This window comes from Monodon monoceros, unplaced genomic scaffold (assembly GCF_005190385.1).
Source record: "Monodon monoceros isolate NGI ecotype Baffin Bay Population unplaced genomic scaffold, NGI_Narwhal_1 Super_Scaffold_20, whole genome shotgun sequence".
Classification (NCBI taxonomy): Eukaryota; Metazoa; Chordata; class Mammalia; order Artiodactyla; family Monodontidae; genus Monodon; species Monodon monoceros.
The window spans coordinates 39877524-39989305 of NW_021703777.1; the positions used below are offsets into that span (position 1 = coordinate 39877524).

At 37.9% G+C, this 111782-nt stretch overlaps 2 protein-coding genes across 7 annotated transcripts in view; one reads left to right on the forward strand and one right to left on the reverse strand.

The window, feature by feature from the left end:
* The first annotated feature begins 15966 nt into the window (after positions 1–15966).
* On the forward strand, positions 15967–89976 carry LIN54 (lin-54 DREAM MuvB core complex component). Of its 4 annotated transcripts, none has more exons than XM_029235964.1 (13): positions 15967–16113; positions 29573–30285; positions 34633–34756; positions 41069–41211; positions 73451–73667; positions 78608–78681; positions 79049–79246; positions 80642–80733; positions 81550–81621; positions 82632–82734; positions 82894–83031; positions 86544–86746; positions 89442–89976. In XM_029235964.1, exons 2-13 carry the CDS (start codon positions 29605–29607, stop codon positions 89641–89643), a joined length of 2247 nt encoding a protein of 748 aa, XP_029091797.1. In that variant the 5' UTR covers positions 15967–16113; positions 29573–29604; the 3' UTR covers positions 89644–89976. The 4 variants fall into 4 exon arrangements, with proteins under 4 accessions (XP_029091797.1, XP_029091798.1, XP_029091796.1 ...); XM_029235965.1 differs by having other exon boundaries at positions 15991–16113; positions 29573–29625; XM_029235963.1 differs by lacking the exon at positions 15967–16113 and adding an exon at positions 18112–18425.
* Positions 89977–97334: 7358 nt separating this feature from the next.
* The window catches only part of THAP9 (THAP domain containing 9), a 20883-nt gene continuing 6435 nt past the window's right edge, over positions 97335–111782 (reverse strand). For 2 of the 3 annotated variants that reach the window (XM_029235786.1, XM_029235787.1), the window contains exons 2-5: positions 111231–111426; positions 108951–109254; positions 106796–106946; positions 97335–99416 (exon numbers count right to left, since the gene is read on the reverse strand). In XM_029235786.1, coding sequence (XP_029091619.1) covers positions 97436–99416; positions 106796–106946; positions 108951–109254; positions 111231–111426 — 2632 coding nt within the window. In that variant the 3' untranslated portion in view covers positions 97335–97435. The remainder of the gene's footprint in view (positions 99417–106795; positions 106947–108950; positions 109255–111230; positions 111427–111782) is intronic. The other variant, XM_029235788.1, reaches the window with a different exon arrangement.

Here is a 111782-nt window from a genome sequence, read left to right on the forward strand (position 1 = left end):
ATTACCCACATCAATTCAGATCTCACTCCATTGTTAAGAACTTAGTCAAATCACCGTGCCTGGCAACAATGAGACTGGAAACTTAGTTTCCCTTTCCCGGGAAAAAGGAAAGGATGGTTTTGGAGGGACAGTAGGCAGTCTTTACTGCCATCTGTCCCTCTGACCATAATATCTGTGTGTATCCTTCTTGTAATAGAACACTCATCTCTAAAGAAGAGTGTTCAATTTCCCAATTCAGTTTCTCTAGCAGCTTAAAATCCAGGATGTCTGATGATGCACAACCCTCTCCATCAGGTTGGGGTGAAACTTTTCATGGCACCGACACATATACACTGTAAAACAAATTATCTGCCTCATGCACAAACATGTAATACAAAACAATAGTGGAGCAAGAACAGGAGGAACAGCATAACCACAGTTACAATCCAGAAAAAGTAAGAGTGGGAAACACAGCAGTTACTTGTCCACAGCAATGGTAGAATCCTGGGCGGGAATTATGAACACCCACTACCCTGGTTAGACCCTAGTAGTGCATTTTGAGAGGATCACTGCATTGTTCATTGTATTCTGTGAGCCTGAGCTTTGCCCTCTGAATACAAGTTAACTGGATGTTGGAGAGTAGTCCCTCTTTAGGGAAATGTTTTAGAGCTTGAACAATTGAGGGCATTTGTAGGCCAGGTTTATCAGTGTTTTTTTTTTTAACATAATTTCACTGAATAGTCAGTAAACTCTGTTCGCTTATAGACAGTTTCAGGGGCCAATAATCACACCCAAAGTTTTTTCTAGAAGTAGTCATTAAATATGCCCTATTTCCTGACTTCCACATGCAGCCCATTCTTAACATCTTAATCATGGCATCCTTGAAATCACCTGAAACAATAAGATTAGGTGAAAAGAGGACTCTATTAGTTTGATTTTTGCTTCAGCTTATCTTTCTTTTCTGATGCTTTTTTATTTACTTGCATTTGCCAAAAAGTCATAATGGGCTCTGAGAGATCTTTAAGCCAAGTCTTCTCTTCTGTTATTTAAATTTATTTATTTATTTATTTATGGCTGCGTTGGGTCTTTGTTGCTGCGCGCGGGCTTTCTCTAGTTGCAGTGAGCTGGGGCTACTCTTCGTTGTGATGCGCGGGCTTCCCATTATGGTGGCTTCTCGTTGCGGAGCACAGCCTCTAGGCACGTGGGCTTCAGTAGCTGTGGTGCGCAGGCTCAGTGGTTGTGGTGCACGGGCTTAGTTGATCTGTGGCATGTGGGATCTTCCCAGACCAGGGCTCAAACCTGTGTCTCCCGCATTGGCAGGTGGATTCTTAACCACTGCACCACCAGGGAAATCCCTCTTCTGTTATTTAGGTTTACACAAGCAGTTGGCTTTTTCAACTTAGTGAAGCTCCAGAGTTTCTGGACATTCTGTTCCCTTTTTACCCTGACTTCAAACTTTACTTGTAATACCTTGCTAAAAGACAAAAAGAAGCAGCCACATACACAAACTGGCTCTTTCCAGATATCTCCACTAGAGCTACAAGCTAGGGAGGGAGGTTGTCTGCCTTTCTAGTTATTGTAGGCAACAATTTTACTAAATTTTTTTGACATGACAAGGCCTCCCCCTTCCAAACTCTTTATTACCCCTGCCCAAGTTCTAAGGGAATACTACATATTTTTAGGTTTTGCTCATAGCATTGAGAAAAACAAACCTGGATGGCACTGGAAGCTTATTCTCTCCCTCTCTCCAGTTGCTTAGCAGGAAAGTTACTAAGCACATCCGAGTTAAGGGAAGTGCACTGATGCTAGTTCTTTTTTACTAGGTAAAAACTTGGGTCCTAGCCCCAACATACTGAGTCAAAATTGTCATGTTAACAAAATACCTCTAGTAATTTTGCAGATTAAAGTTTGAGTAACAATGCTCTAGCAGATGTCACCACTGGTATATGAGCTCTTCCCATTAAATGCTTATTTAATAAGGCCATTTCTCTGGCCAGGGATCTCCCATTTTCACATAATCAACTAGATGATCTCTACCCTCTCACAATTTCCCTACAAATATGCAAAGGGAGACATCCTAACATCTTTTTCCTAGCACATCTTCCACTCTGCATCCCATGTGCCCAGCTCAAATATGCCTTGCTATAGAAGTAATAGAAAAAAAAAGTATAAGTGAGTGTATGTAGTGCTGTTTTCTGAGCACTAATCGCTTCTCTGAATTTGTTCCATATGTTGTTAGTGCTGTTATCAAAATTGTTCTATAGTCATCTTGTGTGTTTACCAGCCTAGTCCCTGAATCAGCCATTTCTCCAAGAAGCCCTTGTTCCTTTAGTTCCTTTTAGGAATGATAGTTACAGATAACAATCTGTGTGCTAGGGATGCTTACTGCTGCTGTGTTGGTCATTGGGAACCTTTTCATAGGATGGATCTAGGATATATAGATATAGATATAGATATAGATATATATCCTACATATATATACACACACGTAATTAAAGATAAAATAACTCATGAGTTCATAGTGATCCTTCCAATTCCAATTTAGGTGATTTTACTTAACCTCTTCTGTATTACATCTGTATCTCCTTAATTCCACATCCAAAGTCCTGGTTCACAAGTACATAGAGGATTACAGAATCAGAAAATTCCATAATTATTCATTTAATTCATCCCACCTTATACACACAACAGCCTCAGAAAAACAATACTAAAACTAACACCCTCAATACGATTGCTGAGAAGAGTTCAATCTTCTGCTAATCCTCTCCCATTTCCTTTCATTTTTCATAATTGTACTGTAACTATATGATACTGGCAAATACAGCCAGTACAAATGGTACTTTCTTCCTTTTAATCCTTATTTAGTCTTAGTTCTATAAATAATACATATTTAATGCTCACTGTCAGCTCTTATATTGATATCTCTCTAGTCATTTTGGTTGTCTGAAGGTAGTTCTTTAACAGGTTTCTCAGGAAGGGCTCATAGAAGGCATATTCTCAGTAACATCTTCTGCCTTTTATGTTTGAAAGTCCGTTTTGTTAGATATAATCAACCTTGGCTCACTTTTCTTGAGAATCTTGAATGTGGTACTCTATTTTCTTGGGGCATAAAGCATTGCTGAAAAATATCTCATGAGAGTCTAATTTTCTTTTCTTATAAATGACCTACTCTTTTTGCCTAGATGCCCCAAATTTATTTTCCTCTAACACCGAGTAATTTTACTAGACTATGTGTTGGTATTGGTCATTCTGGGTCAATATTCTCAGGTACACAGTGTGCTCTTTTAATATGTAGTTTTAATTTTTTTCAACAACATTGTCTTTCATTATAATCTCTTGTACCTGCTCTATTCCTTTGGTTTCTTTCTTCAGAAACTACTGTTATCTATATGTTAAAACAGAAGATCTACCTATCTTTAGTATTAGTCACCCTTCCTCAAAATCTTTTTATTCCTTTTTTCACATCATTTTTATTTTTAAAAATTTCCTCCTTTTCATTCTCTATTTCTCTTAAGGCATTATTTTTCCTTTTTATTTACTCCTGGTTTCCTTCTAGTCTAGTTTTCATTTTGAAAGTAATATTTTTACTTCTAATTCGTTCCTGAATTCCACCACTCATTCTGGGTATATCTGATTTTATTATGGTATCCTGTCATGTCCTATATCATATTCTTTTCTATTTAGTAATTACCTTCCCTTTTCTGACATTCACTATCAAACACTTTTTCTTTAATAATATATGAGAACAAGTTTTCAGCCATTTCCTTCCTTCTAGACACTTTAGTTCCCCGTTACCTCTTTATTATACCTCAATAAATGAGACTTTTAGAATATTTTCTCTTCTATACCCTTCACTCCCAGTGGAGACTTTCAGAACCTATAGTATTTACTTCTGCTCCTTCTACCTCCACTTAATTCCTAGGTTTCGCTGAGAAAAGTTGGTACTTTCTTTCCATTTCACCAAGTTTTTTGTTTTCCTTTGCGGTATGTCTTTTCTATTTTAGGAATCCTTAATTTACCACTTGTGTTATAATTCCCACATTGTCATTATTCACTTACATTACTATATAATAAATTCAAGGTGAATTACTCACCACAAATTTCCTTTCTCTTCATCTTCCCTATCTTGATATGAGGTGTCTGCTCTGATTGTTTTATTGTTTGGTAGTATTTACTATTTTTTATTTTATTTTATTTATTTATTTTTTTGCTGCACCTGCGCGGCTTGTGGGATCTTAGTTCCCTGACCAGGGATTGAACCCGCGCACTCTACTCGGCAGCGAAAGCACGGAGTCCTAACCATTGGACCGCCAGGGAATTTCCTGTTCGTATTTACTCTTAAGTAGTCACTCAGATGCTGTGCATGGCTAACAAACTTGTGAATCTGTGTACATTCACAAATATCTTTCTGTCATCCTGACAGTTAAATGGGATTTTGTCTGAGCTGCCGTCCCTTTCCCTCAGTGACCTGCAAATGTTTTTCCACAGTTTTCTAGCTTTCAGGATTTCAGATAAGTTCAGTGCCAGTGATTTCTCTCTCTCCCTCTCTCTCTTCCGCTTCCTCTTTTTTCCTTCCTTTCTCCCTCCCTCCTTCCCTCCCTCCCTCCTCCATTCTCTCTCTCCCTGTTTTTCCCTTTCTCTCTCTTTCTTTCTTCTCTTTGAGAGACTAAATATGCAAACAGGCAATGGCAAGACCATATATGAAAATAAAACTCTGACCCACAATCTGTAGCAACCAGTCCAAAAAATCAACTCAGTATCTGCAGCAACCCTTCTAGGATCCAAACAACAACTCCTGTAGCCATCAGCCCAAAACAGCCACTACCTGATCAATAACTACCAGATTCCCGAGTAAGTTAATTTCTAATTTAATTTCTAATTAACTTCTAATTTATGACTAACCAGAGAAGGACAAATATGCCCCCTTACATGGGATACCCCACTTCAAGCTAGGCTGATTACAACCCCCTCAGGTCCACAGCCTCCAATCAGGGAACATTTAAATTCCTTTTTTTCCACTATAAAGCTTTCTCTGCCTGCCTCTGACTTGCTGTCAAACACAAGTGATGGTGACCAATTCCCTTGCTATAGAAAGTTCTGAATAAATAGCTTTTACTTGTTGTCATCCGGTTGGTCTTCCTGTCTATTTCCAACTTTCTTCCTCCTTTTTCTCCCCTGCCCCTCCTCTCCCTCTTCTTCCCCTCCCCCACCTCCGTGTCCTCCCCATTGTTCTTCTTGTTTTTCCTATTCTTTTTGTAGGAAACTTGTTCTTTCCACCTGGAAGTTTTTAAGATCTTTTCTTTACAGGAATTTCCCTCAAATGTGCCTAGGTGTGTCTTTTTTCATTGATCTTACCTGAAATTCAGTGACCCCTTTTATCTGCAAATGCAAGTCTATCTTCAGGTCAGGGAAATTTTCTAGTATTATTTGTTTAATATTATCTTCCTTTTATCGTTTCCTTTGTTTCCTTCTGGAACTCCAACTAGTCATATATCAGGTCTCTTGGGTTTATCTTCAAAGTGACTTGCCTTTTTCATCATAATTTCTCTCTTTATATTTTGAGATATCTTTTCCACTTTTCAGGCCACTTAGCAAGATTCAGTTCTCCTTCAATATATCTTCAATGTTGTATTTTAAAAATCATGATTTTCATATGTCTACTTGTGTAAAAATGTTATAGCTGCTTTATTTATAATAGCCCCAAGTGAAAACAAAAAAAGTTGTCAGGAAAGTGGGTAGACAAAGTGTGATATATTCATTCAATAGAACACTACTCAGCATCAAAAAGAAAAACTACAGATACATGCAACAATGTGAATGAATCTCAAAAACAATACGTTGAGTGAAAGAAACCAGACGTTAAAAAAATACATGTAATAAGGTTCCATCTCATGAAGTTATGAATTAGAAAAAACTAATCTATGATGATAGAAAATCAGAAAGTGCTTGAGGAGGAGGAAATGGAGAAAGGTAGGAATTTACTGGGAAGTAGCAGGAAGTGGAGGTGATGGAAATGTGCCATATGTTGGTAGGCGTGTGGGTTACATGGGGTGTATGGATTTATCAAAGTTTATCAAAGTATACATTTACGATCTATGCATTTCACTGAGTGTAAAACCTTAATTTAAAAAGGGAACAAAATCATGCTTTTTGTTCCATAGTCTTGTGTGTATATTTTGAATTTAGTCTTCTTGAATGCTTTTATTTATGTATTTTTTGTATTTATTTACAGTTAAGGTGTCTTCTGTCTTCTCTACTAGCTTCAAAGGCTAGTGCTCTTCCAGCCTCAGAGGAAGAGATGCTCGAACACAACTGTTATGCTTCCCCAAAGCTCCCTCTGGTATCAAGATGACCAACAGATCCTCTTAATAATAGTGTCCAGGTAGGTCTTATCCCTCCACTTGGAGGTCCATGCATCTTCACAGGCTACACTTTCTTCACTATCTAGTGTGTTCTGATCCTCTTACCTTGCTATCTCTAGATTCCCTGTAACCTGAGGCTTCATTTGTGCCATCTAGTGCCCACCATGTCTTTCTGCTTGTTCCCTTGTGTTCATATTTCAAGTGGGCTCATATAGTTGAAAGTGAGTGAAAGAGATGTGCTAGCTTGATTGACTTCTATAAACCACCCAGTACCCAGAACTATGTTCTTTGTATTAAGTAATCACTCAGAAAATACTTGTTAAATTGAGTAAAGAACATAGTTGGATAAATAGGAGACCTAGAAAATCCCAGCATCATTGAATGTGCTGGTGTTTCCATCTAAATCTCCCTTCTCTGGAGGTGGCACTAAAATCAAGGAGTATATAAATCCAAAGGCTGAGTAGGAACTAATGCGGGTAAGGTGGAGAAGATGATCCAAATCTGCCACCAACTGTGGCAACAACGAGAAGCAGATATTAAACTCGAGTCATAAAGCAAGAGTTCTGAGAGCTAGTAAGACAAATGGAAGGGGTGGGTTAAGAGAGTAAGTAGAAGGACTATCCTGGGTAAAACCTGTGATAAGCACTGTGGTCCAACAATAGAGTCCGTCTGACTCTCTTAATAAAATAACACCTGGAGGACTTCCAGCTTCTGCCTAGCTGGAGAGAGCTGCAAAAAAGCATTGCTCCCTCCACACAACAATAATCTAGGTAATCTATAAAATCATAATTTTTTATTAAGCCAATCAAAGATCTGAGGTCATAGGGCAACCCACTAACTTGAAATCTAAGGAAAGACAGGCGCTTCTAAACACAGATGAGATGCAGGCACTGTGTCATCTATGGCAGAGCATGGGAAGGAAGATGGGGCAGCCATACAAACAGGAAGGAAGAATTCTGCTAAATTTTTAAATAAATTGCTAAAGACTGAGTGTGGGCTGGCATGCTTGTAGAATACCATAGAAGCCACAGTCATAAAAGGAGTTCACAACTATTCACAGGCTCTTCTCCAGAGACCACCACTGGGAAGCCAGGACAAAGACTGGGGGCAGGGTGGTAGGTAAGGAAAAGACTCCTGGGTCCTTCAAGCCTAGAGGAGAGGAGTGGCTGCCATTGCAGGAAAGGCAGGAAGAAACCCAGACACTTCTCCCCCAAGGAACAAAAGACTTAAATTGATGGGAGAAGGCAGCAAGCCCTGTTGTTCCCCAAGGGACCAGTAAAGACCCATTGCAGCTGGAAGAATAGGAAAAAAGAAAAGAAAAGAAAAAAAAACCCCAAACCTCTAATCCCAGGGAAGAGACTGGAAACTGTCTACTCTTAGAGGTCATAATGCTCTGGGAGGGTCTGGATTACCCAGACCCAGGGACACAGAGCCTGCCTAAGAATGAAGTTGGAACAGGACCACAGAGACACTGTCTTCCTTCCCCATCACTACAACCATTTTACTAAGCACCAAGTAACAAGCAGGTTACTGCTGGGAGAAAGGCATGAGCTTAGAGTGACCGCCTCTGAGTGGTAAGAGCATAGAAAGCCTAAAGCTGAAAGTGGAATATCAGCACCAAGAAAAAACTTTAGCAAACCCGCCCCAACTCTAAGCACAAAATAACTTTAGAGGAATTTGAAAATGATGATACACTGAAGGTAACCATAGCAACAATAAAACCCAAGCCCAGTTCAGCTCCTGACTAGAATAACTAAACCTCTTACACTAACAGCTTAGCAGAAAAAGATGCATGCCCATTTTAAAACATAAATAATATTTATCTCCATCTCTCCTGTCTGCACACAAGGTCCAGCATCCAATCAGTAATTATGAGAAACACACATACACACACACTCACACACACTCACACAAACACACACCACTTTCAAGAGACAAAACAATCTAGAGATGTTGAAACTATCTGACAGGGAGTTTAAAATAATTATGATCAATATGTTAAAGTCTCTAATATAAAATGTAGGTAACATGAATGAACAGATGAAGAATGAACAGAGAGGTGGAAAGTAAAAGAAAATATAAAAAGGAAATGCTAGAAATAAAAAGACATGTCAACAAAGATGAAGAATGCCTTTAATGAGCTCATGAATAGACTCAACACAGCCCAAGGAAAGAATCAGGGAACTTGAAGCCAGGTCAATAGAAAGAACCCAAATTAAGAATCAAAGAGTAAAAAGAATGTGTAGGTGGAAGAGTGTGGGGTGGGTAGAGCATCCAAGGACTGTGGGACAAAGCGATCCAAAGTATGTATAACTGGAATCCAAGAAGCAGAAGAGAGAAAGGATAAGGCAGAAGAAAAATTTGAAGAGATAACAGCTGAGAATTTTCCCAAAACTATGAAAGATATCAAACATATCAAACCGTACATCCAGAGAATCTCAGAGAGCTCCCCAAAGGATAAAACACTTATACACACACACACACACACACACACTCACACACACACTCCTAGACACACAATATTCAAACTACTGAAAGCCAAAAATAAAGACAAAAATCTTAAAGGTTTCTGGGGGGGGCACATTACATGCAGAGGAATTAAAACACAAATTATGTGATTCAGAAGACAATGGAGTGACATGCTGGTAACGTTAAGGAGTCTGGACTTTACATTTTAATGGTTTTCCCTTGAGGTGTACCTTCCCTTTGGGGATAATTCACTAAACACTATCATTCCCATAAAAGAGAAATGAAAAGCCACTGCTCCCCCATAACATTCTGACACCCATGTGGACACTGACTTTGCCTTTAATTTACCTCAGGAGTGGTGAATAATGGAACTATTCAGTAATGGTTAATAAGATCTTACTCAAGGCTTGGGGAGAGCAGAAGGAAATTACACATATGTGATATGGTGGACCTAACACTGGTATGGTGCTCAGGGAAGGTAGGCCTTTCTTCATCCCCCAAGGTATATCATGGTTGATCTAGGCAGGAGTCTGCAAACATTTTCTGTTACGAGCCAAATAGTATTTTAGATATCGTGGGCCACATATGGTCTCTTTGCTTCTCCTTCTCCTTCTTTTTGCATTTAAAAATGTAAAAGACACAAAAACATTCTTAGCTTGTAGGCCTAACAAAAACAGGCCATGGGCTGCATTCAGCCTGTGAGTCTTAATTTGCTGACCCCTACTCTAGGCCATTTATGGTAATTCCATTTCCTTTTGCAAGTGAATGGTTTAAGAAGACATATATGGTCCGGGTCTGACCAGTACATCATGATAGGAAGTCTTCTGGGGGACTTACCTTGCAGATAAAAAGTGGTGCATGGGAAGAAATACCCTTCCTCTGTGGCTGATATTTGTGTGTGGTGTGTATTATGTCTATGTATGGTACTAAGTGACAGCCACTGGAAGGCAAGCCTATGATCTAAGGCAACACCCTGAGACTGGTGGTGTGGAAGGGAGGAATGAGCCAGGATCTTTGATAATATCTTTTCTCTGCTGAATTATCCTGGGAAAGCCTATTTCTATACTATTTATTTTATGAGCTGTGCAGACAGTTATGAAATATATAAGCTACTTTTACTTGCAGCTGAAAGCAGCCTAGTTAACTGTAGCTAGTAAGTTACAACTATGTAGCAGATAGCTTTGTGGGTAGCTTTGTGAGTTCACAGGTCCCAGGCCAGAGCCAACTCTAGAATTTTTACATTGGAAGAAAAAAGAATAGCAGTTTAACTGGAATAAGGAGGTTAATGCTGTATAGGCATAGCAATTTACAAAGGACTGAAGAGTCATTTGTATTTGTTTTTAAAAGGGGTGTTTTCATGGAGATTGTAAAGTATTAAAGCATTCTGATCTCCTCCCTAAACACCTGTTTAGGCCGATGTGCAAGGTGTCTTCACATTTACCTCTTGTGCTGGTTTGGATAAATACTCCCAATTCTTTATTCCCTCTTTGTACTAGAATTTGTACTACATCTACACCCTGTGCCATGTACCTTTGCAGTACCTCTCACTAGAGTACCAAGGGACACATATCCTCCATCTCATTGGTGCTGGGCTTGGCAGTAAGACTTGTTTTGGCCAATGAAACATAAGCAGAAGTGACAGTGTGCCAGTTGGTTGAGGGGGAGGGGTAGCCTTAAGAAGGATATCATGTTTCCACTCATTTTTTGTTGTGTTCCTGTGATCCACTAGAAGAGCATGCCCTAGGTAGCTAATGCCCTATCAGCTTGGGCCCAGAATTAAGATATATGGAATAGATGGGAACCCAACCAAAAGCCTGGGTTCCAACCTGGCCTACCTGAGCCCAGCCTAGATCAATTCATACAAATCATGAGAAAAATAAATGCTTGTGGTTATAAGCCATGAAGAATTTTAAGATGTTTTACAATTAAAACAAAAAACAGAACATCAACGAAAAAACTCTACCTAGTTTTTAGTCCCTCTGGAGGCAGACTTTTCTTTCCCCGACTAGGTGGAAAGGTGGGCACATTCCTTCAAACACATTAAACTCTTCGTGTCCAAGTCCAAATAAGTAAGGCTGAGAGAAAGGAAGTACCTCCCTCTCTCCGTGTGAGCCCTTCTTGCAAGTTCCCATATGCTGTCTCAAGATGTGCCTCCTAGGATGACTGATACTGGCAATATCTACTTCTTCCAAGGGAAAACCCTGCTCTTAACCACAGGGATGGTTATACCCCTAGCAGGACAAGTACATCAGAACGTTACACAGGAGCCCCTATTTCTATCCTTTTAATTAGAAAGACAAAAATGACTATTAAGGAGGCCAAGAAATCATAAAGCCAGAGGAAAAGTAAATGAATGCTGCCTGACACTAACAGATGATTTTAGTGGTTAATTTTATTTTTTTAGGTGGTTTGACATTATTAATCACATCCTGCACCATAAGTGAAAAAACTTGGAGTGTGTTCAAAGTGATACTGATCTACATTTCCTTATTCCAAACCCTTGGGTACCAATGTGTTTTGGAATTGAGGATATTTTGGATTTTAGATGGCACATGCACAAATTTTAAGAATTGTCATTTTTTTTTTCTTTTAAAACCAACTTTAGGGACCTCCCTGTTGGCTCAGTGGTTAGGAGTCTGCCTGCCAATGCAGGGGCCACAGGTTCGATCCCTGATCCGGGAAGATCCTGCATGCTGCAGAGCAACTAAGCCCCTGTCCCACAACTACTGAGCCTGCGCTCTAGAGCCCGCGAGCTGCAACGACTGAGCCCGTGTGCCACAACTACTGAAGCCCACACTCCTAGAGCCCATGCTCTGCAACAAGAGAAGCCACCGCAATGAGAAGGCCGTGCACCACAACGAAGAGTAGCCCCCGCTCGCTGCAACTAGAGAAAGCCTGTGCTCAGCAACAAAGACCCAATGCAGCCAAAAAAACAAAAACAAAAACTTTAATGGCGTATAATTTACATACAATAAAACACATCCGTTTTAAGTGTACCCAATGAGTTTAGGCCATTGTATATACCCTTATTATTTTTTCAGGGTGGAATAGTTTTTTTTAATTAATTTTTTAAATGTATATACCCTTATGTAACCAATACCACAATCAAGGTCAAAAACATTCCCATCACGAAAGTTAGGATCAAAAGAATGTGTGTAAATAATGTTAAATTAAATATATACACATTCTGGGAAGGGTACCTGCTGGGGAGCAAGCCTGAGTGGGAGATTACTTTGGCTATGTAAGGTACTTTTTTTGTTTGTTTGTTTTGCCATATTGATGTGTAACCTTTATCAAAATAAAAATGTTTAACTTGTAAAAAGAAAAAATTCCCATCACCTTGGAAAGCTCCTTCCAACCCCTTTAGCCTTTAACAAGCTCCATAGTGAAACACACTCATGTTTCTGCACTGACATATATTCACACTAAATGTTCTAGAGACTATTAATACCTTATGTCATATTGATTTTCCTATTGAATGAGTTTGTCATAAGCTTCCAGAAATCTTTCAGTTTTCAAAACATTTTGTATTTTAAAATTGTTGATAAGGGGTTATGGATCTTTTACAAAAGAGTTATGTGATGATGAAAAATAAATAAAGGTGATAATTACACTTGTATAGATTTATACATGATAGTTGCTTTACAGAGACATCCTGGATTTATGACAAATGAACTAAAGAGCAAAGGAACGTCTAAATAATCTTTTGGAAACTAATATATTTTAAGAAAATTTTATTAACTAGTGTGTACTTTGTATCTAGCAGTATATCTGGCACATAATAGGTGCCCCATAGTACATTTTGTTTTTTCTTCTATGCAACTCATACCTCTATACAATCTTTTTATTTTTTGTATTGATATCTTCTTCAGAAACTCTATTTAAAATCTCTAATTTTTTCTACTAGTTTTTGACTGTCACTTCCTATAGAACTGTGCTGTCCAATGCTGTAGTCATTGGCAACATGTGGCTATTTATTTATTTTTAATTAATTTATTTTATTTTATTTTTTTTTGGCTGCGTTGGGTCTTCGTTGCGGAGCACGGGCTCTAGGTGCGCGGGCTTCAGTAGTTGTGGCACACGGGCTCAGTAGTTGTAGCTTGCGGGCTCCAGAGCACAGGCTTCAGTAGTTGTGGCGCATGGGCTTTGTTGCTCTGCGGCATGTGGGATCTTCCCGGACCAGGGCTCCAACCCGTGTCCCCTGCGTTGGCAGGCGGGTTCTTAACCACTGTGCTGCACCACCAGGGAAGCCCCGACATGTGGCTATTTAAATTTAAATTAATGACGATGAAATGAAATGAAAATTTCGTTCCTTATTCACACTAGCCACATTTCAGTTGCTTGACAGGCACAAGTGACTAGCGGCTACTATATCAGACAGTGTGGATATAGAACAGTTCTACCATGGCGGAACATTCCATTGGATAGAGCTGCTCTGTCTTGTTTACCACTTTATTCCCAGTGTCTTGTCAGTGCTTAGGATTTGGTAGATGATCAACAAATACTTGCTGAATAAATGCTTTTAGTTCATCTAGGAAAGCTGTCATGCAAATATAAACAGATTCTGTTTTGTTTGAACAGCAGTGGTTCTTAGGGGCTAAAAATGCTCTCCTTGAAAAAGTAAAAAATTACATTATATTTTAGACTGTATTGTAGCTTAGATTATTATTAGTTTTCAGTCATGAGCTCTTACCATATACCAGGCACTATTCAAAGTGCTTTACACATAGTACCTCATTAATCTTCACAACAACCTTATAATGATACTTTATTCCCAATTTACACATGAGGAAACAGAGGTTCAAGAGGAGAGTAACTTGCTTAGGTTCACACAGCTATTAAGTGGCAGGGCCAGAATTTGGATCCCGGCAGTCTGGCTCCAGAGGCCAAACAGTTAACCACAACACTGAGCTCTTTGTGATTATTTTTAATAAGGACAATTTTGTCTCTTCTTTCCACTATTTCAAGCTTTTTTTTTTAACGTTCTTATTTAATTGCATTTAGCTAGAACACCCTGAAAAATGTTAAATAGCTACTATGGCCCTGCATCCTTGTGGGTCCCTGATTTTTTTAAAAAGAATATTCATTTATTTGGCTGCACCGGGTCTTATGCAGCACTCGGGGGCATGCGGGATCTAGTTCCCTGACCAGTGATCGAACCCAGGCCCCCTGCATTGGGAGGGCAGAGTCTTTACCGCAGAACCACCAGGTTAGTCCCTGGATCTGTGATTTTAACGAGAGTACTTCTGCCATTTTACTCTAATGTATGATATTACTGTCATTTTTTTATAATTATCTTGACCCAATTAAGGAACTGTTCTTTTATTTCTAGTTTACTAAGAAATTTTTAAAATTCAGAAATGGCTGTTGAATGTTATATGGTACATCTCTAGAGAATATCATTTGGCTTTTCTCCTTTACTTTAATAAATGTCATGAGTAGATTTCTTAATGTTAAACCACCATTCTTTGTTATGGTGTGAATTCTTTTTACTACCACGTTACTGGATTTTATGTCTTAATACTCAATTTTGTCTTTTTAACAAAGTCATAGTGAGAATAGAAGAATTTTCCTTTTTTTTTTTTTTGGTGCTCTTTGCCTTGGGTTTTGGTAACCGGTTTATGCTAGCCTTGTGGAATAAATTGAGAAATTTTCTCCTTCTGAAGGTGATTCTTTGTTTCCCTAGATTCCAGCCGGATTTGGGTACCCCATCTCACTCTCTTCTTCCTTCCAGAGGTGCCCCACAAGTACCACCCATCATTTAACCACTTTTTTTTTTTTTAACTGCCAAGGCCCTTTTCTTTTCTTTCTTTCTTCCTTTAATTTTTGGCCGGGTGGCTTGTGGGATCCTAGTTCCCCGAGTAGGGATGGAACCCAGGCCCCCTGGGGTGCAAGCATAGAGGCCTAACCACTGGACCACCAGGGAATTCCCACCACCAGGATGTTTTCTTACACCAGCTCTCAAAGCTCCTCATAAACTGGACTCACCTACTGATCTTCAATAAAGCCTGTGTATCATGCAGGTTTCTCACGTTCCTTGCACAGGCTCCAGACCTTCCCGCTACCAAGCCTTTGCTAATTTCATGCCACTTGTCTATCTAAATCCTAACCATAGAGTTTGAGGTGGAAGGTATGGGGTGCTGTTGATTATGGTAAAATAGAACTAACATTTGAGGCAGAGACTGTGTGTAGCTGCTTGACACCTCTCACTTTATATGATCCTCAGGATCTTGGAAAGCTATGTTATTTTTCTTTTGTAGATGGGAAAAGAAACTTGATAAATGTTATACACTTTAGTGGAGGTGCCAGAATTTAAAACTAGGACTGCTTAACTCCAAAATGATTGTTGCTTCCACTACAGCATGTCTCACCTCCTCCTTTGTGTTCCCAGGTTACAGTCTCTCACGTTGACCTGCACGTCCTCCGTGCTTCACTAGCAATTACAAACTGTACCACACCATTTTATACTACGTATATACTCTTTTGTATTTTCTATTGTTTCCTCTGTAGTCTTCTCATACAGGGCACTTATTCACTGAATCTCTGCTTGCTTATCCGACTCCAAATTTGGGCATCTTTTCTTACCTTATAAAAAGAATACCGGGAAAAATAAACGTAAAAGATTACCAAATACAAAGAATTTTGATTGTGTTAGTCTTGACTGTATAGCGTAAAAAAAAGTCCCTTTCAAAATAAGTTTAACTCTGCGTGGTCTTCCAGGGGCTTTTTTAGCGACCCCTGCAAAATCAGTGTCTAAAAAACAAAGAGATTTGGCATTTGTGATTACTGATCACTTCCCCACCCAAGAACATCAAACAACGGCAAGATGCTGGAAATCGCACCTACAGCACAGACTTCCTAACAAGGAAAGCTAGAAGATAACACACTCCCTCCCAAGCTCGGGCGCGACCCCGCCTTCCCCCTCCCAGCTTCATCTGGATGGAACATTCCGTGCGAAAGCTTTGACAGAGCGCACACTCGGAGTCACGTGGAGCAGGAGCGTACTCGCTGCCGCCTTGCGGGATGACGCTAGCTAGGGTTGCCAAGGGGCGGGGCAAGGCGCCGCGGAAAGGGCGGGGAGAAGGAAGCCGTGGAGGCGGGGCGGGCAGAGTGGAGGGGCGGGCGGAGAGGGGCGCGCGGGAGGGGAGGGCCCAGCGTATTATGGGATGCGGCGGTGGAATGGCGCTGGGCGCGTGATTTTGAACAAACCCGGGTCTGTGTCTTGGAGGCGCCGCCGCCGCCGCGGCTGCGGGGAGCCCAGAGATCGCGGCGTGAGAAGGAGGCGGCGGCGCCGCCGGCTTTGGTGAGTGTCAGCCCCCGGGGTGGGGGCCTCTGGGCAGGCGGGCGGGAAAGGGGGCGCTGCGGGTGGTGGCGCGGGCGGAGGGCGCCGGACCGCCCCCTCCGGGAGCCCGGGCTAGTGGGTAGTGGCGGAGAGCGGGAACCTGCAGTCTGGGGGACGCCACGCCGCATCCCTGGGCCGCAGGGGGAGGGAGGATCCTCCGGGCTCGGCCCCTTCCCGCCGGCACTCGGGAGGGCGGCTGTCACCCAGCGGGGCCGGCGCTCTGCCGGCAGCCCGCCCTTCCCGGCGGTCTGGAGGAAGGGCTCCCGCGGCTGTTGACACGCACACTGCGCGGCCCGAGGAGCCCCCGTGTCGGCCCCGGGTTTCTGGGAACTGGTTTTGCTGCTGTGTCATTTTGTACCAGCTCCTCCTTTCCCTACTGCCCGCCGCCCCGTTCTTCCTATGCCCCTTTGTATGGTGTCTTCTTCGTGTATGTCCGTTTTCCTCGCGAAGCCCACCAGTCAAATGTCACAATGTTCCCGAGGTGCACGGGGGAAGGGAGCGGGCCAAGACTTAGCTTGGCCAACCAACGGTAAACACCAAGCAGAGTGGGGGTGAACAGGGCTGGCCGTGGGGAAATAAAGTTTAAAGATAAAGAAATAGGGAAGACTTGATACTCTCGGAGTCTAGCAGGCTGCATATAGAAACGGCGACTGGGCTGGGTGATAGTACTTGTTTAAGCCTGAAGCTACCGACTTTTATATGGAGTTGTCATTCAAGCAAGGTAAGGAAATTAAATGCCTTTTTTCAACTTCTGCCTTTCTCTTTTTAAACTAACTTTTAAAAAAGGCGGTAGAGTGTCTCTGTTCGAAACCTTGAAATTCAGTTTGCTCATTTCAGACAGGTCTTTTAGAGCTTATGCTGTAGTTGAATGGTAGGTATAGAATTCAGCTTTTCAATGGGTGGTTATCAAATCTGAAATTAACAAAGGTAGTCAACTTAGTTTTTTTTTTTAAAAATTCTGTTCCCATCAGAAGCCTTGCAGCTTATGTTTTCTTGATATTTCTTTGATGATTAAAATTTGCGTATATTCTCTTTTAGTTATTTATTAAACTGCATGATGAGAGGAGCTGGTGGAGCTGGGTGGGTAACTCTAGGGTCTTGCTCTGAAGCAAGCTGCTTATTTTCACAGTATCAAATAAACATATCAGCGGCAGATTTTTTTTTAAATTTGGTGACTTAGATTCTAAAAGCATTTAGCAAAGAATTTTAACTTAGAGGTATATTTTCTGTATTTTAGAAATTGTTCACTCATGAATAGGTTCAGTACATTTTAAACCTAGTGGCACTTTGACGTCTTAAACCAATGACAAACGAACTGGAAGTCACAGTGTTTGTGGACAGAAATGATCAGACGAAATTAAGTGGAAAATAGTTCAGAAATTTATTTGAAAACTAGACCTTTTGACTACAGTATCTGCGTGAGAATCAATGCCTGTAATTTACAAATGTATCAGAGAGGTCGGACGTGCAGTTGGAAGTAGCCCATTCTGTCAAAAGTAGTGCTGACGGTGGAGGAAAATGTCAGAGCTGGTGAATGACATTAAAGGTCTTCATCCTGTTTTTAGTGTCTGAGAGGGACACTGAATAAAAGGCATTCCGTCATCTCTCTCAAGTTGCTTTCCTGAAAATGAGAGAGTTTGGGCTCTTTATTGCCCTTCTGCCCCCTTCCGCATGTTTTTTGCTCTTCAAAACAAAAATGTGCCGGACTTGAGGCCCCGCAGGTTGCACGACTTGCTTTCGCGTTGCTACCGGGCCCGCCGGAGCACCATCTTTCGTGGCAGGGTGAAAGGTCTCAGCGTGGGCTGTGTGTGCATTAGTATCTCCCTGAGCATTTGAAGGTTGGCGGGGCCGGCGGGAGGCTTCCCCGGATATGTGGGTGTGCGCCTCTCCGGAGGGGAGGGCCGGGGAGGGGAGGAGGAGGAAGGGGGAGGTTACTGGCGGCGGCGGCGGCGGCGGCGGCCCGGGCTCCGGCTGTCGGGGAAGCTGCTGAGCTGTGATGGTGATGACGAGGTGAAAATGGCGGATCTTTCGAAATACAATCCCGGCCCCTGACATACCAGAGGCGGCGGCCGCGGCGGCGTCGCCACCCGGGCTCCCTCCTTGGCCCCCGGGATCCCAGTAGCGCTCCAGTTCGTGCAGACTGGGGAAGGAAGCGGCTGGCCGGAGCTACCGTGCACAGGCAAAACAAGCACCGCCCGGGCTCGGAATTGCCCGGGACCTTCTGGAGTCCCCACCTCGGAGCCGGAGGGAGGAGACAGCGGCAGCCGCCGGAGGTAGAGGAGAAGGGGATACCCGAGGGCTGCTCTGTTTTGAGCTCTCTTTATTTGGGGGAGGGGGTGGGTGGGAGAAGAATTGCGTCGTGGGTCAGGGAATGACTAGTTCAGAGGGCAAAGAATCAGTAGCCTCATAATGACATCAACATTATTCTTTGAGTGTTAAGAGGGCTTGAGTTTGCTCTTACACCTAAGGCTGCTGCTGAGGCCTAGATGAACCGCTAGCAGTTATCATGATTACCTGATTTAATATTTAAAATATCCACTCTGGCGGGTGTTGGTTTGATGATGTTCAGCAGTTTATGGGGTTGTATGTTTCTTTAGGGAGGCAGAGCATTGACATTTTATTCTGCATTTAAGCTCTGTGTCTTAGATCATAGTCTGTGACTTGTTGGGGTGTGGATGTTCACATTTTTTGAGCATATGGACCAGTTTTGTAATCATTAAAACTGTTGCCGTTTTCTTTTATGGCTCTGTCATCTATAGAGGACCCCTTGGGCCCTGCCATTTGGCAAATAACAATTGAGATACTGTCAGTCATATTTGATATCCATGTTTTTCCCTGCCTCTCATCCATTTCATGAATTCAGAGAGTAAAGTTATGGAAAATTTCACAGTAGATTTTATGATCCAAGTGAAGTGCAGCTCTGGGCGCTCTATTTTTGTTCACAAGTTTTACCTTCATTGTTAAGGAAGTTGTGATGGCTTGATGCTCGCACTTGATACGCGTCAAATTTTAAGTTGGTTAAAGATAAATTGAGACCTCTGTTTTATTTTACATACTTGACTTGTTAGCCCTTTGTTTAAAGAGCTGGAGAATTGGCTTGATTGACTCTGTGACAGCCATTGTCTAATTTCGTTAGGTTACCTAAAGATTCATGTATGTTTTAGAGTGTGCTGCAGATCCCCAACAGTAGTGTTACTGAAAAGTTACATGTGAATCAAATTTTTATACATTAATTTGGGGCCCTCTGTTTTTTTCCAGCTTTTGTAGTGGAAGGTTGGGTCACTGGAAGGTTGAATATATGAGTGAACAGAGAGGTGAATGTTTAAGAAATGGCCCCTGGTAATGTTTATGATAGCAGTGATTTTCCTTATCCAAGTTTCCTACAAAGAGATGATGTCATAGTATGTCATACAATATTATTCATTGAGTGTTTTATTCAGAGAGGAAATATTTGTGTGTATAGCTTGGACATTTGAGTGTCCGAATTCATTCACTAGAAGCATAAGAGACCAAAAAAAATTTTTAGGGGAAATAACTGAGAGGTACTCAGAGGTTTTAGTTAATGAATTTTCTAAATCATTTTTTTTCCTGATATTCTCGTTTTATCCAGTAGGAATTTGGTTGTCTTTGTTGTTGTTGTTTTTTCTTATAACTTTTATGTTGCAGTTATTTGGGCCATGCCAACCCAGCTGCTAAGTTAATAGTAAAACTAAGAATTTTTAAAATAATTAAAATAAAGAGGGAGATTTAATGCTTTTTCACTGGCTTTTTTTTTTTTTTTAAATCACCGAGTGCTATTGTCTTTTTGTGATTCCTTGTGATTGTCTTTCAAGACCAGCTTTTAGATTATTGTGGTTAAAACAATTAATAATTAGAAGTGTGTTAGAAAGAAATGAAGAGTTATGCCAGTGGAGGTAGTCGGTCGTCTGTTTTGGTGGAGAGGAGCATTACAGATTCCTGTTACTTTTTTCAAATATTACTATTGGGTATCTATTATGTGTCGCATACTATGCTAGGGATGGGCGATACCTCAGTATCTTTGCTTCAGGAAACTTTAGGAATTGGAGATAAAGTTGTTAGGTTGGGTAGAACCTTAATACAGAAGGCCTTGAGACTTACAGAAAATTTTTGAGTAGGAGAGTGACAGCCTCAGAGATGCACTTGAGGGAGATAAGTCCTGTAGCTTTTTCTGTAGGAGGTATTGCAGATGAGAGGAGATAAAGGTAAAAATACGTAGTTGGCTCTGAGCTTTGGAGATTTGGAAACTCTTGGTTACAGTGGGAAGGAGACATTGTGAAGGTGTAATCTGCATGATATATGACAGATTAAAAGTTCTATGGAGAGGGAATTCCCTGGTGGTCCAGTGGTAGGGACTCCATGCTGTCACTGTCCAGTGCCCAGGTTCAATCCCTGGTCAGGGAACTGAGATGCCACGTGGAGCTGCCAATAAATAAATAAATAAAGTAAGTAAGTAAGTAAATAAAATTTTTAAAAAAGGGAGAAATCAGGAGAAGCTAATTTAGATAGAAAAAGAAGAGAAGAATTTTCATTTGAGCTTTACTGTACCGCATAACTGTCTTCACAGTAACCCTGCAAGTAAACTAGGGCTTAGGGCTTCCCTGGTGGCGCAGTGGTTGAGAGTCCGCCTGCCGATGCAGAGGACACAGGTTCGTGCCCCGGTCCGGGAAGATCCCACATGCCGCGGAGCGGCTGGGCCCGTGAGCCATGGCCGCTGAGCCTGCGCGTCCGGAGCCTGTGCTCCGCAACGGGAGAGGCCACAACAGTGAGAGGCCCGTGTACCGCAAAAAAAAAACCCAAAAAACTAGGGCTTAGAGAGATTATTGCTTAGGGTTACATGATAAGCAACTAGGAGAGTCAAGATTTGGAAGCAGATCTTTCTGATGTGAATCCCCATGTTTTTTCCACCAGGTTAATCTTGAGCATGAATAATACACAATCTCCCTTTAAAGGGAAAAAAATATTGTGGATCCTCAGTATTGGCCTAAATAGTTTTATTTTATTAAAATATTTAATTTTTAGATGTATATAAATTCCTTATGCTTATTGCTTATATTGAAGTATAAAAGAAAAGTAAATTTATAAATGAAATATAAACAAAACTATAAAGCCAGTAAAACAAATTAAATTTAGGGTGATGGATGATGTTGTTTTGCTGAAATGAAATCTTTCTTTGCATAGTGAATATACTATTGTGGGCCTTGGCTAGGTGTGCAGTTTTCTATATGCTGTATATCCTATGATAACTCAACTCCTACACTACTTTTCTATGTTTGAATGCTGCAGAGCTTTCCTCCTTAAATCACTGGTTAGGTGGTTTGGCTTTCACTTGGCATAAATATATCATTTACCTTGTAAGACCCTTCTATGCCCACTCTAATTCTGGTACCATTGATGGTAGATATGAGGTGGTTATCAAGGTGATCCAGAATATACTTTTAAAAAATATATATTATTGAAATGAAAATATGAACTTCTCAAAATTTCTTCAAGACTCATGTTTTACAGTTCACTGCTCCCAGCTTAGTTTGAGAAATGTAGTTCTGTACCTAGTTTTTGAGTTGTTGATGTTTGATCTTAGAAATGAAAGCTAAAATCCAAGTAGTATAGTTAACCAGATAGTGCTGGTGGTAAGCTCTAGGTACGAAAGTGTAATTCTTAAACATTCAAATGTTTCTGTCCCAACATCTGACCAATTACTCACCTATAATATGATGATAGGTCGTCACCATTTTATATTAGTATGTGCAAGAATGAAAACAGTTGTTTACCAGGTTGTCCTCCACCTGTAACTAAGAGAAAGAAGAGTGTTTCAGCACTGGTAATATTCTCTAAGAAACCATTTAAAAATGTGAAAGCATAGAGCATTTATCATTTCTATCTTATATTATTTTTTATATTATATTTAACTCATTTCTTTTACTGCCCTAAATCCGTCCCTCCATTTATCTCTGTCTTGAACTAATTACTGTAATAGCCTTCTAACTGGTTTCCCTGCCTCCAGTCCAATAAAATACTGAGGTGAAGTTAATCCTCCCAAAGTACAGCTGTGATCATGCCACTCTTCTGTTGATTTCTGAGGTCTGTCTGGGTAAGGCCTTTGGTTAATTTCCCTCCACAAAGTTGGGAAGCAATACATATTAATTAAATGCTGATAAAAAACATAAATAAGTTTAAAACTAAGGCTTTTAGAACTTGATTTTATGAGCAGAAATGTTGGAGGCATGGAGAATGCATTGTATGTTCAATATTCTTTTCTCTCCATACCTTGAAAGGTAACCTTTCATACAGATGTGGTAAACTAAAGCTCCTCAGTCCCATTGGCTTGTGAAGATCCTCTCTTTTCTTGGAGTGGTCCTCAACACAGAGATGATGAGGTTGCATGTGCTAGTACATATCTTCCATTCCTAAGGGATAAAATTAGAGTGATGATTCATGTAACTAGATGGCCAAACCCTTTCCTGCCATGCCCACAAGCTCCTTTTGAGAGTTTCTTTTAGCATAGGCCACCATGCCCTGCATGTGACCCTGACTGAAACAGATATGGATGTTTAATCATAAAGCAGTTATCACAGTCTGCTCAGTGGCCTGTGAGGTGTGCTGGCTCCTGAACTCTGCACAGCCCATACTGCTTAGAGACTGGCCAAACGAATCAGACCTTTTCTTGTTACAAGTTTGAACTTTACTCCTACTTCCAAGGGAGACTCCTAGGTCTATAGCTCCTGGTCCCTTTTAATAGGACAAATAGGAAGACATGTTCTGCCTAATAACAGAGCTTTAAAATATATGAAGAAGCAAAAATGCATAGAAGAGGAGAAGATGACAAAGCCACAATCGTATTTGGGAATTTTAACAGCCTTTCTCAGTAATTGATAGAAAAGGAAAAAGAAAGACTATGGAAGATATGAACAACACTATCAACCAACTTGACCTAATTGACTTTTATAGGGTGCTACCCTCAGCAACCATAGAATACATGTTCTCTTCAGGTGCACGTGCAGTGTTCACCAAGATGGACCATACACTGAGCCTTAAACTAGTCTCTAAATTCCATCTACACATGATGGAAATGGTAATTACAGTCTCTGACAGTAATAGGAGCAAATTAGAAATCAATAATAAAAGGTAGAAAATCCCCAAATATTTGGGAATTAAATAGCACACTTCTTTATTTTCCGTGTATCAAAGATGAAATCACAAGGACTATTAGAAAACATTTGAAGCGAATGATAATAAAAACATATTGAGATTAGTAGAATGCAGTTAAAGCAGCATTGGGGGAATTTTTAACATTAAATGTTTATTTCAGAAAAGAAGGTTTAAAATCTTTATGGTAATAAATTTGGCAACTGAGAGGAATAGACAAATATCTTAAAAGATACAAACTATCAAATATCAAAGGTTTAAAATCAATGATCTAAACCAAGTGTTGACAGATTTTTTCTATAAAGGGCCAGATGGCAAATAATTTAGGCTTTGTAGGGTAGTGTGTGTGTGTGTGTATATATATATATATATATATACATATATATATATATACACACACACATATACTCACTCTCGCCCAACTATTTACAAATGTAAAAATCATTCTTAGCTGCAGAGAAATACATAAACAGACCGTGGGCTTAATTTGGTCTGTAGGCTATGGTTTGTCGAATCCTGATCTGTGCTTCCGTCTGAAGTTTCTAGAAAAAAACAAATCTAAAGTAAGCAGAAGGAAGGAGATAAAGGTAATAGTTAAGTGAAAAATGGACAAACTGTTGGGAAAAATCAATGAAGCCAAAATCGTTCTTGAAAAGATCAGTAAAATTGAAAAATCTCCAACTAGACTGATCAGAGAAAAAAAGGAGAAAATGCAGAAACTACCAAAATGAGGATGGAAGAGTTGCTATCTCTACAGACATTAAAATAAAAGAATATTTTGTATAACTTTATGCTAATAAATTTGGCAACTTAGAGGAATAGACAAATTCCTTGAAAGATACAAACTATCAAATATCAAAGGTCACTCAGAAAGAAAGAGATAACCCGAGTAACCCTACACATATTCAAGAAATTGAATTTATAGTTAAAAACCTCACAAGAAAGCTTTATGTCTAGATGGCTTTACTGGTGAATTCTAACAAACATTTTAGGAAGAAATTGTAACAATTCCATGAAGACTCTTCCTGAAAATTGAAGAGGAGTGAAGACCTCCCAACTCATTTTATTAGACTAGCATTATCCCCAGAGAGCCACTACAAAAAAACTACAGACCAGTAGTCCTCATGAGTATAGACAAAATTGATTAACAAAATATTAGCCAGTAGAATTTGGCAATATGTAGAAAATATGATTTTATACAATTTTATATAATTTTGAGTGGAGTTTATTTCAGGAATGCAGAATTGGCTTAATAAAAAATCAATATAACTCCCAGACTAAAAGAGGAAAGCCATATGATTATCTCACTAGTTGTAGAAAAAAACATATGATTAGATATCCATTTATGATTATGATTGAAAAAAGAAACAACTACAAACTGGTACTATAAGTTAGCTTTCTCAACCTAATAGAGGGAATTTATGAAAAACCTACAGCTAAGGGTAAGTCTGGGAACAAGGTAAAGATGTCTGCTCTTACCACTTTTATTCAACATTTTACTGTAGGTCCTAGCCAGTGCGGGCGGTAAGGTAAGGAAAAGAAACAAAAGACATGCAGATTGGAAAGGAAGAAATACTGATCTTATTCTCAGACACCATGGATTATCTTTCTAAAAAATCCTAAGGGCTCTACATCGAGATTTAGTGAGTTTAGCTAATTGTTAGATACATGGACAATATAAAATAATCAGTTGAATCTCTGTATACTAGCAACAAACAGTTGGAAAATGGAAAAAAAAAAGACCACTTGCAATGCATCAAAAAAACGTGAAACACTTAGGGATAAATTTACCAAAATATATATAGAAAGAAGACCTATACACTAGAAGTACAAAAAACATTGCTAAAATAATTAAGTAGAGAGAGATACTTTTGGGAAACAGTTCTCCCTGGGTCTTTGCATTTCTGTACTTCTTACAAGTGAGGCGGTGACAGCCCTTTTATCTACTTTTTTTTTATTTAAAAAACTGTATTTTTGTCTGCATTGGGTCTTTGTTGCTGCGCACGGGCTTTCTCTAGTTGCAGCGAGCGAGGGCTACTCTTCGCTTTGGTGCACAGGCTTCTCGCTGTGGTGCGCGGGCTTCTCACTTCAAACTGAGCTGTTGTTGCAGAGCACGGGCTGTAGGCACGAGGGCTTCAGTAGTTGTGGCACGTGGGCTTCAGTAGTTGTGGCTTGCAGGCTCAGTAGTGTGACAGCCCTTTTAAGCAGTTTTTTCCAGGATGTTTGTATAGCATAAAGCCTTGGATGATAGTTAGCGACTCCTGCTGTTGCAGAGGGCAGATTTGCTTATCGTCCAGTATAGTAAAGATAATATCTCCCTTTGGACAAAGGGCAGGTGTGCTTCAGGTTATAAATGATTCAGGTTCCTTAAGCTCAGGGTCCGTCAGTTGTGATGCAAACCTGCCTGCACAGTGTCTACCTGGGCTCCTCTCCACATCTGCCCTGTAGGGCTTGGGGGCAACAGGGGAACTGATACACGCATGATACTTATGTTCCTTGCTGTGCTTGGAGTAGTAAGTCCTGTGTCTCTGACCTAGGCCTACTGTGTTGTCCGCCAGTATCCACGAAACAGTGACAGGCTACTTCGTTAACTTGCAAGGAGAGGCTAAAATCTCAGCCCCCTCCCAGTACTTGACAGTTTTAGCCATAAGAATGGAGTGCTGACAGAGACATGGCTTTTTGAAAGAGGAAGGATGAGGACCTTGAGGGCTGGGCTAGGGGATATTGAAAGACTCTCTGGCATCTGGCAGCGAATGCTCTCACCCAAGTGGTGGGCAAGGGTGGCAGAGGCAAGGGAAGTAGGAGCCCTTCGGTGTTCTACCTCTTAATGAATATTTAGGGGCTGAGCTGAGAGATAGCCTGAATGGTTACCTTGGTTGTTGTACACTCAACTCCATGGCCCTAGCAGAAGGGCGGCGGGGCTGTAGCTGCTGAGTCAAGGAGTCCCCAAAGCTGAGAAAATGATGTTAGAAATGAGGATCTGGGTGGATCGAAAACATTAGAAGTTTGTTTGGTTGAGCTGCAAGTGTGGGGGCTTGAAACTGAAAGTAAATGCACCGTCTGACCACTGTCTCCTTCTGTGGGGTGACCTCTCCTCCTCTTACACCTTGACTTCAGGTGTTTTAAGGAGAAAGATGAATAAGTGTTGGGCTGAGGTCTCCCTATCCTTAAGGGAGACCAGAGGCCACACCCATCTGTCTAAACGTGCTGGGGGAACTTCAGGGAGAAGAGGGAGTCAAACTTTTATGGTTGTGTTGGATGCTGACACCCAAGTCATCACCCTACCTTGTTTTATGGGGGATGGAATGTTCAGAGACAACTGACAGGCCTTGGGCAAGGTCCACGGTAGGGAAGGGAAGCTAATGTGGCACTGTGGGTGAGGCCGTTTATTGTTGTGTACTGTTATCTGGCTTCCACTGCAGAAGGTATAATTGGTGTTGATGTTTTAAAGAGCCTGCCTGTAAATGCCCTGTTCTGTAAGTGCCAGAGGGGATTCTCCTGATTAGGAAGAGCCGCATCTAGAGAAGTGCTCATACTTTGGAAACCTTAGTGATTCCTCTGAGCTACAAGTTACTGTGACTGATGGTTTTGCAATATATGTAAAGAACTCATCCAACTCAACAAGAAGATAAAAAACCCAATATTTTAAACATTTGGCAAAAGGCTTTAACACAGGCACTTTTTAAAAGAAGATACACAAATAGATAACATTCATATGAAAAGATGCTCAATGTCTTTAGTCATCTGGGAATTGCAAATTAAAACCACAATGAGGGCTTCCCTGGTGGCGCAGTGGTTGAGAGTCCGCCTGCCAATGCAGGGGACGTGAGTTCGTGCCCTGGTCCGGGAGGATCCCACATGCCACGGAGCGGCTGGGCCCGTGAGCCATGGCCGCTGAGCCTGCGCGTCCGGAGCCTGTGCTCCGCAACAGGAGAGGCCACAACAGTGAGAGGCCCACGTACCGCAAAAAAAAACCCACAGTGAGATACCACTTCACACCCACTAGAATGGCTAAAGTTAAAAAGACGACAAAACCAGTTGCTGGCGAGGATGTGGAGCAGCTGGGAGCCTCATGCATCGCTGGTGGGTGTACAAAATGGTACAGCTGAGCTGGGAAGTAGTTTGGCGGTTTCATGCAAAGTTAAAAATAAACTTACCTTATGACCTAGCAAGTCCACTTCTAGGTATTTATTCAAAAGAAATGAAAATATCTATCCATAAAAAACTTGAATGTTCATAGCAGTATTATTCATAATAGTCCCAAAATGGAAACAGTCCAAATGTCCATCCACAGATGAATGGATAAACAACTTGTGGTAGATTCATCCAATGGAATGTTACTCAGCAATGAAAAGGAACTGAGCTGCTAATAAGGGTAAGAATAAAGATAAATCTTAAAAAACATACTGAGGGAAAAGGCTTATACTGTATATTCCTTTATGTCATGAGTACGTAATACATGATTCCATTTATATGAAGTTCTAAAATGGGCAAAAAGGCAACACTAATCTAGTGAGGTGATAGAACAGACCCGTGGTTGTGTAGAGTAGGATTTTGGGGTAGGAGGTTGACTGTAAAGGAGTAGACTTTTTTTTTTCCTCAATTTAAAAATACCAGTGGTAAAAATTTAAGGCAGTAAATTTTGTGATTAAAATTATGAACTTTGTGTCATAAAACATATCCTGAGTTTGAGTTCTGGCTCTATCATTTACTGGGTAGTTGTGTGACCTTGGGCAAATAGTTTAACCTTTCTAAGTTTCCTCATATGTAAAATGGGGGTGATAATTATACCATATTAGAGTTGTCAGGATAGATTAAGTTATGTCAGGATAGATTAAATTAAATTATGCCATCACTGGTAGATAGTAAGTGCTCAATAATGAAGATTAATTTTGGCAGTAATAGTATTTGTCAATGCTAATAATTATAATTTGCTGTTCATGTCTGTTACTCTTAATCTTGGATGGGTATTGCATGTTTATATTTTTTAAAAAAGGGAAAAGAAAGAATTACTGATTAGGTTCCTATGGATCTTAGACATTCTCTGGGCAGATAACTTATTTAGTCAGTCATAAATATGATGAACTCTTTAATATGTGAAGATAATGGTACTGACTCCTTTATTGGAAGTTCTGCATGACCTTTGGCTGAAAGCATTGCAGTTCTGATTTGTTCGTAATCTGCTTTATTATTATTACCATTTTCTTTTCTTTATGGGGCCTAGCTGTATACCTCTTATATGGTTCCCTTTGTGACATTTTGAATGGCTGAGGAGGATCTGAGAATCTTCTTTCCAAATAAAGCTTTCTTTAGTATGAAGCAAATTGATCAAACTTGGGCCAGATAAGCCATTTGACCTACAGTTGCTGAGATGGATTACTCTAGAAACTCCTTTAACATTAATTTGAGTCCTTAATGGATTTTTTTTTCTTCACATCTTTATTGGGGTATAATTGCTTTACAGTGGTGTGTTAGTTTCTGCTTTATAACAAAGTGAATAAGTTATACATATACATATGTTCCCATATCTCTTCCCTCTTGCATCTCCCTCCCTCCCACCCTCCCTATCCCACCCCTCCAGGCAGTCACAAAGCACCGAGCTGATATCCCTGTGCTATGCGGCTGCTTCCCACAAGCTATCTACCTTACGTTTGGTAGTGTATATATGTCCAGGCCTCTCTCTCGCTTTGTCACAGCTCACCCTTCTGCCTCCCCATCTTAATGGATTTTTATAAATGGTTTAGTAACCTCATTTTAGGACCTCGCTCACTGGAGATTTGAATATGTTTTCTAAGATCTGTTTATATTTAAATCTTTATTTCCTTGTGCAAATCAGCAGTTTTCAAGTTTGTCGGTAGGAAAAAGAAAAACAAAACCCATAACTGGGAAGAAGTAAGATGATCAGACATGTCAAAGATTAAAAGGTTTTATTTATGAGCAGGAACTGGAAAGGAGTTTCCTGTAATTATGTGACTTAGTGTTGCCTGAATGCAGTATACTTTTGGGTTGAGACATGGCGAATGAGAATGTTTGCTTTTAGTTTTGTGTCCCATATGACTTATATTTCAGATTCTTGAAGGTTGAGGATTTGTTAAAATGGTTTAACCCAAATATGCATCAGGAATGTCCTTCATTCAGTTATACATCAGTAAAAATTTTTGTTTTGTCATTTGCATTTTTCTTGAATAATTTTTTTTCTTCTCTTAAATCTGTTTTGAAACCTAGTAATTTATTCATTTTTCAAATTTTATTGCAGTGCCTGATCAACTTTCTAGCAGGAGAACGATCATGGAGGTGGTGCCAGCTGAGGTGAATAGTTTGCTTCCAGAGGAGATAATGGACACTGGTATAACTTTAGTGGATGATGATAGTATTGAGGCTGTTATTGTTTCATCCCCAATTCCCATGGAGACAGAACTGGAAGAAATTGTCAACATAAATTCTACTGGTGACTCTACAGCCACGCCCATTTCCACGGAACCAATAACAGTGTACAGTAACCACACTAACCAAGTTGCAGTGAATACCACAATTACTAAAGCAGATTGTAATACCACGGTGAAACCAGCTTTTCCAAGTGGCCTTCAAAAACTTGGTGCTCAGACTCCTGTGACTATATCAGCCAATCAGATTATTTTAAACAAAGTATCACAGACATCTGATCTTAAACTTGGCAATCAGACCCTTAAACCAGATGGACAGAAGTTAATTTTAACAACTTTGGGCAAGTCTGGTTCACCAATTGTTTTAGCACTACCCCATAGCCAACCCCAGGCTCAGAAAGTTACAACTCAGGCCCAGTCAGGAGATGCTAAGTTACCACCGCAGCAAATTAAAGTAGTTACCATTGGAGGGAGGCCAGAGGTGAAACCTGTCATTGGTGTCTCAGCATTGACCCCAGGAAGTCAACTGATTAATACTACAACTCAGCCCTCTGTGTTACAGACCCAACAGTTAAAAACAGTACAGGTAAAAAAAAAAAAAAAAAAAAAGGGCGCTTACTAGTTAAAATGCATGTTAAATATTAAATTGATTCATAGTTGCGTGTGTAGGGTGATTAAATGCATAGTTGTTACTGAATTCTTTTGAATGTTGCTTTTAGTAATTGTGTGTTTTTTTTTTTGTAAAGTTTGATATGTCTAATGCTTTTGAAAATTTCTGCCAGAGAACTTAGAACTTAATTTTGGTTAAATTCCAATTTAGTGTATTTATAGCTTTTTACTCATTTTAAAACAATTTTATTCTCAGTAGTAGTTTGAGTACAAGGATGTTCTGCTGGTATAAAGATACCAGAGTTGATGTCAGGCTGTCAAAAAATCATTCAGACATGATATTTTCAGCTAACAGATGGCCAGAGTCTAGGAAAACTTGCTGCTCTGAGAAACCCTTCAAGCCAGCAGTAGTGCATACCAGCCAGTGTGTGCCTCTTCTTTGGAATTTACTGTCCATTGTATCGCTCATGTTTGCAATGTAGAAAGGCAGTGCCATGTGATGGAAGGTTTAGAATTGGACCAACTGGATTTCAGTCTCTTCTCTGCTGCCCTCCCAGCTGCGGAACTTTGGATAGGCTACTTATTTTCTCTGAGTTTTTGATTTTAGCTGTAAGATGGCTATTTGATCGTGATGAAACACATAAGAAAAGATAACTCTTTGGTGTGGTTCTCAAAACATTGAGAATCCTTCAAAATGGTACCCATTGTTAGTATGAATAGAACCCTAAGATAGAAGGTTATAAGAGCATATGTTAAGTATTTTTTCATGCCCAGTAGGTTTTTTTAGGTCACCACTGCTCTTAGAAATACAATGATCCACTTAAGACCACAAATGCATTTCCTGTTTGAAAGAGTTGGCTTTTAGAAAGAAGGCATGAGTTAGAGAAATAAAGCAGGTGTATAAGGAAGGAGGAAGGTTTGGGGAACTGTCTACTCTCAGCTGATATTAGAAATATTGTTTTGGTTATTATGTTGGCAAAATAGTTAGAAACTTATTTTTCACAGGCTTTTTATTTAAGAACTTCATAAGATTTCTCAAACTTTATAATTTGTCCATGTCCCTTCTGCCACTATTAAACATTTAGTGCTCTTTCTTGTTCATTATCATCTCTCACTTAATTCTGACTTCCTTTTACTTTTTTTGGTGAGGATCTCTTGAATGAGATATCCTATCACCATCAAGCACCTTGTCCTCAGCTTGTTTTTTAATCAGTTTTAAAACTTGTTTTTATTGGTTTACCAGAGTTTATCTGGCTTTGGGGATATGGATCACAACCATGTTCGCAAATACTGTAAATGTAAATCAGAATGTCATTTTTTTTCATTTACAAGAGCAATGTATACATACTATTTGTAAGACCAGTTTACTTGTATCCACTAGTTTTCTACTATAATCCCCGAAGTACCAACAATAAAAACAAAGACTGGGGTCTAATTCTTATAACTTCTCTTCTTGTCCTTACTTTTATAAAATCTGATTCTATTTATTTAAAAAGACTGCTATTTAAAAACAAAAACAAGGGCTTACCTGGTGGCGCAGTGGTTGAGAGTCCACCTGCCGATGCAGGGGACACGGGTTCATGCCCCGGTCCGGGAGGATCCCACATGCCGCGGAGCGGCGGGGCCCGTGAGCCATGGCCACTGAGCCTGCATGTCCGGAGCCTGTGCTCTGCAAAGGGAGAGGCCACGACAGTGAGAGGCCCGCGTACCGCAAAATAAATAAATAAATAAAATAAAAACAGAAACAAAAGAAACCCCATTTAGAATATTGTCCTACTTGTCCAGTTATTTTTAGGCAACTCAAATCTTTTCAACTCAAGAGTAGCCTATAAAGCTCTGAAGCACTGAAGCACAGAAAAAACAAACAAAAAGCTACACATCTATCTGTATCCATTTTGGGCAACAGAATATTTGGTTTACTTTTACATGGTGTGTATGATCCCCTGATTTTTTTCCCAGTCGGTTCTCAGCATTGTCTTAAGTTTAATCAGAGTATTGAAACTTATTAGGGTGTGGACAATAGGAAAGGATGGAAGAAGGAGACCCATCTCCAAAGGTGACAGTTGAGGCCAGAGGCAGTAACAAAGAGGTATAGTTACACTTAGTTACAGATACATAAACACTTTCCTGTGTTTCTTGTGCATAGTATATAAGAATAATAGATAATTAGCCGTATGGAACAACATAACTCCTTATTAGTTCCTGAATCTGTATAACACAGTGCCCAAAATTACCTGCATGTATTATTTGATCACATCTTTGGCAGTCTTATTTGTAAATTTCCTTCTTTGATTCATTTTTGTCTTAATCTGCTAATTAGATACATTTGTTAAAAAATGATCCTTTGGGCTTCCCTGGTGGCGCAGTGGTTGAGGGTCCGCCTGCCGATGCAGGGGACACGGGTTCGTGCCCGGTCCGGGAAGATCCCACATGCCACAGAGCGGCTGGGTCCGTGAGTCATGGCCGCTAAGCCTGCGCGTCTGGAGCCTGTGCTCCGCAACGGGAGAGGCCACACAGTGAGAGGCCCGCATACTGCAAAAAAAAGAAGAAGATCCTTTATGCTCTGTTTTATTTAATAAAGTAAATTTGTTCTAGGGTAGTTTAGAATTCATAATGCAAAAAGCCTGGTTCCTTGACAGAATTGGAAATCCTTATTTTCAGCAATGCTACACTAAAGAAACAAAACCACAAGGACAAGTTGAGATTGTTCCTTTGAATAATTAATGTGCTCTTGGTCGTATTTACATTTTTTTTCCTGGTTGGTAAGTATTCATATAGTTTTATGATTGTGAAAATTAGTTAAAAATGGGGAAACACTTTAAGTTCCCAAACTCTATAGCTAAGATTATCTATTTCGAGACACAGATTTCCAAGAATATCAATACCTCTACCTCTTGAGATTCTTAATACTAAATCAATAGACAACATATTCTAACTTATTTTAGAGTTTTAGGCCTGTAAATACACTTGGGAAATATTTTCTCTGTGTGTCTCCCAAATTGCATCAGTTTTTAAAACTACAATTATGGATTTATTTGGGTATATCAGAGTTTTACAAGCTGGATATTTTTTAATATAGTAGGGAATCTCTTTGGTTCGTTTTTTTAAAAGGTGATTTGTGTTTCCTTTACATTTTGTTTTGTCAGTAATATTTTCTGAGTGTAAGAAAGTAATATATTCTAAGTGTAAGAAAATGTTATTAAGTTTAATTTATAGTTTGAGCACAAAGCTGGTATTTACTTAGTTCTGTAATCAGTTACAGCTTCTGGTATGTTTTGTCGTTTAAGTTGGTCATGTTTGTTCATTTTGAGTTATTATTTCCAATAATAGTACTTTCAGGGCCTCAATTTTCAATCTGCCAAAGATAAAATTAGTATTTAATGCCCTTCCTGCTCTGAAAGTCCATGATTTTTATCATAAACTGGTAAAAAAGTCTATGATTTTTATTATTGCTAAAGGCTATGATTTTTTATCATTGCTAAATTTCTGCTTCTGACTTTTAGAAAAAGCTGTGCCTTGCATACATTGCAATTTCAGTATAAGGACATTGGTAACTCTACCTTCCTTGACTTGTGGAGAATTTTAGTTTAGGGCAACAGTGTACCGTGTATAATGTAAAAGCAGAGATGAATAAAACATAGACCCTCCCTTCAAACAATTTATAGTCTAGTAAAGTGTATTTTAGTAAATAATATTTCAGAGGCTTCACCTTTAGAATAGTCTTTGTTTTGCCAAACATGTCTCTTTGTATCCTAGGGTGTTAACTTGTGCAGTTCCTTATTTATCTGCCCCTGATATATAGATCTAAAGTTGAAGATACAATCATGAGCCTATCTTTTATGTGTATTTATATTTTGCTTCCAGGGGCCAATGAAATTATATTTATCATTTGCACTATGCTTTCTTAACGTACTCTACTCCATCTTTTTATTATTGAATAATTAGCTATTTGGAAAAGGATATTGCTGTGCCATATTTGTGTTTCATTATTATTATTAAATGGTTATTTTAAACATTACTATTGAACATTAAACATTATTTTTACAAATTAATTTGTTTTTCATTATATGCATATGTCCCAGAGACTAAAATAAGGATTTGCAATAAAATCCAAAGGTATTGTTGTATAATGGCCTAAGGATGTGATCATATTAGTATTTTGGTGAATGGCTGCATTTTAAATGTTTTTAACGTCAGTACTTAGATATGTTTTGTTAAATGAGCTGGTTTCACATGTACTTCTGTATATCAATCTTGTCTAATTTTGATTGAATAGGTGTTTTATATAGAAACAATGGTCTTTATAGTTATTTATATATTTCAGATTGCGAAGAAACCTCGAACTCCAACCTCTGGTCCAGTAATCACGAAGCTGATCTTTGCAAAACCAATTACTAGTAAAGCAGTTACAGGACAGACAACTCAAGTATCACCACCAGTCATTGCAGGTTATATTTCTTTATAGTTTGTTTAGCTAAATATTTACCTTCCTTTTAGGTTTAAAAAAGGCTGTTCTACTACCTTGAAATGTTTTAGTGCTTATTACTGTAAATCAGACTGGTTAGTAAGAAATGTTACACCTATTAAATGTGTCCTTCAAGCAAAATGCCTTATCTCAAAATCAGTCCATTACTTTAGCCTCTTTGGTTTTTGGTATACCTTGAAAGTAGTGAAGTCTCAGACTCTGATAATACTAGCTAACATTTACATAGTGTTTGCTACGGCCTCCACACTATTCTTAGCTCTTTACATAGAGTGACATATATAATCCTCTGGCAATCCTATGCGGTAGGTACTAATAACATCCCCATTTTGCCAGTGTGGAAACAGAGGCACTCAGCTAGTAAATGGCCAAGTTGGAATTTGAATCCAGCTAATGCTAGAGCACATGTTAATAAGTCTGTTAGGTTTAAAGTAATATATGTGAGAGTATAGTATTTCATGGTTTCTGTTTGAATTTTTGGTTTCCGTATTTTAATATTCTCTGTATGCAGTTCTCTATGAAACAGAAAATTATCACAATGATAATAATTACTTAAGTGAGAACAGAATTTTAGTTATATTACTTTTACCAGCAAATTCCTCAGCGTGGCCCAATTATTTTATTATATACTTTTAAGATATGTCATCACTAATAACACCTCAGAAATCTTGATTTTGAGTATTTCACTCCTTATTATTCTAGTTGATCTGCCTTTGTACTTCCAATCTAGTAATTCTTTCACTTTGAAATCTCTGATCCATTAACTCTTCCACTTTCTCATTAATAATCCCTTTCCAGTCCTCAAATTCTTCCTTACTCAGCATGGAGTTCATGACCCATCACTATTGCTCCCAGAAAACACCATTGATTCTCTTTCCACTCTCTCTTTCTATAATGGCTTGGTTAAGTCCACCTCTCTTATTTCTTCTTGCCTGGCAAGCACCTCAGTACTTCTGGAGAAAATCACACAGCTGTGGTGACTGGTCTTTAATTCAGAGCTATACTAACATTACTCCTTTCACCATTTAGGAGCTCATTTAAAATTTCCATTGTTCTAATAGCTTATGGAAGCACCTCTGGGTGGTAGACTTTGACTAGAGACTTTCAAATGCTAATTACCCATTTCTAGAATGTGTATTCTTGGTGAAGGTACTTCAAATGTTAATTAACCATCCCTGGGATATGTATTAAAACCATCTCCTACTGTCTTTGATAAATTTACAGACAGTATAGCAGTAGGCAACTCTGAAATCAGTGGCAGTGAAATGATCATTTTCCTAGGCTTTGAATTATAATATATAGGGAGGCTTCTCTGCTTAGCAAGTGAGAGAAAGAATGGGGAGATTGTAGTTTGAGGGCAGTGTTGGGTGAGTGAATGTTCTCTTTTTCTTTTGGCCTTCAGTAGAGATTTGGGATGGTATAGGATGCTCGTATCTAGAGGGCTGTCATGGGAGATAGGTGTGGCCCCAGATGAAAAACTGGAAAGGGTTTGGATTTCGAGCTGCTTCAGGAAGTGGGCTTTAGTTGGCTGAAAGTGAGGAAGGCTTGGATATGTTGATGATAAAGGGACCACCAGACCCTTAGGAGGTTGGGTGAGTAGAGGTGGTTTACGAGGAGGGGTGTCTCAGTGCCATGTTCTCTACTGCTTTTGAGTTTGAGAGAATTCCTTAAAACTTTTAATTATGTAGGGGCGAAGGGGAGCTGTATGCTAAAGAATTGTGGTTTTGCAGAAGTGTCTGAGTGAATATTTGGTAATGTCAAGATTTCACCTCTCTTACATTTGACTATAATGGATGTCATTGCTGGGTCTTTGGGTGATTTACAGTGTGTTGCACACTAATCATAGCTTCACCTTTTAATTACAGACAGACTTATTAGCCCTCCCAAAATACATAGAGATAGACTTCTATTAAATTTCACTAGAATTGTTGGCATTAAGTTCAGTTTGGAGGGATAATTTCTACTGTTAACTAATAGTTTGTAGCTTTTTAAATTCATGTAAGCCAAATTTTAAACCACCAAAGTAGCTCTCCTGCTGAATTGTCTTATCACAAGGAGGTTCCATTATCTTTCTATTATAGCTAAGGATCTTTCAAATTACATTTAGACTGCTTTTTAATGACCTTTGGGCTTTTCATGGAAGATGGATATCTTTTTCTGTCTTTTGATCAAGATGAACTTAGTGTTTGTATAAAATCAATTTTTCTAAAATGCAAATATGATTTTGTCACACCCTTGCTTAAATTTTCGTGGCCACATCCATTTCTTGACCTTAATCCTTCAGGAATAAGTTCAGATGCCAGAGCTTTCTTAGCATTAAAGTCATTTATTATATAACATATACCTTTTTCATTTTCACCTTGTATTAGCTCCAGACCTACTGATGTAACTTATTTCAAGAGATCACCAAATGGCCCATGTTCTCTCAGAACTTAGGCCCTTGGCACTGTTGCTTTTACCTGAAATGACTTTTTTTGCTTTCCTTATGGCTGACTCATCCATTTTATCTTTGGATTATCTCTACCTGTCTTGGAAGTTTTTGATCCTAGGTTTAGTTAGGTTCTCTTTTCTCTGACCATCTCCTATATATTTCCATAAAACTTGGTTATACCTACCAAATACTTAACTTAAATCAGACTTCTGTTAAATTTCACACTGGCTTTTAATGTTTCCATTAGTCATGGTATATTGTTATACTTGGTTTCCTTGTCTGCCTGTCTCCCCTATATTGTCTGACTGTCTCCCCTATTACACTTAAAATTTTTCTTAATAGTAATTTTGGATTTTGTTTGCCATCTAGTTTTTAAAGATTATTTTTTTAAAAATTATGATAAATACACATAACATAAAGTTGACCATTTTAACCACTGGTGGCATTAAGTACATTCATGTTGTTGTGCAACCATCACCACTGTCTGTCTCTAGGACTTTTTTCGCATTGCAAAGCTAAATCTTTGTACGCATTAAACAATAACTTCCCAATTCCTTCCTTCCCCCAGCCCCTAGCAGAGACTGTCTCTATCAATTTGACTTTTCCATGTATCTCGTATAAGTGGAACCGTACAGTATTTGTCCTTTTATGACTGGCTTTTTATGACTCTCCAATAGCTAGCACAGTTTCTAGCACATAGATGTGGTTCGGTGAATGTGTATTGTTGAGTGAATATGTGTATCACAGAGGCAGTGTGGTGTATGGGAGGAGCTATTAGGAGACTTGGGTTTTAGTTATGGGTCTTCTATTCATTTTCTCTGTGATCTTGGGTAAATATATTTTCTGTTCATCTTACTCCTTTCTGTAAAATGTTGATAACAATCACTTCACATGACTTTTGAGATGGTTAAATGAGGTACAGAGGTCCTCATTATCAGGTCCTCATTATCAGAGCTCCCAAGGTACAAGGTTGCTGCTATAGCAGAGCAAACTCCATCAATGTGAAAATATTCACTAATGAATTAATCTCTTATAGAATTAGTCCTGGCTCAGATAAGCTAGCTCTCTGCCCCCAGCCTGTCCCATCTGTAGCTTTTTGGTTATGTCTCTTTTGATTCTTGGAGAATACCTGACAGTAGAGTGTAAAATGCTTTGCAAATTGATTTCAAGGTGAAATTGTATAACTTGTATACTTTCTTGAATCTGTCTGCAGAGTCAAGGATAAACAGGGATTTGGAGATTAATCAGGAGAAATGCTATCTGGATGAAAAACAAGTGGCCCTTCAAAGAAGAATAACTTGAATTTTAAAGGATATAGAGGGTTCTTGGGAAAATTGATGAAATCCTAAAATATTTTGGCAGAAATAATCTTCTGTATCATCCTGTTGTGCCCATCAGAGTCTGTCATTGTAATGTCATTACTAATTTTCAGAAGAATCCTCTCCCCCTCAAACAGTTCATTCTAAGAGATAGTATAGTTGTAATTATAAACTGAATTTTTGTTAAATATAAGCAAAAAAAGTTTTAGTTTTAGGGGTTTTTGTTGTTGTTATTTACAGTGAAATTTTTGTCCTTGTTTTAAATGTAATTCACTTTAACTGGCCTTTTTCTGGTATCAGTTATCCTCACTCAGGAATAGAGGATTTTTATATGTATGTTTTCTGAAATGTATGTAATGCTTAACAAATAAGAAATTATAGTAATAACTGTAAATGATGAGCATTTTATGAAAATGTGTCTTTATTGGTAGTTTCTTTTCTTAAAATAATGGTTGTTGGGGCTTTAGGCTTATCCCAGAGGTATTAGTTTTGGAAACCAGAACAGACAAACATGATACTTCAGGCAGGCTCCACATTTGAGGGTGCCCTTCTAAAAATATTTGATATAGATTCATTTAGTTTATATAGAATTGACTTATTCAGTTATGATGTAATTCAGCCTAAAAAAACCCTAGCAAAACTCTCAACTGAAATTCATTAAGGAATATGTCAATAATATAAAATGTAATCGTGTACTAAAAGAAATTGAAAAAATATATTTAAAATATTTAAAAAATTCATGTGTCAGACAAAACTTGATTCGTCTTTAAAAAAAAAATACATATACTGTCACATTGTTATTAGAAAAAAAAACAGCCCTGAAACTCTTACATGCTAGTTCTCTATCTTTGTTTGAAGGGTAAGACCCTTCTTTTTTTTCTCTTTTTCCCTTTTTCTCTTCCTGTCTCCCTCTCTCTTTCATCTCTGACTGTATCTGTAAGTTAAATCATAGCATCTAAAGGGATTTTAGAGATAATTTAGTTATCTACCCTCTCTATTTCTTGAGTGCTTGGAGTTCCTCTTCAGCCAGTGGATTTGATTATCCAGCATCTGTTTTGAACACCTTCAGTGAGTAGAAACTCACTCATAGAAACAGTCATTTCAATTGGAAATTTTTGTTAGAAGTTCTTTCTTACTGCTTAACTGAAAATTTTCTGTTTATATTAGTGTGTGCATCTGATGGATACAGAGTGGTTCTAATCCTTCAACTTGACAGCATGGATCAATCAGGACAGTCTTGGTTCTCTGCCATAATAAACAGTCTTTAAATCTCAGAAATTTAAGAAAACACAAATTTTATTTTGTATTCATACTTCATGGTTATCTACATGTCTACTGTGGGTTAGAAAGGGGGCTATTCTCATCATGGTCACTCAAGGACCCCGGCTGATGGAGGAGCCACCATCCAGACGCAGTGAGGAAAAGAGAGCTTTGGAAGGTCTTGCATAGGCAGTAAATGTTCTGACCCAGAAATGACACACATCACTTCTACTCATAATTTGTTGGTCAGAACTAGTCATATGGCCCTAATCTAACCACAGGGAGCCGCAGGGACGGGTAGGAAGGGCAGTCCTGCCGTGTGCCCAGAATGGAAGGGGAGGAGGTCGGCACCAGAATGCTGAATGGCAGCATCACACAGTCTTTCAGGAATTTGGAGCTGTGTCATGTCTTTGTATTCCTCTCTCACCTAGGACAAAAATTCCTAATATTTCAACTCCTTGTGATATGATTTCCAATTCTGTAAGCCATCCAGACACACTATAGTTTTTCTGTTTTGTTCCTGAAGGATATTTCCAGAAGGGAACACAGCATTCTTGTTGGAATCTGGCCAGGACAGCTAGAAGAATTTTTTTTTCCCCTTTTTGGCAGACTAAAATGAGACAGTATTAAACCAGTGTTCAAGTTAGTTCAGTGACTATCTGTTTTATAGATGTGGACTTAAATTGTATCCTGAATGGTTTCAGTTCAAAGAGAAGAAGCTGAGGTATAGTAGAGAACAGAGACTGAAGTTTTAAGACTTGGATTCAAGTCCTAACTTTGAGGAGCTGTGTTACACAGGACTTGTTCCTTAGTTGTCCTGAGCCTATTTTCTTATAGATATAACCTAACAGTATAGATGAGGGAATTCCCTGGCAGTCCAATGGTTAGGACTCCGCACTCTCACTGCCGAGGGCTCGGGTTCAGTCCCTGGTTGGGAAACTAAGATCCCACAAGCCGAACGGTGTGGCCAAGAAAACAGACAAAACACAAAGCAGTATTGATGAGAATGTGAGCAGAAGTGTTTTTGTGGACTTTCATAAGGTGGTATTAAGATACTAAGTGTTACTAAGAAGCATTGTTTTGTTTCCTTCTGCCTGGGTTCACCATAGTTCATTAGACCTACTTAAGTGTTTCAGTTCATAAGTGGCTGCGTATGAAATATTGAACATATATATACTACAGTCCTTGTGGGTATAAATCATCATCAAATACATTTTTATACGATTATTGAAAAGAGTCAAACTGATGTGCTGCCTCTCATTTGCAGGTAGGGTTCTTTCACAGTCTACTCCCGGGACTCCATCAAAGACCATAACAATATCTGAAAGTGGTGTTATTGGATCAACTTTAAATTCTACAACACAGACACCAAATAAAATAGCCATCTCACCTTTGAAATCGCCAAATAAGGTAAAAAAAACAATTAGCCACAAAGGCCAAGTATTGTGGTTAATGACTTTATTTTCTTACTAGTCACTTCAGATACTTCAGTTTTAATATATTCCCAAAGAGTTAATAGGTATTTGGTGAATATCGGATTAATTTAGTAATCAAGGATGTACGACAGATAAAAAACTTACCCTGAACGCATAGTTACACAGTTATCATTTTGCATGCTAAGATTATTTTAATGGCCCTTGTGAATGTGGGTACAACATAAATCTTCTGAACGAGGTGCATTATGTAGGTGTTTGGTTCCTCTTCAGTTAATACTTGTGCAAAATTATTGTCTTTGGGTCAGTCACATATATAGTGACTCTATAAATATAAAATGTTAAATGTAACTTTTTTAAAAATAAAATATTTGGTGCCTTCTGCTTAAGCTGTCCTTGATTTTATGGAGAGCTGAGCTTTTGCTGAGTAACAGAGTAGCCAGAGTACTAGAAATTGCCATCAAATGCTGGTGATCATATTAATTCGGGTTTTTTAGGCTTAACACAGCTCATTCAGAGCATCTGAAAGCTTGTCTTAATTTATTTTCTTTTTAAGGGGGCAAAGTACCTATCATTTTAGGTCAAGTTAAGTAGTCTTAGCTCACTTTCCTAAAACATACAGATGTCATTATACCAGCATAACATTTTGGAACAAGTATGCTTTAAAGGACATATTCAGGTGGAAAGCCAAGCATCATTATTCTGTAAGGTGCCACCCTTGCGATTCTGGAAACACACAGCCCTTTGTACCTGCCTTTTTCCTTAATTCGCTACTATTCATGAGTAGAACAAACATTAAATGTTTGCCTTACATTTTTAAAAAGTCTGTTGGTTTCTGTTTTAATGAGACTTGACTATAGTGTATAAATACGATGTCTGTTACAGTTTATTAAAATGGGATTCTACCTGCATGATAATACAGATAATTATCTACTTAAATGGAATGAATTCGACATTTGAGTGCTCACTATGTGCTCTGCATAGTGATAGGCACTGGGGATAAAAGCATGAATAAGATAAATTTTAAATTTCAGGTAGTTCAGTAGGGAAGTTAGAGTTAAACATTAAGAATTGCCCTACAGAATCATAACGGTCACATGTGGATTGAAGAGCCCTGTTGTGTCTGTCAGAGAAGGTTTATACAAAGGGTGCTATTCCTGAAAGGTCTTAACCTTAAAGGTGGTTCAGGCCTTAGCTATGGGTGAGCATAGGAGGTTTCCAAGTTGAGATAATACTTTACACAAAAGTGTAAAAGTGTGGCCCCGTGTAAAAGGGTAGTGTAGGGAGCTACCTTGCTTTGGTAGTGTGAGAGCCAAGGGTGCTAAAGTTAGATGGAAGGTTTCGTTACCCTCAGGAAAGTTTGGATTTTATTGTTCTTAAAGACTTTCTGTGACTTCCCATTGCTTCTAGGACAGTGGTTCTCAACCTTGTCTGCACGTTGGAATCACCTGGGGAGCTCTAATAAATACCAGTGCCTGGTTCTTATCCCTGAAGACTCTGTTTTAATTGGCCTGGAGTTTGGCTTGGTATCAGGATTTTTTAAGGCTAAGTGATTCTAATGAGTAGCCTAGATTAAAGACAACTGCTCTAGGATAATATGAGATTTGCATTTCAAAAAAGATTACTCTGTAGCATAATGAAAGATAGTTTGGAGGAAGGTAAGCCTGGATTCTAGAAGAGACCAGTTAGGTTAGTTATTCTCAACCTTGGCTACACTTTGGAAGCACGTGGAGACCTTTCGAAAAAACTCATGGCTGACCTCCACCTGATCCCACTTAAATCAGTCTCTAGGCTGGGGCCTAAGTATTAGATTTAATATTTTAAAATGTTAAAGTATAGGCCAGGGTAGAGAATCACTAAATTAGATTATTTTAGTACTTCACATTTGAGCTAGACTAGTAGCTAAGGGGCTAGGAAGAAGAGATGTGTTGAAAGAGGTGTAAGACATAATGACTGGATGTCAGGGTATAGGGAGGGGAGAACCTAAGGGATGACTCCTAGACTCCTAAACTGAAGAACACAGTATTGGTGGCACTGTGGGCTGGTACGTGGGCTATATCTGATGGCATACAAATAAGAACTAGCTTTATTTTTCTCTTATCCTTGACTTTAGCCATGTCATATTGAATCTTCCTTCTCTGGCTCTTGACAAGACGTCGTTTTTACTATAAGAACAAGCCTTATTTTGATGATTAAATTCAAAGGTATGAAAAGTCTACTCCAAACCTTACATCTAGTTGAATGGATGTAACTCAGACCTAATCATGACTCAGGGACCATGCAGTAAAGGAGTATTATCTGTTTCTTCACTCTTCTACTTCTTCCCTCTTTCTGCTTTTGGCTTCTGATTGGAAGGAAAATTAGAAGAGAAAGGACAAAGTTTTATGTGACTGGGACTGTTGTAATCCAACTGCCAATGTTCTCTGTGTGACAGGTGTCCAAGTGTGGCCTTTTACAGTTGTGCATTTAGGATGGTTTTTGGAGGCCCCCGTGGTATGCCCACATTGCCCAGGTCCCTTTTATGGTGCACACTCCAGCTACCGTTGGCAGGCCTCTAACTATCTCTTCCCTCCTGTAGTCTACCTACAGCCTGTTACTGCTGAGTCTCCTTCCTCAAGAAGGCACATGTCTTTGGCCTACCGAGATGCTTTAGCCCTTCTGCAGCATCTGTTGTATTTAGCTAATGGGAAACCTATAGAACTCAGTGGTAGAAATGTAGCTCATCTAACTGCTGTCCTCTGAGTCCTTGCTCTGCCGTTTTGAAGCTCCATCCAACTTCTTGCTTTCAGAATTCTCCAGGCTGGGACCAGTTTCTGTGTTCACATATGGCCTAAACTCCTGGGGATATGTCAGGTTCTTTTGGGCTGTTAAGAGTTTCTTTATCTCAGTATGTTGCCAGCCAAAGATTCAGATGTCAATTCCCTTCTTGTAGTTATCACCCAGTCTGTCCCAGAGGTTTTCTTGGAGAACCCCTGCTTTTGTTCTCACTAAGGTTGTAAAGCCCTAGCATTCTCTATGTTTATGAATTCACTTCTGTTTCTAATCTTGTTTTGTTTCATTTTCAATAGGCGGGAGGTGGGTGATAGAGATGCTGTCTTTTAGCAACTCTGGCATGGATGTTCTTTTTAGAGTGTAGGGGAGTTTATCATTTGTAGTTCTCAGCTTTGGGGGTTTCACTAGAGCCAAATTTTAAGATCGGAGAAAACATCCCATTATCCTTTTATACTAGAGAGGAAATACAGTAGGAATGGGTGGTTTAGGCAAAGAGATATTGTTTAGTTCTTGGAGATGTTTGTCATGGAAGTACCCACTGCTTGTCTAGAGGAGGATGTCTGTTAGGAAGCTGAATATAGGCAGTGGCTAAAACTATGTGTCTAGAGGAGGATGTCTGTTAGGAAGCTGAATATAGGCAGTGGCTAAAACTATGTGTACAGATGAACCTAACCAGGGAGCATGAGGTTTTGTGCAGAGTGAAAAGAAAAGCAGGACTGAACCACAGAATATTAAGAGTTAGTAGAAGAAAAGAGCCAATGGAAGAGAAGGAATGATAAGAGAGGAAGTATGAGAAACTTAACAAAATGAGAAGGGAGGATGGTTTCAAGAATGACGCCGGTCAACAATTTCAAATGTCATAGAAATGTCAATTAAGAAAAAGTCTAAAAAGTAAGGATTTGCTGGAGATGTCCTTGCTCCCATTAATCAAAAGTGGTCAAAAGGAAACCTCAAGCACCCATTCTTCCTTCCCTGCCAGCACTCACAGTCTGACCACCATCTGCCTTGAATCTGCTGGGACTTCTCTCATTATTTGTTCCTGTTTATACAGGGTGCCATCAAAAGGCCCAGACTCCTAGATTACCTTTCATTTCCCACATCTAATCTTGAAGTTGTCAGTATCTTCTGTCCCGTTACCCACCACCCATCCCCAACTCGTAAAATCCTTCCACTGTGCCCTATTTGGAGTTCATAAGCAAAATAATCCCCCAGTCCTCAACCTCTTTGCTGAATATTCCTTTTATTTTCTTACTCTAATGGATACCTGACTCTTCCCAATGGTACTGCTTCCCCTGCAGACCTCTTAAGTGATGACTCCTTCAGCCTGTTATACCATCGAGCCTGGAAGGGGGCCTAGGGAATAAGTGTCTTCCTGGCTTGTTCTCATTACAATTTGCAGACTATGCTCACTCTCTTCTCCATCTTTGAAACTAATGTTAACCAGGTTCCTTGTGGAAAGTCGGGCACGTCTAATATCTTCTCAGTTTACTTGATATTGTAGTTGTCTTTTGGGGCAGATGTCTTCCATTATATTTATTTTCTAAAGTAATCCTCAGTTTTCTTAAGTATTTATTAGACATGCAAATAAGCATTAAGCTAATGAAAGCATGATTCGGCAAGGTTTGCTTTCTTTTTACTTTAGATTTTAGTAATACTGTTATCTTCTAGTTTCGGACATTTAATGTGTCTTTTGTCCTGTAATCTTATTGTTGCGTTTTAGTATTTTTTTTTCATGGCATATTTTAGTTTATTTCAGAAGTACAATGGTTTGACATTAAAAAAAAATCTATCCATTTAATTTACAACATTAATAAGAAAAAATAATTACATGACAATCTCAATACATGCAGAAAAATTCTGAAAATAGCCAGCCTTCATTCTCGTTAAAACTACTTGAAACAGTAAAAATAAATACATTTGTAACTTGAAAATGAGGATGAATACATCAAACTTCATGTAATGGTGAATGTTGAACAAAGATACCCACTTTCAACACTTGTTCAGTTCCACTGCAGCTCTGAGTTAATGCAGTAAGACAAGAAAAAGAAATAAATGGCATAGAGCTTCAAAATAAAGTAAAAATTTGTCACAATTTACATATTACATTATAATATATGTGTAAAATATAAGAATCTGCTATTGAACTATTAGAATTAATGTATAAATTTAATTGATGGTTATACATGTGGTCAGTATAAAAAAAGATGATTAGATATGTGGTCAGTATAAAAAAATCAATATTTATAGACTTTTACACTTAATAAAGTTTTGTTATGATTGATTTTAAATCTTCCATCTTTTTTTTTTACATCTTTATTGGAGTATAATTGCTTTACAATGGTGTGTTAGTTTCTGCTTTATAACAAAGTGAATCAGTTATACATATACATATGTTCCCATATCTCCTCCCTCTTGCGTCTCCCTCCCTTGGGAGATATACAGTGTATATATATATATATCAGTTATACATATACATATGTTCCCATATCTCCCTCCCTCTTGCATCTCGCTCCCTATCCGACACATCCAGGTGGTCACAAAGCACCGAGCTGATCTCCCTGTGCTATGCGGCTGCTTCCCACTAGCTATCTGTTTTACGTTTGGTAGTGTATATATGTCCATGCCACTCTCTCACTTTGTCACAGTTTACCCTTCCCCCGCCCCATATCCTCAAGTCCATTCTCTAGTAGGTCTGTGTCTTTATTCCCGTCTTACCCCTAGGTTCTTCATGACATTTTTTTTCCTTATATTCCATATATATGTGTTAGCATACAGTATTTGTCTTTCTCTTTCTGACTTACTTCACTGTGTATGACAGACTCGAGGTCCATCCACCTCACTACAAATAACTCAATTTCGTTTCTTTTTATGGCTGAGTAATATTCCATTGTATATATGTGCCACATCTTCTTTATCCATTCATCCGATGATGGACACTTAGGTTGTTTCCATCTCCTGGCTATTGTAAATAGAGCTGGAATGAACATTTTGGTACATGACTCTTTTTGAATTATGGTTTTCTCACGGTATATGCCCAGTAGTGGAATTGCTGGGTCATATGGTAGTTCTATTTGTAGTTTTTTAAGGAACCTCCATACTGTTCTCCATACTGGCTGTACCAATTCACATTCCCACCAGCAGTACAGGAGTGTTCGCTTTTCTCCACACCCTCTCCAGCATTTATTGTTTCTAGATTTTTTGATGATGGCCAATCTGACCGGTGTGAGATGATATCTCACTGTAGTTTTGATTTGCATTTCTCTAATGATTAATGATGTTGAGCATTCTTTCATGTGTTTGTTGACAGTTTGTATATCTTCTTTGGAGAAATGTCTGTTTAGGTCTTCTGCCCATTTTTGGATTGGGTTGTTTGTTTTTTTGTTATTGAGCTGCATGAGCTGCTTATAAATTTTGGAGATTAATCCTTTGTCAGATGCTTCATTTGCAAATGTTTTCTCCCATTCTGAGGGTTGTCTTTTGGTCTTGTTTATGATTTCCTTCGCTGTGCAAAAGCTTTGAAGTTTCATTAGGTCCCATGTGTTTTTATTTCCATTTCTCTAGGAGGTGGGTCAAAAAGGATCTTGCTGTGATTTATGTCATAGAGTGTTTTGCCTATGTTTTCCTCTACGAGTTTGATAGTTTCTGGCCTTACATTTAGGTCTTTAATCCATTGTGAGCTTATTTTTGTGTATGGTGTTAGGGAGTGATCTAATCTCATACTTTTACATGTACCTGTCCAGTTTTCCCAGCACCACTTATTGAAGAGGCTGTCCTTTCTCCACTGTACATTCCTGCCTCCTTTATCAAAGATAAGGTGACCATATGTTCATGGGTTTATCTCTGGGCTTTCTATCCTGTTCCATTGATCTATATTTCTGCTTTTGTGCCACTACCATACTGTCTTGATTACTGTAGCTTTGTAGTATAGTCTGAAGTCTGGGAGCCTGATTCCTCCAGCTCCGATTTTCGTTCACAAGATTGCTTTGGCTATTTGGGGTCTTTTGTGTTTCCATACAAATTGTGAAATTTTTTGCTCTAGTTCTGTGAAAAATGCCAGTGGTAGTTTGATAGGGATTGCATTGAATCTGTAGATTGCTTTGGGTAGTAGAGTCATTTTCACAATGTTGATTCTTCCAATCCAAGAACATGGTGTACCTCTCCATCTATTTGTATCATCTTTAATTTCTTTCATCAGTGTCTTATTATTTTCTGCATACAGGTCTTTTGTAGGTTTATTCCTAGATATTTTATTCTTTTTGTTGCAACAGTAAATGGGATGTTTTCTTGATTTCACTTTCAGATTTTTCATCATTAGTGTATAGGAATGCCAGAGATTTCTGTGCATTAATTTTGTATCCTGCTACTTTACCAAATAAGTTGATTAGCTCTAGTAGTTTTCTGGTAGCATCTTTAGGATTCTCTATGTATAGTATCATGTCATCTGCAAACAGTGACAGCTTTACTTCTTCTTTTCCAATTTGGATTCCTTTTTTTTCCTTTTCTTCTCTCATTGCTGTGGCTTCCAAAACTATGTTGAATAAGACTGGTGAGAGTGGGCAACCTTGTCTTGTTCCTGATCTTAGTGGAAATGCTTTCAGTTTTTCACCATTGAGGACGATGTTGGCTGTGAGTTTGTCATATATGGCCTTTATTATGTTGAGGAAAGTTCCCTCTATGCCTACTTTCTGGAGGGTTTTTATCATAAATGGGTGTTGAATTTTGTCGAAAGCTTTCTCTGCATCTATTGAGGTGATCATATGGTTTTTCTCCTTCAATTTGTTAATATGGTGTATCACGTTGATTGATTTGCGTATATTGAAGAATCCTTGCACTCCTGGAATAAACCCCACTTGATCATGGTGTATGATCCGTTTAATGTGCTGTTGGATTCTGTTTGCTAGTATTTTGTTGAGGAGTTTTGCATCTATGTTCATCAGTGATATTGGCCTGTAGCTTTCTTTCTTTGTGACATCCTTGCCTGGTTTTGGGATCAGGGTGATGGTGGCCTCGTAGAATGAGTTTGGGAGTGTTCCTCCCTCTGCTATATTTTGGAAGAGTTTGAGAAGGATACGTGTTAGCTCTTCTCTAAATGTTTGATAGAATTCGCCTGTGAAGCCATCTGGTCCTGGGCTTTTGTTTGTTGGAAGATTTTTAATCACAGTTTCAATTTCAGTGCTTGTGATTGGTCTGTTCATATTTTCTATTTCTTCCTGATTCAGTCTTGGCAGGTTGTGCATTTCTAAAAATGTGTCCATTTCTTCCAGTTGTCCATTTTATTGGCATAGCGTTGCTTGTAGTAATGTCTCATGATCTTTTGTATTTCTGCAGTGTCAGTTGTTACTTCTCCTCTTTCATTTCTAATTCTATTGATTTGAGTCTTCTCCCTTTTTTTCTTGATGAGTCTGGCTAATGGTGTATCAATTTTGTTTATCTTCTCAAAGAACCAGCTTTTAGTTTTATTGATCTTTGCTATCGTTTTCTTCATTTCTTTTTCATTTATTTCTGATCTGATTTTTATGATTTCTTTCTTTCTGCTAACTTGGGGTTTTTTTGTTCTTCTTTCTCTAATTGCTTTAGGTGCAAGGTTAGGTTGTTTATTCGAGATGTTTCCTGTTTCTTAAGGTAGGATTGTATTGCTATAAACTTCCCTCTTAGAACTTCTTTTGCTGCATCCCATAGGTTTTGGGTTGTCGTGTCTCCATTGTCATTTGTTTCTAGGTATTTTTTAATTTCCTCTTTGATTTCTTCAGTGATCACTTCATTATTAAGTAGTGTATTGTTTAGCCTCCATGGGTTTGTATTTTTTACAGATCTTTTCCTGTAATTGATATCTAGTCTCATAGCGTTGTGGTCAGAAAAGATACTTGATAAAATTTCAGTTTTCCTAAATTTACCAAGGCTTGATTTGTGACCCAAGATATGATCTATCCTGGAGAATGTTACATGAGCACTTGAGAAAAATGTGTATTCTGTTGTTTTTGCATGGAATGTCCTATAAATATCAATTAAGTCCATTTGGTTAATGTATCATTTAAAGCTTGTGTTTCCTTATTTATTTTCATTTTGGATGATCTGTCCATTGGTGAAAGTGGGGTGTTGAAGTCCCCTACTATCAATGTGTTAGTGTCGATTTCCCCTTTTATGGCTGTTAGTATTTGTCTTATGTATGGAGGTCCTCCTATGTTGGGTGCATAAATATTTACAATTGTTATACCTTCTTCTTGGATCGATCCCTTGATCATTATGTAGTATCCTTCTTTGTCTCTTCTAATAGTCTTTATTTTAAAGTCTATTTTGTCTGATATGAGAATTGCTACTCCAGCTTTCTTTTGGCTTCCATTTGCATGGAATATCTTTTTCCATCCCCTTACTTTCAGTCTGTATGTGTCTCTAGGTCTTAAGTGGGTCTCTTGTAGACAGCATATTTATGGATCTTGTTTTTGTATCCATTCAGCCAGTCTGTGTCTTTTGGGGGCAGCATTTAATCCATTTACATTTAAGGTAATTATTGATATGTATGTTTGTATTCCCATTTTCTTAATTGTTTTGGGTTCGTTATTGTATGTCTTTTCCTCCTCTTGTGTTTCTGCCTAGAGAAGTTCCTTTAGCATTTGTTGTAAAGCTGGTTTGGTGGTGCTGAACTCTCTCAGCTCTTGCTTGTCTGTAAAGGTTTTAATTTCTCCATCAAATCTGAGTGAGATCCTTGCTGGGTAGAGTAATCTTGGTTGCAGGTTTTTCTCCTTCATCACTTTAAATATGTCCTGCCAGTCCCTTCTGGCTTGCAGAGTTTCTGCTGAAAGATCAGCTGTTAACCTTATGGGGATTCCCTTGTGTGTTATTTGTTGTTTTTCCCTTGCTGCTTTTAATATGTTTTCTTTGTATTTAATTTTTGACAGTTTAATGTGTCTTCGCGTGTTTCTCCTTGGATTTATCCTGTATGGGACTCTCTGTGCTTCCTGGAGTTGATTAACTATTTCCTTTCCCATATTAGGGAAGTTTTCAACTATAATCTCTTCAAATATTTTCTCAGTCCGTTTCTTTTTCTCTTCTTCTTCTGGAACCCCTATAATTTGAATGTTGGTGCATTTAATGTTGTCCCAGAGGTCTCTGAGACTGTCCTCAGTTCTTTTCATTCTTTTTTCTTTATTCTGCTCTGCAGTAGTTATTTCCACTATTTTATCTAACAGGTCACTTATCCATTCTTCTGCCTCAGCTATTCTGCTATTGATCCAATCTAGAGTATTTTTAATTTCATTTATTGTGTTGTTCATCGTTGCTTGTTTTATCTTTATTTCTTCTAGGTCCTTGTTAAATGTTTCTTGCATTTTGTCCATTCTATTTCCAAGATTTTGGATCATCTTTACTATCATTATTCTGAATTCTTTTTCAGGTAGACTGCCTATTTCCTCTTCATTTGTTAGGTCTGGTGGGTTTTTATCTTGCTCCTTCATCTGCTGTGTGTTTTTCTGTCTTCTCATTTTGCTTATCTTACTGTGTTTGGGGTCTCCTTTTTGCAGGCTGCAGGTTCATAGTTCCCGTTGTTTTTGGTGTCCGTCCCCAGTGGCTAAATTTGGTTCAGTGGGTTGTGTAGGCTTCCTGGTGGAGGGGACTAGTGCCTGTGTTCTGGTGGATGAGGCTGGATCTTGTCTTTCTGGTGGGCAGGCCCACGTCTGGTGGTGTGTTTTGGGGTGTCTATGGACTTATGATTTTAGGCAGCCTCTCTGCTAATGGGTGGGGTTGTGTTCCTGTCTTGCTATTTGTTTGCCATAGGGTGTCCAGCACTGTAGCTTGCTGGTCGTTGAGTGAAGCTGGGTCTTGTTGTTGAGATGGAGATAACTGGGAGATTTTCGCCGTTTGATATTGTGTGGAGCTGGGAGGTCTCTTGTTGACCAGTGTCCTGAAGTTGGCTCTCCCACCTCAGAGGCACAGCACTGACTCCTGGCTGCAGCACCAAGAGCCTTTCATCCACACGGCTCAGAATAAAAGGGAGAACAAGTAGAAAGAAAGAAAGAAAAAGAAAGAAAGAGAGAGAGAGAGAGAGAGAGAGGAAGGAAGGAAGGAAGGAAGAAAAGAGAGAGAGGGAGGGAGGGAAGGCAGAAGGAAGGAAGATTATAAAATAAAATAAAGTAAGATAAAATAAAATAAAGTTATTAAAAATAATTATTAAGAAAAAAAAATTTTTTAAAGAAAAATCAAAAACAAAAACAGACGGATATGGCTTTCCTGGTGGCGCAGTGGTTGAGAGTCCGCCTGCCAATGCAGGGGACACGGGTTCGTGCCCTGGTCCGGGAATATCCCACATGCCGCAGAGCGGCTGGGCCCGTGAGCCATGGCCGCTGAGCCTGCGCGTCTGGAGCCTGTGCCTGGAGACTGTGCTCCGCAACGGGAGAGGCCACAACAGTGAGAGGCCCGCATACCGCAAAAAGAAAAAACAACGGATGGATAGAACCCAAGGACAAATGGTGAAAGCAAAGCTATACAGAGAAAATCTCACACAGAAGCATACACATACACACTCACAAAAAGAGGAAAAGGGGGAAAAAATAATAAATCTTGCTCTCAGAGTCCACCTCCTCAATTTGGGATGATTCGTTGTCTATTCATGTATTCCACAGATGCAGGGTACATCAAGTAGATTGTGGAGCTTTAATCCGCTGCCTCTTAGGCTGCTGGGAGAGATTTCCCTTTCTCTTCTTTGTTCTCACAGCTCCCAGGGGCTCAGCTTTGGATTTCGCCCCGCCTCTGCGTGTCGGTCGCGGGTGGGCGTCTGTTCTTCCCTCAGACAGGACGGGGTTAAAGGAGCCGCTGATACGGCGGCTCTGGCTCACTCAGGCCGGGGGGAGGGAGGGGCATGGAGTGCGGGGCGAGCCTGCGGCGGCAGAGGCCAGCATGAAGTTGCACCAGCCTGAGGCCTGCACAGGCTCCCCGGAAGGGAGGTGTGCATAGTGACCTGTGCTCGCACACTGGCTTCTTGGTGGCGGCAGCAGCAGCCTTAGTGTCTCATGCCCGTCTCTGGGGTCCGCGCTGTTAGCCACGGCTCGCGCCCGTCTTTAGAGCTCCTTTAAGCATCGCTCTTAATCCCCTCTCTTTGCGCACCAGGAAACAAAGAGGGAAGAAAAAGTCTCTTGCCTCTTCGGCAGGTCCAGACTTTTCCCCGGACTCCCTCCCGGCTAGCCGTGGTGCAGTAACCCCCTGCAGGCTGTGTTCACGCTGCCAACCCCAGTCCCGAGGCTCAGCTCCCAGCCCCGCCCACCCGGGCTGGTGAGTGCCGCGTCGGCACCTATCCTCTGCAGGAATCTTCCTGCTTTGCCCTCCGCACCCCTGTTGCTGCGCTCTCCTCCGCGGCTCCGAAGCTTCCCCTCTCGGCCACCCACAGTCTCCGCCTGGGAAGGGGCTTCCTAGTGTGTGGAAACCTTTCCTCCTTCACAGCTCCCTCCCACTGGTGCAGGTCCAGTCCCTATTCTTTTGTCTCTGTTTTTTTCTTTTGCCCTACCCAGGTACTTGGGGACTTTCTTGCCTTTTGGGATATCTGAGGTCTTCTGCCAGCATTCAGTAGGTGTTCTCTAGGAGTTGTTCCACGTGTAGATGTATTTCTGGTGTATCTGTGGGGAGGAAGGTGTTCTCCGTGTCTTACTAGTCCGCCATCTTCCCCCTCCTCTAAATCTTCCATCTTACTAGTTACTTTTTCTTTTTCCCATCTGTTTTTTTCTTTATTTCTTTTTAAATATTTATTTATTTATAATTTATAAGTTTTTTATTTTGGCTGTGCTGAGTCTTAGTTGCAGCATGCGGGATCTTTAGTTGCGGTACAAGGACTTGTTAGTTGCGATATGTGGGCTTTTTAGTTGCGGCATGCGAGATCTAGTTCCCCGACCTTGGATGGAACCTGGGCCCCCTACATTGGGAGCGGGACCAGCAGGGAGGTGCCTCTTTTTCTTTAACTTTTTTTCTGCCTTTTTTTTGGGAGCAAATTGAGTATTTTTTATGATTCTATTTTACCTGCACTATTGGCATATTATACTTTATTTTTTGGTTGCACTTGAGTCAAATATAAATTTTTGACTTATCACAGTTTACCTTCAAATTTATATCCCTTCGTGTAGGGTAAGAACCTTATATCGAGTGCTCCCAATTCCTCCCTCCCATCCTTTGAGCTATCATTGTTAAACATTTTACTTTTACATGTTATAAACTCCATAATAGATTTTACTGTTTTTGCTTTACACAAAATTACCTTTTAAAATGATTAAAAATTAAGAAAAACAAATCCTGTGTTTATTTTCATTTGAACTGAATCCTACATATGCTTTCTTTATGTAGGCCCCGATCTCTGTCTGGTATCAAACTCCTCCCTAAAGAACTATCTTTGATGTTTCTTTTAATGAAAATCTGCTTATAAGAAATTCTTTCAGCTTTTGTTTGCCTGAAGAAGTCTTATTTTGCCATTATTTTTGAAAGATATTTCTGCTAGGTAAAAGATTTTTGGTTGTCAGTTTTCCCCATACTTTAAAAATGTCAGTTTATTGACTTCTAGATTGCATAATTTCTGCTGAGAAATAATGTTGTAAGTTTTGTCTATTTTCTCCCTGTATATAATGTCTTTTTCTTCCTTTTCCTAGCTGCCGTCAAGATTTTCTCTTTATATTTGGATTTCTGTCGTTTGACTATTATGTGTCCAGATGTCTGTTTTGTTGTTGTTCTTTTCTTTTTAAAATATACATTTGTCTTGATTTTAAAGCTTCTCAGACCTTTGATTTATTGTCTTTTATTTTTGGAAAACTTTTGACCATATCTCTTCAAATCTTCTTCTGCCTTGTTTTTTCTCTCTTTTCATTCTAGAACTCCAGTTTCAAAAATGTTAGACTGAGATAGTTCCATAGCTCTTAGATGCTCTGTTCTGCCCCTCCCCCCGCCCCTGCCACTCCTTTTTCTTTGTGTTTCAGCTTGGATAATTTCTATTGACCTATCTTCAAATTAATTGATTCTTTCCTCAATTGCGTGGAGTCTACTAAAGGGCCCATTGAAGGACTTCTTCATCTCTGATCATTGTGTTTATTCTATTTCTAGCATTTCCATTTGGCTCTTTTTTATAGTTTCCATTTCTCTGCTGCATTTCCCCTCTGTTCATTGCAGTTGTCTTCGTTTCCTACTAGGTCTGTTAACATATTAATCATAGTTATCTTAAAGTCCTTATCTGATGGTTGCAACATCTAGGTTATCTTTAAGTCTGGCTTTCATTTTAGAATGGCCATCTGGGCTATTTTTTTTTTTTTTTAAAGCTTATACATCTAAGGTGGGGAAACTATATTCTATGAAAGGTAGATAACTTAGCACAAGGAGTGAAGCTGGGTTGTTGATTCATATCAAATCTGATCAGAAAGACTTCAGGATAGTTAAACTTTTGGATAACTGAAGTTCAAAAATGGTAAAAGTCTGCAGAGCTTGGGTCCTGGAAAATTGGATTAAAGAATTGAGGGTTAGAAACCTCAAAACCCTTTCTTTCTCACTAATTTGGTCTTAGAGTAAGTAAATACTTCAAAATGTCAGGCCTGTCACACTTTATGTAATGTTGATGGGTTCTTTTTTTTCCTGACTATCTTTATAATGAACATGAATACGTCTTCAAAATATACTACTCTTTTAAGAGTCTATGCAAATTATCCTGGACATCCTTGAATACACCTTATACATACTTCTTGTCAGTTTTTCTCTTCTACCCAGGGGAGTGCTCTTCTTTTTTGGCCTTATTTGGCAAACAGATTTTTCCTGTTTGCCCTGCCTATGGTAAGTAATTGAATCATCCCATAGCCATTTAGGGTGCAGAATGTACTTAACTCCCAGGGGAGGAATTTCAGAGCATAAGCTATGTGCAAATGGTTTAAGAAAAGTTTCTTACTTCTCTGAAATCTATGACCAGTATAACTTATTGAACTCTTTCTACTTCTAGGTCTTTTAGCTTGGGTAGAATTCTATAAAGCTTCTATAATTAAATTCTAGATTCAACATTTTACTATAGTTGCTTCATCATTTATTTACACATCCCTCTATCCAACTTTTTTTTTTTCTTTTCCGCTGTACGCGGGCCTCTCACTGTTGTGGCCTCTCCCGTTGCGGAGCGCAGGCTCCAGATGCGCAGGCTCAGCGGCCATGGCTCACAGGCCCAGCCGCTCAGCGGCATGTGGGATCTTCCCGGACCAGGGCACGAACCCGTGTCCCCTGCATCGGCAGGCGGATTCTCAACCACTGTGCCACCAGGGAAGTCCTATCCATCTTATTTTTAAAATGCATTTCAGAGTAAGTTGCCCATGTTCAGTATATGTCTCCCCAAATATTCCATCAAGCATACCGTTAACTAGAATTCACTACTTGTTTAGAGGGTTTTCTTTTTCCTTTTGAGGTAAAATTCACATATACTGAAATATGTAAATCTTAAACATTTGGATGTTTTCAGCTAAAATGCATATATCTATGCAACAAAAAAAACCTCTATTACGATAAAGAACATTATCACCTCAAGAAGTTAACAATTAAAATTTTTTTTTCCTATTTCTGAATGTATTAGGGTAAACAGTGCACCTGTCATTTGATAGGTTTTGGTAAAAAGCCTTTATTACCTATTTCCTAGAAACTGAGAAACAAACAACTGCAGATTATTAATTCTTTTGCTTGTAGTTCAGAGTTTCCCTTTTTTTTTCCCTAATAAATTGAAGGAGGACGTAAGTAAGTTTACAGATCATTAAAAATAATTTTTGATGGTAGAATACAATGTGATTTTTGTATAAAACTCAGGATTTCCAGGTATTAATGTATATTATTACAATAAATATCCTTCTGTTCATATAAACTTATTTGTGAAAATAATGTTTTTCACAATTTATAAAAACACAGGAATAGAATTGATGCTGAAATGTCTAGTGATGTGAAGTATTCATTTATGGATACAGGAAGTAATCTTTTAAAATGAGTCTGATCATCTTATTGAAAGATGCATTTCAATAAAGTCTTTTTATATTGTAATAATCACAATTTGTAATATATTTGTTGTTTTAAGTGTATACAATAATTGTATTATGAACTCAATCAAGACAAAATTATTTAACACTTAGAGCTTTACATAAATACATCTTTTTGTTTCAGAGAATTATGATAAAAGAATTTCAAGGATAAAAATGTTACACTAGAATAAAATTTTTAGAGGATATGGAATTCAAACACAAGTTCACAGAGGAAAAGGAATAATATAAATTTCTGACTGCTAAAGAGTTCTTTGTTTATATTTTAAAAAATATAATAGATACTTGTATCAAATCACTATGTTGATTTGATTCCATTGAATGCATTTTAAAAAGTAATGTGACAGTTTTACTTTTTAAATGCTAATATTTATAATGGGCTAGAAATTACAGTAAACTGAGTGAAGTTCTCAGTCTCCCTGAAGGTTATCTCCACTCCAGCCAACTGGAAGGGAAAACACATGGAAAAGCACATGTTGGGAGGCTTTTATGGACCAGACCAGATGGATGTTGCATCGTTCACTAGCTAAAGCTCAGTCTTGTAGGCTTACCTTACTACAAGGGAGCCTAGGAAATATAATCTGGCTATATGCCTAGGAAGCAGAAGAGAATATGGATTTTGGTTAGCAGTAAGCAGTCTGTAGTGTAATCATCCATATGTAGTGTAGTAGTGCTGTATTAACAAAGGTAGTTGACATTAGTTAGGCAGGAAACTGGAAGTCTGAACAATAATGAAGATTTCCTGTTATAAAGAGTCACTCTTCCATTCTCCATTTTTGAGTGGCTATCAATATTTATTGAGGTCCATGTGTGCTATGTGCTGAGGCTGTGGGAACTATGGAAGAGCTTATAGTGGTTGGGCAGACAAAATTCAATGCATGTAAAACAATAATGAACAATGAAATAGATGCTAAGTTGTGTGGTATAGACAAGGTGGTATGAAACTAAAGAGAAAAGAAAAAGAGAAGTCCTGACGTCCCTTCATTCACCACTCAGCAGTGCCTGCGCTGTGTTAGGGACTGTATTCTTTGGGGAAATAGAAGAGAGCAAAAGTAGACGTGTGGAACCTAAGGTCTATGGAGGTGTGGAAGGGAATGTGACAGAAATGAATTAAATGATATACAAAAATATAAAATTACAAAAGACATGTGATGTCATGAGATCCTATATAAGGGGATTCAACCACAGTTGGGATGATTAGAGAGGGCATCCCTGAGCTAAGGGTTTTTTATGGGTAGAATTAGAGTGGATGTCAGCCACAAGAGTGAAGGACTAGAGGTAATTATACATATGATGAACACATATGTATACGTATGAGAGTACATACATACAGAGTACTAAGACACCTACTCTGATTAGAATTAGTAATCCTTTGCAGGGAATGGAGAACATAAAAAGATACGTTTAGATCATGGATAATTTTCAAAAGCAAGCAAATTTAAACTTAATTTTGTCATTAAATGGAGACTCATGAAATGTTTCTAAGGCAACAAGAGATATAATAAAAGTATGAAAGTGAGGTTTGCAAAAAAATTACTTAGGCAGTGTTTGTGTGGTAGACTCAAGGCAGGTAGAGACGAATCATAAAGCTGATTTTGAATTTGTTTTGCAAATATCCAGGCAAGAAGTGATATGAGCAATGACAGTATTGGAAAGTTGAGAGTTAGAACAGTTTTGGGACAGAGGTTTCAGAAGCTGATAACTTCTTCTTTTGCTGTGAAGCTCTTAAATGTTTGAGTTAGGGGATGGTCCAGTGAGTACAGTTTGAAGTGAAGGGAATCTGTTTTCCTGACAAACTTTAACACAGGTTGTAAGATTGATAAGAGTTAGAGTTGAGGTGACTGCAGGTTGTAAGGTCCCATTGATTCTGTCGCCTGAATTATTTTGTACGTATGTAGCTTCTCATGTCAGCACCCATTAGCCAGGATAAAGGAGTAGAAGGAGTAAATGACTGAGAATTTACTTCTTCTCTATGTTATATTGTTTTTGTTTTTATGCTTTTATAATTATGTTGTTTGAATACCTGTGGGGCCTGTTGCTGTATTATTAACAGCTTTTTTACTATAGAAATTTAAAATATATTTAAAAAGTTAGAATAGTAAAATTAACTCCCATGTACCCTTCATCCAACTTTGGAATTATCCACTTAATCTTGTTATCATCTTTAACTCTCTTCCCACTTTTTTTTTTTAAAGTAAATCATGTCATTTTATCTGTAGATATTTCTTTATGTATATAAAAGATAAGGACACTTTTTTTTTAACTTATCCACATTCCTTTAATGCCATTAAATACCTAGTTAATTCACATTTCCCCAGTCATCTTAAATTTTTACAGTGTGTTTGAATTCGGGATTCAGATAAGTTTGTGAATGATTGATATTTCTCTTACTTTCTTCATTTTCCTTTTTTCCTCTTGCCTTTAAAAAAAACATCAAGGGGCTTCCCTGGTGGCGCCATGGTTGAGAGTCCGCCTGCCGATGCAGGGGACACGGGTTCATGCCCCGGTCCGGGAAGATCCCACAGGCCGCAGAGCGGCTGGGCCCGTGAGCCATGGCCGCTGAGCCTGCGCGTCCGGAGCCTGTGCTCCACAACGGGAGAGGCCACAACAGTGAGAGGCCCGCGTACCGCAAAAAAACAAAACAAAACATCAGGTTGTTTATATCCTGTAGTTTTTCATAGCCTGGAGTTTGCTGGTTGCATCCCTATGGTGCCGTTTAGTTTTGAAAATTTTTGGAATAGAACTCAGATGGCTCCTACATCTTTAGACCTTAGCATGTGTTTTGCAGGTATTTTCTCCCAGTCTTTGGCTTGTCTTTTTATTCTTTTAACAGTGTCTTTTACAAAGCAGAAATTTTTAATTTTAATGAAGTTTGCCTTATCAACTTTGTCTTTCATGGACTGTACTTTTGGTATTGTATCTAAAAAGCCGTCACCAAATCCAAGGTAACCTAATTTTTCTCCTATTATCGTACAGGAGATTTATAGTTTAGTTTTATAGTTTTAGGACCATGATCCATATGTGACAGATGTTAAGATTTGTGTTGAAATTCACTTTTTTGCATGTGAATGTCCTGTTGTTCAACACCATTCGTTGAAAAGACTATCCTTTCTCCATAGAATTGCCTTTACTCCTTAGAGATGAGTTGACTGTATTTGTGTGGGTCTACTTCTGTGCTCTCCTGTTTGTCATTTTTAGTCTTTGCCAAGCTGATTAAAATATCTCACATAGATTTGTATTTTTAAAAATTGTTCATATTTTTGTGTCTTCTGGACTCCTCTTCTGAACTCTGATGCCCTTTGGGTGATTTGTCTTTTTTTTTGCTTGCTTGGCATGTTAAGGAAAGTACTCCTTTGTTATCAATGTGGTTACAAACGTTTTTCCCAGTTGGCGTTGTCTTTTTTTTCTTGCAGACATTCTGCACATTAAATTTGTCAAAATAGTGTCTTCAAGTATGAATTTTGAGTTTTTGAGCTATGCTTAGATAAGTCTTCCTTACTCCAATATTTTAAAATATTTATCCATTAAAAAATCATTATTTGGTTTTACTTTATGTAATTATTTTACATATAATATTCTTTTACTACAAATTAAGTACAAGAACAGATAGACTTATTCTTGTTTTTTAAACTTCATGGAATGGTTCAATTAATATTAGCCTCTGTATCAGTTTGATCCTGACTGATTTTTATAACCCATCTTGCAAGGTGGGTATCTAATTTTTGTATTGTGGTAAAATAATGCAACATAAAAATTACCATCTTTATGTACATTTTTCAGTGGTATTAAGTGCATTCGTATCGTTGTGCAATCATCTCTACAGTCCATCTCCAGAGCTCTTTCCATCTTGGAAAACTGCAACTCTAAACCCATTCTTCTCTCTCCCTAGCCCTTGGCAGTCACTATTCTACTTTCTGTCTCTGTGATTTTAGCTACTCTACTTCATAAAACTGGGATCATACATTATTTGTCCTTTATTTGTGATTGGCTTATTTTACTTAGCATAATGTCCTCAAAGTTCACCAGTCAGAATTTCCTGCCTTTTTAAGGCTGAATAATATTCCATTGTATGTATATTCATTTGTGGATGAACACTTGGATTGTTTCCATATTTTAGCTCGTGTGAGTAATGTTGCTATGAACATGGGTGTACAGATACTTCTTGGAGACCCTGCTTTCAATTCTTTTGAATGTATACCCACAAGCTGAATTTCTGGATCATGTGGTAATGCTATAATATTTAATTTTTTGAAGAACCACCATACCGTTTTCCACAATGGCTGTACTGTTTTACATTCCCATCAATAATGCACAAGGGTTCATATTCTTCATATCCTTGCCAACACTGTTTTTCTTTTTCTTTTTGTCTATTCTCCATTTATGTATTGAAACTGGACTTTGGGGGGGGAATAGCAGTATTGAAAATGCCCTCGTTCTTTTGTTACATCCAAGAAGCTCTGCTAAGATACTCAGTGAGAACATTTACGGATGAGATAAAGAGGGGCCTATGAAATCCTGAAATTACAGGCTGAATTCTATATGCTTTTGTGCCTTTTCCTGGAGAAACTTCCATTGATTTAATTAGATTATGGGGAGTGGTGGGAAAGGGCAGAACAGGAAAGAAAGAGGGGAGGGAAAGAGGCGCATACATGGTGGGAGAAGGCAGCGCTGTGAGGTTAGGTTAGGGAATTCGCATCTGGATGCTGCGGCCCCAGGTGCGCGTCCACCTGCAGGTCGTGGCGCCATGCGGTGCATTCCCGCCCGCCGACGCTGGAGGGCGCGCCCGCGCACAGCCCGCCCTGCACGGACCCCGGAGACGCTCGAAGGGGCCGACAGGGGGCGCTGTAAAGGACGGAGGGAGCCCAACCCGGCGACTCTGAGCCCAGCCACCTTCCCCGTGGAGGGAGGCTCTGCGACCCTGGGTCTGGTGGGCGGGGCCGAAGGGAGGTTTTCCCTGCGCACTGGGGGAAGAGACCCCACCTCTTCCAAATCCTGAGGTCGCCTTTTGCTTTGGGGGCACTGGAGGGAGCATTGCCCCGAGTCCAGTGACCTTTGCAAAATCGTCTCAGGTTGTCTCGGAGGCAGGTGTCCCTGGATTACAATCTCAGCTCTTCACTTCGCTGTGTGACCTTGGACAAGGAATCCACCTCTCTGAACCTCAGTTCCCTCCACCCCTAAAATGGGAATAATGACCATACCCAGATGGTACAGCCGGGGCAAGAATTAAATGAGACTCTGTGCCTGCAGGGCACCCACGTAGCAGGGCACCTGGTACATGGTAAATTCTCAAACTACTATCTTACTATTATTAGTATTACCTATCATTGTTACTACAGTATTACTACTATATGATTACTATTACTGTATTACTATATTATTGTATTTATACATTGGGCTGCAGTTTGGCCATTCTAGATATCTGTCTCAAAAGACCCGTGCTTTTGGTTAGAACACGTAGTTCTAAAGCTTTTTAATCTTTTCCATTCTTAAAAGTTATCCAAGGGCCTAAAGTGTTTCTGTTTTTGTGCAATTCACTCCCATGCCATTGAATTTCACCCCATTTAAATTGATCTGGCCAAAATACCTCTGTGGGCAGAGCGATCAGATGAAGACTCAGGATTGCTGGCTTGAAAGATTCCTGCCGGCTTCTTGCAGGAAAGAGAAAGAAAAGCCAGCCTCTTCAAGGATAACCCCAAAGGCCATGTGGCCCAAAGGCCCCAGGCTGGGAGGCAGGCAGTCTGGGTTCCGATTCTGGTTCTGCCTGCGTGACTTCAGCAGGGTGCTCCGTCTCTGAATGTGTGCTCAGCTGGACACGAGGAGGTCAGTGGATTCGCATCCTTTTGGTTCCTGCAGCTGTGGTGACCTGGCTCCTGGTTCTCCCTTACCTATTAGAAGATTCTGGTATTTGCACGGATGTGTGGTTCCGAAGAAGGAGAAACCAGCCGTTGCCAACCTCAAGGGGAGGACATGGATTCACAAAGTCCTCTGTTGGACTTAAGTTCAGCCACTGCCCACACATGACCTTGGCAAGTTACTCCTTATTCCTGCCCCAGGGGTCAGCATGTGGTGACATTCAGGGTTGGACATGTGTCCTTCAATCTTCACTTTCAGCTGGCGTCCCAGCCCGAAGCCCTGCAGAGAGAGAAGTGGCCAGAGGTGTCCATCAGCTGGAGCTCAGGGTCACCAGGGACCATGTTATGAAGGGAAAAGTGTCCAGCACTGATTGAAGTCAGGCTCTGGTCAAAGGCAAGTCCACCTTCCTCTATGGAGCCCTTCTCCAGCTGAGCAAGGTCACAGTGCCCTCTGCAAGGACTCTGGATAACCTAAGACTGGGTTCATGTCGAAGTCCATCCCTCTCTAGCTGTGCAAAGTTGATGTGATGGCCTAACCTCTGAGCCTCAGTTTCCTCCACTGGAAAATGAGGGTGTTGATTCTCCAAACTGATGACACAAACATCACCCATGGAGCACTCCCCCACCCCGCCCTCTCACTGTGCTCGGGTTTAGATGCTTCAGTCCTGGTGTTGCTTTCTTCTTCTCCGTAATCAGGAGAACTGATACATTCTGTCCACCATCAAAGCTGAAGGTCAGGAGTTTAAATTGTGAACTAAGCTCCAAGATAAATGTGTCTCTGCACCCCAATGTTCATAACAACACTATTTACAATAGCCAAGACAGAGAAGCAACCTAAGTGTCCATCAACAGATGAATGGATTAAAAAGATGTGGCACATATATATATAGTGGAATACCACTCAGCCATAAAAAGGAACGAAACAATGCCACTTGCAGCAACTTGCATGGACCTAGAGACTATCACATTAACTGCAAGTCAGACAGAGAAAGACAAATACCATGTGATATTGCTTATATGTGGAATCTAAAAAAAAAAAAGGTACAAATGAACTTATTTACAAATTAGAAATAGACTCACAGACAGAAAACAAACATGGTTACCAAAGGGGAAAGGAGGGGGAAGGATAAAGTAGGAGCTTGGAATTAACAGGTACACACTACTATATATAAAATAGATAAACAACAAGGTCCTACTATACTGCACAGGGAACTATATTCAATATCTTGTAATAACCTGTAATGGAAAAGAATCTGAAAAAGAATCGATTCATATTATATTATATTATAACTGAATTACTTTGCTGTACACCTGAAACCAACACATTTCAAATCAACTATACTTCAATTTTTAAAAAGGATACAACACTTTTTCTGATAGTAGCCATCCTAATGGATGTGAGGTGGTACATCATTGGAGTTTTCATTTGCATTTCACTAATGATTAGTGATGTTTGAGTATCTTTTCATGTATTTATTGGTCATTGTATATCTTCTTTGGAGAAATGTCTATTCAAATTCTTGGCCCATTTTTGAATTGATTTGTTTGAGTTCTAGAAGTTCCCTATATATTCTGGATCTTAATCCCTCATCAGATATATGATTTGCAAATTTCTCCTATTCTGTGAGTTACCATTTTACTCTGTTGACAGTATCTTTTGAGACCCAAAGTTTAAAAATTTTTAGGAAGTCCGGTTTGTCTGTGTTTTCTTTCTTGCCTGTGCCTTTGGCATCATCTAATAAGTCATTGCCAAATCCAATATTGTGAAGCTTCTGCCCTGTGTTGTCTTCTAAGAGTTTTCTAGTTTTAGGTCTTACAATTAGGTTATGGATCCCTTTTGAGTTGTTTTTTGTATATGATGTTGGGAAAGGCTCCAGCATCATTCTTCTGCATGTCGTTATCCAGTTTTCCCAGCACCATTTGTTAAGAAGACTGTCTTTTCCACATTGAATGGTCTTGGCACCCTTGTTGAAAATCATTTGACCAGGTATGCACATGTTTATTTCTGGACTCTATTCTGTTTTATTGGTTTATATGTCTGGCTTTATGCCAGTATTGGCCTTATTTTTTAGGTTAAATCTTTGACCTATTTGGAATTTGTTACAAGGAATGAGTTACAGGTATTCAGCTTTTTTTTGTCAGACTAAATGGCTAATCCATACCACTTATTAAATAACTCTCACTCTCCATTGATGCCAGATTTCATCATGAACTTTTCCAATATACGGGTCCCTTTATCTATTCCTTTGATCTTTAGCACTCTGTTCTTAGGCTAATCCCATATTTTTTGATTTACCCTATCTTGATAGTACATTTTAATCCTTAGTAGGGCTGGTTTCTGATTTGATTTTTGTTTGTTTGTTTCGGCCATGCTGCACGGCTTGCGGGATCTTAGTTCCCCCACCAGAGATTGAACATGTGCCCCCTGCAGTGGAAGTGTGGAGTCCTAACCACTGGACCGCCAGGGAATTCCCTGGTTTCTGACTTTTTTAAAGCTGATGCCTTATAGAGCACATTGTCTAAACTTGCCAGATATGGTCATTTGACCCTTTTCTTGAATTCTTCCATAGATACTAACACATCACTTTAAAATTACTTATCTTTGTCACTATAACTCATGACTATGAATAAAACATAAGTTAATATCCATGAAAAATTTGCAAATGAATACCTTAACCTATTTCATATTATTTCACCAGTCAGTAAATCAGTGTTGAAAGTTCTGGTACCCATCTCAAGGTTTGACTCTGTCTTTAGTCACATATATTTATCTTTTCTCATTTTCTCATTTGTCTCTTTTAGCTTGAAAGCATTTTAAAACTTTTTAATTTGATTCTTGGTAGGTTTATTTATTTTAGTAACCTAAAGTTTGGGAATTAGGATAATATATAAACATAGTTTTTCCATGAAGTTAAGGTCTATAAACATTCTGTCACAAATTTTTTTTAAAAGCATATTAAGATGGAACCCTATAAATTCCTGATTTCAAACTATATTGCAAAACTATAGTAATCAAAACAGTGTGGTATTGGTATAAACAAAGATAAATTGATCAATGGAACAGAATAGAGAGCCCAGAGATAAACCCACACATATGTGATCAATTAATTTGCAACAAAGGAGCCAAGAATATACAGTGGGTGTTGGGAAGACCAGACAGCCACGTGCAAATAATGAAACTGAACCACTATCTTATACCATACACAAAAATTAACTCAAAATGGATTAAAGACTTGAACGTAAGACCTGAAACTATAAAACTCCTAGAAGAAAACGTAGGAGGTAAGCTCCTTGACATTGGTTTTGGCAGTGACTTTTTGGATTTGACACCAAAAGCAAAGGCAACAAAAGCAAAAGTAGGTGGGACTACATCAAACTAAAAAGTGTCTCTATAGCAAAGGAAGCCATCAACAAAATGAAAAGGCAGCCTACAGAATGGGAGAAATTATTTGCAAATCACATATCTTATAAGGGGTTAAAATTCAAAACATATAAAGAACATATACAACTCAATTAAAAAACAACCTGATCCAAAAATGGGCAGAGGAACTGAATAGACATTTTTCCAAAGAAGACATACAAATGGCCAACAGGCACATGAAAAAGTGCTGAACATCACTAACCATCAGGAAAATACAAATCAAAACCACAATGAGATATCACCTCACACCAGTTAGAATGACTATTACCAAAAAGAGGAAGAACTAGCAAGTGTTGGCAAGGATGTGGAGAAAAGGGACCCCTGGTGCACTGTTGGTGGGACTGTAAATTGGTGTAGCCACTATGGAAAACAGTGTAAAGTTTCTTAAAAAAACTAAAAATAGAACTATCATATCACCCAGCAATTTCATTCCTGGATATCTACCCAGAAAAAATGAAAACACTAATTTGGAAAGATACATGCACCCCAGTGTTCAAAGCTGCAATATTTACAGTAGTCAAGACATGGAAACAACCTAAGTGTCTATCTACAGATGAATGGATAAAGAAAATGTGATACACACAACACACAGACATAGACATATATACAGTGGAATATTATTCAGCCATAAAGAAGAATGAAGTCCTGACATTTGTGACAACATGGATGAACCTCGAGGGCATTATGCTAAGTGAAATAAGTCAGACAGAGAAAGACAAATACTGTGTGATCTCATTTATATATGGAATCCAAAAAAAAAGGAAGAACTCATAGATACAGAGAACAGATTGGTGGTTGCCAGAGGCAGGGTGTTTGGTCGAAAAGAGTGAAGGTGGTCAAAAGGTACAAACTTCCAGTCATAAGATAAATAAGTTCTGGGGATGTAATGTACAGCATGGTGACTATAGATAAGGTTGTATTATATATTTGGAAGTTGCTAAGAGAGTAGATCTTAAAAGTTCTCATCACAAGAAAAAAATTTATAATTATGTGCAGTGATGGATGTTAACTAAACTTATTGTGGTAATCAGTTTGCAATATATACATATCAGGTCATAATGTTGTACACCTAAAACTAACATAATGTTATATGTCAACTATATTTCAATAAAAAAGAAAAACATCAGATCCTCTTATGAAATTATGCAAAAATGAGTGACCAAGGTACTTAGCTCTAAAACCTAGTCTTAAGTCATATTCTATGTAGAAATGCATATGAATTGCAACTTTAAGAGATTTCACCAATATGACTTTCAAGGTGCAGGGTACTTAGGATTCATTGTACTTCTACCATTCTTTAGCACAACTTCTGTGAAAAACTCTTTCCTGTCAGGTGTCATTACATGATACTTTCTCTTGCACCAGTATGTTACATTCACATTAAAAAAAAAAAAGAGAGAATCGTTTTCTCCCCAAAAAGCTATTGTTAAGTAAGTTTGGGAAACACCCTGTACCATACCCATCTAGGAGTTTTGTCATGCTCATTAGCATTTTAAAGACTAAGAATTCCCATAGCAAAGACCTTTGTCTAACTTTGTTTACCTCAGGGTTTCATAATTAATGTGACAGAAGTAGGTTGTTTCATGTAATATCTGATTTTGAAGAGCTTATGTTTAATGAAACAAACGCACTATAGTAAATGCTACCCAACCAGCATATGATTTTCTAGTAGATTAAACAAATAACAACTTAATGTCTGTTCAGAACAGCAAAATTTGTGCAGGTGTCCTAAAGCAGTATGTGAATTTCATTTAGTGGTAATATTCTCTCCATACAAATAGAGACAAAATATAAAGAAGTGTTAGGTTGCTCGCCAGAATACATACAAGATTGAGACAAATTGGAACCAAAGCTCATATGTCCAAACAATGATGTCTAGGCTGTGTTTACAAACAGAACCAAATTTCAAAGTGTACTCCCAGCCCCCCCAAAAAAAGCAAACATATTTATATGGAATCCCACAAATTCAGTGTTTGGATATTGGTTGAGCTGTCTGTCAATCTCCAACTTCACCAAATAGGAATCCTCATTTACAGAACAGGAAGAGTGTTTTATTTTTCCTTTTTTTTAAAAAAAATTACCAAAAAAAAAAAAAAATTTAATTAAAAAAATTTTTTTAGGTAAATCTTCAATTAAGCAAGGACTTCTGGCATTTGCTAATTGGAAAATAATAAAGAAATTTATTTATATAATTTATATAATATATATTTATTTATATATTTTATATAATATATTTATTTTATATTATATATATAATAATATATATATATAATTTATATTATATTTATATAATTTATATAATATATTTATATAATTATTTATATAATTATGACATAAATGTGTAAATAGAAATGGCTTAGGAAATAGTACAGATTTTTTAAAAAATCTTTCAAGTCCACGTTTTTCTGGACAATTACCAATACATGTTAAATGTAGCTATTTTGAATTTAAATTAAGATATTTGCTTTTTTAACCCAACTGTCAAGGGTGTAAATCAGGAAATAGCAATAACTGAATATTTCTCTTGAATGTACATGAACTGTTTTTCTGGTAATGTGGTATGTTCAGAGAGGCATTCACATGGAGTTTCTCAGGCTACTTTACTTCAAGTAAGGTACCAACTTGTGAATTCTCAAAGCAGTTAAGTGTAGTATTCAAATGCTTTTGTCTTTTACAAAGTTGGTAGCTTTTATATGTTACTTAGTATTTTAGGTGTTAAAAAATGCATTGTAATCAGTGGTTGCCAAGAGTTAGGGTTATAATTATAAAGGGAAGTGCAAGAGAGTTTCTTTGTGGTGATGGAACAATTTTGTATCTTGATGGTGAGGTAGGTTACATGAATTTATACAGTCTTTAGTGTACATCCAAAAAAAGGTCTGTATAAAAACTGGTAAAATCTGAATAAGGTCTGTTGTGTGGTTTAGTTAATAGTATTTTACTAAATGTCAATTTACTGTTTTTGATAATGTCCTATGGTTATGTGAGATGTTTTTCTTTTGGGGAAAGTGTACATGGGAACATTGTATTAGTTTTGCAACTTCTTGTGAAGTCTAAAATTATTTTAAAGTTTAAAAAAACGCTATTTATACTTCTATCCAGTATACTAACCGATTAAAAAAATACTTTCATGTTTCTTAGAGCCAGATGTGCAACTTTAGTTTTTAACAGAGTTCTTGAGGACTAAATGCTATTTACTTTTATTCAGTCATTTAGTAACTGTTCATTAACTGTCTACAGTAGGAGGCATTACAGTGTCTTAAGAAAATGGGCTTTGGAATTGGCTCTGGTTCAAATCCAGGCTCTGCTACTTTTAGCTGTGTGAACTTGGGGAAGTTACTAAATCTCTCCGAGCTTCAGTTTCTCCATCTATAATGGGCATAATGATAATGATACACACTTATTGAGCATTATAATATGTGATGAGTTATTATTTGCACCTTATATAATTTAACTCATTTAATCCTTATAACAATCCTATGAGAAAGGTGCCATTTTAACATTTTCAAATGAGGAAACTTAGGCACAGAGAAGCTAAGTTACTTGCACAAGGTCACTCAATTGGGAAATGCTGGAACCTAGATTAAAACTCAGCTGGATTTTCTGTTTTTGCTATACAGAACTAGCTTGTTGATGACCAACTGTCCCACCAAGAACAACTAAAAAGAAAAATAAAATTTATTTAATTAAAAAATTTGTTTGAAGGTTTTTGAGACCTACCAGGGGAGCCAGGACATTATAGGCCACCATCCTGAAGTCACGGGAAGCCTAGAGAAGTTGCCTGGTGTTCAGTGTGACCCTTCCCCTTAGGGCATTTGCTGATTTGTAAGTTGTGGCTGAGAGACTGAGAAGATGAGCAGAAAGTGGTCCCAGAAAGTTGGGGAGCTGAGCAGACCTGTCAGTCTTATAGACCTTGTAGACAAAACTTTGGGTTCAGGCGCCAACAAGGAGGAGGAAGCCTGGTAGATACTGGAGTCTTGGTTGGGGGAGGAGTGAACCAGAAATGGACAAGGCCTCCCAAAGATTGAAGCTCAGCTTCTAATCAGCTCAGTTTGTTATTGGTTTAGGGTAATCTGCCCCTACTCTTAACTGCCTGCCAGAAGCCGAAGTGAATGCTTTCTGGAGAAATATAAAATCATTCTAAGCCTCAAGTTATTTACTTAATTTTCCACAAACGAAGTCTGGCACTTAGTCAAACATCATTAGGCATATCAGGCAACCAGACCAAATTATTCAAAACGGAGAGGTATAGGTAGTGGAGTTATCAGATTTGCTTTTTAAATAAGATTAATATATTCAGAAATTTATTTAACAAGATGAAGAACTTCAGCAGAGAATTAGAAACTATAAAAAGGAATCAGATGTATATTTTCAAACTGAAAACTGAGATTAAGAATTCAGTAGATGACTTTATCAAGCAAAAGAGAGATTATAAAAAAGGATTAGACATTTTTTGAGAACCAAAGTGTAGAGAATTTCTCATTAGCAGACCTGCACTTAAGGAAATCCAAAGTGCGTTCTTTAGGCAGAAGAAAAATGATCCCAAATGGAAGCACAGAAAGGGTATAGAAAGGACAGAAAGGGTAAATTTGTGAATTTCCCTAAATGAATGTCTTATAGAGTTTAAACTATATGGAGAATTAAAGAATACTTAATGGCAGCACAAAGATGGGGCAAGAATAAATGATGTTAACGTTCTATGGTTCTTTTATTGTCTTGGTGATGTGTAAAGTACTAATTTAATTCCTACATTGAACATTGTAATCTCTAGGGCAACTACTATAAGAATAGTAACATAATGTATAAATAACAAGCTACCACAGAGGAAATGAAATAATGAAACATTTGACACTAACGCAGGCAAAAAAGGAGAGAAAAAGGAACAGAAGAGGACAGGTGGTTCAAATAGGAAACAGTACAACGGTAGATTTAAATCCAAATAGTTAATTAACTATGTTAGATGTAAATAGACGTATACTGATAAAAAATATAGTCAGATCTGGTTTTGTTCTAAAAGAGCCCTGGCGGTCCAGTGGTTAAGACTTCGCCTTCCAATGCCGAGAGTGTGGGTTCACTCCCTGGTCAGGGAGCTAATATCCCACATGCCTGGCAGCCAAAAAACCAAAACATAAAACAGAAGCAATATTGTAACAAATTCAATAAAGACTTAAAAAAAAAAAGGTTCACATCAGAAAAAGAATCTTTAAAAGAGCCAGTTATTTACAGCTTGTAAGAGTTGTAGCTTGAAGTTTAGGATACAGAAAAGTTGAGGGAATTCCCTGGCGGTCCAATGGTTAGGGCTCTGCTCTTTCACTGCTGTGGCTTGGGTTGGATCCCTGGTTGGGGAACTAAGATCCCGCAAGCCGCGCAGCATGGCCAAAAACAAGCAAACAAAAAAGAAATGTTGAACATAGAGTTGGAAAAAGGGTATACTGTGCAAACTTAACTAAACCAGCCCTGGTTCTTGTGGCATGCTGTACCTAGCTCATAATTTGGTTGCTAGATTTAAATCAGATAATCTTAGAGTTTTCAAAAGCAATGTCCTCTGTATGTGTTAGGTACCCAGTAAATTTAACTATTACGTCTGAGGCATCTTGTTTCTTTTTTTTAAATATTTTTTTCTTTTTCTTATTAAAGAAAATTTTCAACTGAAGTATAGTTGATTTATAATGTTGTTAGTTTCAAGTGTACAGCAAAGTGAGTCAGTTATACATATATATATTTTTTCAGATCCTTTTCCATTATAAGTTATTATAAGATATTGAATATAGTTCTCTGTGCTGTACAGTAGGTCTTTGTTGTTTATTTTATATATAGTAGTGTGTATCTGTTAATCCCAAACTCCTAGTTTATCCACCCCCCTTCCCCTACCTTGTTTCTTAAAATAGTATTCTTTTTTCATTTTGAGTCGATAGACCAAGGACAATGTCTCTTGTACCATTGTACGCATCTGACTCATAGGTTGCTTGATTTTTCAGTAGCTTCCATATATACACATTTTATCCCTTTTCTTAAGTTTTATGTTTTCATTTAACTCACCATCACAGCTGTTATCTCTTATCTTTATTTAAAATCTGTTCTGTGGTGCCTCTGCCTACTGATAATGTATGAATTATTTTATGCTGAAGTAATCTACTTAGTATTATCTATAGAGTTTCCAAACTAATGACATTCTTCCTTTTTTCCCCTGTACTTTTATGAAAATGTTCAAATTCTTCAGAATTATTCTTTTATAAATTATCATCCATATAATGAATATAGGTTTCCTCAGTCATGTCACCTGTCTTTTGGCATGAGGGCTTTTTGAAGAATAGGTAGTGGTGTAATTATTTATAAAATAATACCATAGAACTAATTAGAGAATCCTGTCTGGATCTTTGCTTTGTATGACAGTCTGTCATACATTGGTTAAACATCAATTGGAGACATCTTAAAAGGCTTTTGTTCTGTTCTGCTTTTGATGTTTCATTTAGCTTTTTGGGAAGTCACATTGCTCTTTGTTGGACTGAAGGAAAGGATTAAAAATGATTAAAATGATTATATTGAGTCAGATCTGAATTAGATCTGAATCCAAAATTAGTTTCCCTAGACAACCAAAATAGTGGTAATTTTGGATTGAATTTGGCCTTCTCCCCATAGGTTAGTGGGTACATTTGTAACTGTGGAATATTATAAGCCTTTCAGAATTGGCTAGACTTAATGAGGGCTTTTCTTTGGGGTTTCTTCCTCTTTTAGGACATGTGAAAATGAAATTTGCCGTAGTTAATTTGGTGGATAGCAGTAAAACCAAATATCTGTGTCCTTTCTTTCTGAATATGAGGCTTAATACTGAAAGTTTTAAAATAACCTTTTTCTTATAAATTTTAACTGATGTTAACAAAACTGTGTGAGTTTTTGCAATTTAAGTAATGGCTTCTTCATAGCAAGTCATCTGACCTGGACTGTCAAGGAAGTTAACTACTAGGGATGGTAGAACTCATTAATTTTGGTTTCACTCCTGTATTTATTACTATTCATTTCTCTTTGAACAGGTTGTTCCTTTCAACAGCTTTTGATGAAATTCAGGAACATACTTTTTTACTTGAGCAATTGTCATGAGTAAAAATGAAGTAGGAAAATAAAATCGCAGATTAATGAGAGCCATGTTGTATTGTTCACTAGGCAGTGAAATCAGCTGTGCAGACCATCACTGTTGGAGGAGTGAGCACATCACAATTTAAGACAATTATTCCTCTGGCAACTGCTCCCAATGTCCAGCAGATTCAAGTGCCTGGAAGCAAGTTTCATTATGTCCGACTTGTTACTGCCACAACAGCCAGTAGCTCAACCCAGCCAGTTAGTCAGAATCCCAGTACAAACACTCAGCCTCTTCAGCAAGGTTAGTAACCATTTTTTTAAAAACAATAATTAATGCTTTGAACATTATTATAGAAATTGGTCCTTTTCTTGCTGAAATCCTGATTAAGTATGGCATTTCAGCTGAGTACGAATCAGCAGCTGTTGCCGAAGGCAGTGAAATAGAATCCCAGTTGTATGTAACTATAGTATTTTGTTCTGCTAGAAACTGATACACAGTGTGCTGTAATACCAGATAATCATACTTAGTCATCAATTTGTGGGTAGCCATTTTATTGCTGGTTTAAAAGCCTACATTATGCCAGTGGGATAGTTTAAATGGAACCAAATGATTTATCTTATTTTCTAAGCTACAAAGCCGTCTAAACTACACAGGGTTTGGGGGTCAGTTGAAATGACCAGTAGGCAAGGTATAAATGATAAGTATGAACTTTCATCCTCTACTTATTTTGAATCTGTAATTGCTATGAAAATCAGTTAAAATGTTTTTATTTTCCTCATTGGTATTTTTCCTGAAAAGTATTCCTGTTTGTAGTCCTGCTTTGTTTGTGTTTAATACTTCCAGCCACCTGATATACATACACAGACTCAAACACATAACCTTTCTCCATATTTATCTACTTGTTAAAAAATTGAAACTATGAAAGGATGAGGACAGTTTATATTTGGGGCCTAATTTTTTTCCTTGGAAGACTACTGCATATTCTGTCAATGTCAAAATGACATGGCAAGTGAATGATCTATTGTTTGCTGGATGTAAATAGATGAATTAAAGACCATTTGTTTGCGCCTTCAGTTTTATTAAGGGATCAGAGGGTTGGAGCTGTCCATTGCTGACAGCTAGTTCATCTAAGGGAAAGTGGAAGAAAAATCTTGGATTTTAAATTACTGATGGGAGAAAATGGAGGGTGCATGAGGGAAACAGTATTTTAGTGTGTATTCTATTAAAATTAGACATAATTATATAAAACAGTAATTATATTTTCTATTCCCTCTTTAAACTGATTTTGAAAGGAAATCTTTTATTACAGTGTTCTTAATGAGAGGAAAAATGAAATTTGCATGTACTGCTGACTGACGAAGTCAAGTGTATATTCTCTCAGTACTTAGCAAGTGCTACTAAGTGCTACAAGTCCAATTTTCTTATATATCATAATGATATAAAGCAGTCATTAGATATAGTTGGTTATATTTTATGTTTGTGTGTATACACATATGCTGAGTATCCATTTCCAGCGTAACGTTAGCACTGATTTACTCATTATCAAGCATAAGCGTTTGGTATGAGTAGAAGAGGAAGCTGAAGACCCAGGAAGAGTGGAGGAGCGGGTTGGACATTTCATAATTCTAGTGTATTTACCATTTCCTTCTTTTCCAACCTTATGTCTGTCTTTCTGCTTCTCTCTACTTCGCTGTTCTCTTTGCCTCCTAGCAATCCCTCACCCCCCTCCTGCTTCCCTGCTGCTTCCTTTTTTGCTTTCCTTCGCTTTCCCTCTCTGTTCTCCCCTCTGTCTCTCTGGCTTCTCCACCTCTCTCTGTATATTCCCTCTTCCCACCTGCTCATATACATATGCCACCCATGCTACTTCCCTCATATCCACCCGTATTTCCCTATTTTTGTCTTGCTCTCCTATCCCATAAAAGATCTGGGTATATGTAAAATATATTATTTCATAGGAATAACGAGTTAAATTTACAATCTTCTTTAGAGATAACGCTGAATAGTTGCTGTAGTTCATAAAATGTATTGATGTGTTTTTCTAAAGGCTTAATTCCCGATGAGGGATTTACTTAAATACCAAAGGGAATTGGGCTCATCTTGTACATTTTCCCATCAAAGCCATACAAACACCAGTATTCAAACGTTCCACCATATTAATTACTGGCTGGATGGCAGGTAGCACAGTAAAAGGACCCAGAAGATTGCTTGGTTAATCTCTTTAGAATATAATCTACAATCTTGGTTAGGGAGGAAATCAATTTAAGAAATTAAAAACCCTCAAACACTTGCAGGTATGGTTTCTAAAGTTTCAAAGGAGACTGTTCTGAAAGGATTGTTCAGAATTGCTATTAAAGACCAAAAAAATTAAAGATTATGCCAGCATCTATGAAAACTGCAGTAGTGGTAATGTGGGACCATGCTCAAAAGTTGAGGAGGAAGCAACTATGCCCCAGTTTAAAAAAAAAAAAGTTGAGGAGGAGAAATCCAGACTATTGACGTAGTTATATAAGTATGACCCCCTTCCCATGTATATTTTATACTGTTCTTTTTTCTGACCACTACGTTTTCTGTTTTCTGCATTCCCCAGATTTCAGTTAAAACGCAGCATGCGTATGCCAAGCTAATGTAAACCCAGAATTCCCCAGTTTTCTAGCTCTGTGTGCGTGTGTGCGTGCGTGTGGACACTTCCCTGTCCTATCCTTATGAGAATCATCCAAGTCTCCCATGGGATGTGAATAAGGGCAGGACACACACTCCTTCCCCGTCATTTCACAGACCACCAGGAAGTTCCTGCATTTCTCTAGCTGTGCAGTTACCTCAGAATTGCTGCTTGTGTGCTCGTGAACCAGTGACTGTCATTGCCTTGTCAAGGCACAAAGTGGTATAGGGTGTCCTCTCTTCGGTGTCCCAAGCACGAATTCAGGCTTTTAATTCCTTATAGTATTGCTACAGTGGTTATTATAATCAAAACAGAACAGGAAACAATTTCAAATCGGGTATCAGATGGCATGGCACTGCTCCTGTAATTCATGGTCATACACTCTTTTTGTATAGCAACTTTATTGAGATACAGTTCTCATCTACCATAAAATTCACCCTTGTTAAATACAGTACAGTTTAGTAGTTTTTAGTATATTCAGAGATATGCGATCACCACCACTGATCATACGCTCCTTCTGGAGGTCTCCCATCTTCCCACCTACCCACTTCTCCCTAGTTTGTCACCTTGCTGCCAGGGCCTGCTCCCTTTTAGATCTGAGTACCCTCTCTCTGATGTTCTTCCAGGGCTCTCAACTTCTCGTCTTCAGCCATCAACCCTTCCATCCCCACCAGAAGTTAAAAAAAAAATTGTTAACATTAACAGTCTTTCTATCCAAGGAAGTCTGTTCTTTTTCTTTTATTGTTCAAAACAGTTTGTTTGATTCAGTGTTCACAGCAGTTTAGATCCCGTTATCTCAACCTCTCTCTTTCATAGCAGGCTCTAGGCCTTTTGCATAAATAAGACCCAAAGGGATGTCCTTTCAGTCTTCTTAAATCCCTCCTTTAGACTGAGGAAGTGGCAGTAGGCAGTATTAGAAATGGTACTTCTTTTGATCCAAACATACAGGTCTAGTACCAACCTGTTTCCTGAACATCATCACTGTATTTCTGCATGTCAGGTTTCATCTTCCCTTTAGATCAGCTCATCCTTGAATTTTTAATTCTAATAGCTGTCATTTTCCCATTCACTTGAAAGCTCCATGATAACCGATTGTTTTTCCCTTGTACCTAATGTTCCTGCCGTCCTTTCACCTCCACCCTGTCTCTTGCAGCTGTTCTCTCCTTTCCATTCCCAGTGCCATCACCGCAGATTAGACTCTCATGTTTTGTACTCTTCTAACTTTCTTTGTTTCTTGCAGCTCTGTTCTATTTTACATACTGCTGCCGCGTACCGTTTCTTTTTGTGCCATTCCAATGATGTTTCCGAACATCACAGTCCTCAGAAACTTCTCATTGCCTGCTGAATTAATAATACAGATTAAATATACAGATCTCTACCCTTACATTCAAGGCCTTCAACAAAACAGCCACAGTCTGCCTTTTTTTTTTTTTGCCAGTGCTTGCCTACTTTAACCCTAGGTTCCAGCCAAACCGGTCTGTCCTGTAGCACTTTGTGAAGCGCCCAGCATCAAGCCTCCACTTCTCTTGCTCTGCCTCTGTGTGAACTGCCCTCCTCCAGTCTGTATGCCCGCTCTGCAGCCTGACCATTGGTCAGGACTGTCTCAGACACTGTCCTCTACGCAGCTTTCCCCGTTCCCAGCCCCTGCCAGTCAGATGTATGTTCTGTCTCCTTTGCTCTCCCACAGTGCTTTCCCTTTTTTTTTTTTTAATAATGTTTATTTTATTTGGGTACTCATCTAATCTGCTCTACTTGAATGTAATCTCTTTGAGCAGGTGTCTTGTACTATAGTTTCCCTGGAACACTGTCTACAGTGACATTTATGTAGCAGTAATGGTTGTAATAACAACAAGAACAATAACAGTAATGGGAACTAACATTTATTGAGCACTTATTATCTGTTGAGCACTGTTTTAGTAAATTTTCATGAATTAACATATTTATTTCTCTTACCCTGTAAGGGAGATACTATCCCTATATTGCAGATGGGGATACAGGCAAAGAGAATTTAAGTAGTTAGAAAGCAGCAGAATTGGGATTTGAACCCCCAGGGTCTTATGATTTAGGAGACTACATTCTTTTTTTTTTTAGTTTACTTTTTATTGAAGTATAGTTGAATTAAGGAGACTATATTCTTAACCTTGCTGCTATGCTGCCTTTTAGTAGTACTCTGTAAATAATGAATTGTACACAGAATTAGAAATAGTATAGAACAGTATTGTTACCCAAGTTCCTGAATGGCAGTTTTTAATTTATGCATCATTTCATCTCACTGGATTTAGTAGTGAATATATAAAGCATCTGAATACAGATTGAAGTATTTTCAGTAGAATATCTTAAATGACAGACATTCTCTCATAAAGTGGATAGACTATAGCTACCTTAGATATAAGTTCCCTAGTTAGATGGGTTAAAGAATTTTGAAAGTAACTGTCTTGATTAAAGAGTACTCCAAATAGGAAACCAGTGGAATTCTTTAAGCTGTCTCATGAGGATATCCTGAGGGAACTAAGTATCTTAAATGTTTTAAATACTATTTTCTGTAAACAAACTGTCCTTTTCCTCCCTCCTTTTTACAAAGCAAAGCCAGTGGTCGTTAATACCACCCCAGTGCGGATGTCAGTGCCACTTGTCTCAGCGCAGACTGTCAAACAAGTGAGTATCACATCACTTCTTCTCTCAGTCTCTCCCAAACAGACAATTTACTTTTAAAATTGAAAGTTAAGATTTACGTTTAAGAGATTTATTGATTTATTTATTTTTATTGAAGTATAGTTGATGGGCAATATTATATAAGTTACAGGTGTACAAAATAGTGTTTCACAATTTTTAAAGTTTATACTCCATTTATAACTACTGTAAAATATTGGTTATATTCCCTGTGTTTCACAGTATATCTTTGTAGCTTATTTATACATAATAGTTTGGACCTCTTAATCCCCTAAGTTTAAGAGATTTATACTGAATTGAGAAACTGTGAAATTTATTTTCGTGGTCATTGACATACTTCCTTTCTTTTTAGGTTGTTCCAAAACCAATCAATCCAACTTCCCAAATAGTCACCACCAGCCAGCCACAGCAGCGGCTTATCATGCCTGCCACCCCACTGCCACAAATCCAGCCAAACCTCACGAACCTGCCACCAGGCACTGTGCTGGCACCGGCTCCAGGAACAGGGAATGTAGGCTATGCGGTGCTTCCTGCTCAGTATGTGACTCAGGTATGGGCAAAAAATTAAGTCATCGCATTTCAAAAAGTTTAATTGGGTCTAAGATGTCTAGCATTATCACATTCTAAAACTATTCAAAAACATCTAACTCAGTGTTTAGACTGTTTCCAAAACCTTGAATTGTTAATGAAAACTTCTGAGTTTAATTTTATATATCTTTAGTATTTAGAAATATACAGCACAAGTTAAGTATACAAGTCAGGCAGTTTGGAGCTGAGAACAGTTTGGTAGGAGGGCAAGATCATGTAGATATAAGAGAAAATATGTTGAGTTAAAATCAGCAGAGTCCCAGGCTTCCCTGGTGGCGCAGTGGTTGAGAGTCCGCCTGCCGATGCAGGGGATGCGGGTTCGCGCCCCAGTCTGGGAAGATCCCACATGCCGCGGAGCGGCTGGGCCCGTGAGCCATGGCCGCTGAGCCTGCGTGTCCGGAGCCTGTTCTCCACAATGGGAAAGGCCACAACAGTGAGAGGCCCGTGTACCGCAAAAAAAAAAAAAAAAAATCAGCAGAGTCCCAGTGAGTTTAGAAAGCACTGTGACTGTAATGAAGTTCCTCCTCACATTATGAATACGATGCCGCTCACCTGTTCTTGGAAAATAGTCTGTGAGATGCACTTCCAGGTGACATATCGGTAGTGATCTGTCCAGATCTGGTCATCTTTAGATGACATCTGGTTATCTTTGGAATCAAAGCCACATGTTATCCAATTGGCTGGCTTGGGTTAGGAGTGCTGCTTTCTAGGAAGAAGATAGAAGTTGTTTTCTTTTTCATGTAAAAATCAAGCAAATTAATTAGCACCATATTCTAAGCTGTTGAGTTGATCTACTCAAGATTATAAGAGAGACAGAAACCTGTGTACTTTAAAGAAGTGTACTTTGGAGTATGTTATGTGGCTACTGATTGAAAAAATTAGTGTTCAGCATTTTTATCATTAGCATCTCTTTTCTTATGTTTAGAAATCAGTGTAAAATAGAAAATTATTACGTATGTAACTTCTCATTCTCTATAACTTGTGATAAATGATCACATTTTATTTATTTTATTTACAAGTAGACACATTGCATTTTTCTAGCCAATACAAGTTTTACTACAGTACTTTCAGGACATTCATCTGGAATTTCCTAATTCTGATATCCTTATTCCTCTGTGAAAGAATTTCTTATATTTATGCCATGTAGTACTTTAAAATGTCCACATTGTTTTTACCTCTGGTATTAGTTTTGGGCCTTTAGAAGAGCTCTATGAGGTAGTGAGTATGTTTGTATGAAATTCTCTGTTCTGTTTTTCCTATTTTAATAGATGCATTTGTGCTTCTTACCAATCATTATATTTAGGAGTATTGTCCATTTTTGTAAATATGGTCTGAAATTACCTTTCTTTATATGTAGCTACAGCAGTCTTCCTATGTGTCTATAGCAAGCAACTCTAACTTTACCGGAACACCTGGTATCCAGACCCAAGCAAGGCTTCCGTTCAATGGGTGAGTGAGTAATTTGAATATATGTAAGTTAAGTTGTTGGATCAGGTTAAATGCAACATCAAATATACATATATATTTCAAAATACATGTATTTAATTTTTTTCCCCTCAAAGCCATGTGAGTGTGCCTCTGTGGTACTTTTTATTTTGAAATACTTTAAACAGAAAAGTTGCAGGAATAGTCAGAGAACTCCCAAATTATCTTTTACTCCGATTCACCATTTCTGGTACAGGTGATTTGTTATTTTCTCTCTCTTTTCTCTTTTTCTCTGTCTCCTCCTGAATATGTTTTAAAAATGATATTAACTAGTTTTTAAATTGTTATGTAGGTCTTTGCTTTTTCTTTTGTTTATTTGTTTTTTGATCTGTCAATTGCTGCCTTTGCAGTTTTGGTTGAGAAGCAGTGCTTTAGTTAATTACGTGGAACCAGTCTACCTCTCCTCTCCCCTCCTAAATTCCAACTTCACACACCCTTTTCTACTTACTACCTTTCATAATTGAATCCCAAAGAGTTTAGGAGATTTCAACTTTAGTTCTCTTAGAAGAAAGAGTATATTTTGTGGAATGTTCTTCAGAAACTATTGATAACTTCCTTTTCTTTTTTTTTAAATCCATATCTTGGCTCTCTACCTTTCTTTTCATGGTACAACTTGCTTTTCAACTTAATGTAAATGGAACAACGTAAACTTTTATTAGAGATGGGTACATTTGTTAAAGCTTTATTTTAGGAGGAATTTACAGATTAGAGACTTTTCTCAGTTTAAATAGTTACCTTTAATTGATTAAAATGTATATCTTTTTGTTTGTGTCTGTGTAGCATAATGCCATCAGAATCTGCCAGTCGGCCCAGAAAGCCTTGTAATTGTACAAAATCGCTGTGTTTGAAATTGTAAGTCCTTTTGCTGCTGTTTCCTCATTTGATATAACTGAAAATGCTTTTAAAAATAAGTGGAGTTGGGCTTCCCTGGTGGCGCAGTGGTTGAGAGTCCGCCTGCCGATGCAGGGGATGCGGGTTCGTGCCCTGGTCCGGGAAGATCCCACATGCCGTGGAGCGCCTGGGCCCGTGAGCCATGGCCACTGAGCCTGCGTGTCCGGAGCCTGTGCTCTGCAACGGGAGAGGCCACAACAGTAAGAGGCCTGCGTACCGCAAAAAAAATAAAAATAAAAAATAAGTGGAGTTAACTAAAAATTCTTAACAGACCAATTTCATAAGTCTAAGTAATTAAACATACGAGTGAATGAACACATATGACGGTGTAAAAAGACTCTTTCATTCATTCAGAAGGAAATAATTTTAGAGTCTTTACCACAAATGAGGCACTGGAGTAGGGCTTAGGGATCCAGCTGCATGAGACAGACATGATCTCTGTCCTTGCTAATAAATGTGATCTTATTTATGACCTTTATGTTTGGTCTCTTAAATGAGATGATACTCTGAGTAGTTTTTTTTAACTTGTTGATTAATTTGCTTGTTAGTACTGAAGAGATGTGACATGAAACAGTTAAATAAAAAGCAGTGGTCTTATGGGGGTTTAGAATCCAAAGAAACATGACAGTAGTTCACGTGAGCAGGTTCCACTAATATAATAGAATATAGCCCATGTTTTTCCTTTTTGTGATTTTGAAATAACTTACTTTTGGGGTGCATAAAAATCACATAGCTCTTGTGTTGACAGCTGTTACTACTGGAACTAAGTTTCTAAACCAAAATTCTAGCAGCTGATGACTTTACTTTTGAGCCTTGTCAGTACCTGTTGTTAACTCTATAAGTCGGTGGCTCTGAATACATTTCTAAAATGCTTTACTGCATATATAATGCTATTAAATAAGATAATTTCTAGTTTTGTTTCTCTTAAAAATGACTTTTTTATATGACTTACAATGATTTTTATATTCCAGATACTGTGATTGCTTTGCAAATGGTGAATTTTGCAACAACTGCAATTGTACTAATTGTTATAATAACTTGGAACATGAAAATGAAAGGCAAAAAGCAATAAAGGTGATTATTTCTTGTTTCATTTAACTGACAAAAGTTTACAATTTCACCTGTTTTTTTGTTGAGCTCAAGTATTTTATGAAGAAAATTAATTCCCTTTGCAGAATTTAAGTTTAATCTACTGTGATTTAACATCACTTGATATTTGATCTGTTTTGATAGGCATGCCTTGACAGAAATCCAGAAGCTTTTAAGCCCAAGATAGGGAAAGGAAAGGAGGGAGAATCAGATCGACGTCACAGCAAAGGATGTAATTGCAAACGATCAGGATGTCTTAAAAACTACTGTGAATGCTATGAGGTGAGTTGAGGTTGGGAAAAATAATCTAACCATCTTTTGAAAATAACTTTAGAAAGTGCATACAAAAAAAATTTACTTGTAAACTGGGAAATTACTTTGCAATTGCAGTTTGAAAATATTGCAGTTTGAAAAGTCAGCCCAAGGGCCCTAATTTGAGGAAGACCTACCTTCTTGCCTCCCAAGCAGGGCTTCAGAGTAACAGTACCTTTGTTTTGTCATTACAGCTTGGGGTCTCATTAGCAGAGTTACCAGCTCATAACTTCGTGGTCATTGTACCTGAAAGTATGCAAACCACAGCACCAGTTTGTTGATTTTCAATAACAATAACATCAAAGTGGACTGGACACTCTGTAGTAGTGGTTCTCCACTGAGGGGTATTACTACCCAGTTTCTCCCCTACAGACTTTTCGGAAATATATACGGATAATAGCCTGCATTTCAGGGTGCAGTCCTGAGAGTATAGTCTTATCTTGTTCCAAATGCTAGTAGTGCCCTGTTGAAGAACACTGCTCTGTGGAAAATTAAATTATGTTAGAAGGTTTGCCTTGTGAGCATAAAAATAGGTAAGGAGGAATATGTAATTGCTGGATGAGGTTATTGGCTATTGTGAGGTGACTGCATCCATTTTACCATCTAATCATCCCACTCAACTGGCTGTTTTTATTTATGGGTCAGGCAGCATCTTTTCTGGAAAATGTATATTGAAACTCTGCTTTGATAGATGCCGTGTAAATGATCCACTTGTTTCAGACAAAGTACTATATAGTTTGTTATTTTTATTTTCAAAGCTTAAATAAAGCAATCTAGTCACACCCAAGATTAATCCAAGGTTACTACAATTGGTTTCTTGGTGCGCCCGAAACTCATTCCTATGGCAGTTGGCTCTTCTCATCTGTTATATTTTCATTCGTTCAGATTTCATATGCAGAGGGAAACCTTATTTTAGTTTTGGCCAAAGGCCTGGCCTGGTAAAGTAATACCAGCAAGCACTGCACTCTCCCTTGGCCAGGTGTGCTCTGCTCTAGGAGCACGTACCTGCAGCCCAGTGCCCCACCCCCATACCAGGTGTGTCGTAGTAAAGATTTTGTGTACTGTTTTCTCTCTGTAGTGAATTCTTAATTTACATATTTCAGAGGTCAAATACTCCTCTCAAAAAGTACAGTAAAGTAACATTTTGTTAGTCCTAAAGTCAGTAGGAGTGAAAATTGCACATAATCAAGATTATTTTTGAAAGTCTCTTAAACAGTGTCGCAGAGTCCAACAAGCCAGTTTTTCATTCACATTGGGAAAGACTGACTCTTGTTTGCACACCTGATGAGATAGGTGGCTTCTGTTCACAGACCGTATCATACAAAAATTGTCATGAATATGTAAGCATGTAAGCTATAAAACCAATTCCACACACAAAAAAGAGAAAATGGAAACTGTTATAAAGCTGGGTCAGAAGGGCAAAGAAAGCCTTTCTTGCATATGGCATTGAACAATCAATACATGCTAAGCATATGAAATTCAGACATACATGAACTAAATAATTGAACTGGTTGACAATTCTGTGAACTAATAGAAGTAGAAAAGGCAGTGGACTGGTTGAAATATGTTAGAAGAGAGAAAGCTGCTCTATGTATTTTGATAAAATCCTTGACATTCAGGACATAAACAATGTCTAATAACTAATATGTTCTAAAAGACCAAGCAATGGAAAAACTTGGAATACAGTGAACTCTGACTAGCAGTGGCCAGTTGGCTCACTGTGAATTACTTATGATGTTGTCTGACAGTTTGTGTTGTTCATCTTTTGAACTGACTTGGCTTTTTTGGTCCAGTTGGTCTGCATCTGGATAAGACATTGATGTCCCTTTCACACGCCTTTCAGGGCTTGTTGATTGAATGAGTGACTGTCCACATTATTTAAGTGATTGTGACTTTTCTTGTGACCTTTTCCCCCCTCCCTCTTTTTTTTTTTTTTGGCCACAAGAGAAGTTGAATTAGCAATGCTAAATGGATGACTTGTATTTGTAATTTCTCCCTCCTGAGTTCCTATTAGACATTATTAGTACCTTTCTTATAATTCTTAAAACTTAATCCAAATTACCATTATCAGTATGTCTTCTTCCCCTGGAGGTTAGGAATTTTATCTCTTCACCATTAGATACTTATTATGTATTGCTTCAGTTGGATCCCAGACTGGCTTCTAGTAAATAAGCCGGTTAACTCAAAAGGTATATCCATTTTTTTTTCCTTTGGTAAATGGAATTTATTAGTGTATTGTAAAAAAGGAGCAGGGTAGGTGTGTTCATAATATGATCCATTTATCTTACTGTAGAGAGGAAGGACAGTAGGCTTGTTTATTTATTTAAATTGATGTGGGTTTGCTCAAGAAAAAGTAGCCAACAAAAGATACTAAAATTTACTAGGAGTCTGGGAAATGTAAATTAAAGAATGAGATCTCACTTTATTAAAAAGAGCTATAGTATACATTGTTGGAGGGAATGTAGGAAAGGCTTCCTTTATCCATTGCTAATGAGATGTGAGGTGTTACAGCCTTCTGAAAAAACAATCTGGCCACATCTATTAAAATTAAAATACATGTACCCTTTGAGCAGTGAGCCCAGTTCTAGAAACCTAGCTCATAGAAATAAAAGCGTAATATATACAAAAAAATGTTTTTATGCATTGTTTGTGGAACTCAAGAACTGGAAACAAAACAAATGACCATCAGTAGAGAAGTGAATGCCCAAATAAAATGTGGCACATCCATACCAGGGATTAATAGCCAGTCATTAAACAGGATGAATTCAGCCTATGCCAGATGACTTGGAGGGAGGGATTTCATGAAGTATAGTGTGAGAAAAGGAAGATGCAGAAAAGTGGGTATATGATTATGTAAAACAAACAAAAAAAAAGAAAGACTTCTGTATTGGTGAGTTAATATATGTACATAAAGCCTGTGTTTTTCATAAATATACATATAGTTTGTATATCTTTACATGAAAGGACACACTGGTTTAATACGGACTGTTGAAGGGTTTGGGGACTCTGGACAGGGGATTTATTTAGGGAGGGGGAGGTATTCATAATAAAAATAGTGTCTGTGAAATTCCTTTGATATGATACTGTGTGTGTGTTTGCATAAGTGGGAGGTCACCAACATGTTAATGGTGATTTGATTGAGGTGGCTGGATTCTGGATGACCCGTTTTTTTGAATATTGTATCACTCATTTTTTAATAAAAGAACATTTGTTATTCATATCAGGAGGAAAATCTATAGTGGGGGAAAATTGGCGTGGAAGGCCTCAAACAAACATAGTATAGCCACTTTCAGAGTGGCCAAGAATACTGGACCTATGCACATGCATAGCTGGCCCCTTTGGTGTTTGTCACAAGAGATGTTTCCATTTTACCTATGTCAGTTGACCAGCTAACTCTGTCACCTATTGACTTGATTGTGGAGTCTACTATAGTGATGTCTTTTGGTTTTGATTTGGAAGCTTTTCTTTTGTAAATCTTTTAGGCAAAAATAATGTGTTCCTCAATATGCAAATGTATTGGCTGTAAGAATTTTGAAGAAAGCCCAGAAAGAAAGACATTGATGCACTTGGCAGATGCAGCCGAAGTAAGGGTACAGCAACAAACAGCAGCAAAGACTAAGTTATCCTCTCAGATTTCGGACTTGCTTACTAGGCCAACACCAGCTTTGAATAGCGGAGGAGGAAAGTAAGTCAATATTTGAATATCTTTTTATAGTATGATATATTCATTTTTGGTGAAGTTTCTTTTTTGGGGCAAAATTGGGCTCATACTTTTGGTTGTTGCACACCTGACTTTTGCATTTTCTATCTTTAATTACTTGTAAAGGAATTTAAAAGTAACAGAAAAATCACTGTCAGATATATCGTACAGTTCTAAAATGCACGGTAGTGTATTAGGTCACTGTGCTTAATTTAATTGGATTTCTCCCTACTAAGATGAGGGAAATTTGAATAATTTGACAAAAATTTGAATAATTTGACAAACCTTGAAGAAAACCAAAATTTTTATACCTCTTACCGGTTGTGTTGTTATTCACATTTTTTCACATTCTTACCTTCTTACCTTCCCGTGCCCATGTGGCACTTTCCCCACCCTGTTGGAGAGCCTGTCACACACTGTGTTATTTTACCTCCTTATTTCGCTAGACTGCTGACCTCTGGAGTAGGAAAGCTGGAGCTTTACAGTCAGGCCGACCTGAGTTTAAATCCTGTCTGTGCTCTGTTGTAATTTGTGATTTTGCCAAGCACTTCACCTTTCTGGGCCTTACCTTGGTTTTCTTATCTTTCACATCACCCTTTTCACGTGGCTCTGAGGAGTAAAGCACAGCTTGGCAGGGCCCATTGCACATAGCATGCTGACTTGAATTTGTATTAGAGAGTTTGTTAGAGGTTAATCTGAGGAATTATTAAATGGAATGAGCCTTGAAAATGGTATTTCATTTAAAATGCCAAAGTTGAAATAAGATCCAACTTATAAAACTTATAAAAGTAAGGCTTTTGTACAAAATATTTCAGATATTAGTTCTAAAGAACTCTTTCTTGTAACTGGAGTATAATCAGCAAAAAGTTCTTGATTGAATGAAGTGGAAATGGACAGACACCTTAATGAGGGGTATCACAAAGGGTCCTTTCTGGTCATCTGCTTTCAGTAAACCTTAGGTTATTAAGTCTAATCTCTATGAGGAGATTAAAGATATTGCTACACTAAAATATTTACAATTAATTTTTCAACTTGGGAAGATATCTGTTATTATGAAGTGTGAAAGAACACAAAATTATGCACTGTTATCAAAACTAAGTATAAAAAAACTGTATTAAAGAAGTCCTACTAGCGTATTAACAAGCTTTTGCCTTTGAGTGGCAAAAATTTGATTTTTTTTTCCATTTTCTTTCCTATAGTTTCCAAATACTATATAATGAGTGCTACTGTTATACACTATTAATTACTTTTTCAATATTACTGTAATATTAACTTTATTGTAATATTTTAATATTATATTTTCTAATTTAAAATGCTTTTTATATTTTAAAGATTTCTGTACAAATGTATAGCAGCCTAAATCCTGTCACCCTATCTTGTCATAGTGGGCCTTAAGTTCAGACTTCATTCATTTTGTTGTTGTTCTTGTTTTAAATTTTATTTATTTATTTATTTTTGGCTGCGTTGGGTCTTTGTTGCTACGCACAGGCTTTCTCCAGTTGCGGCGAGTGGGGGCTACTCTTCGTTGCGTCGCGGGCTTCTCATGGTGGTGGCTTCTCTTTGTTGCAGAGCATGGGCTCTAGGCACGTGGGCTCAGTAGTTGTGGCTCTTGGGCTTAGCTGCTCCGTGGCATGTGGGATCTTCCCGGACCAGGGATCGAACCCTTGTCCCCTGCATTGGCAGGCAGATTCTTAACCACTGCGCCACCAGGGAAGTCCCAGACTTCATTCATTTTGTTTTGCAGTTTCCTTCTATCAGTGACTGCTTACTTACAGGTTGTTGAGTTACTGGTTAGATTAGGTTACCCGGTTTTGTTTCTTAGGCTCTACAACTTGGCTACATATAGCTAGCCTCGGGATGGATTCCTCTGCTTTAATACTCAATAGTTCAGGTCTTTATGAATGAAACTCCATGTACAGAACAGCATCTGGTGTCCCTGTTGTTTCGTTTTTGATATCATGGAATAATGCAAAATTTTGGTGCGCTTTTTTGTTTTACAAACATTATATGGGACTATGGGAAAGTGCTTTATTTTCCATGTTGTCCAGGAGATAGTGCTTTCAATTTCCAATATTATTCATTCATTCAGCAAATATTCATGGGGTGTCTGTGTCAGGCACTGTTGTAGGCAGTGCAGAAACAACAGTAAATAAAACAAAAACTGCACTCAGAGCTTATATACATGAATCAGGAGGACTTTTGTTATAGCAGTATCCAGTTAACATGTAGAGTTACGTTTCAGTTAACCAGGTAACTTTGTCTAGGTTATATGTATTTTACGTAAAACGTTATATATAATTTTTTTATTTTATTTTATTTTTTTTGCGGTACACGGGCCTCTCCCGTTGCGGAGCACAGGCTCCAGACGCGCAGGCTCAGCGGCCATGGCTCATGGGCCTAGCCGCTCCACGGCATGTGGAATCTTCCCGGACCGGGGCACGAACCCGTGTCTCCTGCCTTGGCAGGCGGATTCTTAACTGCTGCACCACCAGGGAAGCCCAGGTCTAACTTTTTAAAAACTCTGTGGGATGTGCTTTTGTTCATCACACATACTGTGATGTTCAGTGTGCTTGCTGAATCGTGAAAATGTCGACAGAGATTTCTAGGTGAAAGAATGTCAACCACTCTTGCTGTTATTCAACACCATCATCATCTCTCTCTTTCTTAAAAATCATTTCAGATTGCCATTTACGTTTGTCACTAAGGAAGTAGCTGAAGCCACGTGTAATTGCCTTCTTGCCCAGGCAGAGCAGGCAGACAAGAAGGGGAAATCAAAGGCAGCAGCTGAACGGATGATACTTGAGGAATTCGGGCGATGTTTGATGAGCGTCATCAACTCTGCAGGAAAAGCAAAAAGTGACCCTTGTGCCATGAATTGCTAACTCTTGCACAAAAGACTGATAAATCGAACTGTACAGAAAATTGAAGGTGCAGGGACACTTGATTTTCTGGAAGATAGTTTAACAATTATTGTATTGTTAATTCAGTCTTGTGAGACCTGAAATTATAATATTGAATGAGGAGAAATTTTAAACGAGGAAATTACATTTTAAATCTTAGTTAAATCTGCTTATGCCCCTTCTAAATTGAATTTTTCTTTATTGTATTATATGGATTTTTAATTTGCTTGGGTTTCTTAAGAACTAGATGTTCTGTCCTTCTGATTCTATTGACAAAGAACATTTATAAATTACTATTATATAATTTATAATGTATGGCGTTGTATGACTTTGTTCCAGTAGAAAAAGCCAAAGAAGTACTGGTATTACCCGGTCATTCTTTGGTACTAGATCTAGAATATAAGCAGATATTATGTCTACATAAACGAAGTCTTATGAAACATATTCAAATGACATTTTGTGTTTAGAAAAGCACTATCTTTTTAAGAAAAATCAACATTTTAGGGTGGATTCTGGAATATATCCTGTTGTCACTTTGGGAATTGTCAGAAGGGGAAGTACTCTGTAGGGCACACTTTAAAAAAGTTATTTTGTTTTTTTTAAAAACATATAAAGTGTTAACAGACAGAAAATAATTCTCAAAGGGCAGACAGTTTGTTTCTATAATAAGAAGTGACTAAGAAATGCTCTGGGATGTTTCCATTTTCTTTCAAGGAGGCGGTATGTATTTGAAATAATAAACTCAGTGATTAAGGGGTACTATTAAAATGAGCGGTGCATATGAATAGAAGTAAACATTATGATTATGTAGTGATAAAATAGAACCTTACATAATTACCAGTTAACAAATTTGGTTTGGATGGAGAAATAAAGAATATTGAAGCTCTAAGAGATGAATTTAGAGAAGGAGTTTTCATCTATACAAACAGTTCTTTTTCTAGACTTTTGAACTAAGATGTTTCAAACCAATCTATGACTCTTACTTGATTTACTGAAAGGGGCCTCCTAACAAAGCTTTCAAAATTGTAGTGGGATTTCTTTTTATAAGGGAAGCTTATTATGGCATTATTTTTAGCCAGTGATTTGGTTAGCTAAAGGTATGAGTGTTTTCATATAATTACTAAGATAACCTAAATCATTTTCAGTAATTCAGAATTCAAAAGCTTTATGAATTTAAGAGCCTGTTATAATAGGACTCTGGATTTTATGATGAGAAAAAACCATGTTGGAATTCAGGCATTTTGCTAGGTACCTTAATCCTCAGTAATTAGTAGTATATGATTATTACATTTCCTACAAGGAATCTATAGTTGTATGTATTAAGTGTGTATATATGTTCATATGAACATGCAAGATATAGGCAATAGAAATTAAGTAATCCAAAAAAGATTCCGTTATTCATTAAGCATCTTCCTTTTAAACTTTGGATTTATAAAATTATAGTGCAGTAACTTTAAATGTAGATAGTGCAAACATTCTTAGCACCTCAATCTAGTATGTTTAATTAAAATTTGTAAAAATGTAAACTAGTGTAAGAGGATAAAATATCTAATCAAGTTATTTTTCAAAAGATTACAGTACCTTTTTTGTCTAAACCTAAACTTTGTTCATTCTGTATATATTCTGTGTTTAATTCTAATTGCACCTTTGTGATGTGTATTTATATACAGTGTGCATAAAATGTTTGTGAAATTTGGATTACAGTTGTAGATTATGTATGATGGCATTGCTTGAGAATGTTTTGCTTGTAAAAATTTGAAGGTGCAATCAAATGCTACTAGTTTTTCTGATTTTCAGGAAGCTATCTAAAGTATTAAGACTTTTCCTTCCTGTGTAGTACTTACTAAACAACTTTTTGTATTTAGGCATTTGCATCAAATTGCTGAACAAGATTAATATCCACATTAATTCAACAATTTTAAAAGACTATTTGGGGAGGGTTGGGTATATAATTTTTTAGCTCTATTTACATCCCAAAGTAGAAAGATTAAATTTATATTTACTAGAGCTATTCAAAGAATACACTTTTCTATATTGTAAAAACAGGACAGCAAAGTAAATCATACAGAAAATAAACATTTATACTATTCTGTAAAAAAAGGGTTTGCATTTTTTCTTTAATAACACCACTTTTAACCATTTAAGATGCAAGAAACCTTTTAAAATATCTGATATTAAGTAAATTTGACATTACTTCTGAAAGCACACAACTAAAAAATAAATCTATCATTTTGCCCAGTTATCATTAACTATAAATTGCTTTGAAATGAGAATATGTCTTGTCTTTTTTCCACTGTTTCTTTTAAGGGCAGAAACTCTTTTCTCTTAATGTTTGATGTTCTTATGATGAGCACCTTTCTTAATTTCCTTTTCTCTCAAGAACTAAAAGCAACCTGTAGGTCTTACCTCTGGACTATTATGGGAGACAGAAACTTAATGTTACAGGTAAAAAAAACAAGCGGAGCAGTGACCTTGCGGGAGAGACTACTGTTTTGGCTTCCCCATTCTTTGATATGGACAACTGACATTTTCTCAGTCTTATGTAAAATGTGAATAAAAATACCTTTAGAAAAGTTTTCTATTTTTATTGTTTTATAACACAAATAGCTAAGAAAATGAATGCTTCTTATGTAAATGCAGCTTCAAACCAGGACCTCCAGCCCTGTGATCATATTGCATCCCTTATGTGTTTTATAAAGGAATTCTGGAGCAGCAGTCCAAAGGAGAGGGAAGCCAACCAGCTAGAAAGCCTTGACTATTGTAGTTATTTTTCATTATGTAAATAACTTAGGACTTTTTTTTTCCTTGTTAGGGCTTCTTTAATGCACATTTTGTCCTTATCTATAGACCAAATGTGAGCTTTTTATAATCCAAGTGATTTTATAAGATGTTAAGATATAAAGGCTTTAATTAAAATTTTGTTTAAAAATTGTCTTATGAAAGCATTTAAGGCATTTTTAGTTTATTCAAAAGCCATAAGGGTATATGCAGGGTAATGTTTAAAGCCACAGACTTTAATGTAACTCTGTAGTTTAGTATATTAGTAAATGAAATCTGGCAATATGTAAAAAAAAAAAAAGTCATGACTAGGTTGGGTTTATCCCAGAAATAAAAAGTTGACCCAACATTCAAAGAAATCCATGTAGTTCAGTGTGTCAGCATACAAAACAAAAACTACATGACCATCTCAAAAATTGCAGAAAACCACCTTTTGAATATACCAAGTACTACTAGATTATATGCTTTAAAAGGGTGAATACTGTGGTATGTAAATTGTATCTCAAAAAGTTTTTTTTCCAAAAAAGGTGCAGAAAATCCTCTGACAAAATTCAACAACCATTTATGATTTAAAAAAAAAACAAAACTCTTCAGCAAATTAGGAATAGAAGGGATCCTCAACCAAAAAAGCCTACAGCTAACATCATATGAATGGTGAAGACTGAATGCTTCCTCCTAAGATTGGGAACAAAACCCTCCTCTAAAACGTTGTGTCTGAGGTCACTGTACAATAAATTTTTTTTTAACAAAAATTATAGATTGGGAATGAATAAATATGACAGTATCTATTTGTGGATGGTGTGATGTGATTGCCTATATAGGAAAGTCAAAGGATCTTCTTAATAAAAAGGTACCAGAACTAATAAGTGGGTTTAGCAACATTAGTATGCAAAAGTGTATTTCTATGTAGTAGCAATGAACACTTAGAAACTGAAATTCTAAAATTAGCATTTATAGTAGCACCACAAAACATGAAATGTACAAAAATATGTATAAGATCTGTATGTGAAATGTAGAAAAACATTGATTTAAAAAAATGAAAGACGACCTTCAAAAATATATATTATCATATTCATGGATTGGAACATTAAATGTTATTAAGATATCATTTCTCCCCAAATTAATCTATAGATTCAAAGTAACTCCAGTCAAAATCCCAGCAGGAATTTTTGTAAAAACAAGCTGATTATAAAATTTATATGGAAAGGTACTAGAATAGCCAAACATTTTTTTAGAAAGAACAAAGTTTGGGCTTCCCTGGTGGCGCAGTGGTTGAGAGTCCGCCTGCCGATGCAGGGGACACGGGTTCGTGCCCCGGTCCCGGAAGATCCCACATGCTGCAGAGCAGCTGGGCCCGTGAGCCATGGCCGCTGGGCCTGCGCGTCCGGAGCCTGTGCTCCGCAATGGGAGAGGCCACAAGAGTGAGAGGCCTGGGTACCGCAAAAAAAAAAAAAAAAAAAAAGAACAAAGTTTGAGGATTCCTACCTGACTTCAAGACTTATATAAGGCTAATCAAGATAATGTGGTATTGATGAAAGATCCATGGATCAAGGGAACAGAATAGAGAGCCCAGAAATAGATTCATATTTATGTGGTCAATTTTTGACAAGGGATCAAAGGTAATTCACTGGAAAAGGATAGCCCTTTAACAAATGGTGCTGGGATACCATCAATATGTGAAAATATGAACTTATACCACACACCAGACTCAACTGAAAATAGATCATAACCTAAATGCAAAACCTAAAACTGCAAAATATCTACAGGAAAACATAGGAAGAAAAATCTGTGACCTTGGTTTAGACGAAACTAAGAAGTATGATCCCTAAAAGAAAAAAGTCAATAAATTAGACTTACCAAAATTAATGTCTGTTCTTCAAAACACTGAAAAAGTAAAAGCCACATTATAACCTTTAAAAATTGTGAACCACTATGTTGTACACCTGAAACTAATACTGTACATCAACTACACCTCAGTAAAAATAAAAAGCCACAGACTGGGAGAAGGTATTTGCAGGACTCATTTGATAATGCACTTGTATCCAGAATATATAACTAACATTCAATAAGAAAACAACCAACCTTCCTTAAAATATGGGGAAGAGACTTGAACAGACACTTCACCTAAGAAGACTGTGAATGGCACATAAGCCTATGAAAAGATGTTCAGCATCATTAGTCATTAGAAAAATGGAACTGAAAGCCACAGTGACATATCACTGCACACCCATTAGAATGGCTAATTCAAAACAAAACCCTGACAATACCAAGAGCTAGGGAGGAAGCAGAAGAACTAGAACTTTTCATACATAACTGGTTGAAGTACTGCATGGTGGTACATCACTTTGCAAAAAAAACAGTTCAGGCAGTGTGTTATAAAGTAAAACATACACTTACCATGTGACCCACTGTATGGGTACAACACTTTTATTTACCCATTCATCAGTTGGACGTTTTTTAGCTATTATAATGCTGCTATGAAATTTGTACATTTCTCTTGGGTGTATGCCCATTAGTAGAACTGCTGGGTCACATGGCAATTCTACATTTAACTAACCTTTTGAAGAACTGCCAGGCTGTTTTCCAAAGTGTGCATTCCCACCAACATTGTATGAGGGTTCCAGTTTATCGACATTCTTGCCAACACTTGTTACCTGTCGTTTTTATTATAGCCATCCTAGTGGGTGTGATGTGACATCTCACTGTGGTTTTGTTTTGCATTTCCCAGACGGCTAATTTTGTTGAGCACGTACTCATGTATTACAGGCCATTTGTGTATCTCCTTTGAAGAATAACTATTCATATTTTTTACCCATTTAAAAAATAGGGTTATTTGTCCTTTATTATTGTTCTTTGTATACTCTAGATACAAGTCCTTTATCAGATATATGATTTGCAAAAATTTTCTGTGTTGTCTTTCACTTTCTTGATGGTGTCCTTTGAAGCACAAGTTTTTAATTTTGCTGCACTACAATTTATTTTGTTTTGCTTGTGCTTTTGGTGTCATATCTAAGAAACTATTGCCTAATCCAAGTCTCCAAGATATACTCTATTTTATTCTAAGAGTTTTACAGTTGTACCTCTTACATTTGGGTCTTTGTTCCATTTAGAGTTAACATCTTTGCATGTGCATATCCAGCACTATTTGTTGAAAGTAAGAAGAATAAATTTCTGAAAGGAATGTTTGTTTTCTCCGAAGGGGGGAAAAAAAAAAAGAACAAGGGTGCTGAGTAGAAACTGTAAACTAAATTACCCTAATCAAATATGAACAAATAATTTATTTAAAAAATTTCACTGTCAAGCATATCAAGTAAATCTGACATCACACTTGTACCACTTCACTAGGGCAAGAGCAATTAACTGTGCTAATGGCAGTGATGGAAAGATTCTTGTCTTCAAAGTTTGTCCAATTTATCCAGCACTTAAACAGCGCAAAACACTATTTTAAGAAATTACAGAATATATAGGACGTGAATGAAATGTAACAGCAAAGAACATAAGACGCTACAGATATGAACCTAATTTTAAGTAAAGATCAAGTACAAAACTTGGATTCATATAAGCAATAAGATAAAGGTGGTGATCTATAAACAGGCTTCCTTTAAATAAGATTTATCCCAGTGCATCTAAACTCATTCTATTGCAAACAAAACAAAAACCACAATATTTAGACTTCTCAGCAATAGCCCCTTATAAAATGTAGTACAGTACAACTCTGGTTACATTTCAGAATTGAAGCCTTTGTTTGAGGTAGAACCAGCAGAAATATATCAAAATATACTATTTAAGGGGAATTTCAACTAATAAAACTAAACTTTCACCTACTCATTAGTCTTTTACAACTTTAAGTTTTCATATTAACTGTACTTTGTGAACATTCACTCAATGACAATAAGAGTAGATATTTTACATACACAGGTGAAAAATGTGCTTGTTTCTTCTTTTTCCATTAAAATACTCCCATTTGTGAAACAAATGTTTTTCTATTTATCATTTCAGATCTGGGTATTAGAGAATGGAGAATATTGTTCTTAGTATGTTTCCATCTTCAGATTATTTAAGCTAAATTTCTGAAAAAATTATGTAATTAAGACAAATTTTTTCACTCTCATTGACTCAACTGACCATCTTTTTCCAATTTATTAATCACATGGTATGAAATGCCATTATTCAACACTGAAAATATGTTTCATTATTTTCCTCTTCAGAAAGAGAAGTTGAAATAAGGGCTTCTTTTCATTCTCTGATGAGCACCGCGCTCCTCCAACAGGAGTCAAGTAAGTATCCACTCTATTTTATTACTTGAAAGTAGTATTTTGAAGTCCAGAGACAATGGACTGTGAAGATTACATCTCCTATGTATTCCCCAGACAACATTTCCCAGCTTGGTTGCAGCACAAGGAATCATCTCATGGCTCGTGTTTACCTTCTGCCTGATAAAGCATAATGATTTCTATTTTAGGGTACCCCAGCAAAAGGATTTTGATGGTGGTGGTGTTTGATGTTTAATTTAGCCTAATTTTCATGTGTAAGTAAAGATTATATTCAAGGTTTGATAGGCATTCTATTTTTCTTTTTTTCTTTTTTAGTGTTAACATTCTTAAGAGCTGAAAACCAAAGCTCTTTTAGGGAATGTAGTCTTTATAAAAAGGGTCGATGTTTTGGTGACTCCTCGTCATTATTCTCCCTTGTTTTCGAAGTATGTCCAGTCAGATTACTCAGTTGTATAACAGTAAATTCAAAGACAGCACCTGTTGGCTAGTCTGTTCCTACTGACTGACTTACTGCTTTCTACATTTTGGGTAACTCTGAAATGCTTGCAAGCTCCACCAAAGTCCGAGCAGATTTGATAATACGCATGATAGAAATTCCTAAGTCGGAACCACAAACTTGTCCACTCTGCAGAATGGTCAATTTGTAAAATATAGTAAGTTGAATTTTAAAGTAAATGTTGACCAATTATTTTTAATAAAAATTTTAATATATTTTAGGTCCTTCATTTGAACAGACAGCCGTCGTTCCTTAGCAAATGCCTGTATTTATTGGTATTAGCAAAACTTGAACATTTGTAATTCTGTAAAGATGACCAGTGTTTCCTTGACAAAGTTTTCGTTTCAGTTCTTTCTGAATGGTGTTTTAAAGGGTACTGAGTTACACCTTTAGCTCTGACCTTTAAGAAACAGATTATTATGTCCTTTAGTAACTTTACAAAGTGATTGATGGCACACACTTCTCCATCAAAGAGATGCTTATCTAAATCTACAAAAAGATAAATATGCCCGGAAAGCTCATGTAATATTTTTTGCTGAAGATAAAATTCCCTCTGTTTAGGAAGTAGTAGTTCATAAACTGCCATCCTCGAATGGGTTCTTACAACTCGCTCACAAATATCTATGACTCGGCACAAACTTTCTGAAGGGAAATGCAAGCCATTTTCCTTTTTAACACATAACAGTGATCCAATTTTAGAGGATTTGAGATCTGATGCATATAGTGCACTGATGCAGTCCTCACATGTTAAAAGAGCTGATAACTTATTTGCAATATAACCAGCACAACAGGTAAGATTTTGCCTATGATCTGACAGGTCTAGTAATGCCTCACTTAGCAAACAGTCAGACCAGTCTTGGCAAATATCCTCTTTGCGAAAAAGAGTCTTTATAACGCTGATACCATACTGACGCTGAACTGTCCAAAGGGCCAAGTCCGTCCTTCGAGCAACTGAAATGTCAAGGATGCTTACTTCACCTAGAAAAACCTCATCTTGTAATCTGTATCTGGTCTCCAAATTATGGTAAGCTTTCTGGAATGCCATGCAGGTAGGGTTAGAACTGGTTACCAATACCTGTCTAAGCATCTTTAGAAATAATTCCAGATGATCTTGACTGAATTTGTAAGTCAGAAGATATGGAAAAGGCATGACTTTTGGGGAAACGTAATTTTGGTAGAGCCATTTTAAGCTCTCAGCATTAAGCAAAAATCCCAGGAATCCCAGTTTTCGCTTACCTTTAATTATTTGATTATTGCTAATGTCAGATAATGTAACAAAAATAGTCTTGGCTTCAATTAACACATGGTTGATTTTATTAAAAGTTTCGGGTAATAGAGGTCCTTTAAGTCCCTTTCCATAATAGTTCCTACTATTAAAAATGTCAAACAGATTGTTAATTAAGCGTAAGAACTGGATGGTACCAATACAGTTTTGAAAAGGAGGCAGGCCTAATGACAGCAAACATTCTAACGCGCTGGCCACGCTCTCACTGAAGAGTTGGGCAGCACAATTCGTTTTCAGTATGTGGTTCTTCAGATTTGCAAGTTTTCTTGGGATTCTCTCCATATTTGATAATTCCTGTTCCTCTAGTGCTGCTAACCCCACAAGGTGCTGCCAGTGTGCTGTGCCATTAATGAACTGAATGCTTTGAAAATTCTGAAATGCATTTCTTATTAATCTAAGCAAGTGGCAAGAATCAAAGAAGTATGCAATCTGTTGACTAGAAGATGAAGGATGCTGAAATGTACACTTCATGTTGTCTCCATCAAGATGTATCCCCAATGCTTTTGCCATCTGAACACTGTGAGCTGTAGCATCAGACGTGACAGCTAGAACTGTGATCCCTATGTCACTCAGTTTGCCAATCGTCAGACGAAGCAGCTGAGCTTGCAAATATCCAGACGCCCTGTTTACAAAAAAATAACCAAGAGGTGTCCTCCAGTGACCAGAAATACCCACTGCCATGAGCAAAACAGTCTCTGAGGCAAGTGGCGTTTCATCAGCATCAAGTTTGCCAAGACCAAAGTCCATAAACCCTAGCAAATGGTGACTGCTGGGGTCCCACTGAAGTTGTTGCTTGAGAGATATACCTTTTATTATCAGTGAACAATATTGATATAGCTGGTCTCCATTCTCTACTTTTCGTTGAAGAAAAGAAAAAACGTTGCTGCTGAAACCTGGACCGGGTTTGCATTTGGACAGCCATCTAGAAAATGTAAAAAATGAAAAACATAAAACACAAATGAAGAAATTAAAAAAGGGAAAATGCCTTAAATGGCATTTTCTACTAAAGTAGCCTCAAATCCCTGTTGAAATAAAGCCAAGTATAGTAGCCAAATTCTATCAACATTTCAAGCATCTATTCATAGTTCTGACAAAATAGATAATAGAGAAACTTAGAAACACAGAATAGCAACTGAAGATGCAAACATACCACAACATTTTTAACTTCTTACTCACTTCTTAATAAAAATCAATTACCCAGTTTGTTCTCATTGATGTGTTTGTAATTTAGATCATAAACCAGTCTTACCTGTACATTCACTGAGATGAGAAAACTGTTGAGGGGGAAGGAAACTGAGAACAGCTAGTACATCTACCCCATTTTATAGATGAGGAAACTGGGAGGAAGAGGGAGAGGTTAAGTTGCCTGGCCCATGTTGTGCTGCTAGTCATGCACAAATGTGAAAACCAGCTTTCCTGAGGCCCTTGTTCAATGCTTTTTCTCACTGCTCTTCGAATTATGCCCTTTGGGGCAATAGAGTGTCTGCATCTGTTTGCTCCTATCCAAAGTGCCTACACTATTATCTTTATCTTAGGAGTTCTTTCATAGTATTTCTTTGATCTTCCCAAACTGCTGATTATTCTTTTCTATTTCTGTTAGTGCCTGTCACTAACAGAATTCTTTTCACTCAGTTCTAATTTACACTTTCTAATTTGTTATAGATCAGGAAAGGAAGTAGCCAAGTTTAATAATTGTCTAAAATAAGACTAAATGGATTCTGAGGTAGACTGAAGTGTTCATCTTCACTGAAGTTTACTTTTATAACTCAAATGACTTTTTTTTTTTAAGGTTGAATTTCTGATTTGGGGGCTATATTCCAGGCTGCCAAGGTTTCTTCCTGGACAGCCATCTCTATTTAATTGAAATTTTAATGTACTTCCAGAAGTATTTCAGGACAGGGCTTTCCAAATATTTTGCTGCAACCAAGAAGTTTCATGAACAGAATTTACCCTTACTATATGCCAGGTACAAATATACGTGTGTATATAAATGTATATACAAAATTTAATGCCACTTATGACCCACTAAATTGATTTCAAGATGCACTAACAGATCTGAAAAACACAGTTACAGAATGCAGAAGACATACTCTGACTATTTAGGAGACAAAAGTGTTAATCAGTTGTTTATATTTAAAAACAGGGCAAAATAATAAGACAATGAGAAAACAGAACAGTGGCTCTCCAGCAGGGTGCTACAGCCCACTAGTACGTTGAAAAGCCTTTTCAAGTGTGTCACCAAATTTTAATCAGTTGTTTAAAATTTATTCTTTTGCAGTAAGATTCTCAAATGAACACTAAAGATGCTAAATGTGTTACATGTGCAGTAAGTATCTAATGAAACTACTTAATGCTTCAAGGTAAAAGTTCTAGTTTAAATAGGTTAAAAAAGCTTATGTTCCGGTGAGCTTGCTTTTTAAATGAAAATTAAATGGTATCCTAATGTCCACAACTACTAGAATGACGTTTCTCAGGCAGAAAAATATGTGGACTTGTTGATTTTTTCTTTTTAAGTTTTTAAAACTGAGAGTAGAAACACTCAAACCAAGTTTTTAGTGTTGTAGGGAAGTGACTGATTTCTCTCTCAAACCAACTTTTTTCCCCCACTCAAAATGAAAAAACACTTTCTGATTGTATAAAATGACACATCCATTTTTTAAAAAACTGAAAGAATATAGAAAAGTGCAAAAAAGTAAAAATCACTGTTAATACATGAACTTATTTACAAAACAAAAATAGACTCAAAGACATAGAAAACAAACGCATGGTTACCAAAGGGGTGGCACGGGGTGGGAGCCCGGAGGGATAAATTAGGAATTTGGGATTAGCAGATACACACCACTATATATAAAATAGAGAAACAACAAGGGCCTATTGTATAGCACAGGGAACTATATTCAATATCTTGTAATAACTGAAAATGGAAAAGAATCCCAGAAAGTATATATATGTATATCTAAATCACCTTCCTGTACACCTGAAACAATATAGCATTGTAAATCAGCTACACTCCAATAAATAAATAAATAGATATTTTTTTTAAATCACTTAATATTTCAGGGACATTCTTCCAGATCTCTTTATGTATACATAACTAGATATAATTTTCAAAAATTATACTGAACCTATTTTTCTTTACTATAGTAATGTTATAGACATACTTTTGCATGTTCTTAACTACTGACCTACAGCAATATTTTAAGTGTACACACAGTAAAACTAAAGCATAAATAATTGAACCAACCTGTATTGAAGGACACTTAGGTTGTTTCTAATTTTTAAACAATACAAAGAGCAACACAATGTGTGTTTGTGGGCACACATACACTTATACATATCTATGTCATTTATGCAATTCCTAGGAGTAGGATGCAGGGGTAAATTTACTTATGCATGTATTAGAATAAATGAACTCAACTTTTAAAGAAGTTTTGGGCCGCAGGTGCACATAATTGAGTCAATTTAAATATAATTCACATTCCCAAATTGTCCTTCAGACAGTTCATACCAATTATAATTGACATACTCATCAATATATTTTAAATTAAACATTAGCTTAGTTATGGAATAATTATAGGGAGTCACTTGGGTAGCTTTAAGCTCTGCTTAGGAAAAATATTGTGCTGAAGAGCCATAATGCTGAGCTGGGTGTTCTTCTTTAAGACTATTAGCTCCTCCTACTGTCTTGGTTATTTCTGAAGCTCTCACATCAACTCACCTATACAGGGAGCTAATTTACTAAACTGCAATGAATACCAAAATAGAAAATTAAATTAGAAACAGAAAAAATCTACTAAGATCATACTAAATGTATCACTGTTATAATTAGGAAAGCTGAGGGTGCTATGGCATTATTTCAAAGGAGTTGTGAAAACAAACTACCTTAAAGACCCAAAGCTCTGGAATTATAAGAAGCAGAGCCGTGGGAAGGTTCTGGACATAAAGAATTCAAGGGAGAACTGAAAAAGGATCCAACTTCAGTACAGAGAAAATTAGAGGGGTGACTGATAGTAGCTAAGAACTGAAGAAATAGTAGTTAGAAATGAGTGAGTAAGGTACCTATCTAACTGAATCAAGGGTTTTTTAAAATGTAAGTCTGGCTTGGTCTGTCATCCATACAATTGTTTCTCCATTCTCATGGAGGGGAAAAATCAACTATTCATATTTTCTCCTTTCTCCCAAACTTCTAATGCTTCCTTCCCCAACTCTTAGCTATTAACTTCATGTCACTGAGAAAATAGAAGCAATTCGATAAAAACTCATTTTCTTACCACCAAATCTGTTAACCTGTTGCATCTGTATCTCTCTTTTTCCTGTTTCGACGCATGATTTGTCCCTGCTCCTAATTAAGGCCAGACCTCCCTCCACAGCAGTGTTGGATGTTGCCCTCCTGCAGTTATCCTTTCTGTTGTGCATCACTGATTTTCTTACCTGCACTAGATCACTCCCATGAGCAGGCAAACAAGGTGCAGCATCTGCTATCTCATCAAATATCCTCCCCTCCATTTATGTTCCTTCCACTTACGGACACATTTCTCTTCTCCTTTCACAGCAAAACTCCTTGAGAGAGTCCATAATCAATGTCTCTGCTTCTTTGCCTTCCAGTATCTCTTGATTTCACTTCAGCCAGGCTTATCTCTCCATCACTGTACTGCAACTGCTTTTATCAAGGTCATCACTGATGTCTCCATCTTGCAAAATCCAATGGTCAATTGACTGTCCTCATCTTACTTGATCTCCAGCAGCATTTGACACAGTGCAATACTATCTCCTTGAGATACTTTCTACACTTGGCTTCTAGGCCATCACAATCTCCTGGTTTTCCTCCTGTCTCACTGGCTGCACATGATCAATAAATGTTTCTTGAATAAATGAATATTCAATATGATTAGACATCTAATACTTAAGCACAGATGTGTTGAAAATAGATATAAACAGGGGAAATGAAGGGAAATGTAATCAAATAAAAATTTTTGACCATTCAGATTTCTCAGTATAAAATCTAGGTATTTCTAATATGTTGGAATAATAGATGGCCATTAAAACAAAATTTGGGTGATGGCTAGTTTTTTCTTAAAGTCTGGGAGAATACATACCAAATTGCTAACTGGTTATTTTGTGGGATTAGGGGAATGGAAGTATTATAAATATTTTTCACTTTCTGGTATTTATATACTTACATATTGTTTCAATGTTTTATACTAAGCATGTATTACTATCACATTAAACAAGGTAACTTAGTTTCAGACAAAGTATCCAAAGAAATAAGCAACCCTTTGAGTACTAAAATTGTAAATCGAAATAATGACACAGCAAAGGTTACAAAATGAAAAATGACATGAAGAGAAAAAAGATCAGTGTGAGCTGGAATTACCAGAGAAGACTTAATTCAGGAGTTGATGCAGAACTATAGAAAGGAAGAAAACCATGGGGGGCGGGGTGGGGGGGAGATGAGAAGTCGTATGGAATGTCTCACATAAACCATAGTGTAAAATCAGTAACTAATGCTTTAAAACCAGTGCAAAGTAGAGGACTTGACTAAAAAACGTGTGGAAGTGATAGCAACATAGTGTCTATAAAAATGTCCCCTGCTTACCAGAAAGTAGACATTTATAAATAAGTGTAATATCTGGCCTAAATGGTAAAATCACATATGGAAGAGAGTGAATCAGCCTATACACAAATGTTCATCTCAATATACAAAACAGCAGTTACAACGAAAAAATAAAAACAATATAAATGTCCAATAGTTGGAGAATGCCAAAGTTAAGTAGGGTACGACTACCTGATATTCTGCAGCTATTCAAGATCATAACTATGTAAAAAACTAGTAAATCTAAGCACAGAAAAAAGACTGGAAGAAAATTCCCTATGTTAATAGTAATTGTTTAAATATAACCTAGAGGAACAATTAATGAATTTTCCTCCTTTTTCTCTCATTTCTAAATTTGTTAGTAGTAGTATTATGTTAATAGTATGTGTGGAGGAAAATTCTCATTCATGTTTTTTTTTAAAGGGGATGTGATGTACATCATGGTGACTATACTTGATAATACTGTACCTATATCTGAAAGTTGCTAAGAGAGTAGATCTTCAAGGTTCTCATCACAGACACAAAAAATTTGTAACTATGTGTGTGATGGATATTAACTAGACTTATCTTGGTGGTCATTTTGCAATATATACAAATATCGAATGCAAATATCAAACACATAATTACATTGTATACCTGAAACTAACATAATGTTATGTGTCAATTACATCTCAATTTAAAAGAAGAGAAGTTTCCCCCCAAGTGGGAAAAAAAGGAACCCTCATAATAATCAAGGTCCTTCCTCCCACCAAGCCTCAGTTTCCCCCTTCTTTAAAATGAGGGGGTTGGGGCTTCCCTGGTGGCGCAGTGGTTGAGAGTCCGCCTGCCAATGCAGGGGACATGGGTTCGTGCCCCACTCCGGGAAGATCCCACATGACGCGGAGCGGCTGGGCCCGTGAGCCATGGCCACTGAGCCTGCACGTCCGGAGCGTGTGCTCCGCAACAGGAGAGGCCACAACAGTGAGAGGCCCGCGTACCGCAAAAAAAACAAAAAAGAGGGGGTTGGACTACATGATCTCTAGGAGTTTCTCCAGTCCAGAGCCCCTATGAGTCTGTTTTAAAGTTGAAGCAATAAGAAACCAAGAAGCACCTTCCAGGAGAGAAGGCTCCTGCCATTCCTGGGCGGCCTCTGCCCCAACAGCAGTGGATTAAATGAAGTGCTGCTCTTTAGACAGCGATTTGAGGTCCAATGCAATTCTTCTTTACATCTGTTCAAAATCCTAAACAACCATCCAGGCATCCTTTCATTCCACAAATATTTATCAAGAGACCATTGTGTTCCAGGCACCCCGCCAGGGCAGGAGGTGTAACAAAGAACCAGACACAGACCTCATACTTGGGCAGCTCACAGTCTAGCGGGGAAGACAGTTTTAAGTACCAAGATTCAGTTCCACATTGTGTGCGCAAGAGGGTACCTAGTCCAGAATCGGAAGAATGGCAGGCCAGGCTTCAGAAAGGATGTGATATCTAATCTGAGCCTGAAGGGTGAGGACCAATCTCCAGGACTAACAGGGAGAATGGGCATTTCAGGCAGATGGACTAGTAAGTCTCGAAGGTAAGGAAGCAGCAAGAAATGCCTTACAATAGGAATGTGGAATCTAAGAGGGCAGGGAGAGAGGCAGGAGATGAGCCGCAGAGTCCAGCAGGAGCCACATCACATCACAGAAGCTCAGTGAGCCACAGGAAGAAGTCTATGGGTAATGGGAGGCTTGGGCAGCAGGAAAGTGACTGGTATGGGTTGACTTGTGTCCCTCAAAAAAGATATATCATAGTCCTAATCTCCAGTACCTCAGAGTGTGATCTTATTTGGAGATAGGGTCTTTACAGAGGTAATCAAGTTAAAATGAGGTCATTAGGGCACACCCTAATCCAACATGACTTGTGTCCTCATAAAAAGAGGAAATTTGGACACAGAAACATACATGGATAATGGAAGACAATGTGAAGAAACACAGGGAGAAGGACCACCATCTACAAGCCAAGGAGAGAGGCGTGGGACAGACCCTTACTTCACAGCCCTCGGAAGGAACTAACCCTGCCAGCACCTTGATTTTGGACTTCTAACTTCCAGAACTGTGAGGCAATAATACATTTCTGTCATTTAAGTCAAATAAGTAAATAAATAAAAATAAAAGAATCTGTAAATCCTGTGATGAAAAAAAAGTAAAAATTGAGTATTAAATTTATAAGGCATTACTATAAAAGTCACTGTTATTTGCTTCCCACTAAGAGAATATAAATATAGCTATGTATTTTGACCACAAATTCTAAAAAATTATTTTTCATAATCTGGTCTCTGGACAGCCTGCTTTGGCACCAACTACAGTGCTTAGGAAAAATTCAGATTTTTGATCTTTGCCTCAAACCAATGGTATCAACCTAGGTACCAATCAATTGTTCTCGATTTTCTAGATTAGTCACATATTAAAACTACTGAAGTGTCTGAGAAATTCCAATATTTCAAGATTTAGATTTTACCACCCAGAGTGTCTCTACCATCTGAAAGATGCAAAAAAATTTGTCAGCCTATATGTCTTCATTCTGTGGGTGAAATATCGACTGTGATAACATGCAAATACCACCTAGAAGTTTTTAAAAAGAGAAAGTGGACAAAAGGAGAGTATGAATACTAATAGCATTAATGTATAAACTACAGTGAAAGAACAAAATGTTTATTTTATTTAATATCTAAAATGTAATTCACTTACGTTCTGAGGATAGAAGAATGAGGCAGTTTAAGAATCTTTCTTACATAATCATAGACTTTGCTACTGCACAAGTAGAGTGTACACGCAAATTGCTTCATTTCTGTGGAGTACTCAGCTGTTTCTCTCCAGTTATACAACTCCCACTTAAAATCTGTTAAAATAAATTTATTCTTTGTGATGAAAAATGTGTACAGTAACATTTTCAGGCATAGACCATAGCATTTGGATATAAAATGTGATAGGCACCAAAATTCAAATAGTTACATTTTAACTGAGTTTGTTCAGAGGTTACTATCCAATCTTAGAGACTGTTAACCAATTTATCCTGTTCATCTTGGATCATTTCACTAGAAAGAGGGACGAAAAATGTGTCAACTTCAGTCATTATGTTTTACTATTCACTGGCAGCCTGAGTGGAGATTTTTAGAGGAACAGGGAAGAAAATGAAATAAATGGATAAATTAAGTCTCTGGATTATGAGGACATTTATTAGTTTTAGTTTGTTCCCTGGTCATCATTTATCTGAGAGTGAAAATTAGACACAAGAAATATTTTGGGGGATAGGGAACTATTCAGAATGAACAATCTTCCCTACCACTGAGAGAAAAAAAAAATCCTCTGTTCCTGGTGCAGACCCCTATTTATAACCTATATTCCCCTCTTGGAAAAACACAAAATACTCTCTTCCATTGGAGATACCTACTCTTGTCTAGAAAAGGACATGCTTCTTTTACCAGAATGCAAATCCAAAATCTCTGCTGCTTTCATCAGAGAGTAAGTTGGCAATTCTTACTTTGCCCCTCTTCAAATATCCTGGTTCACAAAGAAGACTAGGTAGTCTTTCAATGGACATATATATACTCTATAGAGTATTACAGAAAAAAATTTGGAGACTTAACACAATTTTCAAACTCAAAGGGATTTTGCAAATTATCTAGTTCAACTCACTGCAAAAAAAGACTTTAGTGATAAATTATCTAGCAGTTAAAATTGTTTACAAAGAATTTGCAGTGACAAGTGTGTGATTATAAAAAGTGAAAAGTAGGGACTTCCCTGGTAGTACAGTGGTTAAGCATCCATCCTTCAATGCAGGGGATGCCGGTTTGATCCCTAGTTGGGGAACTAAGATCCCACATGCCACAGGGCAACTAAGTCCATGCACCACAATTAGAGAGCCCGCATGCCACAACTAGAGAAGCCTGAATGCCACAACGAGGAGCCCATGTGCTGCAACTAAGACCCGGAGCAGCCCAAAAAAAAAAATAAATTAATTAATTAAAAAAAATTTTTTTTAAATATTTTTAAAAAGTGAAAAGTACAGGGCTTCCCTGGTGGCGCAGTGGTTGAGAATCTGCTTGCCAATGCAGGGGACACGGGTTCGAGCCCTGGTCTGGGAAGATCCCACATGCCGCAGAGCAACTAAGCCTGTGCGCCACAGCTACTGAGCCTGTGCGTCTGGAGCCTGGGCTCTGCAACAAGAGAAGGCCGCGACAGTGAGAGGCCTGCGCACCGCGATGAAGAGTGGCCCCCGCTCGCTGCAACTAGAGAAAGCCCTCACACAGAAACTAAGACCCAACACAGCCAAAAATAAATAAATAAATAAATTTATTAAAAAAAAACAAAAAAAGTGAAAAGTACAATATATGGTATAAACCATATGATCTCATTTCTGGGTAGTAGGATTATGTGTTATTTTTATTATTTATACATTTCTTTGCTTCTCCTGTAATAAACATATTACTTTTACCTTTTTTTTTTTTTTTTTTTTTTGTTCGGGGGGCCCCTCCTTTTTTTGCCTCTCCCTTTGTGGAGCACAGGCTCCGGACACGCAGGGCCAGCGGCCATGGCTCACGGGCCCAGCCGCTCCGCGGCATGTGGGATCTTCCCGGACCGGGGCACGAACCTGCGTCCCCTGCATCGGCAGGCGGGCTCTCAACCACTGCACCACCAGGGAAGCCCAAACATATTACTTTTAAAATTGTAAAATCATAAAAGGATTTTGGTGATTATTTTTCATTCTTCTTGCTTATGCTAGAGACTTTTCACTTCTCAGCTAAAAGCATATTTCCATTGGCAATACAAAATAAACATGTAATGATATTTCAGAAAAATTAAGAGCTACATTGTAAGTATTACAGGTCATTAGGGAAGATACCGGAAAATTGTGCTCGTAGCAGACACTCTGTTTCTTCTGAAAGTAGCTTCTCTTCTACAAGTGCATCAATTAATCGTAAGCCCTTTCTCTTCTTGATCATCCTGTAGTTTTTTGCGGAAGCAAGTCTTTTTCTGGACACTTGTAGCATCTGTTGCACCTCAGCCAATTTCTCTGCTCCTATTGTGAGAGGTCTCTTTAGACTGTAGTTATGGTCCTCAGTAGCAACCTCTTGAGAATTATCAGGAAGTGGCTGTTTTAGGATTTTCTGTCTTGCTTTACCTTTAAGGTGTACACCTTGGAGAACCTATGACACAAATAGAAAGTGAAGTTTATTTTAGAAAATATCACACAATGACTATCTATAAAAATACCACTGAATACAAAGCACTCACCTGGTTGCCGTGGAGAGTTAGTTATGAAAGAAAAGGTCATAATCTCTGACTTTTTAAAATATATGATCTCTGGGATAATGTAAACAAGTTTTGGGTTTTTTTGTTTTTGTTTTTTTTGGCTTCTATACAGAAATAGTAACACGATGCTGAAAGTTTCCAAAATGATTAAAGTAACTAGAGAAAGGTGGTGGTAATTTGGGAAGGTTTCACAGGAGTTTTGAGTTGTTCTTTTTTTTTTTTCTTTTTTTAAAGAAGATGTTGGGGGTAGGAGTTTATTAATTAACTTATTTTTGCTGTGTTGGGTCTTCGTTTCTGTGCGAGGGCTTTCTCTAGTTGTGGCAAGTGGGCCACTCTTCATCGCGGTGTGCGAGCCTGTCACTATCACGGCCTCTCTTGTTGCGGAGCACAGGCTCCAGACACGCAGACTCAGCAGTTGGGGCTCACGGGCCCAGTTGCTCCGCGGCATGTGGGATCCTCCCAGACCAGGGCTCGAACCCGTGTCCCCTGCACTAGCAGGCAGATTCTCAACCACTGCACCACCAGGGAAGCCCCTTGAGTTGTTCTTTGAAGGAGTAATAACATGGTTTAATGGAGGGGACAGGGAAGTTATTTGCACAAACAGGAAGGCACAGGACAGAGCATGGGCTTTGGAATTAAGACTCCTGGCTCCCCTCACTTGTTAGCTGTGACTTAACATCTATAATCCTTTATCTTCTCACTTATAAAATGTGGATAATAATACAGAGTTGTTTTAAGGATACAATAAGATACTTTACGTAAATCGCCTAGTGCAGTGCCTGGACCATTGTAGGTCCCAATAAATTGTAACCATTATTGATTTTAAACGAAAGCATAAAAGCAAGTCAATTTATCATATATACAGAGGGTAAGTACATGTGGTTCAAAAAGAGAATTCACGGCAGTTAGAGATGCACAAATCAATTAATAGAAAGCTCTTCGAACTTATGAGTTTGGATTTGATACCAACAATATTCTTTTGAAAGAGGGAATAAGGTAAAACAATACTGAAATAAGGAGACTCCAATGAGTAAGAGGAAGGTGAGGGTAGAGTAAGGATAGAACAGTTGGATGACTATTTGCAGACTGCAGACAGTGATTGAGTCATATATGAGCGTGTGGCTAAGGGGTAAAAGGATAAAATAAAAATAATCAAAAGAAACATAAGAATGTAACACCAATACTGATGACTGGGATAAAATAAAAGCAATCAAAAGAAACATAAGACTGTAACACCAATACTGATGACTGACTCATAGGAAGTCTTCTATTTTCCGTATACCTCTTTCTATATCAATGCTAACAATTAGGTATGTTTTTGGTCAAGATCAATAACATTTTTGGGGAGAGCCAAAAAAAAGGAGGGGGTAGATAATTTCAAAGTATTGTGAAAACTGTCTCATACTTAAACAAAAGCCTGCATTCTAAAGCTGTTTATATCTACTAGTTGATTTTTGTGATCAGTTTAGTAACCTTATGTATATCTAGACATATGGTTTACATTTATACATTTTATTTATTTATTTTTTTGGCTGCACCACATGGCATGCAGAATCTTAGTTCCCCGACCAGGGATGGAACCCGCACCCACTGCACTGGAAGCGCAGTCTTAACAACTGGGCCGACAGGGAAGTCCCGTATACGCTTTATTTTTATTTTTTAAAAAGCTCCAAAGTACAATTACTAATATTACATATATATTAAAAAAAACACTAATTTTCTAGGCATTTAAAGTGTATTATAGGATTTATTTTAAGTCCTAGGTTTTTGGTTTTGTGTTTATCTCTGTAAAATCTAGCTATAATGTGAGCTGTCTTGATTTGTAAAGGCTCTGTAAAATTTAATTTTGTTTACACCTAGATTTAAATACCTTGTATAGAGAAACAGAAGGCACAGCTCCTTTTTTCAGCTTTCTTCTTATACCATATGACTCAAAGTCACTTTCTTGAAAGTGTTTGGAACATAGCATAGCACCTGGTCCTGGAATCCAAATCTTTTTGCTTCTGGGGTCCATACGATTAACAGCCCTGATCCATTTTGAGCGCTGAATGGTATCAGTTGGAAATCTACAGCAATCATATTAAAATTCCATTAACATGAAAATATAGTAATACTACAGTAGTATTTATTATATAAACCGATTTATTATTTAACTGCTTTACATAAACATTAAGTCCAGTTAATTAAAGTTTAATTCACTTGATCTGATTTCATTTTTCAAAGTTCTTTGACTTTTTAAATACAAAAGCTCGGGTTTTCCTGGTGGCACAGTGGTTAAGAATCTGCCTGCCAATGCGGGATACACAGTTTCAAGCCCTGGTCCAGGAAGATCTCACATGCCGTGGAGCAACTAAGCCCGCGAGCCGCAACTACTGAGCCTCCGCACGCTTGGAGCCCGTGCTCCGCAAGGAGAAGCCTCCGC

Bases quoted from the DNA above. Each gene is read 5' to 3' on its own strand.
- LIN54 (XM_029235964.1), top strand. From the start codon at position 29,605: ATGGAGGTGGTGCCAGCTGAGGTGAATAGTTTGCTTCCAGAGGAGATA. The intron at 41,212-73,450 runs GTAAAAAAAACA...ATTGTTCACTAG, and splicing joins CTTTGAAATCGCCAAATAAG to GCAGTGAAATCAGCTGTGCA. The intron at 79,247-80,641 runs GTATGGGCAAAA...CTTTATATGTAG, and splicing joins CTGCTCAGTATGTGACTCAG to CTACAGCAGTCTTCCTATGT.